General features: G+C 45.8%; 4 protein-coding genes across 4 annotated transcripts; 1 reads left to right on the forward strand and 3 right to left on the reverse strand.

Moving 5' to 3' along the window:
- Positions 1-25,542: 25,542 nt before the first annotated feature.
- LOC112973987 (alpha-2-macroglobulin-like protein 1) lies at positions 25,543-49,541 on the forward strand. Its single transcript, XM_026082471.1, has 31 exons — positions 25,543-25,613; positions 27,689-27,876; positions 28,228-28,389; positions 29,172-29,224; positions 29,531-29,551; positions 30,989-31,142; positions 31,582-31,666; positions 32,207-32,327; positions 33,146-33,263; positions 34,340-34,449; positions 34,799-34,969; positions 36,324-36,548; positions 36,670-36,733; positions 37,249-37,394; positions 37,549-37,698; positions 38,562-38,759; positions 39,488-39,575; positions 40,264-40,417; positions 42,726-42,954; positions 43,275-43,398; positions 43,592-43,713; positions 44,113-44,179; positions 44,592-44,675; positions 45,118-45,294; positions 45,623-45,704; positions 46,368-46,524; positions 47,415-47,489; positions 47,702-47,862; positions 48,300-48,525; positions 48,815-49,030; positions 49,434-49,541. Exons 1-31 carry the CDS (start codon positions 25,543-25,545, stop codon positions 49,464-49,466), a joined length of 4,032 nt encoding a protein of 1,343 aa, XP_025938256.1. The 3' UTR covers positions 49,467-49,541.
- Positions 49,542-55,409: 5,868 nt separating this feature from the next.
- On the reverse strand, positions 55,410-81,609 carry LOC112973984 (alpha-2-macroglobulin-like protein 1). The gene is made up of 35 exons (XM_026082469.1): positions 81,551-81,609; positions 79,362-79,545; positions 78,186-78,348; positions 77,264-77,316; positions 75,141-75,161; positions 74,548-74,707; positions 74,048-74,132; positions 72,061-72,172; positions 70,746-70,860; positions 70,274-70,383; positions 69,570-69,737; positions 69,087-69,317; positions 68,357-68,420; positions 67,810-67,955; positions 67,355-67,504; positions 66,941-67,093; positions 65,767-65,851; positions 64,842-64,956; positions 63,902-64,127; positions 63,646-63,772; positions 62,956-63,077; positions 62,372-62,426; positions 61,701-61,784; positions 60,476-60,652; positions 60,253-60,334; positions 59,354-59,510; positions 58,945-59,019; positions 58,393-58,555; positions 57,712-57,926; positions 57,362-57,574; positions 57,136-57,260; positions 56,750-56,840; positions 55,981-56,049; positions 55,591-55,693; positions 55,410-55,450 (listed from the first exon to the last, which is right to left on the reverse strand). The coding sequence occupies exons 1-35, from the start codon at positions 81,607-81,609 to the stop codon at positions 55,410-55,412; spliced, it is 4,299 nt and encodes a 1,432-aa protein (XP_025938254.1).
- Positions 81,610-90,715: 9,106 nt separating this feature from the next.
- On the reverse strand, positions 90,716-117,568 carry LOC112973983 (alpha-2-macroglobulin-like protein 1). Its single transcript, XM_026082468.1, has 36 exons — positions 117,492-117,568; positions 116,705-116,888; positions 115,557-115,719; positions 115,140-115,192; positions 114,852-114,869; positions 114,184-114,343; positions 113,506-113,590; positions 112,461-112,575; positions 111,022-111,136; positions 110,489-110,598; positions 109,805-109,972; positions 109,186-109,416; positions 108,223-108,286; positions 107,287-107,432; positions 106,125-106,274; positions 105,569-105,685; positions 104,765-104,912; positions 104,191-104,308; positions 102,294-102,519; positions 102,037-102,163; positions 101,615-101,736; positions 101,026-101,080; positions 100,259-100,342; positions 99,675-99,851; positions 99,400-99,481; positions 98,879-99,035; positions 98,585-98,659; positions 95,002-95,164; positions 94,127-94,341; positions 93,700-93,915; positions 93,066-93,190; positions 92,575-92,665; positions 92,068-92,136; positions 91,737-91,839; positions 91,603-91,644; positions 90,716-90,921 (listed from the first exon to the last, which is right to left on the reverse strand). Exons 1-35 carry the CDS (start codon positions 117,548-117,550, stop codon positions 91,604-91,606), a joined length of 4,332 nt encoding a protein of 1,443 aa, XP_025938253.1. The 5' UTR covers positions 117,551-117,568; the 3' UTR covers positions 90,716-90,921; position 91,603.
- An 8,692-nt stretch (positions 117,569-126,260) lies between these two features.
- LOC112973969 (alpha-2-macroglobulin-like protein 1) lies at positions 126,261-132,579 on the reverse strand. Its single transcript, XM_026082442.1, is given in 10 exon segments — positions 126,261-126,294; positions 128,052-128,208; positions 128,411-128,485; positions 128,988-129,144; positions 129,274-129,355; positions 129,509-129,687; positions 130,572-130,659; positions 131,025-131,082; positions 131,933-132,054; positions 132,501-132,579. Coding segments are annotated over 10 exon segments (1,014 nt in total). The 3' UTR covers positions 126,261-126,277.
- Positions 132,580-142,569: the final 9,990 nt, after the last annotated feature.

A 142,569-nucleotide genomic window follows, 5' to 3' on the forward strand; every position in this document is an offset into this window, starting at 1 on the left:
CTGGTTGTTGCACTCACATGCTCGGACACATTAGGCAGAATACAGACACATTAAGATGCACATGACTACAACTTTCTCTCACTTACAACTTCATTCCTCTTGCCAAGTAATCACTAACTATACCAGTGGAAGCAAGAGCCAAAGAAAACTGTCACCTGAGTCATAGGCACTTTGTGGTGTCCCGTGCCCTAGGGTCTTAGGGTGACAATTTCCAAAGTGCTTAGTGAGTTAGAAGCATCAGTCTAACTGGTCAATGGGGCTGTGTTCATACCATATGCACTTCCTCAACAGTAGCTTTAGTATATGCAATTCTACTCCTTCCTGTTTGCCCACCAAGCCACCCCGTGAAGCCAGCTTGGCATCCTGTATAACTATGCAGTGAACCATAGTGATAACTAGTCTAGCTGAAAAATCGCTTCTCCTTTCTTTTTCTTTTTTTTTCCTTGCTGTGTTATTTTTCAGTTCCCATTGCACTTCACCATACTGCCATATGAGACAAAAAGAAGAACTTAGTTCATAATGGGTTAGCAATACAGATGCAGGCACCAGAGAGGCCTGAACTGAGCAGAGCAGCAATGGGGAAGCAGGCAAAAGGCTTGAATTTAGATCTCCCACTCTCCAAATAAGTGTCCTAACCAGCAGTTGAATAGATAAAATGAGGCAAGTTTCCTCTGTGAGGTCTCTTGTACTTTGAATGAATTGCTGAAGGCTGATGAGGGCAACATTTGGATCAAACTTCCATAACTCAAGGGAGTGCTTTGACCGCAAGGATTAAATATGGATCACTTACTCTGCTTTTGACCAAAAATTTTCTCCTGGGCCTGAAAAAACAGTTTCACTGAAACTAGAGACTTTCCACAGCTTTGATAAATCACTGTTTTCTGACACAAAAGCCAATTTAACAAAAGTTAGATTTCCCAACCCACTCTAACTAAATCCTAACAATGTCAGGCCTTAAACACAGTTATTATCTCTAGAACCCAAAGTCTGCTTAAAAGCAACAACCTACCAGTTTCCTTTTCTAGCTTATCAAGAAGCTGCTGTCTCATCTCCATGTTCTTCATCAGCGTGAAGACATAAGCCATCAAGGCCTTGACGTAAAGGTTGGTGTCATCAAGTGCTACATCTTTGAGGCAATGTAAGGCATTATCCAGCATGGTGTCCTGCAAAAGGAATCCAGACCCAGCGAGTTTCCCTTGGCCACTTTTCACTGTGAAAATGTATCCACAGCTCTCAGTTATCCCAGCTGCAACTTCAATGTATTTCAATGCTAGCATCTCTCTCGTGGCTGTGGAACATGAAGTAGAGCGGACAAAGTATCACTGTGGGTTGAGAATAAACAGGTGACAGGACAGTTCACTGGGACAGGGGATTGTCACTACGCTGGAGAATCCAGCTCTAGGAAGTCTCTGGTAACATGCTGGCTCAGAACTGTCAAACCTGTGTGCTGTAGGTCTACGCTCCCAAGTGGATACAACATTGTTTTCAAAACTGTACTAATAAGGCTGGGATATCAGCCCATCCAGACTAGAACAATGTACATTCTTCTTGAAGATCACTGCTTTCATTTCAGGTCTGAAAAGGTGGGTTGCATACCTGAAACCTTGTCCCCCCCCCCCCACATTTTATCAGTCAGTTTAATGAAAGCTATTACTTCTCCCAGCAAACCCTGAATCATTGTCAGAGACAATTGTTTCTCCTGAGATCAGTGGAGAATGGGAGATTCTCTGCTTTGCTGTAGGTCAGGCCATATATGTTAGGAACTCATTACCCAGGTTTAAAATTTCCTTTTGAACTTATCATGTACAAACATGGGACATGACAGAACCTTTCATTAACTCAAGCTGGGCACTCCCTGAAAGCGCACACCCAGGGAAGAAGGATGGGTGGAGCATGCTCACAAGCCCTGCAAAAGTTCAAGTGCAACTTACATTCTTCTCCAGATGGAGCTCCAAAAGTGCAGCAGTGATATAGGCTGTTAATGAGAGCGTATCATCCACGCTACCCTGCAAGGCATGCAGAGAGACATCAGAAAGGGACAAAACCAACTATTGCTTGTCTGCAAACAGTGTGCACTGTCATTGTATAGCCACTAAAACTGCCTAAGGATAGCCTACCTGAGAAGGTACAGTAGCTTACCACTGGCTATTCTTGGGCATGTGGGGATTACAGGAAAGCACTCCAGGCTCATTGCCTGAGTATCACAAAAGTCTGGTCTCAAGGGCAGCCTCAGGGCTCCTTGCATGCAGCCTCAACATATATGCTCATAGAATGGCATGAGGGACAGTGTTAAGCTATTTATTTTATTAAAGATGTTGCAGTTGGAAACTATAATAAAGCTTTTATGATGCAGGATTGCAAGGAAGAAATAATGTAAGTTTATATACAAATCAGCTGACTGTGAGAAGCCACAAGTTAACCCAGGTAAACAGGTTCCAAGGACCCTCTTTACCCATCAAAGGATATTTGTTCTCAGGGGATCCCACTTGCATGCTCAGACATGAGACAGTGTGTCTTAAATGAGGCAATATGTCTTAAATGAGAGGGAATTGGAGCTGAAACTGTATGAAGCATCATTCACAGCTAATAGTGGAAACTCCCCTGAGGGCAATGGGGGGCCAAAACCTGTTCCAAAATATTCTGTTCAGACAGGAGCTCTGAGCTGAGGAAAGAATGAAAGTCAGAGAAGGGTGAGCAATCTACATGTGCATTCTGGTTTTATTTTGTACTGCTTCCAGATTTTAAGAAAAAAAAAAAGTGTAGTCCTTTGCTTTGCTAAAATATCAGCCCGTTATCTTTCATAAACTTGCTGTGTGTTTAATATGGGTACATTTGAAATCTGACCAGTCTGGATTATTCTTACTTCTACAAGGGCAGTGAACCCAAATATTACTATACTGCATGCAGACTGCAGACAATCTGCAATGCAGATTGTACCAGAGCACCAGAGCAAGAGTTTGTTACATTTCCAGCTAAACTGGAGGGATCATTTTGCAGGGGCCGGGCTCAAGGATAAGTCATGCCAGGTGGGCAGTGATCAGCACCTCTCTGGAAGTGGAGGGACAATTGTGACTTCAGATAATCCCACATCAGAGCACATGGACAGGCCTGGAAGGTCTGTATTCTGGGTCATAAGGCATGAGAAGAGAGAGAGTCCAGACAGGTTGTTCTAGACAAGCACTGGAAAATAAAGTTGTTTCTCCCTCTGCCCCTAACGTACCATGTCACAATCAGCCATGGTGCTATTTGGCTAGAGTAAAAATGAAGAAGACCTAGCAGAGATTAAAACCTGACATAGACAAAATGCCTGTTGTTTTAGGCCATGCTATTTCATTCTGCTCTGAGAACCTGCCTTGGCTGTGCTGGGCCAAAGAGACACTGCTATCTGCTACTGTGCACAGTGGAAGAGCCTGGGGGAGCAACTCTCTCCCCACATTGTATTCCTCCCACTCTTTTACCTGTGGCCAGCAGCCCTACCTTCAAGTCATTGTTGAAGAGCTTTCCTGCACCCTGGAAGCCGCCACTGGGCAGCTGGTACTTCTGCAGCCAGAGCAGAGCATCCTGCACCTGATCCTTATTGATGTAAATGTGAGAGCTGGCTTGCCCAAAGGACCTGGCTACAAAAGCTGTCAGCCTGTGGACAGAGCACAGAGGAATCCCATGTCACTACCAGGAACAGAAACAGTAAGGACAATAAGTTTGAGATGACAGCACCAACTCTGGTCACTCACCATGCATTGCCCTGGGTGTCAGCCTTCCCAAAAGCACTGTAGGAGCTGTCATCATGTTTGTAAAGCAGCTGACGCTGGTAACCTATGAAGATGGGTGCAGGGACACAATGCTCAGTATGAAAGCCTGTAGCATCTCAAGCTGTATCCTTGCTGTGGGAAGAAGGCTCCACAGCAAGAGACTTCATCAGATCCTACAGTGCATCCCACAGCATCAGAGTGACAAGGAACAGTTGTGCATCATCACTGAAGTGCACTACATGACTGCTTTACATTACTAGAGCAGTTATGTGAAAGTGCTGTGAGTGCCCTACTGGTTTTACAGAATGGTTACGCTCGGCCATTTCATGTCTCTCAGCTCCCTCAGGAACCCTCACTGGCATCTTGCTGTGAATAAAAAGAACTGTAAGAGTGAGGAGGAAAGTTTTTCCTAGGGAGGACAAATATGATATCCCGATTGTTTTTCAGTACTTTTTCTAGCAGTGTTGGAAATCAGAGAAATGCTTTCCATGGGGGACACAGAAATTGACAAGGCCCTGCCTTTGAGCTCTGAGGCAGAATGCTGTCTGCATCTGTTTTCTCTTCCTCCTGTCTCCACATGGCCTCACTGTTCACCCTCTGCCATGCTCTTCTGCTGCTAATATTTTCTTCAGTAGGCTCCTTTCTCTCTACTTGTGGTACAGGAGATAAAGGGAGAAGGAGAGGAAGGGAGGGAGCAAACTGCCAGAGCATGCAGAGTAGCAAGATAAGGAGCCTGCTGGAATGTGAAGTGTATTGCAAAATGAGACACAGACACTAGCGCTATATTAAATACAGATTATATTTGGACAGAACTGACATGCTCCAAAATTCATGTCCTAAAACATAAGGAAACACCAAGCTACCAAATTCCTATCTGTTCCCTAAGGACTACACTTTATTCCAATTAATAGCAGCTGATGCCTTGTTGCCACAAGGGACTTCCCTCTGTCTCTGACAAGGTAACAAGCCACAGTCATCACCTTATAATGGAAAGTTTTAATTATTCACACCCCCTCTCAGAAAAGCAGGCTTAAGGCCTCAATAAGTAGGCAGAGGAAGAAGTCCTGCTTCTTCAAAAACATGATTTTCCTTCCTTGATATACAATTCTGTCATTCTTTGTGATATCTTCCTCTTTCACAGCTCTGTCACTGTTCCCCACTTTTGATTTATAGCACCTTCTTTTTCCAGCAGAAAGAAGAAGGACAATATTTACCTGTTCTCAGGAATTTCGGTGCTTTATCTTCAATTTCTGGCACCAACTGTTTTATCTTCTTCAAGTTCTGGAGTATAAAGATGTTTGGTGCAAACTTAACCATGTTCTGTTCACCACAGCCAAAGGGCATCTCAAGTAGCTGGTCTAAGTTTTGAAGTGCTGGGCCCATGATATCCCGTTAAGTTTGAGATGGGGGGTGGGAGAAAGGAAAAGCACAGACATTCAGCAATATGAAACAAAGGAACTCCTGCTTTTTCTAAACACTACTGGGATCCTGGAAAAGAGCCCACTCCTCATGGAACTGGAGTGATTAATATCTCTTCCCTAGATTTCTTCTAACCCTTCCTGGATCAGTCCAGCACCAAAAGGGAAGACTGCATAGTTCTGGGAAGAGGGAGGGAATGTGGTTCTTGAAGGAATCTGAAGAAAGATTAAGAGAACCATCATTTCTGAGATGGTATTAAGGAGGGAAAAGAATTATAGAGGCAAACTAGGTGGAAACCTGGAGGGATGGTTTTGGTTCCACTAGGTGGATGGCAGTGGCAGTCATCAGAGAAGATACCCTGTTTTTTGCCTCCTCCTCCAGCCACTTGGGGATCACCCAGGATCATTCCTCATGAGAGGAATAACTCTTGAAAAAGATGATTTGATACACATTTCAGAGGCCTGTATCGCACCTGTCACAACTTATATAGTGGAGGAATTGGGTTGATGCAACATTAAAGCCAAAACATTGTGCAAGCTGTTCCCACAGGATCCCAAGAATAGGGAAAATCTTTCTCACCAATCACAGACAAAGTGGCTCTGCCAGATCCCTCCAACACTTCTTCAGGCAGAGTCAGGGAGAATTCTTGAGAGACTGTGTTCTCTGAGGAAGACAAAACCCAGAATTTATCCTAATCACAGAGAAGAGTAACATCCCAAGGAAACCCAGGTATGGCTCAGTGTGACACTGAATCACAGCAGCCAAGACCCTGCAAACAAATGCTTAAATACAGGAGATTTGCCAAGTAGAAGACAGACATATACAAACTATAGTGGTTGTGCTCCAAAGCAAGTTTGGTGCAAACAGTGCTTCCTTTCTGACCTCTACCCGTGGGTATTTGCAGTAACCCTGTCCCTTCCATCCTGCTCTCGTGATGGACAGCAGTTAGGGATTTATGTCACATACCTGTAGCACACAGAAGGGTGTTCTGGGTGTTCTCTTAAAGGACACCTCCTAGCTGCATGTGGAAAAGGAGTAGTTCAGAGAGAGAAGACAGAAAAGGAAGTCACCATCCCTCAGCAGGTCTGTCTGTTTCTAAGATGAAGGGGCTAAGCTTCCTCTTAACATCTTGCTAACTGCCTTGGGGGACAACCCACTGTACTTGAGTATTCTCCACCCCAAGGTCCAACTAACCTTGACAAGCAGGGGTTTTATCACTGTGTCCGTCTCTCCTCACAAAGGTGTCACAGTAATCCTATTACCACATAGTTTGTGTGCATCTTGTGCCACACTGCTCACAGTGACATTCACTTTGCCTGCAGGGAACACAGAGGCACATCACTAAGCAGTTGCAGCAGAGATCTGGATATGCAGGAAAGGGGAACAGACACACTGAGGCAGGCAAATTCTACCCCTCCTCCTGCTAAGTGCCGCATATCCCTCTGCCCAACCTCATTCAGGCTCACCCAGTTTGGTAGCTGTCACATTCCACACAAAGGTTTTTGCCTCATTGGCACAGAGGCAAACTGGTGAACTGGCAGCCTGGACAGGCATCCACCTTTAGTTCTGGGGTCTCTGTGAGGGTGGTGTGCACCTGAGTGTGGTGGGGTGTACAAACACACATTGGCATAGTGTTAGTACCAGACACTGCCCAAAGGAGCAAACTCCATGGGTCATGAAGTGTGAGACTGCTTTGTGGCCCAGATGCAAATATTAAGGGCTCCTTAGAAGCTCACAGTTGTCTTTGGGCTCAACCTCTTGCTCCGACAGAGGTTAGTGATTGGGGGATACTTGCCTGTATACAAGCCTTCAGGTAGTTGAAGACAGTGGCTTTTAGGCTGAAAGTCTCTCCTTGGACCACAGAGTATGGCAGTGTCAGATCCACAAAGAAAGGCTGGAAGACCCTAAGAGTGGCCAGAGGAGACAGCCCAAAGCCAGTATCGGCAACACAAAAGGTGTTGGCATTCCATTCAGTAATAGTGTCAGGTACAATTACTTGGAGAGATGCTTTCCCTTCCTCACTACAGAAGGAAAAGAGAAAGAAGCATTTTCTCAGAAATGGTCAGAAGTCTCCAGGAATCCCTCTGGGATAGACAGGCAGAGGCTCTTACTCACCCAACAGAGACCAGATCCCAAATCCAGGTTTCTGGGAAATATATCCATGGTTTTGGCTTCTCTGTGTTTCAGAGTGACGCACAAGATCAGCATAATCAACAAGATTGTCTGCAGAAAAGGAAATGATACATCAAAAAATAGCATGTGTAGTTACAGGTGAAATTAGTTCTTTCATTCATAGGCAATCTGACAAAAAAACATAAATGCTTTTTGACATAAAAGAAGGATCTGCAGGATTAGCTTTTCAGTGAGAGTCTGACACAGAGTCTGCATCTTTGGGGGACACGGCTTTAAGGAGAGAGAGTTAGATGAAGTTTATCCTGAGGCTTAGTCTTGACAGATCCATCAGATTTGTTCTGGATCCAAGGAGAAGCAGCATACTCAAATGGAGTTGTATTCCTTTAAGTAGCCTGCAAAAGTAGTAGCAGAGCATACTACATTTTGTATGAAGACTGCACAACCCAGGGACAGCCAATAATGCACAGAGACCAGCGCATTTATCTACAATTTATAAAATGAGGACTTTGAACTGGACACAAGTTACCTTCCTTTTATATACACACAAACCAGAAATACAGCAGGATGGAAGTCAGCTGTTTCAACTGCAGACTGGCCACTTCAGTCAAGGAGATGGGCATGTCCATTCCTTACCAACAATATTGTCTCTGCTAGAATACATCTTTTTCTCAAAGTCTGGTTGCATACAGGAAACTGGTTTCTTGATTTTAGTGTTGGTTAATATTGCGCAATAGCTGGGAAAACAATGAAGAAAATAAATCAGTGATAAATAGAAGGGAACAAGGAATATTGAAAAAATCTCACAATACCAAGTATTAATCAGTGGACTGGTGGCAACTGAAGCTCTTAAAAGTGCTTCTTGTTTGTATACATTCGCATAGATTCATAGGCTGAGCTTCTGGGCAATGTGTGAGGAGTGGGAATCAACTTTCAAGGAATACCAGGGCCAATTCTTATCTCTCATAAAAGTAAATTCCAACCACTTCTGTTCCTCATATACCTGACTCTAACAATGAGGTTAGAGTCAGATGCCATACCTCTCATGAAAAACTTAGGAAAAAAAAATTCTAAGTTTTAAATCTATGCACAAGTTTAGAACAGAGATCTGACTTCTTGTTCACACACAACTGTTCTTACACAAGTTACTACACAGTCCTGACTTAGAAAACTAATGAGGAATTCAATCACAACTTAGTATGGATTCTACTTTCCTTTGAATGAGAACACTAGGGCCTGTGCTTCCTAAGGGTGGAAATATTGGGCTGAACGCACCCTCGTGTGCTTGCACTGAGAAGGAGAGGAATTCATTATCACAGAAAGAATGCATTTGGTCCTGTGAGCAGTCTTTGCTGTGATTCAATGGTCTGCAAGTCACTGAGAACTCTTCTACTTTCCTGAAGCACCACAACCCTTGTCATCCTGTCATGGAGGATGTACATGCCTGTAGACTTAGACTTGCTATTTGATGCACAGTCATCTGTTACAGGCTAACTAATAATAGAGATATATTAGGATGTCCTTCAGCTAGCATCCAACTTATTCTAGGAGTAAGCACCTAGAAGACACCAAAGTACCGTGCCTTTGTGGGGAAGGCAGGATCTGTGAAAGGGTATCTGTAAGATAGAGTTCCATCAGCCTGAGAAGCCTATGCAAGCCAAACTCCATTTGGGGTTGTTTTCAGAGTGCTGTTACCCTCTTCTCTTATTTTTAAGTGCTTTTACTTATGTATAGTTCTTTAAGCAGCATTCTGTCATGAGCAGCACTGGCTGGGTCTACATTCGGAGATGGGCTGTTATTCTTTTTATGGCTATGATGATTGTTAGTGTATTGGTTTATTTTGTCATTAGTCTTGGCAGTTAGCTGTAAAGCCAAGTTGTGTGAAGGACCTCTTTTTATTAAAACCATTGGAGGAGAAGTAAGAACAGACTCAATGAAACACAGACTAAAGAAGTTTATAAATATAATAAAGCCAAACAGTGATCAATTAAAATATAGTGAGGTGCTCCAGTCTTACAGGGGCATTCTTGCCAGCCCCCCTCTGTAGACACTGTAGCCTAAACTAAGAGTTTATACTGTTTTTCTCTAATCAAGGAGTTTGCACTATGTTTACTCAGAAGTTCCATCCTTCCAGGGAGTCCCCAAACAAGTGTGGCTGCGCTGGAGAAGAACAAGGCAGAAAGGACTTGTAGCAGGCTAAGTCAGGGCAGGTGAAGTTTGCTAAGAGGAAATTCTTCTAAGCATTCCAGATGGCATACTGGCAACCACTGGCTCAGAAAAATCTTGTTGCAAGTGTAGAGACTCACCTTAGATTAAAAACATCAGCATCACTTTGGTACCACGGTGCTCCCATCCAGATCTTTTTCTTCTGGGGACTGGATTGCAGAGGCAAGCAAGGGTATGCCTCAAAGTCTTCCAAGTGATAAGGGAACCCTCATACTCCAGTTATAAAGCTGTCATCAAAAATCTGTTCATACAGCTGCAATGAAAAAACAGAGGTCATTATAAGGAGCTGGCCAGCAAGCATGTGTATGGGTGAATCATTTGGATTGTAGACCTCTATTATACTTCATAAATCTTCACAGTTACACTTTATAAAGCTTTACAGTTGAAGGACTTGACACCAGCCCAGCTTACACTAAAGAACTTGAAACCAAAAGAGTGGATGTAGATGAGAAGTCTTTAGTCTGTGGACTTTTACCTGAGTCAGTTCAGCCTCTTAACTCTATAGTGCAAGATTAGGATAGCACACATGATTCAGTTTGAGCACAAGGCATTGGTATATCTGATTTACCTATTTAATGAGTACTACTTTATATCTGTTATTAGATGATGCAAGAAGCTTTATATAAGATATATACATGTGTATTATCTGTGGCACACATTTTGGAATTGTGTCAGGATTGAATTCTTGCAGTATTTTTGTTCTAACTAAAAAGTCTTAAATCGAAGGCCTCTGAAGGGCCTCTGAAACACACAGCTGCTTTAATGTTAAACCCCTCTAGAACGCCTCTAGATTATCAGTATGCACCTGAGTGTCAACAAAATCCTAATCACTTTTCATCAACCACTGTGTGCCCCTTGAGGCCACACTGGGTTCAGTCCTTCCTGGCTACTCTTTCCTAAAGAACAGCAACTACTCAGGTGCTCAGCCTGATCTGTCACATAGATATAATGCAGCAGTGTTTAGAGTGGAGGTACAGGAAGACTTTACTGGGACAAAATTCACTTTTCAAGACTTGGCCTCACTGCCTTGCGGAAGACAGGAGAGCAGAGAGGCATGTGGATATGAAGGATGCTATTAAGGACTCTGCCTCAATGCAGAGAGCAACAGCAGCTCTTCAAAGCTGCTCTCCCAACTCACCCATGCAGTGCACCACTCTCCAGGCAGAGGCACACAGTCTAGGGCAGATGCACTATAAACATGAGCACCACATAACTGTTCAGAAGAGGCATAGGACTGGGAAGTGCCAGGGTAGCCACATAACACCACAGCATTGTCCAGGGATGAACTGTGGTCCTCCCCCTGCCAGGAGCCTCCTGCCAAGACAGGGAGACAGAAGGCAGGCAGACACTAGGGGGTGAGTCATGGCAGGCTGCACTCACAGTCGTTGCTGTCAGGGTATGGTTCTCCAAAAGGAGTACACTCTTGTCAACAGCTTGGACAGAGCACAGGGACCCTGGAGCAGCCTTGAGGTCCAGAGTGACTTCTGACCCTGGGACTTCCTCCTTACATGAGAAGTTCAGTGCCACCTACAAAATGAGACAAGATCAGGGGCTTAACACTGGGGAGGGGAACCCTGAGACTCATAGGTGTCTAGGCAGCTGAGGGAAAGTCAGAGAGTAAGATAGGGAAGAACATTAAGATGCTGAGACAGGCCCTTATGGAAACCCAGTGAGAAGGTAACTGGGATTACCATGCAAACAGCCCAGTCAGAATTCCCCTACCATCATACAGCCCCATCTCTCTAATCCAGGGCTACCACAGGTAGCTAGACAGGTAGGGTTCCCCTTTGCATTAGGGAGAGTGTAGGGGGACAGTGTATTCCCAAGTCACTCATGGAGAATGGAGGCAGAAAACAGAGTTCAAGGTGCCTGGTTTACTCCTTGGGAGAGGACCTTCACTCAGGGTTGGGGAGGGCAGGACTAGAAATTCAGGAAGGAAGGAGATTATTGGGTATTTGGCTTGGCATGTGTCCAGGTTACACTTCTTGGCTGAGAATAAGACAGGGCAGAGCTTATCTAAGATGTTATTATCCTCTCCCTTCACATTCACTGTGTTTCGTATTCCCACTCACTTTGTGTCTGAAGCACTTTGCAACTTCAAACTCTTCCACATCAGCCACCACTTCTCTGTCCAGGAAGACTGCATATACTAGTAGCTTGATGTCAGGCAGAAAGTCATAACCAATAGTCAAAGTCAATGAGAAAGAGCCCTTGAGATCTGCACAAGGTAGCAGCAAGGAAGAGGAGAGGGAAAGCATTCATTTGAATCTACACCACACAGAGTCAGCTCCCTGGGGCAGGACACTCAATAAGAATCAAAGAAGGGAATTCAATAGTTTCTACCTGCAGATAAGAATATTTCAAACAGACACTGTTGCAGCAGATTAACAATAACCCCCGGACACTGGCCATCTCTTTGGCTCAAAGTTGGAAAAAATATTCCTCTTTTCTCTTGCACCTTGTAGACAAGCAGGCAAACTACAACAAATTTTATATCTTCTTCAAAAGTACAAGCCAGCAGTCAAGTCATAAGGTTGGGTTTTAAATTAATTAGACCAAGCAGGAGAAGGGCACTTGCCTAGATGGCTCCTGAACTGATTTGAATGGAGACTGTGCTGGTCTAGTGAGGTGGACTACACACCAAGAATTCAATTCAATAGTTCCTGCCTCTGGATAAGAATAACACTTGCAGAACTTGTCACTGGATAGCAGTCACACTTTTCTGGAATGTGTTATGGTGTACTTCAGATAGTTCTACTTACTCTCATCCTGGAGAATTGGCACCTGCTTCTCTCCACTGAAAAGGATCCTGCCTTTTGCTATCACCTGAAGAGCAAAGAGAAGAACCATTCAAGGGCATGAATTCTGCAGGCACAATGAATGGGAAGGAAACAAGAGAAGAGAGAAGGAAACTTGTGACAAATGTTGTCACATGGCAGGACATGACCTAAAGAACTCTGCAGCCAGAGATGGTGATAGCACAGCTGGGAAGGGACCTGAGAGGTAACTGTTAGGCAATAAGAAGCGGCCACTTACAAAGCCAGAGACGCATCTGAGTCTACAGCTAACTTAAGCACCACTGAACTATGATCTTCAGCTTACTAGGATACAGTACTTTTTGCTCTTACAAATGAGCCAAGTTCAGTAACCCAGATACTCATAACCTCTCAACTAGGCTATAGTCACACTCTTCCTTTAGACTTCTTTCTTTGAAAGTGGACTTCATCAATACATGGTTATGTATCCCTGGTGTGCATCAAGGTCCTGGGCAATTTCAGGCTCTTTCTTGGACAGATACAGGACAGGAAAGGCCAGCTGCCCCAGAAATACTCTCTGAGTTCACCTAGATGGAAGTCTGGGGCACACCTGCTGGGCAGAAAGCAGACCAGCTCTCCAGTGCCACTCATGTGAACATAAGAAAACTAGGGTTAAATGGCAGTCATCTATCACCCATGTTTAACTCAAGGCATTCCTAACAAGACAAGGCAGCTGGAAACTAGAAGGACAAGGAGCTGGGAAACAGAAGGACAAGACTGGGGCAGAACAGAACTTACAAACTGACTTCTGCTGGCCTGGGGGTTGTTTACCCTTTACCATAAGTATCTGTGTGCTATTGTGAAAAGGATAAAATACCAGTAAGCATAATCTTGCCCTCAGATTCAGCTGTCTTCTGTGCTCACCAAGTAGTAGAAATCCATGTGATCTGCTTCAGAGCTGACTTTATTCTGGTCAAGGATATAATCCACCTGCACCTCCTGCTCTTGATCACAGAGCAGTATGTCATTCCTGGCCTGGATCTTCAGAAAGCCGTTGCTCTCAGAGTAGAAGGGTTTCAACCAGTGTAAGGTCTCCTCGATTTTTGTGCTCAAGTCGGAAGAATTCTTCTCAGTGTCGTTTGCAAGGGAGTAGGTACCCTTCAGAGCACAAAAGCATGGCTAAACCATCAGTATCAAGTGACAAGGGAGCTTGCATACCTTGTGTCTGCCAAAAACACTAAGTTATTACCAGAGCTGGTGGGCAGAACACATATCTGTATGTTTAAAAAGTTCTTTTGTTTAAATAACACTTTAAAGGCAACAATACTTTCTCTGCTGAAGCTTTAGCGAAAGTCTAAGTCTAGTAGGTTCGGCCACAGTCCCATTTTGTCTGCTCTCTCCATGGGAACACACCCCACACCAGACTTCAAACTTCTACCATGTAAACAGCACCCATATTTTCAATCTGCACTTCTCGCTGGATGCCCTGAAGCACAGCAAGAGCCAAAGTAGCTTTTGCATGGTGAAGTTCTACTTCTCTGCAGCAAGTTTAGGGCTCTGTGGACGACAGCCATGGGCCTGGGAACAAGCACTAGAGCCTGTTCCCAGGCTCACTGTGGACAGAAATCTACATCCCAGATTACAGATCCTCTAATCATCGAATCTAACCCAACCCAAATTAGGGAACCCCATTCTGGATGGAACTGAATCTCTAGGGAAAGCAGCTGGAGCAACTGCTCCAGTCTGTGGGGAATGGATGGCAATAGGAGATCATGTTGCTTGGGTACGAATTCCACGTCAGCTGCAGGAATGCAGATAGCGGGAATGTGGGTGTACTACCAGACTGGCAACAACAATTTTCAGGTGTATGATCATAAGTTGGGATGAGCAGAAGACAAGTGCTTCCAGGCCTGGTCTGGTCCCATTCCTCAGTCTCCCCTCACTGTATTCTCCTTTTTCTGTGGCCCATGCTCACCTTCAAAGAAACCAGAGTGCTGTTCCAGCTGGTGGTATCCAGCAAGAAGTGGACTTCCTCTTTTTCATCTGTGAGGAATGACAGGTGGGTCTCCTCATCATTGATGTCAACTGTTAGGTAGACTGTTTCGTTTCTGAGAGGAGAGTCACCACTATGGCAATATATCTGCAGAGAGCAGGAAAAAATTAATGCCCTCTTCTGCCACACTCCTAGGGCCTGGCATCCTGGGAGATATAAAACACCCCATTTTCTGGAAACTAGGTTTAAATGCCAGTGCTTAATACTGATTCTTTCTATCATTAGGCTTCCTAAGTCCTTTCAGCTTTCAGATGTGTTGGATCCAAGTAAAAACTGAACAAATACACAAGAACACCACTGTATAGCAGTTCAGGACCAGAAAAAAGGGGTAGTACGACCAAATGAGAAACCCCTACTGGGGGAAAAAAAGGTAATTTCTGTGGATCCTGAGATGTTTCTTGGACAATGCTGCAGATCTCCTGAAGATCAGAAACAGTCTTGTCTCCAGCAACTTAACTCCTTCTGTTCCCTGCCCTACCCCATGCTGGGGTTAGTACTGGTCCAGGTGGAAGTGATTCTAGTCCCAGTAGCAGTGCACTCCTAGCATCACCCAGGCTACCTGGGTCAGAAATGACTGCCAATGAATGGATATACAAGGCTTTAGTGATTTCTGCCAAGTTGCCATGAGCATTTGGTCAGCTGTCTAAAGTGAATACCATTTCCTAGCCCTCCACGCCCATCCCCCATCCCCCAGCCCCTATGCCTTCAATCACATAGACTAGTTGCAAGAATTATTCCTGGGGAAGCCTCCAGAGACTGCAGCTGGCTCCAGAGTTCCTGTCCAGGGAAGTTATGCACTAGGTTAAGGGGAAAAGAAGAATTTGCTTCTCAAGGAGGTTTCACTCACAGTTGCTGGATATCAGCAGGGCAGTGCTTACTTTCCTGGAGACCACTGCTTTCTGCCAACAGGTTAGACCTATGATGTATTCTCAGCAGAGAAGGGGCCCAAGGGTATTACCTTCCCTGTGTATGGTAGTCCATGTTTGTAGAACGGATGGATATTAATAAACTCTACAGACTTCATTCTCGTAACAATAGGAATTTCAGACACTTTACTAGTCTTCATTCCTGGATGGAGAGATGTCAAACTGTCAAACACTAGCAGTGCTCTTAGGGAAGCAGAAAATGAGAAGATCCTTCTCCACTATTTAGTGCATCTAAATTGAGGAGAGAGAAAACATACTTTTAGAGTGTGATTCCTCCAATCTGTCTGAGCCCTCTGCTTCACAACAGGATACATCATGCCCTGTAAGCACCCATTTCTCTTTATGGAAGATTAAGAGAAACTAGTTGACTGCTTAGTTATAGATGGCTACACCTTAGGTCCTAAAAATGGCCTGAAGAACCACACCCACATTGTCTTGCTTTGGAAAGGTAGATGGCAGTTTAAAAAAAGCTACACATATACTGACGCTAAAGCTGAAAACTTGCTTCCTTATAGTTAGAGCTGGGGCAGACTAAAAGGGAGCAGCATGGGATTCCTAACAGCAGAACTATACATAAGCAGTCCTGCCTCAGGCTTAGGAAAAGAGATAACAAGAGACTCCATGCGTAGGGGCTTCCTCTCAGGGTGCTACACTACAATTAGCAAGGACTGCAATGGTTTGTTGCAGACTTTTCCACAACTAGCCAGGGCTTTGCAAGTGGCTGAGGGACACCTGAGTGTCAAGGCAAACACTAAAATGACCTCTACCTGCTATTGGAGATGGAAAGGGGAGATAATTAGGAAATCTAGTAACAATACATGGAAGAGGAGGAGATACTAGAACAGAGACCATTGTCATGACAGAAGAGTAGGGAACTCTCAAGTTACATTTCCAAAAGGAATTTAATTGCCACAGAGAGGCCAGAAACAAAAATATCAAAGAAAGAAAGGAGAAGTTGACTGCAAAGAGAGGAACACTCTTCCCATGTCCTCCAGTACCTGTTCCATCTTCCTCTATTGCTCCTTTAACAGCTATATAGCTGTCAGATTCAGTTAATTCCAGAGTCTCTGTCTTCATTGAAAAAGTAGCACAGCCATTCTTGTCCATCTGGAGAAATAGATATGAACAGAGAGAGAGAGGGAGAGAGAAGGAAGGAGTCTATTCTGGTAGATGCTAGATAATCCTAAAGAAGTTTTTCCAAATACTTTTGGAAGGCCAAAAACTTATACTTCTGCAGAAACCCATCATGAATACCTCAGAGGAGAAACTGAACATGCTTGGATCAAACTGTCACCAAAAAAATGGCACAACCATGTGCTTCAGGCAGATCTCTTAATGATTATGTTACACACAAACTCAGAAGGAGACTGGATTAAGCCCAGCTCCTGCAGCTGAAAGAACACGGATGTCTTTGTCTGAACAACAGGTAACCTGTTCCATGAAACTACATGGCCCAGTGGAATAAAGCTTGCCACTAAGAGTTCTGTGGCATTCCTTTTCATCTCTATAACACGGTCGTGTTAAACTGCATCCAACCAGTTCCAAAATCCAAGAACTGTTCCAAGCATCAAGGTGGAGATAGCCAGTCTGCCAGGAGGGGGAAAGATAAAGTGTTTCTAGTTGCACCCCTAAGTTCTTCTCCGAAGAATCCTACAGGGCCTCTTACAACTCATGTGAGAGGGAGCTGGCATACAGTTGGTATTTTGCACAGCTAAGACCTTACAGCATTCCAGCTGGAGCTGTTTTGCTGCTGGATGCATTTTAAAAGATACAGAGATCCAGCTGGATTTTCACATTCTGCTTGGAGCCAGAACGCCTGACATGTAAAAATATTTTCTTGTGACTTGTAGGCTGAATGAGATGCATCTGAAGTCTCTGGGAAAAACTAAGTGTGGGGCTTAACCACAAACACATAATGAATACAAATGTTCTGAAAGTGTAACCAGTACTGGACACACTCTCAGCCAGGACACTAGCAAGCTTAAAATGATGCATAAACTATGTGGTTATGGCAGCAAACAGGGCACTAAGCCACAGAGAACATCTGATGCTCTGATATCCTGTTCATTGGTGAGAGAAGTCACATGACTGAATGGACCAGTAATCTGATTCTATACAATATAATACGCTTGCGAAAGGTGCTGGCCATCACTACTTATACAGAGCTTGCACCTTCTTTTGAAATACTGCTTTAGATATGGCAGCCAGAACAGTAATCTGAGCAATAGAGTCACAGGAACAGGGATAAATGGTCTGATCAGGTCTATCAAGTGGGAAGACACTGGACTAAACAGACTGATGCACACCAGAGGTGCATCCAGGCAGATTAAGTGGACAGACATGTTTCCCGCAGGTGATATTTTCCACCCTTCTATTTGCTCACCTACCCAGCTTTTGTGCTCCTTCATCTCAGTAGAATTTGAAGTTTCTTCTTCAGAAGAATGTGAGCTCAGAATAAAAGAAACGTCTATTTTCCCCTGAATGGGCTTTCCATAGGTGTACCTGTGTTGAAGGGGAGAAACATCCACCTGAAGATGAGCCACTTCAGCAGAAAGAGTAAACAATGAGACCAGGCCACCTCCCCATCACGGAGGAGGTGGAGACTGGGAAAACTCTGTACCTTGTCAGCTCAGGAATTTCAGCTTGTCCCTTGACATCACTTCACCTTCTCAAGCCATCATCCCGACTGTCCCTTCTACCCAGAATCCTTAGTGTCCTTCAGACACACAGTAAATGACCAGGTGCAAAAAGGAGCCAGTTCCACATGTTTGGCTTCCCCAGCCATTGTATAATGAGAGAACATGATACTGGAATGCCACTTCTCTGCTATCGGCAATCTAGAAGTGATTGTGGAGCCGAAGGACAGAGATCACAATAGTATCATGTACTGACTTGCCACAGACCTTCACCTGAAATTCCTCATCCACTGTAGTAATGAACGGAGGGTGCTCAAGCTTCATTTCAAATTTCATCAGCTCTGCATATAGAGGCATGGAAGGGGGAAGGATATGGAGGAATAAAAAAAGGCCACAGTGAGCATGGGCAGTGACTGGAAGTTCTGTTATAGCTGCAGTTCAGACGGAAAGAAGACAATAATGGCCCCAGTTGCCCATCACCATGGTGTAATAGAGGTTACTCCCTTTGTCCCCACCTCCTTCTATTTGCTGCTACAATTCCTCATGGAGCTGCTTCCTACTGCCACTCAGTCAAGCATAATCATTTTAAACAGCACAGGATTTTCTCCTAACCCACATTACCGCAACTGAACTGGGCTAAGGCATGATGTCAGTTCCCATTATGGGAGGTGACTGGAGAGGACAGTAAATTTAGTCTAGAAGAGGGTGACAATGAGCAGCAGAAAGTGCTCATCACAGAACCCAGCTACAGCTAGAACAAGATATCAGGCCACAACCTCACCCTTGCACCCTACACACCTGCAGAAAAATCAGCCCAGCATGAGATGTGCACACAGACCCCTCTGTCCCAGACTGCTGTTTTTCTGGGACAAAAGGTCTGATGAACATGGCCAAATCACCCTGCTCTCTTCTCCAGCTACTCAAGCTGCTTCTCCCTTGTCTCTGTCTCCCAAGTCTCACCATATTCATCAACTCTGAAGTTTTTTTCAACCCTGCCTCGTTGCATTGAGATGGTATACACCCCAAGGGCTGCTCCAGAGGCCAGGAGGAAGGACAAATCCACCATGCCGTGTCTTGAATTTACATTCAGCCACTCAGCAATACAATTATGTTCAGGATCTTGTTTGGGAAAGAACATGCAGAGCCACCAAGTCACACAGTTAATGGGGGTACCTGGCAGGTCCAGCCACATTCACTCACAAAGTGAGTGCAGCAGGCTCTACCAGGGCTCACCCTTGCCCCTGTAGAAAGGATGCCAGAGCACCAGGAGAGGTTCCTTTTCCTCCCCCCATTATTCTTCTAGGGAATGTATGAGTTGTGAAGCCTGCCAATGACATTAAAGCTACCAGGGAAGTGGTAATGTTGGAAGGAGAAGCATCTGTTTCATCTGCAGAGCACTTTGCCTTGTGCTTTGTGATCTGTGCAGGCAAGATGTTGGCCCTGCCTCTAGCTCAACTGTGTGCATTGCTGAGGCGCTAGTTTGATAAAAGAGCCCTGGCTGGCCAAGGAGAAAACACTTTATCTGTCTTATTTCTGAGGTTATATTTGTGGCACAGCTCAGTCCAGGATTGAAAGGACATAGGAGAAGAGACAAAGATCTCCCTGTAGTCAGGTCTTTGTCACTCACCTCCAGCCATATCTGGGGATACTGTAAAAAAAAAAAAAAAAAAAAAAAAAAAAAAAGGAGAGAGAGAGACACACAACCTCAGTGTTGTACAGGGTAAAACAGCATCCATGTGACCCAGTATTAATAACACTATCTGGCATGGGCCCTTGGTCAGAAAATTCTGCCCTATCCAAACCCCATACTAGGTCTCCTCCCTCTGTGCTAGCTTATACTGCAGTCTTTCTCCAAGGGGCCAAAAGATGAGTGGTTTCCTTTCAGAAATCACTTGTTCTTGTGGTTTAACAGGCATGCAGGGAGAAGGGAGCTGTCCCTTTCAAGGGCCTTTTCAATGTGTGTCATGTTGAGGCTTCTTGTTGAAAAGCACAGGGTGATACTCACCCTATTTTTAATGACCTTAAGGTCTTCATCAAGGTTCACAATTCGAAACTTCACTGCAGAGGAAAAGAAGAGAACAGTAAAATGTTCTGGCTGCAACACACCCTTGCATAACTCTGCTTCTCCCTTTTTGTGCTCCAGTATCTTTTTCTCTCTTTGTTTAGCTCAGAGGTATTCAGTTCTTGCCTCAAACAGCCCCCTTCAAACAAAAATTGACCTTGTGTGGGAGGTTTATATGCAGCTGAAGGTTGTAGAAATTCATTGCCTTTACCTGAAAAGGTTGTTCTGATGGGTAAAACAGCAGGTGTGGTCTGTGTGCAGACTATTCGTATGGTGAGATCTGTGGAGTAAGGACTTTATCTCTCTGTATTTGTTCAGCTCCGAGCACACTCAAGCCATTATTTATGAAATGATTCTAGGTGTTCCTCAAATACAAGCAACAGTCTTCAAAAAATTGCCCAGTGTCCTGGAGAGTCCTGGCTTTCCTTCTAGGCCTCATTTGAGATACATCACCAAAACAAAACACCCAAGAGCAGCACGCTGGGCATTTGGTGCAGCATGGCTCAGAGGAGAGCATCCTGACTCACACCATTCCTTGAAATGCCTGATAACAAAGACCTGCTTTCTTCCAGCTGCAACAGGCTTAGCTTGCTGCACTTGATGAAATATTCACCCCAGATGTGGCTGCTACCCTGACCCTTACCTCTACATTTCTACATGCCACCTGTTTGCCTTACCTGTTTCTCCAGGTTTGTAGAAAGCCTTGTCTGTCTCTACCAGAATTACATTCTTCTGTGGCTTTACCAGCACTTTCTTGCGACCTTCAAAGAGCACACTGTCCCTGCTGTGGATCACAGCATGCATAAAAACCACCTCCTCTGGCTGTCAGACGAAAAATTTAAAAGTGCCTAAGGCTGTAAGCAGCTTGACGGGGAAACGGAGGCACCTCTCCTGCCAAACTGGGACAATGCTGGAGGTTGGGCCTTCTTTTGCTCCAGTGTTTGTTGCTATATTCCCAAAACAGCATTCAGAAATAAAATCCCCTTTATCATCCCCTCCAATTTCCCTCTTCTCCATTCCCCTCCTTCGATTTATTTCACTCCTTTCCCTAGTCACAGTCTTCTCTATGCTCCCCAGATTCCTCTTTCTCCTTCTCTCTCTTTCTCCTTGTCATGTTTGCCTTTTTCCACACTTCCCTCTCCCCTTTGCTATCTTCTCCATCCTGTATCTCCTCCCTTTAACATGGCTCGGACACAGGAGAGGCTGAAGCCCTCTGGTTTGTGAGAAAGGCAGCTGAGAAAGGTGAGTCTTACGTGTGAAGTGAAATCGTCCATTTTCTTGGTAATGAATTCTGGCACCTGGATTGGTTGGGATAAGGAAATAGAAAACAAATTTATCAGGGAGTTTGAATCTTATCCTAAATGTGAGAGACAGCCTCACTGTTAAACAACCCCCAAACTTCAGAGTCCAAACTCCACTGTATGATTCTGTCTCTTATCCACTTGACATTACAAGGAGAAGAAGCCATTACCTCCTGTCTCTGATTCATGAACGTAAGAGTGATCCATCTGACATGTGATTCTTTCACTTCACAGAAATGAAAGATTTTGGTCAAACCAAGGAAAGCAGTAAGAAAGTCAGACCTGGAGCTAACCAAGATAGCAAAGGGAAATGAGATACTGGTCAGATGAAAACTTTGGACATCTCAGTATCAGAAAGACCTTAAGAGATTCTACATATATGTAGGGAAGATCACTGCGAACAGCTGAAGCATAGCTCTACTTCAGAAAACAATTCTGCCAAATAGTGTAATGAACTCCATCACACAGAGACCAGCCATCTCAGGCACTCAGCTCACCAGAAGAAAGGTTCTTTTTTGCTAACTGCAGGCTTCCCTGAGTTTCTGGAGCCAGGACTGGCTCTCTCCTAAGGCTTGGCACTGAAAACTTAGTTAATCATTGTCTTGTTGATGCAAGAACCAGAAGCGACTACAGCCCCTTCTTGAGTTGTTCTGAATCTGAAGGGCAAGCGGGGCATAGATACGTGTGAAAAGTCTGCAAGAATGACACAGGGACTTAGTATAGTACTGAGGAAGACAATGGCAGTTTGGAGAGTCTCAGTGTCAGACACATCTCCATGGCTCTCCAAAGATGTAACTGAAGTTTCTGTAGTCATGTAGTCTCATGTAGTAGTCTCAGTATGGCTAGCTCAACTAACTACAGCAGGAAAGATGCTCAAGACACCCAGGAAATATCCAGACTGCCTAGGTGAAATCCAGTTCATTATGGGTTCAGCACCATCACCATCCAACACAGCTAGGTCAATGTCTGTGCAGGTTGCAACCACATCTTGCAGTACAGATAAAGCTTTAGAGTAGAACCACTCTCAGAGCTGAAGGGTCAGACCTCTGAGGAAGCAAGGATAAAAAGAATTCCCTAGGCATTGGCTTGCACTATGATATACAAACATTTGCATGAACTAAACACTGATAAGGGAACAGAAAGGCAGTTTTTTCCAGCAGGTTTTAAGTAGGATAAAATGGACTAATATAGATGAAAAGACCAGGCTATCATCTGCACAGGGAAGGATTCCTTACTTTGCTAGGTTACAGGACGCTACTGTATTTTGTCTTGCACTGATAGGGGATTACACTTAATCTGTTTGCACAGACCCTTACTGATGCCATGCATGACAAGGCAGAGAAGGATAGTGTGCCCAGAATGGTGCTGGACTTCTGTCTGAAGGAGAGAGCATCCTCTGCCAAATCAGCAATCACAGCTACACTCACCTCGAAGCTGATGCATTCAGAAGTGCCTGGCTTCTCCACATTCTGTTCCACTAGTGTGTGATTCTGGGCTTCCACCTCCAAGGTGACAGCCAGGTGGACAGTCTCAAGGAGAGACCTGAGGTGGACACAGAGCTTCTCCTCTTGGGAATGGTGAATGACAGCAGGGAACACCACCACATAGTAACTAGAAGAAAGCAGGAGACATTCCAAGATAATTCAGAAGCTGAGGTAGACAGGTCAGAATCCATCTCTGCTGCACTCATGAAGATGTAGACCATGGATTAGAGAGGTCTGGAGGGCTGCAGTGGAGGACAGCTCCTTTCCCACACCAGGAAGAGGCATCATGCTCCATGTAAAACCAGAGGGCTCCTGTCATATGCTTGCCACCACCCTGACACCAGCTAGGACCAGGCTGCCCAGTGCAGGATTGCAAGTACAACAAGAGCAGTGAGGCTGTTTGAGGAATGAAGACAAAGATTAAATGACTGAAGCATACGGCTTCAGGCCCCGCACCAAATTTCACCACATCACTAGCAAGACATGAGATGAAAAAACACAAAAATTGTTGCTTCTGTAGCTTTTCAGTGTTAGTCCTGCACTAGCAAACACTGGGGTCCTCATCTGCAGTGGTGCTGAACATCCACAGCTATAACTGAACTCAGTAGGAGCTGCTTCTGCTCAGCCTGCCTTGAGAACAAGGCCACTCATCTCTTCAGTGCTACATGATGCAGCATTTCACCACCACACTCTTCAATGACAGCCCCTTCCATCAAGCCCACCAAAATCAAAAGGAGATAATCTCACGGTTCCAAGCTTGCTGCAGCTGTGGCTGGGAATAGGGTCAGAGCTAAGAGGAGCACTTGTGCTCCCATTGCTTGGGCTGGGACAGACAGCTGACAAGATCCACACAGGAGCAGAGACCAGCCTGTACTGATGGGCTGGTGCAGTCCTAAATACCCCCGTTCAGATACTCCTGAGTCCAAAGAGTGGGAGAGTTGCAGTATGGAGACTGCGTCTCTCCCAGGCTAATGACATTAACTAATATTTACTTACTTCCAATAACAACGGAGTAAAGGCCACTCAGCACAGTCCTCCACCCACATCCAAACTCAGATGCCCATGGTTTTCCAGGCCATGGAGTGTCAAAGCACTAAGGGGAAGATGTGGGGTGGGTAAGCTCTAAACCAGGTTGAAGTGGATTCATGAGAGAAACCCACCTCAGTTGTGGCTGGTCTGGATCCTAGCTGTGGCATTGCATGACCACCAAAGCTGTGCACAAGCTCTTATCCTCAGTTTGAAGAAGGCATCTTCAGTACTCTGTCTCTGCATCATTAGTGATCCTTCCCTCATCCAGTTTTTAATTAGAGCTTGGAGACAAAACCTTTCAATCCACCTCCATTCCCTGCATCACTTTCTCTGTTCACCCAACCAACCCAACCATGTCTGATCCTCCTGGGTACAGAACCTTCTCTAGGGCTGCTCCTGCATATCCAGCATCAGATTCCCCTCACTGCTCCACTGCAAGGCCTTTCCACATAAACCAAGACATTTTAAGGTCCAAGACCCCTATACACTTCAGCTAATCTCTACCTTACAGCCCCCCACACCACTTGTCCAATCTTCTGCCAGCTTCATCCAGCCATAAGGTATTTCTACCTCACCATGACCACCGATCTCTTCCAGAATCCTCCCAGGCACTGCAACCTTGCATTTTGTTTTCCTGGGTGGCAGCAACTGCAGCTGATGGGAACATGGTTTGGACATATTTGCCTTCTACCTATGACCTTGTTTGAAGGTGGGTGTCTTCACCCTGCCCTGGCCCCAGCTGTGTTTTGCAGAGCATAACCAAAGGTACACAACATAGAAGGGATTTGCTGTCTGCCCCCTTTGCTCCCAGCTGAAGCAATCCTCTGTATTTACTTTGGCACAGCCTCTGTATGTGTTCAGCATCCACTCTCTTAACGCACAGTGTGATGTAACAGGAACACGCTAGCCTTTAACCTAGCACTGACAAGCAGATAATGTGCAAGTTTAAAGCACTGTATGTCACTGATCTGTGAGCATATTTGATTCTCTGAAATCAACAGGCTTTTGAGTACAAGCCTAAACTAGTGGGAGAAAAAAAACAATCAGACTTCTGTCTGATTTCAGAAACATTACCTAGGCTTTGCATCTCTGAATGGTCAAGTTGGCTACCTCTAAAGTTAAGTGCAAACAGAAAGACAACAAAAATATAGTAACATGCTAAACTTCTTCCCTTCTTCCAGGCAGGAGTGGGGGCACTGGCAGGGCTGTGCAGGGAGGCCCGGGTTTGTCTGGCAGGAGGCTGCAAGGCAGGAGTGAAGTTTTAATAAGAAGTAAATAATACATAATAGTAAAATTCAACCCAGTGACATCACAAAGAATGAATTTGCCCTAGGATGTTTCCAATGAAATCCCAGTAAAGAAGCTCCTGATGATGATTGAAAATTGTGCCCCATACCAAATATAATAACTCAGCACTCCTGCTGCCATCAGCTGTGCTGCATAAGAGAAAAAGGCAGAGCAGACATCTCTCAGGGAAGTAGTAACAAGCATTATGAAGCCTTGAGGCAAGTGGCTCTGGAGTCTGGGAAAATAAAAATTGTCTCCACCCCTTCCACCCGCCCACATCCCAGCCCCAGCCATGCAGTTTGACTTCCATCTTTTTGGTTTTGAAGCAAAGAGAGAGACAGACACCCTATCAGGGCAGGAGCTGCATAGTCCTTCAGCTCTGGAAGAGGGACAGAGGGAAGAAAGAAAGCAGCAGAAGCAGGGGTGAAGGGAGGACAAAAGAGAGGCTAACCTTTCTGTGGAGGGATTTGACCTGCAGTCAGCTATGTGGAGCCACACTCTCCTTTGGGGCAGCATCCTTCTCCTGCCTAGAGTGGCTGGAACACCTGCAATGCTGTAAGAACCTCAGTTGCTTCACATCTGCGCGCTGGTCTGTGGGGAATCCTCAGGGTAGGGCGTGACAGAAACATGTCAAAAGTCCTGAGACAAGGCAAGTTTTTCTAGAGGGGCATCATTGCTCATATGCCCTAGGTTTCACTTCATTCCCATGTGCCCCTGCCTGCCCACCCTGCAAGGTTCCTTGGCTCTTCTTCTAGTGCCTTTGGTGTAGACCATGTATTTCTGCAAGGATTCAGGTAAGATAAGCCCTGCCAAGTTTCTGCATGTGTTTAATTCTGACCTGCCAACATCTGCAGGAAGGTCTAGTTTTAAGTCTAGTTTTAAAAACTTGTCTAGTCTAGTCTAGTTTTAAAAGCCTCTTCAAGGGGGAGTACAGTCTTCCCCTTGGACATGTTGCACAGGCTGATACAGCTCACTCTCAGATAAGGTTTTACTGCTGTCTGTTTCCTACCATTTCCTTTAGCACAGAGCTTTGCTTTGTGGTAATACCACTTGCTTCAATATCTGCTGTCCTGCCTGTGTGCCAATGCTTTCTGTAGCTTCCTTATAAAGTAAACCAGCCTGGCTCTTGGAATCCCTGAAAGATAACCTTGGAGATGACATCTCATACTTTTATAGCTCATAAGACAAAAGCAAAGGGTGAATTGGAAAAAGGGGGGAATGTGTAAGAAATTTTTCCAGAGTAGAGAGTACACCCAGGGATCATGAGGAGCAAGGGAGATCTGGGAAGTTCAATCAGTGAGTCTTTAGTGCACCTCCAATCCTTATGGTCCAATGGCAGGGAGGAGGTGCCATGAGACATCCGAAAAAGAAAAATCAAGACACAGTTGACATCTGTTATCAACTGCCCTGATATTAGCAGCAGACAAGCTGCTCAAGGCAGCTTGACAGCCTTCAAGTGTGACAACCCTCAAGGCTCCTGCCCAACCAGACTTTGACTCCCTTCTGCCAGGGTGTTGAGCCCCAGCAAAGAACTGCCAACAGTTCATGTCCCTGCCTCCAGCTGTTCTGATCATTCCAGGTCCTGCCCTCCTGATGCCACAAAAGGTGCCACTGGCGGACCCTGTCTAGCAGCATTAAGCAGGAAGAGTCAGTGATAAGACTTTTCAGGGTAATCAAACCTCTGTTTTCACCAAAAGCCAAGGGCAAAAATGAATTTTTTCTGCTACTCAGTACTGTTCCCATTGCCAAGACTGCTGTGTTGTATGTTTTCTCCTGATGTGCCAGGAAGTGGAAACTGCCATGGATAAACCTCTGGGAGGTAAGAGCCAGCAGTTACATCTGGCTGAAGAACATGGAGGGTTACAAGACATGGATCAAAGAGAGGATCCTAAAGTCTGATCTGGAGAACACATTTTGATGATCTGCAGAAGCCAGCTGCTTCTTGAATATTGGGTCTTCTTTGGTCCTAGCTGCTGCAGTACTTTATAAGGTGATATGAAACAGTACAAACAGCTTCTTGGTGTTATCCATGTGCACAGCTATGCTAGTAGCCACAGACATGTGAGATGTGGATTGAGAGAGCAAGGAGAACAAGTGTGTCAGGAGCTGAAGAGCAGGTGCTCCTGAGACTTTGTGTCTAGGACATGAAGTTATGACAGTGGGACCCATACAATGTGTGTGGCATTGGCTCTGAGCCCAAGAATAGCTCAAAAGACAGAAAGCAGATAACCAGCCAAGTGAGCTGCTGATGAGACATAGCGTGGTCCAGTGAAGAGGCCAAAGTTTCAGGAAACTTGCAGTGTAGTCCAAGCCCTGCTGCTGACCCCTTGTGTGACATGAGGAAGCCTTTTCACCTTAGGTCAAGCTTATTTAATTTCCTCCACTTAATCTTGACTTTCAGTCTTGGATTCAGTGGCTGTCTCTTACTGTATATGCGTGCAGCATGTAGCACAGACTGACTGGTCATGCTGCAGTACTGACAGATGGGAAGAGCAGTGTAATCTGGTCTCACAGCATTGTGACACTGGAATGGAGAGACCAGGAGTTTTATTAGGAAGTATCCAAATCTCATGGTCAAAAGCAATCCTCCTAAGAAGTCAGCTTCACCTGGAATCTTTTTCTTTTTGTAGGAATTATGCTGTGGCAATACCATCTCAGCTCTACTACCCCTTCTCAGAGAAAGCGTGCCTCCAGCTCAGCAGAAAAGAAGCAGTCCCAATCCGTGTGACAGTAACTTTGCAAAGCAAAGCTGAGAATCAGACTCTGATCATTCAATCTATCTCTCAGCTCACCTTCTTTCATTGCACAAGCTTCCAGGTAAGGAGGAGATTCTCAAGGGTTGTCAGTAGGGTGGATACCATATGAGTTCTGCTGTTGCTGGACAGGAAGGCCAAGGATTGTGCCTTCCCTTGGGCACCTTTTGATCAGGCACTGAATCTTCTGTTTCAGCATATATGTAGGGCTGACAATGCCCTTCCTGCTCTGGAGCCTCACTGATATTTTACTCTTCTTGAGTTTTTTTTTTTAATTTTTCCTTAGAAAACATTCTAAAAAGTGCTCTGAGATCTTTCAGGGCAAGTAGAAGGGGAGCAATATAAAATCAGTATCAAAATCATTATTTCAAAAGCCTATGGATCCGGGATCCTGAATGATGGTTAATTTACAACTATGCCTGCTCCTGTTGGAAACCCAGATGAAGTGGCTTTTATTGTCATCACGTTCCTAGAAGCCAGCTCAGAGTTTCAGAAGAAACAGAAAGTCGTAATCAAGCATATAGACAAGAAAACTTTTATCCAGACAGACAAACCTGTGTACAAACCTGGACAGATTGGTATGGATAGAATTCCATGTCTTATGAGAGAACGAAAGATGCTCGGACAACAACATATGGGGTAGCCACTATCTCTTGGAGCAGGCAGCTGAGTGGTGCCTGCTCTGCAAGGAAGACAGGCCACAGCCTTCATCTCTCTCCGCCATTCCAGGCTGTGCCTGTTTTGAAGGATTTGGGGATACTTCCCACCCATGCCAGCATGGCACATGTTTTCTCCAGTACTAGCCATGCTCAGAGAGCCTGCCAGTGTGGACAGGGCTTGTGTGCTTTGGCTGATCTATGAGAAAAGATTTACACAATGATATGTTGTATTCCTGAGTGCTCCTGTAGCTCCGGAGTGTGTGACTGCCCTAAATCCTTCCCTCTCCCACAGACTGTTTGCCTCAGAGGGTCATGCAGGCCTCATCACCACTCTAACACAGTTCAGATCGCCACAGGGCACAACCATTTCCCCATGTCTCTCCATCATCTCTGCTGGCATGACTCTCACTGTAAGCAAAACTGACTGCCCCATTGCAGGTCCAATGTCTAGAAAAAGTGCTATTTCTCACCAGCACAGTCAGCCTTCCCAGAAACCCCACATTACCACTCCAGGCCCTCTTTTCTGGCAGGGCTGAGATCTCATAGCAGATCTTTGAACACAAGGGCCAAGAGTGGCTGGCTCTGAATTCTGCCCACACCTTCTGAAGCACATTGGCACATCTTTCTTAGGAATCCATCCCTATTATTATCAATTGACTTGATTTAATTTCAGCCAGGCCTGTTTTTCTTTTGCTCTGTAGTCAAGTTGCGAATCATAACCTTGGATCAGAACTTTATTGCCAGCAGTGAACTGGTAAGTCAAGAAGGAAGAAACCTTAATAAGTCTGAAAATGGTATGGGGCTGCCTCCAAGATTTCTGGATCAATTCTTGGCACAGCCAGGAGATCATCTGTGGACATCTAATCTCAGTCTTGTTTTGGGTGCTTATAAACAACATTGGGCAAGACCTGCTACACAGATACTGCTCATGATGCTGAGACAGCACCTGTGAATTGTTTAGGGAAGACTCATGGATGGCTGGGAGACAAAAAACTCGGGAGGTGAATGGTAACTTACATGAAATCATCCCACCAATAGCTCTGTTATTCCCTTCCCACAGCACCGCCTGGTGGAACTGAAGGTAAAACACCTACTTTATAGAAAGTGGTGATCTCTTCTTGCCTTGGGGAAAGCAAAGGGTTGGAGATGATGGTGGGGAGAAACGGATGCAGAAAGCCATTTATCTCAGAATGAATGGGAACAGCCCTTGACCTCTTGCCCTTCTTTCCATTAATGTCCACACAAGTTTTGCAGTGCAGTGTCATGATATCTATCAAATAGGGGTTCCTGCAATAAATGGTGGGTGTCACTGAGCAGCAGTTACCTCTCCACCAACTTCTCTGGAGTGGCACAGGACTTTTAGTCCCTCCAGGCTGCAAACTGAAGATTTGTGAATACCTTAAACAATTCTTTAAGAGCATTTTTATAGTAAACATACAGAAAATAAAAGTTTGAGCAGTTAATGTTGTGGCCACAAAGCTAGGGAAACTTCCCAAAACAGCTCTCAGGGGTTTTTTTCCTTATAATCTTTTACTTTAGTTTTAATATTATAGGTAAAATATAGACTTCACTCACCCGAGCCGAGGAAGGATGCCTGAAAGCAGTGAAGGGTTTGTAATAACCCACACAGGAAGGTCCCAGTTCAAACTAGCAATGGACAGTAGCTAATGCATATTTGCACACCACACCCACCAAGCAATCAATATGAAACATAGTTTCTCAGACACCTACTGAAATGCTTTATGCCAGTTTATACAAATGTAGTGCTATGATCCAGCTTCACCATTTCAGACAACAGCTCTCACATTTCATATGTTTATAAAGTGCCCATCAACTCGTCACTAAGTCCTTCCTGGCTGGACAGTGCCACTGTAGCCAGAGTTCTGAATCTTTTATTTCCAAGAAACAGCAGTAGGAGAATGCTGTCCACCATGAACTGACCATCACAATCAATAATGCCTCCAAATGCCCCTGCAGTCCCACAGCCCTTGTTCAGCATCCCCAGGCTTTACATCCTGCATTACACAGAGAGGCCTCAGTCCCCTGCATGAGCTCCTAAACTCATTTCCACAGACTTTCCCATGGATTCAAGATACCAGACGCCACTGTAATTGCTCCTAAGTTGCTCATGCCTTAGGTAGTACATGCTGCCAGGATTGACCCTCTCCACAGTGACCCAGGAGGCTAGGCCAGCTCAAATCACCACAAGGCATCTTTGAGAGGGACCACCTGGACTACCAGCAGTTGGTGCATCTTAGTGAGACAGACAGGCAGTAAACCATAGCTTTGCAGCAACCAGTGAGATGATGGTATCAGCCAGAGAGCAATAATATGATAGACTGACTTTGTGGATCACAAAGAAAGGAGAAAGCTGGGACCCACCTGTAGCTGTGTCATAGACCTGGGCTCTCAGGACAAGAGGATATGGGCTTAGACCATGCTGTCATAGTTCAGATATCCTGCAAAAAAATCTCTTAGAGCCCTGGGAAATAACCATTCTCTACTACTGCCCGTGCAGGACCCCAAAGGAAACCAAATTGCACAGTGGCTGAACGCTACTCCTGTGGGAGGCATTGTGGATCTGTCCTTCCCTCTGGCTGCAGAAGCACCAGTTGGAGAGTACATCATCAAAACTCCTGACCGCATTCATACCTTCAGGGTAGAGGAATATGGTAAGGGTCTCAGTGAGCTACAGCAGCAGAGAAAGATGTGTTCCCTCCAAACTCCTCCCCCCCCCCCACAGGGGTAAATGGGCCTTGCAACTGTGAACAGCTGTGCTAGCTGTTCTCGTGTCTGAGGTGTCCAACTACCTGCCATAGGTGTAATCACTGACTTTCACTCTGGCCCTATAGCTTTCTCCCGTCACATGTCCTGAGGAGGGATTGGGGCACTGTTCCACAGCTGTGATCTGTGAAGGAAACTAAGGCTCTCTACTCCCACCACACCCTCCTGGCTGGGCTAGCAGTGCATTCCTACCAGGCCCTGTTCTGGTCATCTCAGAATGACGGAATGAAGGGAGAGATTTCTTTTCTGTGAACATCCATCTGGGGAAGACTGGGACAAATGAGTTCTCTCTCCCCACTGCATTTTATTTCTCTTGCTTTCTCACAGTGCTACCCAAGTTCAGTGTCTCCATCCAAATGCCTCAAGTGGTCACCATCTTGGAGGATAACTTCCGTCTCCAAGTCTGTGGCATGTGAGCTGACTTAGCAGAAGCTGCATTCTTACTGGTAAGGAAACTGAACAGTTATTAATAATTGAGCTCAAAATGGTCTCCGCTAAGCCTCCCCCTCCTTAAAATTTGGTACCCTAGTATCCACCACTAAGGAATTCTCCTGGATTCCCACCTTTCTCTGTCTTCTCTCTCTCTACTTCTTTGTGAGCCTGAAAGTGTAACAGTGGAACCCCTCAATGGGGCATGTGCCCTACAGCATTGTACCTCTACTGCATTGAGAGTAGTGCCAGTGTGGAGGAAATAGCCACTCCAACTTATAGCCAGCACAGTGTTCCCTAGCAGTGCATGCTGGAACAGGGGTTGAGTTGGAGAGGACCCACCACTGCCTTCTGCCTCTTCTTATTAAGTTACTGTAACTTCTTGGCCTCTGCTGAGGTCATGATCTATGAGGATACTGTAGGCTGCTGGGATTCATGGCTGCAAACCACAGTCTAAGGCTGATGTTGTTTACCTTTGAGTCGGTGTTTCTGTGTGTTTAAGTCTCTCTACCATGTTTGCCAGGTACACGTATGGGAAACCAGTCCAAGGTAGTGTGAAGGCTGTGGTGTGCCGTAAAGATGTTCGGTATAATCGGAAATTTTCCAAAGCCAAGCACGATATTTGTAAGGATTACACAGGCCAGGTGAGCACATGGGACATCCACTCCTCCTGCAAAAGAGAGGAACAAGGCCAAAGAGAGAAAAACAGTGATAGAAGAAGTGGGATATGCATCAGCTATAGAATCAGGGTTCTCTCAGCTCAGAGACCATTTACCAATACGTCCTTACCACCCCAGTGTAGCAGTCTTAGCCCAGCTCAGGAATTTTGCCAAGTTTTTGCACTCAAGTACTCAAAGGTAGGAGCATGAGAAGGCAAGCTAACTCCTGGAGATTTGCCTACAAAACAGATATTGTGACAGAGCAATACAAAATACAGACACTGTCCATGTAACTGGCTTCCACTGAATGCTTTTTTGCACCAGCTTTTCATCTGGTGTAAACACCTATGTGCTGATTCCCAGAAATTCTGGAGAGACAGAAATTACCTCTTGCTCCTAAGCATGCAATTGCAGCTCAGTGCAAACTTTAGTCATTCTTCTTTGGGGTTGAATAAATGCATCTATATTTGTTTACATCTTTTTAAATAATCTAGCACACAGCTTAAAGATAAATTCTGCCCTATCAGAAGGAATCCTGGTCTCAGGGAGAAATGACGACTCCTTTCTGCTACTGGCACATGAATGACTGTGTAAAGATGAGACACATGCTTATGAAATAGCATCTCCTATTAGTGACTGCTCCACAGAGAAGATCTATGTGTCATGGCAGTATAGGAGTTGCTTCTTTAACTCAGATGTCTTAGTCCCCTACTTTTAGACTTCTGGGCTTTGGGTTTAATATGCATTGCAGAAGGGATTAGTGCATCTGTGATTGGTTAACAGATACAATTTCACATTCCCAGACAAACGAGGATGGCTGCTTTGTCACTGAGGTGAATAATAAGGTCTACCACCAGAAGCATGATGACAATTATGATTTCAATTGGGAAGCTGTGGCTTTTCTAAAAGAAAGTGGAACAGGTAGCAACAACTTTCTCCACACTTAGTGGAAGAACTTTTTCTTTACACTCATACATCATATCTTCCTTTGGGTTTTCTGCTGTAAGACTCCTTGGGGATCCTAGGGGCTTCCCATCAAACCAGCAGAATTTCTGCATTGGCTTCAGGGGCAAGTGCTCAGTGTCTTCCCTGGGAGCACCATGGCAGCACAGACATTCTGATCTACCCTACCATCAAGGTCTGACTCACATAAGCAACATGAGCTCTTCCAGTTACAGAATGGGCTTTATCAATATGCTTGCTCTTCCACAATGTGTTCTGACCAGTCCAGCTCTGACAGTCACCTTGCTTTGGCAGAGATGGATTAGAGCTGCTGTTTCTCCTCTTTTGGCCACAGTAGAAATGTGTACAGATTCTTCTGTTCTTAAACCATGCTTTGGGAAAGTCCCTCAGAATGAGGAGACACTCAGAGCAACCACAGAAAACCCAGGCCCTGGCTGTGCACCATTTAATAAATAGCACCTTGCCAGATTCATCTCCACATTCCAGACATGGAAACAAGGCTACTTGTCCAGAGCTACTGTTAGATATCCCATCTTGTGAGGTTTCCCCTTTTCCAAAAATTTGCAAGCCTTTCCTTGCAAGAAAATGTTTTCCAGCCCTTTGCTGAAAGCAGTGACACACATTCACTTAGCAAACAGCTGCAGCGGTTTCAGCTGGGTACCACATGCAAAAACAGCAGACCATAAGCTAAAGTGGCTGAAGCAAAGGAAAATATTGCCTTTTAGTGACTTCGCAGTGAAAATGGTAGGAGAATGGAAGTGGACAATTTTGAGTGGAAACATCTTCAACCAAGTCAGAGCATTTGGGAACTGTCTGGCAGAGATCTCCTGGTAGACTTCTGTCATTCTGGCGGTTCTGAAGGTAGGAGGCACTGTTGCCAAATGTGTAGGCTAAATGACTCTTGAAGTTACACAGAGAAGCCACATTCCCTATGAGCGATAGGCCATCTCTTATCTCAGTCTATCCAATCCTGCTGCCTTTGATCAGACACATGATTCTCATCTGTATATACTGTCTCCTCCTTTCTTTCCCAGGTGTGGAGTTTAACAACACTGAAAACTGCAAGGTGACTTTTGATATCACAACTCTCCAGTTTTGGGGGACAAGCTATTACTATCAGCAAGGAGCTCCCTACTATGGAAATGTAAGTAAGTGAACAGGCAGAAACATGAGAAGTCCAGCAGCTGGGCCAAAGGGGTTGGCAGGGACAGAAATACTAAGGAGTCCCCTTGTTCTGAGCTGCTCAAAGCTGCTAGCACAGTCCTCTGTCCCAGTCTCTCCTTTGATGTCTCTACTACAAAATAATCCAAAGGTGTGACCACAGAGTAGACCCATGACTTTGCCAGATGGCATGGCTGCTGCATAAATGGGGAGGGGCTGGAGGAGTTAGGGGGTCACCCAGAGAGTCCTTTTGGAGAGAGAAACTGAAACTGCTATTGGGAGGTAGATTTTCAATTCTGAGGCCTCAAAATCTGTTTTCCACCTTGTTAAAGCTGGAACTCAAAAGTGCCAATGGGACCCCCCTGAAGAACAAGAGAGTGATTTTCACAATGTCCTATGGTAACAGGAAGCAGACCAAGACCTACTTCACAGACAACAGTGGGATATCCTCTTTCACAATGGAGACTTCAGCATGGGACAACAGCAGTAGAGTTTTTCTACAGGTTAAGCCAACAATTACATTGGGTTTGACTAGCACTAGCTAGTATACCCCTGAGTCCCATAGTCTGTCATTGTCTCAGTACAATGACAGAGAGAGACAGAGACAGAGACAGAGGCAAGGAGAAATGAAATAACAGATCTAAGAGAAGAGGAACAGCCCATGGCACCACACACTGTCCCTGAGCTGTCAAGAGATATCATGAAAGATGGGGTAGTGGACAAGGGCTCCATGAAATTGGGACTGAGGTCTACTTACGTAGGACCTTGTCTGAGGTGGACCTCTCCACCTTCTATCAGGCTGGGCAGGGACAGAGAGCAGAGAAAGGACTCCCACTCTGCATGGAATGGGAAGACAGGAAAGGAGCCAGGAGAGGAGCATCTGAAAATACACACGGAGAAGAAAAGATCAGTAAACAGTTTGCATTATATCATCATCATGACATAAGAACTAGAAGTAGCCAGCGATATGTGAAACAGAAAACTTAGGAGAGAAAGAATGAAGTCTAATAGGAAAACAGTTGCTGCAAGCCAATCTGGAACAAAGCAGGTAATCAGGATGGAAGGAGCAGAGTGCGCCTTACTATGGATGCCACCTACAGGAAACTGACTGAGACAAGTTCTACCTTTGCTTTCCCATGTAACCATGAAAAAGGCTCACTTTCCTGCTTTTAAGGGTAGGCGTCTAATAACTACCCATCCTATTTAAATTTCACTTCAAGTCAAGTGGCACTTCAAGCCGAGCCTTGTATCTTTATCAGGGTACATACAGTATTTTATACGATGGATCCTGATCTTGCTGCAATTACACAAGTCTCTGTGCAGATAAGTTATAAGTTAAAAATGAGCAGGGCTATTGAGCTTCAATTGTCCTCTGCCACCCCTACCATGGATCAGGGAAAACGTTGAGAGAAATATAGTGTCTGAGTGGAATAACACCGAACAGTGAAATACATTATCAGGGCAGACCCCTGCTCAGACTTTCCCCATCTGCACCAGACAAAAATAAAAGGTTCAGTGGTTTGATCCAGGGACTAAGAAGCCACTCTACACAAGCTGATGATCTGGCCTGCTTTTGGGGTAGCAGCAGCATTGCAGAAGTTCAGACTTTAAGCCCAAGCCATAGTGGTACACAGCTCCCTTCCACTTAGGTTCTAGTTACCCCAGAGCCTGCCAGGGCTGGGTGGACAATATTAGGCTCCACAGAAAGGAGCTGACTGAACTTTGCCTATGCTGAAATAGACACTTTACCCTGAGAGAGTTCAGAGTATGCTGTGCAGCTGGTTTCAGCTGACGGTTTTGCCCCGGGGAGAATGGTAAGACACCTTCAGACACTGAGTCACCTTTTCTATACCACAGGCAAAGACCCATTCTGAGGACTTGAGTGATCGAAATGTGAGGGTGTCTTATGGTACTGCATCCCTCACACTGAAAGCTTTCTACTCCTCCAGCCACAGCTCTGTGAAGATCCAACCGGTGCAGGCAATGCTGCCCTGTGGGGATGTGCAGCGGGTCACTGTGCATTATCGTATCCTGGCCACAGAGCTGGGGAATGGGGCTGCCAAAGCAGAGTTCTATCACCTGGTGAGTGCAGGATGGCACAAGCAACCAGGTCAGCTTTCTGACAAGTCTGTGTCAGCACAGTGTCTTTTGCTAGCAGAGACATAGAGCATATCAACCCATCACTCTGTTTGTTCCCCTTCAGGTTTTGGCTGGAGGATCCCTTGTACATCATGGCCAAACAACTGTACTTCTTGATCCGCCATTGGGTAAGAACGGCTAAATGCCCAGGAGCAGATTAAAGACCCAATAGGAAAGCCCTTCCAGCCTAAATGGGGAAGGAGTGAACAGAGATCTGAGACCAACAGAAAACAGAGTTGGCTCAAAAATTCAAGAGGAAATGGCAAATATGCTGCCTTTCCTCTGTCTTTTATTTTGCCTGTTATTTTTCTGATCAAATGATGGAACTGTCAGAGTTTATCTGCCAAGTGGAAGTTATCAGAGACCTCCAAGAAAACACTCAGCATCTGTTTGGAAGACTCAGAAGGGAAGTCACTTTCTCCTTCAAGGGCACACTGTCACCAAAACCCCTTGTAATATAAGGTTCCTGTTACCAAATGGCCCTAACTCACACTCTGGTCTGGCTGTGGCCTCCCCAGGAGCAAGACAAAATAGTTTTTATCCAAGTAACTGTGTAGAAAATGAGCATGTTCCTGGCAAAATCCTTGGAGATAGACTTCCTTGCATCCTCCTATACTTCTTCTATTTCTCCTTCTCTTCCCAGCTCATTATAGTGGGGCTTTCAATGTCACTCTGCCCATTGACATAATTTCACCCATGGCTGCCCTCTTTGTTTACACTGCCTTCCCTGAGGGCCAAGTGGCAGCTGACAGCTTCAGTCTGAAAGTCTCCAAGTGCTTCAGGAACCATGTAAGTAGTGCACAAAATGTAAGAGGTAGATGGGCTGGAGGGTAGCTCATTAACTGTAAATTGGCAATAAGTGTCCAGCAGAATCCAGTAACCACAGTCCCCCATCTCCTTCCTCTCTCAATGTCTTGAGTCCCTCCTTTTTGTGCTGTTTCAGGTGAAGCTTGGCTTCTCGGACACGGTGGCTCTCCCAGGATCAGCTGTCCATCTCCATTTACAGGCTGCACCAGGCTCCCTGTGTAGCATCCATGCTGTAGACCAGAGCGTCCTTCTCCTGAGGCCAGCAGCTGAGCTATCCAGGGCTAGTGTGAGTCACTCCAGTGCTGAGCCCTGCTAGCATTACATATATGTTTTTTGAGAATCTAGTTGCAGGCACTGGGTAAGCAGGCACAGTGGATATGTTAACAAACATTTGCATGGGGACAGGACATGGCTTCATGAGAAAGAAATGAAGGCCAGTATCAACTCTCAGCCCAAATTCTCAGTCTATATTGAGGGATCTAATAGAGTAACCCACCATTACCCCCAGTACAGCCCAAAGCCCATCCTTGTTAAACTTAGAGCACTTTGCCACAATGGCAACCAAATGGCAAGAGACTTCCATCTCCTGAACCAATCCATCACAGCGCTCTGAAATAAGAGCTGTGTTAGAAGAAATGCCCAATGTGTGATAGGCTCCATATCTTTGTCTCAACACACATGAACCAGCCAGTCCTTCCATTCACAGACTGAACAAGAAATGGAGCCTTCGCAGTGGAAGGCCATCTCTCCTCCAGACCTATGATTGATTGGGTCCGAGGACCCTTGAAATGCCTCTTGGCACTATCTTGGTGGATCCAGGATGTACCGTCAGTCATACAAGATGCTCCCCTAAGGACTCTTACAGGGAGTGTCTCCTCTCAGTTTGCATTAAGCACTCAGCTTAAATCTGTGAACTAGATGTGGCCACAGCCAGGTACTTGTGCCCTAAAGGGGTTCATGTTCATCTCTGGTGCTATGCAGCTGAAACCTGTGGAGGCTATCCATGAAGCTCAAAAACCTTTGGAGCTGGGCTTTTGTTGCAGGCAGGATCTGAGCTGTGCTTCTGCAGTCACAGAGAATCTCTGGATAGAAATGTAAAACTTTCTCCCTCTCACACTAACCTGTATTGTTTTCATTCTCTGTCTACAGGTGTACAGTATGTTCAGCTATCCTCAAGAGTACCCCAGTGTCATCACAGACTCTTACAGTGACTACTGCACTATCCACAAGAGTCTGGGAACCATCAGTTCCCCTCAGAGTACTCTTCCATTAGGAACAATGTCACCCTTCATGTACAACAGCTATTCTTATGCAGTTTCCCAACCAGATGTTTATGAACTTCTGAGGGTAAATCTAATTTCTATAAACCTTGAAATATCAGAGCTAAGCCCTTTTGTACCCCAGATCAGCTTCTGAGCCCTTTTGTACCCCAGAGCAGCTTCACAAATCATCTTTTTTTGGGAACACTAACAACTTTAGGTTCTGAATTTGCTGAGCTTCTGATCTAAGAGATCTCTGACACACCATGCTCTCAGCTTGCTAAATTCCCATTGATCAGGCACAGCTCCCCACTAAAGCACAGCTCCCCACTTTTGCCAAACTCTAGACCCCCAGACTTTCTAGGGGTTGGAGGGAGAGGAGAGTGTCAGCCTGAGTCAGAGAAAATTGGAGACTGAAAAAGCAAAGCACCTGGGGGGGGGGGGGAGAGAGATGGGAGAAAGGAGGGAAAAAACAGGGATGAGTAAAGAGGTCAAAAGAGGGGTGAAATGAGAACAAGTCTATGCTGGGGTGGGGAGCAAACTATGATACCACAATAATGACTTTGTGTGTGTGCATGCATGTGTGAGTAGTCGTCCCCACAACCCTGACAGTAGAGATTCACCTTTAATGTGAGGGGCCAGGATCTGGGCTCTGGGAGCAGGGTGATTCTGCATTCTCTCCCTGTGAAGCTCTTAAATGAGTCAGAGGTGCAACAACATGCTGATATGCTGGGAGCCTGGGGCAGAGATGGCCCCTCAGACATGCTGCCCCCTCCACTAAGTTCTGCCTTCTTTTCTTCCCCTTCTTTCCACCAGAATTCAGGTCTAACATTTTTAACCAGCCTTAAAATCAAGTCTCTGATTGAGTGCCACACCCAGACCACTTTCTACTATGACTACATGTGTATATCTTGATTTATCATCTGTTTCTTTGAAAATCATGGGTAACATACAGGCTGCACAAGGGCAGCTGCACATACAATGTACTGAGGAACTGGGGATGGCTTCCAGAGATGAGTGAGAGGTTACACAGGAGATGCGCACAGGAAGAGAGGAAAGGTCCTGGCAGTGTAAATGTATGGAGGGGTGCCACTCCCTGGCAGTGGAGGGGTGGAGGGTTGGCTGCACAGGAAGAACCTACTTGGAAGATTCTGCTGGCAGATAGGAAGATAATTTGGTCAAGGGGGAAAAATGAGACAGCTGTCACAACAAGGAGGATCTGTTTGTAATACTGGGAAAGGTTTTGCTGAAAACAAGCGAATCAGCCAATATTGACACATGGGAGTATCTAGGCCTTTCTGCAGGGTCTGAAAGAGCAAGAAGTGTCTATGAGCAGGCTGAGTTCCTCCTGGAGGAGCCCATGCATGTGGCTGGGATCCACATGTTCACCTAGGGTGTCTTACTGTGGGAGACTAATGTTGAAGGAGGTTGAGGGCATCTTGAAGAGGACAAGTAATGCATGTGGGATCAAAGTGGGTGTGGGAAGGATGGGGAGTTGAGCTGAACTCTACCTGCCTGAACTCTACCCACCTGAACTCTATCCTAATCTCAGAGATACTCTGTGTTTGAATGAATGCTTATATTCCCAATAGCTTATGATGAGCTGGCAAACTCAGACAACTTGGATACACAGATAGATGCTGCTATTGAAGGTGCTGAGTCAGAGCATGTTGAGCTGGGCAGCAAGGCAGGGCCAGTATGTACCTGGTTTCCAGAGACATTCATCTGGAGTCTGGTTGCCATCAAGTGAATAATCATGGGTTATAACCCCACATGGATCTCAACCTCCTGCCAGCTGGATCTGAGAGGGAATGGGCAGGAGCAGAGCCAGGGCATTATTGCCTCTGTGTCCACAGAGACAAGGAAGGTCTGAAGAAATAGATAAGGACAATGGAGATTTGGTTCAGTTCCTGGCTCTGTTTGAGATTTTCCAGATGATCTTGGACAGCTCAAAAACACATCCTGTAGGATGGAAGGGACCTCCAGAGGTCTCTAGCTCAACATCCTGCACAAGGCAATTAGATCACACTGCTGTAGTCAAATTCTGAATATCTCTAGGGATGGAGATTCCACAGACTCTCTGGGCACCTGTTCCAGTGTTTGACCATCCTCACCGTAATTTTTTTTTTCTTATATTGAGTCAGAATTTCCCATGTTCAGACTTGTGTCTGTTACCTCTCATCCTATCACTATGCACCTCCAAGAAGAGTCTGACTCCATCATCTCTACACCTTCCTGTTAGGTAGCTCTAAACAACAATAAGCTCTACCCTTAGCCTTCCCCTCTCACAGCTGAAAAAACCCAGTTCTTTCAGCCTCTCCTTGTACATCATATGCTCCAGCTCCCCAGCTATCTCAGTAGCCCTCCACTGGACTCATTCCAGTGTGTCAGTGTCTTTCTTGTACTGAGGGACCAAAATGGGACACAGTTCTCCAAATGCGGTCCCACAAGGGAGAAAGAGAAGGGAAAAATCAGTTCCCTAAACCTGCTGGCTGCAATCTTCCTTATACAACCCTGAGGAGATGTCTTCCCTGTTGCAAGGGCACACAGCTGATTCATACTCAACTTGTTATCCACCAGGACCCTTTTCCTGCAAAGTTGTTTTCTAGGCATTTGGTGCCCAGCCTGTATTGCTGCATGTTGTAACAGCCACCCTTGTCCCCCTCAATTAGGTATAGTCTGATAACTTGGTGGGGATGCACTCTAACACTTCTTCCAGGTCATCAATAAAGCTATTAAGCAGTATCAGCCCGATTATAGATCCCTGAGGGATGCCACAGGTAAGCAGCCACCAATTGGACTTTGTTTCACTGAGCACCACCCTCTGAGCTCAATGGTCTAGCCAATTTTCCATCCTCCTTATCTTCACTAACTTGGCTACAAGGATACTATTGGAGACTGTGTCAAAGATCATGCTATAATCAAGGTATGCAACATCCACAGCTCTCCCCTTATTTACACAGCCAATTATCTCAACCTTCTTCATTCTCCCATATGTCAATGTTCTTCTGTAAAATGGGATTTCTACCTCTTCATCTTATCTGGCTGGAATGTGCATATTTCAGAGCATGGGATGTCTTCTGTTGTGTGCATACAGATCAATAAGTGACTCTCATAATGACTGCCTAGCTGTGGTTGAGGGTTTGGGTGTTAGTGTGGCAGAAATGTGACACAGTACTCCATGGCTCAGACTGGGTGTATAACATGGTTTCCTGGGGGCCCAGTATGCCCACACAAAACAGGAATTTGAGGTGCAACACTGTCCAGAAACAAATTTTGATTTTCAAAGGTCTCTCAGTCATTCCTTGCCCACCCACTTGCTATCTTTTCCATACTTCTGTCCCACTGCCTAAGAACCCTTCATACACATTCCCAGTTCACACTCCTTCTTCATTTTTCCATCTCCATTCCTCTGCTCACAAATTCACCTCTGGCTCATCCCAGGAAAAGTAGTAGCACTACCATAAACGCTTGCACAGTTGAGAGTACAGTGCTTCCGAAAAAGACCAAGAAAAATCATTTTTGTAAGAATACAGCTGGGTCCGGTCACAGTTCATGCTTGGCAGTCCTGGGAAAACAGGGATGGGACTCTCCCATGCCCATTCGTCCTGGGTCATTTCTCTATTTCCCTGCTCATGTGAGTCCCTCTCTAACTCAAGAATATATCTGAAATATATCTGTAGTACTGCCTTTTCCCCCAGTCACCTTCGCCTGGCACCAGCTATTTGTATAAGTATTTTATATTTCTGTAATTTCCTCTCCAAACCCCCTGACCCCAACAGCCCAACTAATATTAAAATGTACCTCCTCTTAATATGGTAACCAAATGGGGCAACTGTACGCCTGATCATTTTTTAAATAGAGTGAACACATAAAAGTTAAGGCTGTGATTCAAAATCAGCAACATGAATCCTTTTTTTGGAAACACTGTCACTTTAAAATGCATCTCTCCAGCCCTTCTCCTCCTACGAATTACCCAGATATCCTCCCAAACACCTCAAGAGAAATCTTCACAGAAATGGGGACAACCTCTTCCTCTCTGTTTTCTCCTCAGTGATTCAGGGTCTGCTAAGCTACCTGTCACAGTACCTGACACTATCACAGACTGGAAGGCCATGACTTTCTGCACCTCAGAGAGCCATGGGTTGGGAATCTCAGAGACCATCAGCCTGCAGAGCTTCAAGCCCTTCTTTGTGGAACTCACCTTGCCCTACTCCATCTTCCAGGGAGAGTCATTCCCCCTCACAACCAAACTCTTCGGCTACCTGAAGCAGTGCATGGTGGTAAGTGGCTCCTTCCAGGATGGGTGTTGGGCAGAGGGGTGTATGGTAACATTACTTACTTCACTGATGAAGGCCCAGACAAGGGGCTGTCCCCTCAGAAACGGGGTAAAAGACACCAAGGAAGCTCTTCACAAAATCTCCATGCAGAGCCATCTCTCTCCAGGTTATCCTTCCCCATAGGCTCAACTGTGCTGTGACACAACCCCCACAGAATTGTGGGGGCCATAGGCTATTGGTGGCCCACAGCTATAGCAAGAGTCTTGCTTATCATGGGCCTCTGGGCTTGACTGACCCCCAGCTCCCTTTTGTTTCACCTCTAGCTCCAGCTTAGCCTAATGGACTCTGGGGATTTTGAATTTGTGCACGCAAATGTCAGGTTCACTATTTGTCTGTGCCCTGATTCAGCAAAAACATTTTTCTGGGATGTGAAGGCAACAAAACTAGGTAAGAGGGACGAAGGAGGCGTAGGGTCTAAGACAGGAGTGGGAGGCAGTGGCAGAGCTGTCTGAGGAGTCCAGAGCTGGGGTGGAAGGGAAGGTGGCCTACTATGCAAAGTATGAATGAATGGCCTTAGGCTGAGCAAACTGAAATGTTGGCGCAGGTGTGCAATCGGGTCTTTTTATGTTTTGTTCTTTAGGGCAGGTGAATTTCACTGTCACTGCTGAGGTGATTGAGCAGGAAGATGTTTGCACTGAGAGTACAGCTTTTGTGCCAGAGACTGGAGGGAAGGACACAGTGGTTAAACATCTGCTGGTGAAGGTCAGAGTCTGCTCCAGGTTCCTGGAGGGATCAGCACTTTCTCAGACTCAAAGCAGCCCAATGGAGTGGCTCTTAGGGAGTTCACCAGTAGGGTAAACGCATTTCTCAGGGAGGCTAGTAGAGGAGTGATTCTGCAAGTAAGGTTGAATAGGGGCATGTGCTGAGGACAGCAGCTCAGAACATGCTCTGTGAGTCACAGCTATCAGAATTGCTTGCTATCAGGGCCTTGGCAGTGGTGTCAGTATAAAAACTTAGAAGCCTGCTTCTCAACAAAAATTTACCAGTAACGCACATATCCCTGTTGTCCGTGTGAGCCCCTTTGCAGAATGTGCTCTGACAAAGGTGGTGGGGTGCCCAGCTGACATCTCATTTTACTGCTCTCCCTTGTAAGCTGAATAGCCTTCTTCCCACCAGGCAGAGGGGCTGTTGGAGGAAAAGACCCACACATCCCTTCTGTGCCCAAAAGGTAGGTGAGGGTACCCAGGAGACAGGGATCACTGGGCCTGTATATGTGCATGGATCAAGAAGACCAAACAGAAGCAGCGTCATCTTTGAACATCTCCAGTACTGTCTGGAGGGGCATGGAGAGGGGAAAATTGGGGACTTTGGAGCATTCTCAGGAAGTTTATGAAGAGGCAAAGCCATTCAACTCACCCCAGTATCGCAGCCTTCAGGCAGCATCAAGCCGCTGTGTAACCACATCACAGAGTCACACATCTGTGGATGGCCTGATCACTGTATCATCCTGTCATTTGAATTCTGACTTCAGTTCCATGACCAGGTGATCCCAACCTTGTTTATGCTATTTCCAGAGAATGTCTGTGGGTCTGCCATCTCCCTCTTGCCTGTTGTTGTACTGATGCTTTTACCATTTGCAGGAACTTCTGTTTCAGAGAAAATCACCTTCACTATGCCAGAGAACACGGTCCTTGGGTCAGCGAGAGCCCACATTTCTTTCTTAGGTGAGCTCTAGGGGTTCTTGGAAATTAAGATTTTCTTCCCTGCAGGAGGCTTTTCTTCTATTGCCACCACCATATCATCTGTAGTAAAGCAAGTAACAAAAAGAAATGTATACAGTGAGGTGTAATGCAGGGCCCCTAGGTCTTCCAGGAAAGCATCCCATTCTGGCCTCTCTTATACAAGTGACACTGGGCCAGATGGACTCGTAACTTCACCCAGCCAAGGGCAAGATAGGAGGAGTACTGTATCAATGTTCCTACCAGCCTGCTCCTTTGACCACTTAGTTCTACACTGCCACAGGTCTGCTGAAGTTAATGTCTCCCCAGTGTGAGCAGAGGTGAACTGAACCCCTTGTTAGTGGGTTACTTGGAGAATCAGTGAGCACAGAAGTTTTTTGTATGCAAGAATATGTAAAGCTATCTAAGCTGTGGTTCTGTCCCACAGGAGACATTTTGGGAACAGCACTGGACAACATAGACGAGCTCCTCCAAATGTCCAGTGGCTGTGGAGAGCAGAACATGGTTCATTTTGCTCCCAATGTCTTCATCACACAATACCTTGAGGAGACAAGACAACTAACTCCAGAAATCAAACAGAAAGCAATTGGCTATCTGGAAAGTGGTAAGCTGATTTCTGTTCATGTTGGATTATTAAATGGTGATGTTCACTAAACTGGGTTGTTTGATGGAGATCTCAGCAGAGACCTTGGTGCTGAGCAGGATTTATCCAGTGTCACTTGCCTGATATCTTGGGAATGACAGTGGTGTAATCAGGCTCTTGTGTCTCAGGTAAACAAGCGGTAAAAGATACCCCTCTGAAAGCCCTTTGTTAAGCTCCCCAGAGACAATGCTCTCTATAACTACCACTATAATTATTGGAGGGAGAGGCTGCCACCTTGAGAATGTGGCAGACACAGAACATCTTCACTGTCTCCTGCCTCTTTTCACAGGATATCAGCAGCAGCTCTTATATAAGCACACAGATGGCTCATACAGTGCCTTTGAGGAAGGAAGTGAGCCAGGGAACACATGGTAAGTACAGATCTCCAGAAACAGCTGAGGGGCAACAACTGGATCTGGTCATTCTCAAGCTGGCCTGGATTTTAGCAATTGGGGAACCTGAGTGAGTCTGGAGATGTGAAGTTATTTCAAACAGAAACCACTTCTAAGACATTTCAGAAGAGAACCACACCAGTGAACTGATTTGAGGTACCCCTGTTTGAGTGTTTGTGCTTGAGCACCCCAACTGAGAGTCTGCTTCTGAAGACTTAGCTTCAAAGCTTTATTCTTCCCAAGATTTCCAAGCTGCATTGTTCCCAGAGAGGTGTGTGAGAGGGGTTGAGTGAGCAACCTTTATGGTCATCAAATACCAGCCCTTCTGGCTTTACATCACACACGGGCATCATGTTGGGACTGACAGAGACCTGGGGGAAGCACTGAACTCTCAGTGAATTTTCTCTCTCTCTCTCAAATATTCTTTTGCTGAAAATGGAAAAATCTGAGCTTGAGCTACAGACTTCAAGAGCATCTATCTGATGGCTATTGCTTCCAGTTCACCCGATTTCAAAAGGCCCTGGCCTGCTGGTATTTCTGCAGGGATGAGATAGCAGAAGATACAGAGACTTCTGTCTCCCTCTAGAGATGAGCATCAGTGACTGGTTCAGTCTGGTTTTCTTCTCTCTTCCTTGGCTCTAGGCTGACTGCCCTTGTCCTCAGGACCTTTAGCCAAGCCCAGGACTTCATCCACATAGACGAGCAAAATATAAAGGATTCTGCCAGTGCCCTGATAAAAAGTCAGACTCCTTCTGGCTGCTTCAAGAGTGTGGGGAAGCTCTTCAGCAATGGCCTAATAGTATGATATGCCTTGGCTGCTCATTAGGCACTTCAGAGCTGCTTCAGTGTCTGGCCCAATTTGGGTGCCTTAGTTGTGCTTAGTCATGGTGGTGCTTCTTCAGGTTGTGGATGATGGAGGTTTGCGTTTGATGATACCCATATGGGAACTGCACCAACACACCCACATCCAAACACGCTCCCTAAAACGGAAAAGGTTTTCAAGCTCTCCATTATTCCTTGGTAAACTGCTTTAGTTTCCTTCCCTACTACTGAGCTGCCTTTTCTTCCTTCACTCTGAGCCCCCACTGTATAGAGAATGATAGCAGCTATTCGTGAGATTCAGCTTTCCAGGAGTGTGCCGTATACACTCAGAAACACAACACTTCTATATGCACAGACACACACAGAATACCAACAAAGCAGAGCCACCAGCAGTTCACTGCACAGGCAGGTGTCCTCAGAGAATCACGCCTCCAAGTGTAGAGAATGGTATTTTTTGCTTTCCCTCACAAAAGCTACATTCTTCTTTGCTCCTCCACACCTTGCCACTGTCCCAGCCCTCAAGTGAGATGTAATGTGGTACTTGGGCTGTGGGAGCATCACTTACCTCTGGTGCTAAAATCTGCTACTGAAAATCCTTTGCAGAAAGAGAGGAAATGTGCTCAGTGTCCAATGGAGGGAGGGAATCAGTTACACAAACGAACTTGGGGTCCTGTGATTGAGAAGTGCTCTGGCAGTGGTAGTTGCATGAGCAGATACCAGCCCTGACACTTCCCTAGCAGAAGAAAAGGATCAGCGCTGTCGTCTATGCAGACTTGGAATTGACTTGGAAAGCAGAAGGCACTGGAAAACTTCTCTCTCTCTCTCCGCATGGCAGCCCTCCTCTTCTCTGTTTTGTGAGGACTGCAGGGTGCAGTGGAGGAAGGACTGGGGCTGAGCTCTGCAATCATCACAGCTCTCATACACTCAGGGATGCCACGCTCTGTGAGTATCAACAGTGGGGACATGCTGTATGCACAGCCTCTTGGCAGACAAGTACATTCAAAGTATGCCTATGTTCACATACATAGGAGTGCATTACCAGCTTTTTCCATGTGTGTCTTGTCCCTGTTCCCACCTCCTCTGCACATATCAAAGCTGCAGTTCCTCCTCAAGACACCTTGTCAACAATCGGTGTGCTTTCATTTTTATCCTAGGATCCAGTTTTGTGGAAAGCTCTGAAATGTATAAAAGACTTGGTCAATGCAGATACTGACAGTTCCAACCTCTACAGCCTGGCACTAGCTGCAAATGCCTTTGCAGTAGCAGGTGATAAGGCACTGATGCAGAAAACACTCAAAAGATTGGATAAGGCACCATAAAATCAGGTACCAGAGTATGTGAGGTGGGAGTGAGGGACTTTGGCAAAATTGTGTGGAGAGTCCAGGGCTAGACTGCCATGGGACTGCAGGGCAGGAGTGGGGGACACTGTCAGAGCTGTGTGGGGAGCCCAAGGCTTGGATATTCTCTGTTTGCCAAGCTGACACAGACTATATCCGTAATGTGAGACAGACTTGCTCTATGGATGACCTCACAGTACTGGTCTCCCAGTCATCCAAACCAGAGGAGCTTCATGGATATTCTAGAGCTCCTTCCCAGCCTGAAGTTGTTTTTTTATTAGCAAAAGCAGGGTGTGGAGGATAAGGGGAAGACATCTGTATCTTGTCCCAATGTACTTGTTCACTCGGTACCTAAGCACAGGGACTGAGGAGGACTCCAGGTAGATACAGCTACATACTCCATAAGTCTTCCCACTCTACCACTAGATGACCAGATGTTCTGGAGTCAACAGTCCAAAAAGGAAGGGGACTCCCCATACTGGTATCGGGCGCCATCTGTTGATGTGGAATTGACATCTGGTATCCTCATGGCTCACCTTTCGAAGTCAAGTTTGTCTTCAGATGACATCAGAAAAGCATCCCAGATTGTGTCTTGGCTCACCAAGCAGCAAAACCCCTATGGAGGCTTTGCTTCAACTCAGGTAATCCACTGGAGCCATCAGCAGCAGAGAACCTGCTGTCAGCTGGGGCTTGTGAGAGCAACAGGTTCTAGCACCGCCCGTAGAAAAAAGAGAGAGAGAGCATGTGTGCTCCTGGGGTTGAAAGGGTGAATCCTAATACTTGCATTCTTCTAAGCTAATTCCATGCTAAGAGTTCAAGGGGAATGTATACCCCCGCTTTGGACTGTAGCTGTAGTACAAGGGAGGGAAAGGCTAAGGACTAGACATGCACAGGAATCCTATTTTGTTCAATGTGTGTCTTTTCCCTCAGGACACAGTTGTTGCCCTAGAAGCCCTAGCCCTGTATGCAACCGAGACCTTTAGCAAGGAGGGCCCTGATCTTCAGGCTTCTCTCTCCTCTGAGGGCTTCAGCCAAAACATCCAGGTAGACAACACCAATCGGCTCCTGCTACAGACAGCGGAGCTGGCAGCCATTCCCAGAGAGTACAGTGTGCGCGTGCAGGGCCATGGGTGCCTCTTCCTACAGGTAAGCCCAGCCAGGGAAGCAAGATCTGCCTGGGGAAAAGCCCTGCAAAGCCAGGGAAACTCTCACTCTGCTGTTCAGCCAGGACTGAAAACAGACTGTAGTGACTTGCAGAAATCTAGGGCATCAGGGCTGGTAGGAGTAGCTGGGATTCAATGGAAAAGGAACAGCAGTTTCCCATATGAGGTTTGGATTGTCTCCACCTAGTCAGAGCTGTACCTCTCCTCTAAGAATCCATGTGACAACCACCAGGAAGAGTGCAGTAGCACAACCTCTGCTTCTAACACATCATTTTCTCTTATGCTAGTGCAAGACAGCAAAAAGCAGCCAAATCCTAGGCAAGGATATTTGGCAGCAAACAGCTGCTGTTCTCTGCCAACTAGCTTCTTTCTGTCTCTCCTGACAGGCCATTCTGAGGTACCATATCCCTCCACAATGAAGCGATCTCAACTTTGCTGTGTCTGTGCAGACAGAGTGCACCTTGCCCAACGCCACCCAGTTTCCTGTCACTGTCCGTGCTCAGTAGGAGACACTCAACTGTCCTTTTCTTCCCCCGTGCTGAGTGGCTTCTGGCCTGTACCAGCCTCTAGATGATCAGGATTCCCCTTCCCTCATGAGGTCCAAGTGCTAAGACTTCCCTGTTCTTTTAACTATGCTCTCCTCAGCTGGGTGGAAGGTACTAGGCCCTGGAGGGATGGTTTAGGCTGTAGTCCTGTCTCTTCATTGCATCAGTCATCACAATTTTTCCCAAGGCCTGTGGGTCTCACCCCCTTACACAATGAGATCTCAAAACACTAGTGTTGTGAAGGTCTTGTGGGACTGACTGCTGACCTCATTCCAAAGTCTTCCCTTCTCTGCTCCTGGCGGGTTGTCACACCACCCTCCTCTGCTTTACCTCTGCCTGATTTGTGCCAGAACTGCCAACATGACAGGAGGAGGATATGATATTCCCAGCCCTGCCTAGAGAAGGAAACTCCAGAAACCTTCCAAGGAATTTGTTCTCCTTGGCTCAGCACAGCTGAGAGAGATCAGGGGAAGCACAAGAATTTATCACAGTGCAGAAAGAGGTATGCTTACAGGAGGAGCACTGGAAGGAAAGGCAGATCCCTCCACCTGAGTGGCAAAGGTGGGCTGGAGAATCTGCAGAGATCGTGATTCAGAAAGTAATATTAGTGCTGTTCCCTGGGTTCCTGCTGCAGCTATACAGGAAACTCTGTGTCCACCAACATGGTCCTGATCCAAGTGGAGCTGCTGTCTGGATACAGCCCCATGGCAGGTTCACCGGAAGAGGTGAGACTGTGAGTTTGTGTCCATTTGGGGTGGGAATGGTGACAGATGTCCATGATGCAGGATTGTAAGCAATCATGCAGGACTGTAAGCATGATCATGAACATTCCTGTGGGCAGGTAAATACAGTTCTTCTCTTCCCAAGAGGTCTTTACACTTGGTGTCTCTTCCAGGCCACAAGGAGATCTTCACTTTGCCTTTCTCCACACCAAGCACTTCTTTGGCCCTGTGAAAATTTTGTCCATGCTTTCAGAAGGACAAATCCCCCTGAATACTTCTGCTTCCTTGATAGAATCTTTCTGACAGAGTGTGGCTTTTTTGTTTTGTTTATCTATTTTCAGCTAAAGAAAATGCCTTTAGTGAAGAAAGTTGAAAGCAAAGCTGACCGTGTTATTCTCTATCTGGATGAAGTGAGTGGAATTTAGCCTAATGTAATCATTAAGAGGACTGTGAGTTGGCAGATATTTTTTAGGTTACTCATGTATCTTGTTTCCATGGCTATTTTAAGTAGCGAGTGCTATTGTTGCCTGCCTGTAAGCAGCCTAAATGCAGTAGGAAGCATCCAAGATTGCTCACAGAATTTGCCAGGATTACTCAAAATTAAACCAGATGGTTTTGTGAGCAGCAATGCTCACTCCACAGCCTCATTAGTCCACAGATTAGCAATCACTCCAGCCTTTCACTAGCCACACTCATAGCTAAACAATACCAGAAACAAGAGCTGTCATGAATTTGAAAACCTCTGAATTTCCAAGGAGCACTTCAACATTTCTCTGGCACGTGACTCTTTATCCCCACCTGTGTATCAGCTGAGCTAAGCTAGCCTCATAGTGAACTGGTTATTTTAGCGTAGCTGCATTAGACTTGCAGAAGGGCTCTTTTTGTTACATCTACAGCACAGAGTAGAAAGGCGTGCGGAGAAAGATTTCAGCTTAGACTGCCAAGTAGCACAAAATGGAATCCACTGAACAGCAGCTCATGTAACTACCACCATCCAGCAGATGTTCATCCACACTTTGTATTTGTCTAACCTAACAGGCTGTGTGAGATTATAGAATAAGAGCTGATCTAATGTGACTACATAGGAACAAGTAGCAACTGAGGCCTGATGCAGGAAAAGAAGCCCTGCATGAAGGAGTTCAGAGCAGAAACGAATGGGAATGTGGGATGTGTTGGGAACACTAGTACTGCATTTAGATACCTAATGCTCATTGACTCCATGGATTTGATATTTCTCATGAACTAAGTTAAATCTGGTGCCCCCAAGTGGGGTATGACCACAGAGTTTGAGGTAAAAGGTATCTCTGAGATGGACTGAAAGGCGGGACTGATCTGTCACAGTGGTGAGGCCTCTGCAGAAGTCTGTGTGAAGGGAACGTTCAGGGAGTGAAGTGAAGGCAGGTTGAAGGGATTGTCTTACAAGACTTTGGTTCTGGCTGTAATCTTTGCATCTCTTGGCTTTAGCTGACTCGGCAGCCTCAGGTCTACACCTTGCTGGTGCAGCAGAACACACAGGTGAAGGATCTTAAGTCTGCTAATATCAAGGTCTATGATTACTACATGCCAGGTGAGCTCAGATGCTGGACTTCAGAAATCTCAAAAATGTAACATTGGAAGGAACTTTCTGAAATTGTCAAGTCCAAGACAATACCATCTCTGACACGTTCATCTAACCTCCCCTTAAAAACTCTCTAGTGACTTACCTTCTTGGGCTTCAAAATGGTGGAAAACCATTGCCCCCAAAACTTGCAAGCTTGAAGCTGGCACGTGGCTCTGTTTAGTGTCTAACTCTTCCAACAGGAGGAGAGCCAGGAGTTCAGAGCTGTGCTTTTGGACATTCATTTTGTGGGAGGCAGAAAAGTGAGGGGATAGCTTAGGATAATGACAGTGACAATAATTAGGCCTATGTTCTCTAAGGTCCCTAATGGGAGGAAAAGCTAAAAATGTGTCAGGGATTGTTGTTTCTTTAGAAAGTGAGGAATCCCATAGCAGTGCTGGTTGGGACTTATGGCTTCAAAAGTCCCTTGAGTGAACCCAGGCTAACTGCAGCGCAGAAACTTTGACACGTACAAGTGATTTCAGTTGTCACAGTGGCAGGAGTCATGGCCTGTAAACTGAGGGCACACCTCTCCTAGAAGCACAGGCACAATGCTGGGTTGCTTTAGTGATTTTTTGGTGAGTGTATCTCACTGGCACTTTTTCTCTCCTCTTACAGAAGAAACTACAGTGATGAGCTACAATGCCCCTTGCAAGTAAGGTGAGGGCTCAACATGTCTTTTGCCATCACAGGCATGGTCCTGAAGATGATGGAGAGGGAGGAAGATGCAGGCTAGGGTCCTTGGTCAAGAAACTTGCCACATGGCAGGTTGAGGGTATGAAGTGATTAGCGGGACTAAGGGTGAGTTCCTGTATCCCAGTGGTTAAAAAAAGGGAAAGGGAGAACTGCACTTGAAGGTTTGAGGTGCCCAGCTCACGACAGAGTTGGAGGTATGCTACAGAAAACAAAGGCTGCCTCTCCCAAGTCCCACCACCAATCCTGCCATTGTGGATTGAATATACTTTCCTCAAGTCAATACAGTTCCTACACCTGTCACTTTCACTGCAATTCCAGAGCCTTCCAGCCCTGTGCATGCAATACTCCATGTTCATCTTCATTGCAGGGCCTGACTTCTTTTCATTGCTAGGCCTTTTGGAGTCCCAGCCTGGCTTCTGATCCTTGCCAGGAAATGAGCACCTGTCCCATTCTGTTTCCAGGCTGGGCAAAGTCAAAGCTTGAATTTTGAGTGCCTGGTCTTGTCCTAAACTTTGATACATCCACATTCTTTCTTGTCTGCAGTCCATGAGCTGCAGAAAAACACCTGCTTCATGAGGCATCTAATATGTGGAATAGTCTCTGTGTTTCTCAGATAAAAGACACTGTTGGGGGCACCCTGTGGTTGTGGGTAATAAGCATGTATGCAACACTGATGCCTTCAGTGGGATATGCACAGCCCTGCTCTAGGATGCCTGCCACAAGCCCCACTATCTTAGCGGAGATTCTGCTTTAGACTTTGCACATGGGGCTGAAACATGCGCTAAGGGGCCAGTTAGAAAGAACCCTATCCTTGAAGGCTTGGCAGTTCTGTTTGGTCATGAGGCACAAAAAGTTCCTGGTGGCTAGTTTTAATACTTCAGGAACACAGACTTTTGTCCTTTGTTGTCTCCACAGGAACAGGGACAGACCCATCCACTGCAGCCTTTACCCCTCAGTCCTTTGTCATGTCTGCTCCAGCCACCATGTGGAGATGAGAAGTGAAGAGAGAAAATGCTTGAAATTGCCTCCTAAGCAGTTAGTTTCCTAAAGGCTCAGACTGTGCCTGGCATCTTATTAAAAGTCAGGAGACTAGAATTGTCTGGTTGAATGATTATCCAGACTTAGTGTTTTCCTCCAAAACCAGGAAAATCATGTTTAAGAGCACCCAGGAAAAATAACTCCTTCAGTTCCATTCTGTGTGCATATACAAGAGTAAAACTCAGCCCTTCCAATAGTGGACTTGCACAGGAGGAGGTGGAGCACACACCAAGGTAGATTTGGTACTGGGAGAAGGTGGTCATTACACCAGCCTGAGATGAGGCAAGGGAATCCTGGGATATGATCAACAGCTCCTTTGGCCAACAACTGCATTTAGAGATATCTACTAAGTGTAATTGGCAAGGAGCTATTGCTGAGAAGAGATGAAGGGTTACAGTCCCAATAGCATTGTATTACTATTTGGAGACAGCTTCAAAGCAGGGTTGAAGGTAAGAGAGCTCACAGAAAGGGTGCAGGAGATGCATCTATCACAGCATGTTCAATTGCACCTTGTTCCCCAAAGCTGCAGAGGTCCTACTGCAGGGAGTGCTAGGAGAAACCATGAGAAGTGTGAGGAAAAGCAGTAGAGGAGCTTCAAGGTTTGTACACTAGTAGTAGTAGAAATGGTATCCCCATGGGCTGAGTCTGTAGTTCGTCAACAACTGGCACAATGACAGCAGGGTCAGGGATGATGCTTATTTTAATTATTCTTCTCAGGCATATCCCAGATATATAACCCTTCCCCCCACCCCCCAGGCCTCCACAGTGCAGTCACAGCTGCTGGACTGTGGTGATCCCTAAGTCCATCCACTGAGGCACAAGACCACATGTGCTCAACTTTAATGTGGGCAGTATACCAGCTGGGGCATCTCCTTCCATTCAGGGCCCAACCTGAAACATTGGGCAAAGGCAGGAGTCACTGGGTGGCAGTTCCTCTCCTGTTCTTTATCACAACTGTGGGAACTTGGGCTCCCCTTTCCAAGGAGCCATGTGGGACTGCGGAGAACACAAGCTAAGACAAACAAGGAGGGCTTGACTCATCCCCTCCCATGGCTATTACCAGGCTGTGGAGCAAGCCTTGTCTTGGCTGGTAGTGGGGCTGGCTTTCTAGACAGGTCCCCAGGCAACGCTCTGTCTGAGGGATGTGACAGGACACAGCACTTGCTGTGTCAAGATTCTGTTTTATCTTTTCAGAGGGGACTTCTCCAGACTTGTCCTGGCTTCAGGCTAGTACTAACAGGCCACCCCCTTTCTGACAGCTGGGCATGTCACCCCAACAAGACAAAACATTACATCTTCCCAGGTGCAGCTTGCTCCTTTGGCTCCCTGAATCACTTGTCTCCTACCCTGCAATGAATGTACTGGGTGGAGGGAAATGGGGCACCATCTAGGTCTGAGGCCCCTTGTTAGCACAGATCATTGTAGCTCTGTTTTCTCACTCCACATGAGATAGTCACTAGGTTCAGCCATTCCTTCTTCACTTCCATTTAGACAGAGGCTGTGCCTATCTCTGCTATCCACTAGAGCCTTTCACCTTACTCCCTGACTGCAAAAGAGCCCTGAGCCTAGCTCCACGCATCCAGCCACAGGTAACTGACAGTTCCTCATTCTTGCTGGATATATGCTCCCTGATAACAACGATCCTTCTTCCTGCCTTTGACTGCCTATGTAGCTGAAAGACATTCCGTTTCTCCCACTCAAGACCCATAATTTCCCAACCCCACTGTTTCTATCACAGTGTGTCACAGGGGCCTGCTGCCTACCTCAACTGCAGACAGCACTGTAGTCAGCCAAGGCTCTCTCTTCTGCAAAAGGAAATGAGGAAGACAGTTACACACACATGCATGCGCACAGAGAAGAGTGCACAATGTCTTTTCCCAGCCAAGACCAGAGACCTAGGAACCCAGCTCCTAACCCCAGAGTAGCAGAGGAATCTGCAACCAACCTGGCTGGTAGTAATCGTAGACTTTGATGTTGGCTGGTTTCAGGTTCTTCATCTCAATTACTTGTTCCAGTTGCAGAATGAAAGTCTGAGATTCATCACTGAGCTTGTGGAGGTGGAAAGAAATTAGCAAGGTTAATCATACATGCATCTTCATCTTTCCTGCACTAAATCTCTCTAATCCATTATAAATTCTAAATTTTAGAAATGGATGTATGTTAGCAATAGAAAATGCTAACCAAATAACAATTAATTTAGGCAAGGTTCCTCTACACACATTTCTACCAGCATCCTTGTCCCACTGTTAGCCGAGCCTTGGGCTTCCCACACAGCTCCTGTCCTCTGGCCTCTTGCTCCCACCATGCTCGACCTAATGCTCTTGTTCTCATTTACCTTTTCCAGATAAATGTAGACCACATCAGGTCTTACTTCTGTATTCTTAATGATGGTTTTGCGCTGCAGCTGGGACAGGAAACAATAACATAAAGAAATTTGTAAGCTCTTTCCTTAGGGCTTCCTGTTAGACTGAAGGGACAGTGTGTCTTTCTCATGCACAAAGGTTTTAGTGGTCATATCTTTGGTAGTCCCTCCTGGAACATCCCTCATGAGCCTCATCTCAGGGATGAACTATGCTGTCCCTGCTCTGTTAAAGAAGAGTGTCCCGCTCTGGGGACAGAAGGTCATATGGATAAAATATAGACTGATACGCTGGTCAGCAAACGGGTATAGGCACCAGTAAAGACTGTCATTATCTTATAGCACTGTCTGCCAGACTGCTCTTAAAGACCTGCCTGGGGGTTGTGCAAATAATTCAGCTTTCAGTTTCATCGCTGAATTGAAGAAAATCTTCTTGGCTCAAATTAAAATGATTCTTTTCTTAGAATTTCTGATAAACAAATCCTGGTGTTTAGCACACTGAAGAGCACATCTTCTTTCTTTCCCAAGGCATAAGAGTGTCAGTGGGAGAACCCAAACCACCCTGAACCCGCATAGCCCACCCTGGTGGGCCCTGCAGGGAAATGAGAAACTTTGGTTCAATTTCAGCAGTAAAAGGGTTCATGTTAATAGTTGCCTCACAGCCCGAAATGGGCAGTTCCCAACAGCAGTAAGCAGTGTGACCCATTTACTACAGTTCCTCCTTTTCTGATTCAAGGCTCCTTACCAACATCCTGGATTCTGGAGCCAGGATGAAGCCAGACAGCAGGGAGACCTCCACAATCACCATGTTAGAAGTGACTCTGCTCCCAGCATAGCTGAGGAAGAAGATCAAACTGTCAGAGGGTCTCTCCCAGTTCCCCCTTCCCTCCACCATCATACCGTGTGTGCAGGACCCTGAGCCCAACTGGGACCGGGGCCAAGACAGGACTGTTCACTCTCACAGGAGGTAGCCAGCACCTTTCTTCACCACCCCTCCACCTGCCAAATTCACCCTCCAGCCTGTCTGCCCCAAGTGCACAGTCCCTCCATTGCAGCCTTGATGTTTTCCCAGCTGCTGTCCCGCAGTAGAGCTGTGTGCTTGCTGGAGAAGTGCATGATCCTTGGGGTCACCTGACAAGGATACGGACAGTGAGGACATGCATATTGGCCTGGCTACAGTTGGTCAGCCGTGTGTTGACACGCAGAGTGAAGGTTGTGGTGGTCCGTGGGGGAGGCTCATGATACCTCAGCACTGTCTGCAGGGTGAGCATCAGAAGAGGAAAAGACAGGCCAGACATGAGATGCGAGGAGAAGAGGAATAATCCTCCACCTCTCCTCTCTCATCCCACCACCTTACCTGAGCAAAGACACAGCTGCTGCCATGGACCTGCACCAAGAAATCCCCCGGGATTTCTGTCAGTGCTGCCTGCTGCAACAGCAGCCGTTTCTGGCGGGTGACTTGGAATGTCTTCCCAAAGCCTCTCTGGGACTTCACCCTCACAAGTGCTTGGCCTGTGCTGAATGTCCTTGCTGCATATTTTGCCAAGGCTTGCAAGGCAACGACTGTGTCCTAGAGATGGAGAGACAGTCACCTCTCTGTGAGGATCAGCTCTGTGAAGCCAACTCTAAAAGGGAAGACCTTAAAAGAATTCATCCTGCCAAATTCAGGTGCAACAGGATATGAATCCACCTGGAGCTATTTGTTACCTGGGTGGAAGCAAAGCCCCCATAGGCATTCTGCTGGTGGGTCAGCCATGCCACAATACTGGCTGCAATTGTCATGTCACCTGCATGCACTCGTGGCTTTGAGAGATAGGTCAGGAGCACATAGGCTGTCAGTTCTATGTCCACTGACTGAGTCCTAGGCCAGAAGTCTGTGGAAACTGGGGAGCTTGGTCTGGGGCTCCAGTGGATTTGTCCTCCTGGGGAAGAAAACAGAGCATGCAGCCTATGTGGAGAGAATGAAATTTGGGATTCTAGAAATAGGAAAGAAGAAATACAGTGTTTTCATGGCTCCTTCGGCTTATTCCCTGGACTCAGGCCAGGGTTGCTTTCTTCAGTTTATTCTCCAGGGCTTCACCCAGTCCTAGCTCACAGGTTTCTAACTCCTCCCTCAGGAGGATCCTGAAATCCTCCAGGCTGAAGAAACTTGGTTGCAAGTCACTTTCACAGCTTGCTCAATAACATATTTTATCTGCAGTCACACAGTGCAGTTACTGCACAAATACAAGGACAGCAGGTGCAGTTTTTTCCTCAGCAAGCCTCTTGCATGGATTAACATATTCCGGGTTTGGCCACCTTAGATGCAGTTGGGATATCTTGCTTGAATACATTACTCCAGATCCCAGCAGGTGAATGAGAGGCCCTACCCCAACAAGCAGTCAGCACCTGATTTGATGGCCTGTTCCTCCAGCTTGTGCAGCAACTCCTGGGTTGTCTCATAGTCTCCAGACAAGGCAAAGGCATAGGCCAGGACAGCTTCTGTGTAGATGTTGGTGATGTTGTGAACTGCCTGCTGCAGACAGCTGAAGGTATTCTGTATCAGCTTGCCCTGCATTGGAAGAAGACACATATGCCAAGCTCATACAGGGCAGGCTCTCTAATTTCATGGAGCTTATTCCAGGGAGCCAAACTACATCTTGTTGATGTAGCTCCAGAGAAACCCACTAAATTAAACACTATTCACTTGATAAAACAGGCAGTGCAGCCCCAGTGTGCACTGTGAGAAATAGCCACGACTGTTCCTTAATAAACTCCTATCACTCCATGACAGTGTTGTACCATTTTGAGGAATTACTTCACAGTTTGGCCAGACATTTACTCTCTCACAGCAATGCCCTACCTAGACCCAAGGAATGCCACCATTATGAACTTCTTCCCCACACAGGGCCCAGGTGTAGGAGAGTAAAGCAGAGCAGGCGATGAAGGGAGTGTGCTCACCTTAAGTGGCTGACCCAATTCCAGCAGTGCTGCAGCAACATATGCCCCTAAGGAGATTTCATCATTCGCACCACCCTGTGAAGAGAATCAATCACCAGAGGTGCGGGATTCCAGCCTAACACAGACACACCACAGTACCTGGAGACTCCTAGAAGTGGGTTTCTAAGGCTCTCAGGTGCATTCTCCCAGACCAACCTAGGATCTGAAGCACATTTCACTAAGTGGTGATTCAAGTGCTCATGCAGTGGCTCCTTATAAGAACTGCCCCATGCCCTGTTTTCTATAGGGCTGGTTACATGGATTGCAGGAATGACTTTCCAGGATCTTTTGTGATCCCCATAATCCTTTGTTGTCACAACATCCAGCCAGCCAGTCCCCAGGTGTGCTGCCTGGCTTGGCTCTCATTTACCTTCAGGGAGGAATGAAAAAGACTCCCTTTGGCGGCAAAGCAGCCACTGGGAAGCTGGTTTTGCTCTAGCCAATGCAAGGCATCCTGGACATTCTTGTCATCTATGTAGATGTATTTCCTGGCTTGGCCAAAACTCTTGACTACAAAAGCTGTCAGCCTAGGAAAAGGATGAGTTGTGAGAGAAAGAGAAACACACAAGGAAAAAGTTAAATGCTTTCCCCATGCTTGTCCCTGAAGTTAACATTGACATAGCGGGGTGCTTAGAAAGAGTCAATTTCAGACAGAAAGGTAATCTAAACGTGGAAATGGACCCTGGGACCCAAGTGGCTCTTCTCCCTCAGCCTGGTTCCACAAAGTCATGCACTAGTACTTTATCCAGTCATTTTATCATCTCTCTCAAATACCTGGAGACAATCTTGAATTACTTCAGGATTCCCCATTTTCTTCCTTCCTTTCTTCATTGCTCCCAGCCCAGATATCACAGGGCCAAGTCAGGCCAATGCAGATATTTCAGACTCTCCCAAGCAACTCCCTCCCTTGGGAGATGATTTTTATTGCTCTTCCCTGATCTTCCCTCAGTCAATACATACATCTCTTGGCTAACAGGACACCAATAGCTGAATTCAGTGTTCTGTGTGGGGCAGCAGCATGGCCACAAAGGGAAAAGGGGCCTTTCACCTCTATGGGATCACATCTTTATATTCCATTTTCCCAGAATCTCTTCTGACCTGCATTACTCTTTTTCTAAGTGGCTATCCCTCAATCTCTCTCCATGTCAGAGTTCCTGAGGGGCTCCATCCAAAAGAAGGAACACATATCCTATGAGCTATTTCCAGACGCATCAGCTGCCCTGGCCCATACAGAATAAATCAGGAGCAAGAGATGTCCCCAGTGCTTACCAAGTGTTGCCTTCCCCATCCTGATGCCCAAAAACGCTGTAGGACCCATCTCTATGCCTATAAAGAAGCTGCATCTGGTACCCTGGGGAGATGGGAACAGTGATTAATGTAGCACAGTAACACAGAGGGGGCCAACACTGAGAGAGTGAGTGTAAGTGTAGAGGCTATTAGTAGGGTGGACACAGGCGAAGGCAGAGGAGCAAGGCAGGTCTGTTGTACTTGCCATTGTGCAGGAATCCCACTGCCTTCTCCCTGATCTCTGGGGTCAGCTGCCTCGTCCTCTCCAGGTACTGCAGCACATAGACAATGGGAGCAAACAGCACCATGTTCTGCTCCCCACAGCCATGGGGCATTTGCACCAGGTGGTTTAGGTTCTGCAGTACCATCCCCATGAGGTCACCTACCCAAGGGTGTAAGAAACAAAGCAAGTCTAAGCATGATTTGAATTGCTCCTCAGCCAGACACTGGACACTAGTGCTTTATTTCTGCACAGGAGGAATATACTGGAGAGCAGAAGAAAGAGGAGAAAACAACAGAGTGCAGGACAGAGAGCTGTGACTGTTCTGCCTCTTTCCAATCTAGGGAAAGTGATACAGAGTGGCCATAGTATGGAGTCCCTGAGGAACTTTCCCTTATTAGCTTTTGTCCTCCAAAGGGCTCCTACCATAACAAGTACTATTTGTAAATGACTGTGAGTGGGGCTGCTGTTCAGATAAACATAGAAGCACTTAGAAAAAGGCTGAGATGTCTCTGGTCTTTAGCATGAAAGGCTGTGAAGCCTGTTCTATGTGGCCATACATCAAGCATCAAAATGTCAGTAAGACAGTGGTGGTGCTAGTCAGATGGCATGAAGCTGTCCCCCACCCAGCCAGAAAAACCTTGTAATCTCTTCCCTCCTTTGGGCCCTGTTGCATAATATCCATGGCCATTTATGCCAGGCCTAGCTTCGTATCAATTCTGTCACAGGGACAAATGGGCCCAGTACAAAGAGGGGGACTGAATGATAAGTATGTCTGTTCCCAGCAGCTTCTCCAAAGAATCCCTTTGCAACTTAATAATGCTGAGGAGGATTTCTTCTCTCCAGGAGCTTCTATTATAGCAGTGAAACTTAACAGGCAGATAAATAGTTAAGATCTTTGCTGATTGTATCTACACAGAGCTAGCCAAACTCCTGAAGTCCCAGTTAAACCTTGGCTTAGAATCTCTGTTCCAAAGTCCTAGCCAGGAAGATGAAGATTCATCTTCCCCTGCAGATTTCTTTCCCATTAAAGCCTAATTGCTAATCCAAAAATCTGCAAATCTGCTGTTGGCAAACCTTGCAGAGGATAGAAACTTAGTATCTTCTTTTTCGACCAGTCTCATGTCTAATGGATCCCTGACATCATCACCAAGTCAAGCTATGTTCATCTGTAACAGAAGTCAGTGAGCCCGCAATAGAAATGACTTACCTAAGATGGAAATGGAAGCCCTGGCAGATCCCTTTACTACATTAGCAGGGAGGCGAAGGGACACAGGGTCTTCAGCCATGTTTCCTGATAACCACAGCGGAGAGGAGTTGGATGAAAAAACAAGCCAAATGCATCTAACCAGAGGGACAATGCTGGCACAGGCAAATGGGATGCTGCCTACATCCTGCTTGATGCAGGCCACTCCCTAAAGTCTGCCCCCAGCATCGCATCAAGCTCCATTGCTTGGGAACTTTTCAGATTAGAAATGACATGAGAACTAGTTGCCAGACTGAGGGCTCACCAAACTACTAGGTTCACATTTGGTCTTCACTCTGTAGGGGGACATCCTAGAGAGACCTGCAATGTTGCAGGGTCAGGGTGGTATGGTAGGAGGTGCTCTTCCTGGTGACTGCCAAGCCCCAGGGGAGTGCCAGGGACTGCAGTGTGGAAAGGAGACTACAGAGCAGGAGTTCTCCACCTATACTTAGTGGCAAATTCAATAGGACATCAAGTAGAGAAGTAATTTTTTTTTATACTTTTTTGTGAAATTTTCTTTGTGAAAACTCATTTGAAAGCATTCATTCATGAGCTTTCCCCACTCCTCCCAGTTCAATCCTACTCGCATGTCTAGTGATTTCAGGCTGCAGGACCCATCCAAGCGGCCCACAAACCTCCTCTTGGGCACAGCAGGGAGCTGTAAGTCTTCTCCACTAGCACGCCTTCTGGCTGCACAGGAACATGAATATGGGACAGGAGAAACAAGATTACACACAAAATTTCCAAACAGCAGCAAAATTTCAGAGCAATTTCAGGTCTAAATTCACTGGTTACTGCCCAAGCTGTCAGGGATTCCATCCTCATCAGCTTTGACAGGGCTGCACGGAAGCTGTCTGCCATACTATTCAAGAAAGCAAGAACAAGCCTAAGGGTTGTTTTCTAAAGGTTGCTCTCTGGTTGGTGTACATATACAAAAGCTTATGTACATGGATGATTGGGCAGGGAAAGGTATAGGGAGTGGTACAAATATGACATATGGGTACAGCTCAAGAAACAGTACTGCAAGAAGAGAAAAGGCTTGGCTAGATCCTGGAGAGAACACAGCAAACTGAGTCAAGGCCTTGATATGCTAATGGTGGCCAAAAAGTGAGGAGAGAGAGAAAAACATTTAGCCCAGCTCAGTCTCTCTTTGTGGAGGAATAGGGATCACATGGCCTGTCATACTCAGGGAGAAAAGCGAGCTTGCTCTCATACTGACCCGGACCAGCAAGCGTTTGACCACAGTGTGCCTCCGCCTCATGGTCGATGGCAAGGGCTTCTTGTCCCCACAGCGTGGCATGGTGTCCAGTACCTCAATCCTGACTGTGATATTCAGAGTCCCTACCAAATAAATTAACACAGCCTGTTTCTTACGCCTCTGGTCAAATGTAGTACATTTGCTTTAACTGACAGTGATCCAAGGTGCTTCAGGAGGCTGGTCTTCATAGCCTCAGTGGTCTGACAGGTAAGGGTGAACCAGCCAGTGCTGATGGCTTGTCCAGACACCCTGAGCATGAGGGAACTGGGTAATGCTTCACCAACAGTGACTCTGGTCCAATATATGTGATGGTAACAACAGAAAGTTCAGCAGTCCCTGGGTCCCCAGTGTCCCCTTCCCATCACACTTGGTGCACAGCACCAGACATACACACCAGTGTATCCCCTCCCCGACCTGGTCCCACAGCTCTCTCCCCAAGAGGTTCTCCACATTTAGTTCCTGCCCTCTCTGATGAGCCTGTCCAAGAACGGAGAATGAAAGCAGATGTGATGGTCCAGGGTCTTGAACCACTAACAACAAACTTTGGTATCCAGAGGAGACAAGCTCCTGTCAGTTTCAGTGGACCTTCCACTCCCTCTCTCACTTCAGTTTTAGGATTCTCCACCACCACATCCATTTTTGCTGCCATACCCAGCTGGATTGCTGTTACATTCCACATGAAGATCTTGGACTCCTCCACACATAAGCACTTTTTGTCTCTGCAGGTCTTGCACTGCTCCACCTGGAAGTTTAGGGATTTAGCAAGGGCCACATGGATCTGAGGGAGTAACAGATGCAGGTGAGTAAATGGGCAACCCAGGAGAGAAAACGTGCCACATGTGCTTGTAAAACTGGAGGGCATGAGAGAACTGTACCATACACTGTTACCTGTATCACAGTTACACACCTGTAGGCACTGCTGCAGGTAGTTGAACACAGTAGCCTTTAGCGTGAAGGTCTCTCCCTGGATCACAGAATATGGCAATGTCACATCCACAAAGAAGGGCTGGACAGTCCTGAGCCTTGCGATCGGGGCAAGGCCAAAGCCTCTCCCAGCCAAGCAGAACATCCTGACTTTCCACTCAGCAACAGTATCAGGCACTGTGACTATGGTATCCCTGCTGCCATTGGAGCTGAGAGAAAGAAAACACTAGCATGAAGGAATTCAGTCCACCCTGCTGCAATAGGAAGGGCTCATGGCCTCAGGTGAGGGGAGCTAGGCAGATCCTCAGATTCAGATCAACCTCTGGTCTATCAGCAATGGCCTGACTCCAGTAATAAGGTGTGGTAGAGGGAAGATCAGCTACTGTATCAGTTGACCTCCACTCCAGTGACTCAGAGTAAGGCAGCTTTCAGCAATTTGTTCCCTAAAGCCATGTATCCTGCTTAAATGCTTTCAGTGGCAGTGTTTCCATGAGCAAGAAACTGCCCCAGCACTCCAGCTCTACACTCAGTCAACAACAGTATGTCCTGGAAATCAGCAGGACTACATCTCCCCTGGGTTTCATCAGTCCCAATCCAAGCACTGTGGCAACAGAGGCTACAAATTTAGCTGATATTCTTGCCAAATTGGGAATCTGGTAGAATGTATTCCAATGTAAGAAGAGAGGATATTTGGTGGTTTGATCTTGAACCAAAGGAGCATTGTTCTCTTCTAAACATGTGTAAACTTGAGTCCTGCTCTTCAAAGTCTACCAGTCCTTCATTCTGATGCACTATAAATGCAGGCATTCAGATGCAGACCTCTCTTTACACCTATGGGTGGCTTTCATTCAAATACAAGTCAGGCAAGACTTAATAACAAAGGGTTTATCTTTCTGTACTCCTTACAGTCTGGCATCACTCACCCAACAGAGAACAGACTCCAGATCCAAGTTTCAGGGAAATACTCGTGAAGTCTACCTTGGGCTGTGGATTGAAGTTGTTCCTTAGAGACTCTTTGTTCTTCTGTAGAAGGACCCCCTGAAAGAAAGAGGTATTCACATCAGGGTAGGATAGATGAAACCTGTGAATGATAGATAGCCTAGCACTGGGACAAGTGGCAGAACAAACAGTGAATAGAGGCCTGGGAAGAATCTGACATGGGAGTACACAAGCAATTGGTCTGAGTTCGTGGGAGAAGGAAAACAGGAAGGAAACAGAGAGCAGTAGCAGGAGAACCAGCTTGCAGTGAGCTGGCCACTGGTAGAAGGTTTCCAAGACTTGGCTAGGCAAAGCCCCTGCTGATCTGATACAGAGTTGGCACCAGAGAGAGCAGAGACCTCCAGAGGGCCCTTCTAACCAACATGTCTGTGATTCTGGGAATAATAATACTCCCATTTGCTTATCTGCAAAAAAATCCCAGCCCTCTGTAAACAACAGTGGTTTAAATATCAGTAGTCACATGAGTCATTTTGGTATGATTATCTAGTGCAAACTGAGACACAAAGTAAAGGACACAGGTGGAAATAGAAGCCAGGCCTCAGCACAGCCTGTGGTATAATCACTGAGAAACATTCCCCTCAAGATCTTGGCCTATGCTTGGGTTTGTCTGTGTCAGGAAAGGAAAAACCATCCTTTAACATCAGGGAACATCTAAGTAGTGACATTCTTCAGAGCCTTTTTATAGGGACTGCTGAGGACTGATGGACCTAGAAGCTACGCTTTGGCAACAGCATCCATTACCCTTGAGAGTGTCAACATCCACCACTGGTAAGCCCCAGAGATCAGAGGGCTCTTCCACCCAGGTGACCTCAGGTCCTAGAAGCAGGGCAGACTGAAAGTGTGGCTCACCCATGGTGGGCTTCCTATCTGCCCGGTGAAAGCACTTAGTTGGTTTCTTGATTACAAGGTTTGAGAAGATTTTCAGACCCATGTTCTGTTAGAAAAAGAAGGAGGGCAGGGGAAGCAGAAAAGCAGCTGTGAGTGAGGAAGAGCAGGCACTGCTTTTCAAAATAGCTCTGAAGACAAGTACTGCTAGCACAGCCAGGTGCCTGGGCAGTCCAGAGCAGCACTGACCCAAACAGACACAGTGTTTAGGGAGGTATGGCACAGCCTCCCTCATCCTCTCTTTCTTAGGAAGGCATTAAACAACTGCCTCTCTTCTGGGGGCCAGCTGGATATTTTGCTCTTCTCAAGCAAGCGCACAGAGGAGAGGTGTCAGTGCCCTCCCTCCCCCATCTCTAATGCAGACTGGAGGGAATAGCTGGATGAAATCTGCCCTTTGGAGTCATACAAAGGAGCGATGGGAAGCACACCCCCTCCTTCTGCTACTGGGACTGTGACATTGACCTGCCCACAAACACAAGTGCTGTCCCTGTGCTGATGGCATGGAGAGTGCAGACAGTCATAAGAACCCTGATTTACTCCCGCACCCATGCACTGACTGTGTGCTCTCTCCAGTCCCATCAGATAGCAGAGCCTCCTAGTTTGTGTCACCATTGCAAAATAATAGAGGACTAGGTCTGATTCCCGGGCCTAAGGCCAAAGGGCATTGCCTGACTTGTGTCTGCACTGCTTAAGGCTTGCCCTTTCTAGAGGAGATCTGCCTTCAAGACATCTAATTGGAACAGTCCAAAACAGCATGCCAGAGAGCATGCTAACAACTAAGTCATGAGAACAATCAGTGGTTTATTGCTGGGGATCACTCCCTGCATCTCTTTTCTTTAACAGTGTAGACACACATATCAGGGATAAGTGCACAGGACTTCATTCCCTGACCTAAAATGCTGGGTTCTGCTGGTCCAGAATCTCATCATCTTGCTTTCTGCCTCATTGGAGAGATGAATGCCCACACAGGTGCTCATACTCATAATAGGATTGTACTTCTCTTGAGACAGCACAGCCAGGTCATGACAAAGAGGAGGGGTTGTCTGGGGGAGCCAAGGCTTTCTCAGACTGTTTGGGGAGAAAAATGTCTCAAGTGTTCATAATTTCCAGAGCTCTGGGAAAAGTCAGAGATAATTACCCGGAAGAGGTTAAAGATGTCGGGCTGAATGGAATGCTGTGATTTCACTTGCAGGAGAGGTGACATGGACTGAGACTGAATGCAGTGATTTGAGCGCTCTTCTACCTGGGCAGGGTATCCATATCGGTAGATAGCAGGGAACAAACCGTACACCTAGGGGAAATTCACAGACAAGGAAGAATCAGGCAGAGAACACATACCTCCAGTTGCTTCCCTTCACTGTCCCCCAGCATAGATACCTATTCCCACCTATTTCTCTAGGCAGTTCCCACTTCCATACATCCACCTGTTCTTCACACAGAGACCCACCCCTCATCTATTAGCCTCCAGCTCCCTTTGCCATAGCCACTGCTCCTGTCTCTCTCCAGCTCATAACATCAGTCCTGTTTTTTGCCTGGTTGCAGAGACACTCACCATTTGACTTGTCAGCTCTCTCTCTGGCCTCATGAGAAACTTGCTTTCATCCACAGCCTGTACCGCACAGATGGAGCCAGGGGTTGCCTGCAGTCGGAGCTGCACTGTTGACCCTGGGTGGGTTTCTTTAGCTGTGAAACTCACCATCACCTTGAGCAACACATCAGGAGAGCAAATATGAGAGAGAAAGAGGGGGAGATGGCATGAGAGACATGCAGAACAGACGTGTGGCAAGGCAGAAAGAGGGAGACCAGGGTTAAGTCTTCCCTGCTCAACCATTCCTATAAATAGAAGTCACTACCGAATGGAAATTTTCCCTGCTCCTGGGCACTATGCTGCAGACATTCTCCTCTTTTCTCCCCACTTGTCTCTTTAAAGTACGTGGGACTCTCCTTTCCACAGGCCTGCTGACTCCTCCTTGTCAACTCTTTCCCAGTCATAGGTGTGAGTCTCACCTGGTTTTCAAAGCACAAGGTAACATTAAACTGGATGCTGTCAGCTGTCACCCCTCCATTGGGGAATATGGAATACACCACTAAGGAAGGTGATGGAGTGAAGTCAGCAGTGAAGGTCAAAGGGATGGAGAATGAGCCCTTCAACACTGAGGAGGAAAAGACAAAGTGTTTTTATCACTGCCCCACTAAGATCTCCTTCTGGCCTCCTTCTTGTTCCTGTTTTATAATCCCATACTATCAAACAAACACTTTCTGTTGCTCTCTCTGCTCTCTCCCTCCACTCTTTAAGTCCATGTGCTCCATCATTCCACAATTCTTCCCCCGTCTCTCTTTCCTTTATTGTTTCCCTCACTCCATCTTTCCTCCCTCTCCCGACTGATACAGTTGCTTCCCCAGTCTCTTTCTATCCTATTCTTTGACTGCCCAGGGGCTATAGCTTGAGACAATTCAAGAGAAACTTGGGTAACTTCACTGTCCTGTCTAGAAACCCAACAGCCCCAACTGTTCTCCTTTAGTCAGCCACAGAACCAGGTCACTGCAGACTTACTGTTCAGCTTCCCAATCTGGACATTCCTTTGGCCCCTGACAACAATTCCAGCCTTCCCAGTGACCTGAGGGAGGAGGGACACTGGATGAGCAAACTGTTATTGTCACCAGAGTACAGTAAAGCTCACCCTGCAAGCATGTTGCACTCTCAAGCAACCAAAGAAATAAACTGTGGGTCCAATCTAGCCCCACACCTATGGCCTGGCAGATTTGCAGACTACAGTGTGGGAGGAGAAGATTTAACACATCAGATTCTGATCTCTCCAGTGAGGACAACAGATAGGTAGTGAGCTCCCTGGAGAAAAGGGAGAGAGATCTAAGGCATTTCACCTCTAGTAGGCAGGTTTCCAGAGCAGATCAGAAGCCTTTTCCACTGAGCAGGTGTTTGATAACCACTGTGAAAAGCAGTTCCACCATTCAGTTTCCAGAGGGAAAAAGAGTCTGACAACATACAGCATGCTACCAGATCCCACTGCAGCTCTGGCAAAGGCTAAGGGGTCAACGGGCTGCAGAGACAGAATGCTCCTCCCACCCATGGAGTTGACTCAGAGCCCCCCAGTACCAGGATCAATCTGGCTGAACTGTCCATTTAGAGTTCACCAAGTTCTCCAAGCACAGGTTTGTCTTGTACATCTCTCCAGGGCTGGTCTAAATTACACCCTCAACATTTCATTAGGAGCTCGTCCCGTCTGTGCTGCATTTCCCCCATGTTCTCCATGACCCTCACTCACATAATACGCAAAACGTATACGGCTGGTATCTTCTCCCAGGTCATCCCGATTGAGTGTGAATGTCACCTGGACACTCTGCTTCAGCCCACAGGGCAGTGTTCCCATGAGTGGGTGTATGTCCAGGAAGCTCTTCGTTGTGACATGGAAGGGCTGCAGGTGATGGTAAGCATTTGTGTAATTGATGCCAGTTTTCTGAGGTGTGTGCGTAAGATCCTCCGGTGTGAATCTTCCCTGAGAGGGGATCACAAACATACAGACATCAAGACAGAAGAGTTTTCTGCTTCAGTGCTTTGTTAGGTTGTCATCAACTTCCTCTGAGAAAGATTATTGCATGGTGTCTTTCTCATAGCTCTGCCCTAGCAGAGCTGTGTGGGGAACATAGGGCTGAAGTGGCAGGGGGGCTACAGGGCAGGAGCTGGGGGCACTGGCAGACCTTCAGGGTTCTCAGGTCTTCACTTTCATGTACATAGAGGTGGGATTTACCTCCAAAGAGACTAAGGAGCTGTTCCAGGCAATTGTGTCCAGGTTGAATGATGCTCTTCCACTGCCATCCGTAATATATATTTTGATAAACTGACGCCTCATGAACCTTATCATGAGATAAACTTTTTTGTTTTTCATACCATTTCCATGGTGATCCTGAAGCTTAATCTGCTGACAACAAGGAAGGGCAAAAAAGCCAAAGTCAGATGTCCCTTCCAGTATCCTACCCAAAATCTTCCCCCTCTGACAAACACAGGACCTCCTGTTTAGGTGGCCTTAGCTTCAGTCTGGTCCCCAGGGAGGCAGAAGGCCTGTAAAACTTCCTCATTTCTAAAACTAAACTGAGAGTGACTGAAAACTGTCCTCTCCCAAAGGTGTGTGTGGCTAGACCATGTGGAATTCAGGTCCTAGCCAACAGCAGAAAGATTCCCACAAAATCACTTATTGCTCCCAGCAGAAGCCTGAGATGAAATTACCTCAGGGAATCTGAAGTGCTGCATTTGGAGCCATATTGCTCCACTGTGCTGTCAAGTAATGTGATGCACTGTAAGGTAAAGTTCTGCAAAAAAGTCTTGGGATGGGGAAACATGCCCCATGCTTCTGACTCTGTCTGATGGTCAGAAATGGCTTGGGTCAGCAAAATTTACTAGACACTAAATTCATTGGCAAATTAAGGGGTAGGGAGGAAGCAATGGAAAAATCACCTTCCCTCTGTAGGGTACTCCAGGGATGTAGTAATCATTTGGTGTCTCAAACACAGCCCTTGCAGTTGTCCTGGAGACAGGGATTTGGCTGGAGACGTTGATTTGCACCCCTGTTGGAATGTGGAGTATAAGAGAAGCAAGGTCAGACTACTCCACCTTAGTTTAATTTCACTTTGTTATCCTCAGACCCTCTATTTGGAGTGACTCAAATTTCTTTCCTGATGCCAGCATCCTTCAAATGTTTAGAGGCTGTTCCTGTGGCAGCTCTTCCTTCAGTTAACATGTTTTCAAGCCCTTTTGTGGCCTCACTCACCATGTCCCAGCCACACCTCATCTGCCTGCTGTTGGCAGAGTTACTCTCTGTGGGCACAGCAAGTTCCCTAGACAAGAGCATTCACTGTGTTCTGTGATGGTCCCTCTCATCCTTGCACTTTCTCTGCACAATGTGATTATAAGCTGACCCCCCAGGTACCTGTGCCAGCCTCCAGAAGAGAGGCCTCTACATAGAGCTTGCTGTCTTCCTCACTGTGTGCCAGGTTAAAGACTGTCATGCTTACAGAAGTGGTGAAGCAGCCCTTGCTCGCTGTCTGTAATGGAAAGTGGTAGATGTTATTTGAAGCTGGTGAGAAGAGAATGTGTTACAAGTACACCATATTAGTCATTCTGTCATAACTGTTGATTGCAACAAGTTATAATGCAGCCCCAGAGTCTAGTCTTAGCCTGATTTAGGATGCTGAAATTAGCAATGTATAGAGAATTTTTTTCCTATGTGTCCTAAGACTCATTTTCTCTCTTCCCTCCCAAATATATATATAAACTTTATACTATATGTGTGCATGTATATATATGTATGTATATGTGTATATATATACATGCACACATATATATGTGTGTATATACACACACATATATATTCAATATCTATAGTTCATATTTTTCAATATATATAATGAAAAAATATGTATTATCCACTTTTATATACATATATATATATATAATTCATATTGCTAAGTATAAAACAAATCATGTATCACACAATGTTGTTAACTTTCCAGCTTCCATAGAAAATTGGAAACTTCACTAACTGGATCACAGAGCAAATATAGCTGTATTTTAAGAATTCTAGCAATGAGAACTGCAGAATCAAATGAATATTCAAAATAACTAATCAGCTCCAGAAGTAGAAGATTACAATCACCATAACAGGTCATAATGACAAAGCATAAAAAGTTTCCAGTCATATTGTAGAAGTGAAGAACCCAGCTATGAAATGCTTTTTTAGAGATGGAAAGGCAGAAATAAGATATAAAAATGACTGTGTGATCTGGTTGTGGAATTAATCATGTCTCCACCATACATTAGCATCCTAGTGCAGCTCCAGCATGGATTCACCTTAACAGGGTATTTTTGCACCTGTGAAAGTTCTAATTGTTGTTTCTTACACTGTATCAATTCACGGCTAGTTATGCTTCTTTCCAGATAAAACATAACTTTAGGGTTTTTCTGTGGAATTCCTCTTTTCCATTCTCTATCATTGTAAACAAAGTTTAAAAAGAAGAACTTTTATAGGTAAAGCTTGTCAGCTGATCTGGGCAACATCAATTGCATTAATTGAATAAATCAATTAATTATTAGTCTACAAATACACTACAGAGGTTGGCAAACCTTGGCTAAATATCCCACAGTGAATAATTGGGTTGCAGTCTATTCTGTTTCTCTAATCCCTTGACACATTCTTCTTTGTGGTGCTCCTCCATTACCCCTGTATCTTCCAGAATCTTACTCACCGGTCCACTGTACTCCCTACAGATATCTTTGCTGGCATTTTGAGGACGCCTCCTCACTTTCTGGCACAATGTGACCTGCATGGTCCCTTGCACTGCTTTCCCATAGTGATACCTGCAAGGAGAACACCAGAGGAGCAACCAAGCAGAGAGAAACGGAGAAAGATAATTGTTATGTGTTGTGCTGAGTCCATTGCTATTCACAGGTGGCCTTCCTGATAAAAGTATCAATACAGTTAGTAAGCAGTCACAAACAAAATTACAACACACTGTACTCGGGGAGTTCAAAAGTCCTGCATCCAGCAGAGGGAGAAACAAAGCACCAACAGGAAAGGGTCCACATGCTCCAAAGCTCCCCCAGTTTTGGGTGCCTGCTGTCCTGGAAGTGCCAGCAGAAGCAGAGAGCTGACCCGAGTTGATGTATCCACATAGCACATAGCAGCACCCACTAGAGATACTAGCTCAGGTGTGAAAGCAGAAGAAAACAGTTTCTCTATAGACATCTATAGCAAGTGCATGGCATTGATAGAGCTTCATTATTTTCCCTGCTGGTGCTAGCCTTAGCAGAGCCAACTTAGGTGCCTCTGCCCTCACAGTGGAGACACCCTATCCATCACCCAAATCAGAAGCCATATTTCACTGTCACACTGACTTCTTGGTCACTGTAATTCAGGAGACAGTGAGGCTAGTTGGCAGAGCCAGGGTGGAATTCATGCTCTAAGGTCTGAGGAGCTGTGACTTATTGGAACACCAGTTTTCCATGTGACAGTTAACAGGTGCTTTTAATTGCAGAAGTCTATGAACCTCTGCAGAAGTAGCTGCTGGAGTCTTGGGTACACCAGCCAGATCTGCAGCCTCCTTCCTCATTCGCAGGGGTTTGCCTGTGTTAAAAGCCAGATGATATGCTGGAGCTGTGTAACCTTGCAGCAAGAGCTGTGAAAAGCCTCATCAGGGCCTCCCCCACTTCACTACATTTAAACTCCAGACTTTGAGTTGCATTGTAGGTAAGCCTATGCCAGTCCATGTGCTTCACTGATCCTCACAGTGACTCACTGACTTGACCTCCTGGATTGACTCAGACCTGCTTCATCATTATGGACTCATCTGGTGATCTGGACTCTTCTCTAACCCTGGGAGAACTTAGGCCTCAGGCCTAAGAAGCAGGTTCAGGCCTGCTCTACTTTTCTTGCTCAGGTACTGTAGGACTGCACCATTGTCAGTGAGGCCGTTTCTCCTGCCTGCCTTGCTGTCATGCTTGGCTCCTGTCTGGCCTTCCCTTATGGAGCAATGTGCCTTTACTGCTCCCTGATAGTATCAGTGGCAGGAAAACACCAATGGCCCACCCTGGGCATTAGGAGTGATATACTGTTTTCTACTAGAGCTTCATAGGATCTGAGTTTCCAGACAACCCAACCCAACCCCAAACAGGGCTCAGTTCAGACCCTTTTTCTGTTCAGAAAAAGCTTCCCAGAACATTCTCCTTTGTTTTTTGGTGCTTACACCTTCTGAGGACATCTTCCTTCACACCCTCATCTACTCAGTTTTTGCTAATGATTACAAAACTAAAGAAATCCACCCACTGCTCCTAAGAAGGTAATAAGTTCAGCAGCATTAAGTGAGAAGGAACAACTTAATCTTCCAAAGAAAACACAAGTTCCTGCTCCTTTACCTCAGCGGATCAGTCCAGTATCAGACATGCATTTTACCGCACCTAAGGTCATTCAAGGCCAGCACACGGCTTCCAGAGCAGGGTATCTCTTGCCCAGGATGTCTCCCTGTAGCTAGCTGGTATCTGACAAGAGCAGCTCATATACCTCTTTCTCAAGGAAGATCACAACAGTTTGACCTCAGTTGGGATTCTTCAAAAGAACCACTTGTATTTGGCACCTCTTGAGCCACTTCTCCTTCTTCATGTGTTCAAGAGAGGAGACATGGAAAGACACACAAGGTTTGGATGAGCTGTTCCTTTTCCACTGAATAGCCTCCTCACCTGCCACACACACGCAGTGGGAGAGTTTTATCTGAAGCATAAATCTGAGCTGGTCTCTCGAAGAAAACATCAAATTTTGGCAGCTCTGGAACAAAAATCACAGAGTTACTCCATCAAAGGCAGCAGACTACCTAGACAGGAGATCAAGAAAGGGACAAGTGCATTCACACAAGACTGCAGTCCCGTGAAAGAACATGCTAATGAGATAAAAGCTAGGACTAATTAAAAATAGGGAAACCAGAGAATCCTCTTTTGTTCACTGCCATATGAACAGTGTCACAGAGGTTTTTAGTGAATTCTCACTCTGTGCCAGCCTGGTTGTTACTAGATACTTTCTTCAGGACTCCCCTGTACAATCTCCCTTGCCTGCATTTTGATATTGCCCACTAGTGAACTACTCCTAGCTCTCAGACAGTAATCTTACAGTTCGGCCACCTATTGTTATATCGACAGAGCTAACTTTTTCCACCCAATTCTTTGTCCTCCATACTCAATCTTACCATGTTCCTCCACTTGAAATGTAGTGGACACTTTTGGGTTCATGACATTGATGGTGTAAGTCCCCAAGGAGAGTTGGGCAGCTAACTGGAAAGAGAGATCTGCAATGCCCTGTTTTGGTTTCACGTCCAGCCATTGGCCAATTCGGTTTCGGTTTGGGTCCTGCAGTCAGAGGGAAGGAAATAAGACAGTCAGTAGCAACATCTGCTAATCTGTATACAGAACTCACAGGATTCAAAGAGTTTCAGAGGTTTCAGAATTTCACAGACCCCTGCTGGTTTTGCTCATAAGGTTCTGAAGTGACTTGAGTGACTCTGTACACATACAGAGATGAACCAAGCAGATCCTTTTCACATCGAGGATCACTCCGTTTTATGCTGCCATCTAAAAAGAAACTATGAAAGCTCCTGACTTTTAAGCGCTCTAGTCTTATTTAAGGATAAAGGTTTGTTTCCAGAAATATTTGGATAGATATTTGGATCCATGTGTTTGCACAGATCCTAAGAAAAGTAACTTATACTTAGTAAGAAAACTGCATGTGTATCCATCTTGAAGCACCTTTCCTTATAACAGTTGAGGATTTTGATACACCCACCTGGACTTCCACCACTGAGTACTGCAAAGCAAACAGAATGGAATGTTAGAAACTGTCATAATATAGCAACCTACATACAAACTTATCATACACAACCCATGTGCTGTGACAACACTGCCTGTCCCAAACACTACAATACAAAGAGCTTGATTCTACAGAAACCAGGAGAATGGCTTTGAAAAAATAAAGAAAAAAATAACATAAAAATCTTTGCTATTCTTTGGATTTTCTTTTTGATACCTGAATTTTTAAGATGTGCTTTGGTTGACATTTTCAATCTTTACTCTATGATCATAAAAGTTATATTTTACTTTTTAAAAAAGGGAGAAAGTAGAGAGCCTCACAAATACCATCATTCCAAGTCAATAACTATTAAAAGGCATCGGTTTTGTAATACAGATCCCAAGAATTAGCAACACCGCCTTATCTGCTGGGAGAATACACCATACACTTTTCTGTAAAACCCCTGGCCTAGAAGACAAGGTTTAGAGATATGAATTACTGCTGACTCTGGTTGACAGTAACAGGGAGGCAGAAAGCAGGATATACTTCATCAGCCTTTCTAGGCTTACTAACTTTGTGTTTGTATTGATGTCACCGCAACTATCAGCCAGGAGGCAACAGTGGTGAAGGGCTTGGGATTTGGGACAGCGAGGCACACAGAGGCAGGGGCAGGGAATTGGAGAATGTTACTGGTCTGTAAACAAAAGGTCATTTTTAATTCACATTATTCAGCACTCTAAGCTTTCATACAAGTTGTTATAGGCAGCTCTGCATTGAAACCAAAAAAAGTGCAGGTTAACTATTTTCTTAACTGCAATCCAACGTCAGTTCTAAGAACAAAGCATGCCAGTGAATAGTATTCCTCTTATCTCCAACCAATCTAATTTGCAAATTATATATTATGGCTCTAATGCTGAAATACTGCTTTGATTAAACATTACCTTTTTTGAATTTTCCTCACAGCATTTTTAACATTTATAATGTTAATTTTATTACACTCACAAACAGATATCAAATATTTATGGTCAAATATCATAAACCATCTTACCAATTGCGGGCATGGAAGCAAATGTATTGTTTACTCTAAACACATTCGTACTCTGGCAAATAACAAGATTACTACCCTGATATCTAATTAATGTAAGACAGATGCCTTCTCTATCAGGGGGAGAAAGTGAGTGCGTGATCCTAGATCCTCATTAGGAGCTCCAAAAAAAGGAAATTAGTTTAATTCAGCCTAGAGGGATTTGATTTAACTCCCTGCCCTTGTGTGCCTTTCGGTACTTAGTCATGGCATGAATTCCTGTTGGTTCTTTAATTGCTTCAGGACAGAGGAATTTGAAATAGCTATAGTTACTGCCTGCAGGTACAATTGCTTACCTTAGAAGGATGCTACTCTTGCAGTTTCCTGGCTAGCATATATGCAAGCCTTTGGCAACTAAAGCCACTTCTAACTCCCCTGGCATGGGGAAAATCGGAGGCTGCCAGCAAGAGACCAGTATAATTTGGTTATACTGCTTTCTATCTTTTCTCTTTTTAATAATTAAATAGTTTCATGAATATTTTTTCTCATATCAATTAATTTTTCTTGACATTTTGCAGATGCCTCAAAGATCACTTCAGAATATCCTGCCAACCTTTGATACAATGCACTGCACAAAAAGCTGGGCTTTTCAGAGCTGCAGGAAAACAGCTTTGGTCCTGGCTAAGTCTCTATGCAATTTGTCTAGTTATTGTGTCTACAGCCAGCAGCCTGAAGATTCCCCCAAAAGCCCTGCCTGCCTTTTCTGGCAGTGGGGAGAGGTGCATGCAACTTCCGGACTACCCTGAACTAACTCAGCTAGCAGCAAGTGCTGGCACACTCTTCAAATACAAGCAGCAATTTCAAGCCTCCCACCAGCCAGCAGCCAATCTGTGAGGATGACACTATGACCAGGCTTTTGCACTCAGCAAACAGGTGCTGTTGTTTTAATTTAATTCAGTAACAGGTGAGCGTCTACTACCTTGGGTATTACAAACACCCAGACTCTCTCAGTTTTCACAGCTTGGAATTGGCAGAGGAGACAGAATTTATAGAGGAAATCTGGAAAATTCCTCATGTCCACTCAGACGGGCTTTACCTTGCTGTTAACAGGAACAAAATCTTCAGTCAATGTCACTATTCGAAATTTCACTGAAGGAGAAAATCGAAGAAAAGAGCACATTCTAAAGACAAACTACATTCAGAAATGGAACTGCCTTGTACTTACCTCACCCTGAAAAACACAGCTCCCCACCAGCTCTGATAGTACCCCCAGTCCTGCCCTGTAGACCCCATCTTATTGTTTGTTTAGCCTTGCACACAGCTTTCTTCCCTCCCTATATGTAGAAAAATGTAATGTTCTTGTCTCACTTTTTGATTGTCTCTTCCCACCTAAAACTGGCTCCGCTTATGAGCAACTTAGGCAGTTGCTTAGAGCCATAGACAAAAAAGGGAGCAAAAAAGGCCTGCTTGCTTCCTCACCTGTGCCACAGGCCTGGAAATCTGGAGAGGGTCCTGCCAGAAGAAAGATGGGAGTGTGCAGAGTGTTTTTTCGTGCTGTGTCTCCTGATAGCAGCAGCAATCAATACCCTGGCTTTTCAGCCCTCCCACAGCAGCACAGCAGCTGACCTAACATTTGGGATCTTTCTCATAGGATACCCCCTGAGCTACCCTTATGTTTCTTCATCTGCAGTGCGAGCAGGCCAGTCCTACCTGGCCCTGACTGGGACCCTTCATCCTTGAGAAAAGCAAGTTCAGGACTGTTCACTCTTCTGAGCCAGCTCTGCTCCTACAGCTTTTGAGGCTGACACTGCCAGTCTCCTCCTCCTCCCTCACCTAAAACATGATGCATCACCCCAGGAGGCAGCACAGGCCTCAGTCATGCATAGCTTCCCCCTCCGTCCCCACAGATATAATGTGGCACAAAGCACTCAGCACTTTCCTCGGGGAAAGGACTGAAACAAATTCCAGACAGGTCAAGGTAGGGGAACTGTCAGGTGTGCTCCATGTAGAGTGCTCACCTGTCTGTCCTGGCTTATAAGCGGGTTTATCCAACTGGATGAAGGTGCCTGTGCCAGCCCTGCGGATCAGGGCTTTCTTCTCCTCTTTGGCACTGAAGTAATGGCCATTGGAGATGCGCAGCTGTACAGTGACCACCTCTTGGGAACCTGCAGGTTGGGGCACCTAGAACAGGAAAGAGGAGTCACCAGGTAAGCAAGGAATAGCAGAAGACAAGATGGCATCAAAGTAGATGCTCTTCTCCTCGCTCCTCTTGCACTGTGAGGCCATCTCCTTCCCCACTCTATTCTGAAGGCTGCCTGCTGCCAGCACAGTGTATTCCTTCAGTGACTAAAGGGCTGTGTGTATGGGAGTGCAGGGGACATTAGCTTGTTCTCAGGGGCAGACCTTGGAGAAGAGAAAGAGGGAGCCTGTTCTGGCACAGAAATTGTGCCTGCCCCCTTCACAGGGCCACTGTTACAGTCTGCATGGAGTGAGCTGGGGAAGACTCAAACCAAGGGAAGAAGAGGTCTATGCTCATGAGAAATCTGTTTTCTGGCCAGTTTCAGGACTGTATGGGTCATGGAGACTGAAACACACTCTTACTCCTCATGACAAGCCAAGAAAAAAGAGTTCAGGGGTTTGACAGATTGAAAAGCCCTGTGTTGAGCCTTTGTGGACACACTCCCATGCCCTTCCTAGGCCTCCAACACATTTTAAAGTAATTAAAGAGAGTCCTGGAGAGAATCAGATGTGAGGGGAGGCTATCTGAAATGTGAGGCCTGGTTCTTCTCCAAGTGAAGCACTCAAGCTGTTCGATTCACAGATGCACCCTGTGACAGTGCTTTCTTCTCAGGGGAGAGAATGAGCTACACAGCTGCCATCTGGGTTCTTCTAAGCTCCTCCATCTTTCTCAGTCCCTGGGTGCCTGGGCAGGCAGCCCTTCCCTCAGTGAATTGTGCCAGCAGGGTGGATTGTGAAAGGCCCAGCAAGAACAGCATCATAGACACTGACAAAGGTAGGGAGCAGAGACTCTAGGGTCCCACTAAGCACGCTTTCTGAATTTATATTCACTCCTTTCCATGCCCTTTCTCCTCCTATCATCCTTGTTTACTTTATTTCTCTGGTGAGAGGAGTCATGAGCTGAAAGAGCATACTGGGAGCTGCCAGCTACAGCTGCTTGCCAAGAATGACCCGACCTGAAATCTGGAGCACTCAAAGATCCAGTTGTTCCGGACAACCTTGTGGAAGAGGCTGAGGCTGCTAGACGCCTGCACAAGAGTTAAGGACACACGAATAGGCTTCTCTACACCACGGAGGTCCAAGCACACCCTCTGGGAAGAGGGGAAGGGCAGTTCAGCTGGGAGGATGATCAGGTAGTTCCTGTAGTAGGGAAACAAGACATCACATCCTAGGAGTAGTGCCACCCTCTCTTGGGACAAATTCTCTAAAGTCTGAGGAAACAGGGAGGCTTACCACTTCTCTGCGGTCAAGTAGAACTGCTCAGCTGGGGTGAGAGGAACAGATTAACAATGAGAGTGTGAACCAGTCACAGGGGTGGTGGAAGGGATATGGTAAATGTGGGAGAATCTCTTGGGACGTACATGAGAAACATTTACAGGGGAGGCCTTTAGTGCAGCTGGGTCTTCGGTGGGTCTGCAGCCCATGCTGAGCTTCATGCTGCTGCAAAAATACTGCTCACCATGCCCAAGTTAAAGACAGCTATGGAGCTGTGCTTATAACAGTGACTGAGATCAATACATGTCATCAGACAGAGTGTGTCAGGATGACACACTTTCTTCATGACAAATCACACTGCAGAAGTCAGCTCTCCAGGGGAAAGTTGCATTACCTCAACCATCCAGCAGGAGGAAGGGTGAGAGGGGAAGTGCATGAGCAGTTCTGACCTCTCCCAAGTCAAGTTACACTCAGGCAAATGCTTTCTTCAACATCCTTACCTTATTCCCATGGGCTGCTGAAAGCTCTGGGAAAGGAGGAGAGGGTCTCTGGAGACTCCTCTTCCTAGAAAACTGGCACTTAGGCCCCCCCCTGTCTTTTGATGGCAAACTTACTGAAGTACCACACTGTAAGGCCTGACTAACAGGCATTGAAAACCCCCAGAGGCAGAGCATGGAGAAAGAACTTATCCCTTCTACTCCCCAAGCTGGTATAGCCCCTTGTTTTCTATGGGGCAGGAACCACTATTCCAGCAGATACCTGCCAGTGTCCCTCACTGCCTTTGCACTCAGATACCAGTAGTTTTGAAGCTACTGGGTGTTTTCCTCCAATTAAGTACCCTGGGATTTTGTCATCAAGACCCCTGGCAGCCAACAATATCTTTAGTCTCACACCCCACAAGAGATCACCAGGCCTGGACTAACACCCACTCATTCTCACTCCATATCCTGTATCTTAACTACAAAACCAACCAGTTGCTCCTCCCAAAATAATGGACACTGCTAGCTGGGCATTACTGGAGACCAGCATCCTGGAAAAGCCAGGGAAGCACAAGCTTCTCCATACTGAGACCTGACTCTGCACAGGTGTTCCAGGAAGGGGTCCCACTGCCCACACAGTCCACGTCACCCAAACATCAACCTTTGCCAGAGGTGCTTGGGGTTTCTCAATAAAGCCCAGGGCATGGCAGTGCCTGCAGCTCATGTCACACTGGTGTGTACGTGGTTTTGGAGCATGCTACACTTGTGCAAGGAAACACACATAGTAAAGACCGTCTCTGCCTCTGCGAAGGGAACTGTCTTTAGGGGTTCCCAGTACATATGGAAAAGGGAATAGCACTATTGGACTGAGAGATGGGCTGGGCTGCAAAGTTCAGACTGGGATCCAAATCCAAACCTGCTGTGTGGCTGTGTTCATTCAGAGCTGAGGTTGCAGCTGTGTGATTCTGATCCCAATGCTCTCTATGGCTCAGGGTCTGTTTTGACCCCACATCAGAAGCACAGGTTCTCTATAGCTTTATTCCAACTCCCCAGTAAAAAAGGATCCACCCTCTTGCTTTGAGAAGGCTCTTCAACTACCTTGGCAGCAGACTGGTTCCTGATTAATCACCCTCAGCCCTGCACCCCTTTTCATTTGCCCTTCTCTTTATCCTACACTTTTCCCTTCAGCTTGCCTTAAACAGGAGTCCCTCACTCTTCTTGTTCCCATTGTCAGTCCTTACCCAGTTCTTGTACTGCAGAAATATTCATTGGACAGGTTCCCACCTTCAGGAGGAGCCTGTGTTCATAACAGGGCTTGTGGCATGCTGCAAGCCACCCCATGTCTGTCCCTTCTAGAAGTTGCCTAGCAGGGTCCCATGTCTCTTCCTGCCATCCTGGCCCCTCTCTCAGCATCAAAACTATGAATCACCAGATCTTGAAATATCACTTACGGTTGTGCCACTATCTCCAGGGTGTAGAGCAGGCAGCTCAGGAGGAAGGGAGTCCACATTTTCATAGGAGAGCCCCTGGGAGGTGGATGTCTCTTAAGGGCAAGTCAGGAGAGAAGAAGGTGGGGTGCTTGCTTCTTCCAAGGTTGCCAGGCCACCTGCTGTTGTTACTGTTTCTCCCAGAGAACAGACAAGGAGAAGCCCCAAAGTTTCCTTTCTTCTGCTTTGTTCCTGTGTTTATAGTGCTCCAGGCACAGGGTTGTACCATTCAGGATGTTCCCCAACCAATCCAAGCTTTTTTGGACTCCAGCCTCTCTGCTCTCCTGCACCTTCCTCCCCCCCATGGATCGACTAGCATCATTCGGACAAATTGCCTTTTTATTTTGCTGAACAACAGCCTGTTTCCTGTTCAGTGTGCTGACCCTGCTCCTTGTCCCACTTGCAGCCTCAATCCCATTGTTTTGCCTTGAGATGGATTGTCTCACAGCCTCTTGGCAGGTGCACTCAACCGGATCTCACAATGAAGTCTTACAGTCACACTGTCCCCAAGTTTTTGAGTCTGTAGCTCCCTAAGCAGATCTCAGTCTTCAGTGGGAGATTGGGCTTTGTACAAAATAAGTGTATATAGACAAGGTGCCTACTGAATCCCAAAATAGCCCAAAACTCCATTTTTGGTCATTCTGGAAGATAAGCAAAGGAAGGCAAAGTGCTCCGCTCTTTATGGAGCGTTCCCTCATCCAGAAGGAGAGCACAGAAATCAGGAAGAGCCAGAATTCTCATCTTATCTCTTCCCTACAGATATTTTAGTTTGAACAGGAAATCGAACAACTACAATTAACTCCAGCCATATAACACACCCCTGTGTGTTCCACTATAGGAACAAATGACATACATACACATGCTGGGGGGAAATGGAGGTTGAGCACCAGTCAGGCAGGGCAACAACTGGATGGCTTGAGTTCTAAGGGGTCTTCTTCAGTTAGCAAGAGGGTGTGGTTCTAGCTCTAGATAATGGCAACACACTCATCTATCTAATTTGGGAGCTACTTTCCACATGCTATTTTTAAACCTATTACTCTAGCACTTGCACTGAACTTTTCCCTGATTTATGCTGACATAATTGACAAGAAAATCTGGTCCTTGAAACTCTTCCTCAAGCAAGGAAGCTCTTATATTTTAGTGTAACAGCCATTTCATATCAAAATACACCACTGATTTATCCTCAGGTACAAAACAGAGCTCTTAACTATTTAGGTCCTGAGATTATTTTCTTTTTCTTTAGGAAAGACTGATGCATGATAAGGAAATTGGCTTTCAGGGGGCTTTTTTCACATAGTGGGCAGAAGTATGTCTTTTTTTTTTCCCCTGGACTCTGTTCAGCTCTGAAATTCTGGTGCCAATGGCTTTTTCTCAAAAAGTGAAAGCGCACCTGGATAAACAAATGAGCAGGACCTGGAGCAGGAACATGAATCATTCTCTGTGGCACTGAGCTGCCCTTCATTTCTTTCCGTGGTTCTCAAAAAGTACAGGCAGTGCCTGCTGAATAGTCCCAGCTGACATTTGTTTGCCCACAGTAGATCCAGACAGTTCCATGGTACAGACTGGATCTTTTATAACAACACACAGGCTCACAAAGGCAAAGGCATTTAGAATCCTGACTCCAAYAGTTGTTTAGTAGGAGTAGACCCCAAACACCTTTGAAGTTCTGGACTTAGCAGTTGTTGGAAACATGCACCCTGAGCAATCAAGCCCATCCAATGCCCAGACAATGAAGCAGAATAAAAAAAACATTGGAGCAGCTAAAACAAAGTTGCAGGCTTTGCGTGCCCCATTCAGTCAGCTCAGCCTTGTCTCTGTCTCCCATTACAATCATGATGGCCAGCTGCTCAAGTGTGAAAACCAGAGGGAGAGGTCTAGAAAGTGAATGCCTCTTAGCAGGGTTCTGTGCTCACTAAAACCTGTGGGAAGACACACTCTGCCTGGCTACTGTCTTGTGCTGCAATCCTTCCCCAGCCTGTGGAACCACTGACAACTAGGCCAAAGAACATGCTAGAGGCCTGCAAGCAATTGAGGCTGGATTTGTGTCTCTGGAGGCAGAGAGTCAGTCCTTGACGCTGATGTACTGGAGCTTGATCCCAAGCTAGATGGAAGTGTGCACACTACAGTCTGCAGGATGAATCACCTTCACCTCCCAATTTTGTGAACGATAAAAAGACAAGTTTGATGTTCAGCATCAACCTACTCCTGTTTTAGGCAGGGAGGGGGATGTTTAGGCCACAGAGAAATCAGCGGGTTTTGCACCAAAGTGTTATTTTTCTGTCTTTAAATTCTTCTCTCTGGAACGCAGCCACTTCCCTCCAAATATTCCCTAGTAGCCAGACACTACAGGTACTACAGTTTAAGGCAGAGAAAGAACATTTTGAAAGAACCAGAAGAGTTGTTAAAAAAGTGAGGATAGAAATTGCAATGGATACTGAGTCAAAATTGTCACTACATTCAATTTTTACATAGTGTGTGTACACAAACACATATGAGTGTGTGTGTGGGGGGGGGGGGGGTTATGAACTCCTCCTGAAATAATGGGCTGAGGTATTAGCTAACCCCTCTTGGGTTCAACAAGGAACAGGTGGAATGCATGTGTGTGCATGACCACTACAGCAATTACTTTCTCAATAAACGTCTATTTCAGAACACAAAAACTTTTATCAGATCTGTTGCCTGTACTTTGCTAAACTCTGCAAAACAGATGATCAGAATGTTGTGGCATTGTCAGTGCTAAGTGGGGTTCTTCCCCCTCCATAAAAGCCCAAGCTCTACTAGTGATGCTCTCTAAGTACAAATACAAATAGCAGGTGCACATCTGATTGGCTCCATTTCTGGAGGGTTTTTTAGTGTCAGCAAGGGCACAGACATGGCTAGAGACAATGGCTGGGGGAGAGAAGGCATTTGCAAGGAAAGCTGCAGTACTTGTGAAGCAGTTTTAAAAATGTTTCAGAGAAAGTAGTATCCTCAGGAAAATCCTGTCCTGCTGAGTTGAACTCTTCATTGTTTATGGACTGCTGAGGAAACAGAATAAAAACACCTGGCTAAACAAAGGCACAGAAACAGGGAGAAAGTGACACCTGGAGTCAAGCCAGCCTCACTGCAGCCACTTATGGCACTGCACAGGACACCAGTAACATCTAGATGCTGAGCTGAATCTACACAGTCATTCTGGTCCTACTAACCTGCATATGAAACATGGAGCAGGCTTTCAGCAGCCTGCCTTGCAAGCAGATCTCCTCAGTGCATATGGAGATTGTTCACTCTTAACCAAAAGAACTTGTAATGCTTCTAGCTTTGCCTCACAGTGGGGAGTTGCTGAGACTTCAATTACTCTGGAACCTTGAACTTGAAATTTAAATCCACTGTCCAAATCCCCTGTGCCCAAACCCCCACAGATCCCAGCCACACCTCAGGGCCTCGTCTTAAGAACTTTCAGGGCTGTAGCCAAATCCAGACCCCTCACCCTTCCCCCATCCCAGACCTTCCACCCCTAAGTCTGCACACATAGCTTTCACACTCTCACAGCCAGCTCTTGCAAGGTTCTGTGGAGACCTGTCTACACAAACACCCAGCTCTGCCAGTCTTGAAAGATCCTAGACCATAAGCTGGAGTCCCTCAAATCATGAGGTTTTATTTTTAAAAGCAGTGAAAGATGCTGAATTTTCACCTGTCCTTTGGTTGTTGAATTGCCCCTGCACATATTCACCACACGTGACAAAGAACCTGCTCACTCCCCCACAGCTCACTAGGGTATATGGGGTCAGTGCTTGTACACCATCCTTGCCTGACAGCTTATGTTTCCTTCTCTTCCCCACAAAACAAACAAACAAACAAACAAACAAAAAAAAAAAACCACCTTTTCTCCACAGTATGGCTCATTACTCCTCCTGGGTCTTTCCACCTCCTCTCTCTCTCTCTCATGGGACTGCATGGAACAGACTGGGAATGGAAGCTAACACAAGATGGGGTGAAGCACAAAGCTGACTGATCTTTGCCCATGTGATTAGAGAAGTGGGTAAGGAGCAGACCCTCCCATTGTTCCCAGAAAATGTTGTTTTTCCCACCAGATTGTGATATCTCTAATCCTCAACCAATTGCTCTGGTTCAGACATCAGGGCACACAGCAAAGGGAGGATACAGCTGGCTAAAAAAATCCAAAACTACCAATCCTCCAGAGGACTTGCATTTGAAGAACAGATTTAGTGCCCTCCAGGATGAGGAGGAGATGGGCATGGCTGCCACAGAAGCAACTGGGACAACAGACCCTGTGCCTTGCAGAAACACCTGGAAGAAGCGTCGGGTGATTGTTGTGGGTGACTCCCTGCTGCAGGGGACGGAGGCACCTATCTGCCGACCTGACCTCTTGTCTAGAGAGGTTTGTTGCCTGCCAGGGGCTCACGTACGAGATGTCATCGAAAGACGCCAAGGCTTGTCCACTCATCAGACTATTACCCTCTGCTGCTCTGCCATGTGGGCACTAATGACACCAAGGGCAAACTGGAAACCATCAAACAGGATTTCAGAGCTCTGGGGGTGGTGGTCAAGGGTCTGGGAGCCCAGGTCATCTTCTCCTCAATCCCGCCAGTGAGGGGGATGGAGGAGACGGACTTTCCAAGCCAACAGCTGGCTGCGCCGCTGGTGTTGGCAAGAGGGTTTTGGTTTCTACGAGCATGGGCCCCTGTTTGAAGATCGACAACTGATGGGGAGAGATGGGATCCACCTCACTAAGCGGGGCACATGTGTCTTTGCCAACAGGTTGGCCAACCTGGTAAGGAGGGCTTTAAACTAGGAAAGATGGGGGAAGGGGAGAGTTATAGTGACAGGGTAGTTGGCAAAACATGGCTCAAGTCAGGATGCCTCCAGCGGGTGCGTGCAGCCAGGGAAGTGCGCATGGGCTGTGGCTGTGGAAGATCCTCTTGTATCCCTCCTGGGAAACCTGCATGCTCAATCAGCGCTCTGAAATGCCTGTACACCAATGCACGCAGCATGGGAAATAAACAGGAAGAACTAGAGAGCTGTGTGCGTGGTTGCAGGGCCATGATCATGAGCTCATGCAATTACAGAGACGTGGTGGGATTGTTCACATGACTGGAGTGCTGTCCTAGATGGCTACCTGCTTTTTAGGAAGGCCAGGCCAGGAAAGCGAGGTGGTGGAGTTGCTCTTTAGGTGAGAGAGCAACTGGAATGTATCGAGCTCTGCCTCGGGGTGGCTGAAGAGCGAGTCGAGAGCTTATGGGGAAGGATTAAAGGGCAGGCTAGCATGGGGGACACTGTGGTGGGTGTTTACTACAGGCCACCTGATCAGGGAGAGGAAGTGGCGGAGGCCTTCTACAGGCAGCTGGAAGTAACCTCACGATCACAGGCGCTGGTTCTCATGGGGGACTTCAACCAGCCTGATATCTGCTGGAGACACAACACAGCTAGGCACAAACACTCCAGGAGGTTTCTGCAGAGCATTGGTGATAACTTTTTGACACAGGTGGTGGAGGAGCCAACAAGGAGAGGTGTGCTGCTGGACCTCGTATTAACAAACAAAGAAGGACTGGTTGGAGATGTGAAGGCTGGGGGCAGCCTTGGGGGCAGTGACCATGAGATGGTGGAGTTCAGGATCCTACGAGGAGGAAGCAGGGCAATAGGTAGGATCACAACCCTGGACTTCAGCAGAGCAAACTTTGGCCTCTTCAGGGACCTACTTGGAGGAATCCCATGGGTTAGGGCCCTAGAAGGAAGGGGGGTCCAAGAGAGCTGGTTAATATTCAAGCATCACTTCCTGCAAGCTCAAGATCAGAGCATCGCTATGAGTAAGGAGGCAGGAGCCCTGCATGGCTGAGCAAGGAGCTCCTGGCAAAACTCAACCAGAAGAAGGAAGTATACAGAATGTGGAAAGGGGGACAGGCCACTTGGGAGGACTATAGGCACGTTGTCAGAGTATGCAGGGATGTGACGAGGAAGGCCAAGGCCCATTTGGAATTAAATCTGGCAAGGGATGTCAAGGACAGCAAGAAGGACTTCTTTAAATAGATTGGCTACAAAAGGAAGACTAGGGAAAATGTGGGCCCACTGCTGAATGGGGAGGGGCCCTGGTAACAAAGGATACAGAGAAGGCAGAGATACTGAATGCCTTCTTTGTTTCAGTCTTTACTGCTCAGACCAGCTCTCAGGAATCCCAGATCCTAGAGACCACTGAGAAAATCTGGAGAAAGGAAGACTTTCCCTTGGTTGAGGAGGATGGGGTTAGAGATCATTTAGTGAAACCTGACACCCACAAATCCATGGGCCCCGATGGGATGCACCCACGAGTGCTGAGGGAGCTGGCGGATGTTATTGCTAGGCTACTCTCCATCATCTTTGCAAGGTCCTGGAGAACAGGAGAGGTGCCTGAGGACCGGAAGAAAGCCAGTGTCACCCCAGTCTTCAAAAAGGGCAAGAGGGAGGACACAGGGAACTACAGGCCAGTTAGGCTCACCTCCATCCCTCGAAAGGTGATGGAGCAGCTCATCCTGGGGCCATCTCTAAGCATGTGGAGGAAAAGAAGGAGATCAGGAGTGGTCAGCGTGGCTTCACCAAAGCAAAATCATGCTTAACCAATCTGATAGCCTTCTATGCTGGAATGACTGCCTGGGTAGATGAGGGGAGAGCAGTGGATGTTGTCGACCTTGACTTCAGCAAGGCTTTTGACACTGTCTCCCATAACATCCTCATAGGCAAGCTCAGGAAGTGTGCATTAGATGAGTGGACAGCAAGGTGGCTTGAGAACTGGCTGAATGGCAGAGCTCAGAGGGTTGTGATCAGTGGTGCAGAGTCTAGTTGGAGGCCTGTAGCTAGCGGTGTCCCCCAGAGGTCAGTACTGGGTCCAGTATTATTCAACTTATTCATCAGTGACCTGGCTGAAGGGACAGAGTGCACCCTCAGCAAGTTTGCTGATGATACAAACCTGGAAGGAGTGGCCAATACCCCAGAGGGCTGTGCTGCCATTCAGAGAGACCTGGACAGGCTGGAGAGCTGGGCAGAGAGGAACCTCATGAAGTTCAACAAAGGCAAGTGCAGAGTCCTGCACCTGGGGAGGAATAACCCCATGCACCAGTACAGGGTGGGGGCTGACGTGCTAGAAAGCAGCTCTGAAGAGAAGGACCTGGGAGTGCTGATGGACACCAAGTTAACCATGAGGCAGCAAGGTGCCCTTGTGGCCAAGAAGGCCAATGGTATCCTGGGCTGCATCAGGAAGAGTGTTGCCAGCAGGTCGAGGGAGGTGATTCTCCCCCTCTACTCAGCCCTGGTGAGCCCACATCTGGAGTACTGCGTCCAGTTCTGGGCTCCCCAGTACAAGAGGGATGTGGCACTACTGGAGCAAGTCCAGCGAAGGGCTACAGAGATGATTAGGGGACCTGGAGCATCTCTCTTATGAGGAAAGGCTGAGAGAGCTGGGCCTGTTTAGCCTGGAGAAGAGAAGGCTGAGAGGAGATCTTATTAATGTGTACAAATATCTGAAGGAAGAGTGTCGAGAGGATGGGACCAGACTCTTTCCAGTGGTGCCCAGTGACAGGACACGAGGCAACGGGCACAAACTGAAACACAGGAAGTTCCATCTGAACATGAGGAAAAACTTCTTCACTGTGAGGGTGACAGAGTACTGGAACAGGTTGCCCAGAGAGGCTGTGGAGTCTCCTTCTCTGGAGATTTTCACAACCCGCCTGGACGTGATCCTGTGCAACGTGCTCTAGGTGACCCTGCTTGAGCAGGGGGGTTGGACTAGATGATCTCCAGAGGTCCCTTCCAACCTCAACCATTCTGTGATTCTGTGATTCTGTAATCCAAAAGCTAATGAATGATTCCTCTTCTATAACAGTGTATGTCACTATTTTTCCTAATGCATTCACTCACACATTCTTCACACACTTCCACACCTGTGCGCTTACCTCCTTTTGATCTCTCTACTTCGCTATGCATTTGGCATGTGAATTCTTGCTATAGCTGGAGTTCTTTGTAACTCTTCGATTCAAATATCCCATGTGATTATCTGAAAGTCCAGTTGGGTTCAGCTGAACTACAAATCTCTTATTTCAACTCAAGTCTTTTGAGCTTTGCTCCATGTCACTGTGTTTCACCCAAGGGGCACTGCTGCAAGAAACCTGAACTAACAAGGGGAAGGAGGGAGCAAAGGAGTCAAACTTGAATGCTTTCTTCTCTTCCCTTGAGAAATGGCCCTGAGATTAGCACAAATTCAGAAGGTGGCAGGCTCCCAGGCACACTGTAGCTTTCTCCTAGGCCACTTATCCCAGCTCGGCTTAGCTTATTCTAGGTGGCAGGCAATCCCAGCTGCCACCTCAAAGGCATCTGAGGCATTTCAGCTGCAAACAGATGCTTCAAAATGGGTGACTGTTTCTCTGCCACTCAGCATCCAAGAGCAGGATCAGGGAGAGCAGAGAGAAAGTTCTGGAGGAGAGGTGAGGTCATTTCCAGTTTCCCAGGAGCTGGGATGAGGTTTCTCTATGTAGCTGGCATTACTATGTGCAGGTGTTGGTACAAAGAGGATCCCAGAGAAGGTGTCCTCTGAAGGTAGATGAGCTAAAACAAGAGCAAAGAGAAAAAGGCAACCCCACACCCCCACTTTGGCTTTTACCTCTGCTCAGACAACTTCTGGAAAGATGCAGCTTCACAGAAGCTGCAGAAACTGGAATCACTCCCCTCTCTCTCTCCGTGCTAAGAGGACAGAAGCTAAACTGTGAGACATACAGAAGGGTGGATTCACCCTTACGGTAATGCAAACTACAGAATCAACCAATACTTATTGCTTAGCTACATCTGTGCTAGATGGCAGTAGATGATGCTCAGTAGGATCAGCCTCCAAGCAGGACTGGGGTCCACATCCTATACTGGTGACTGCACAATGCTGCTGGAGTGGAATTCAGTGCTGGGAGAAGTGAATGCCAGGTGCATGGTTCAGTTACACTGTCTCTATAACAGTTTGCTTCTGCACTCTCCTCCAAGGTAACTCCTCTGTTATGGAGCCCAAACACATACCACAGTACCCAGACTCATGATTTATATTTTGTTTTCATTCTTTTTACAAGCAGGAAAATCTCTGGATTAAAACAATCAGAATTAATCAGACACCCAAATAAATTCACCACAAAATATTCCGTCAGGATAAGGAACAAGGCTTGGGCTAGGTTTAATCCTGAAATCCAACTTGAGATCTGCCCCAGCACCAATATCCCAAGCCCACTGAGGCATGACTTTCCAGGAGGCACATGCCCCATCATCCCAGAAGCAACAATGCAGCAGCCCTGCTGATCTGGGGCATCTCCCACTACTGGGATCCCTGTGGGCTGAAACAGAGAACAGTAAGAGAGCAGACCAGATGCTTTGAGGAATGAGGGCAGGGAGAGGGAGTATCCCAGAGAGAAAATAATGTAACCCAAATGATTAACTCTGGGATGCGAACAGCTTGGGAGCCCAGGCCCTCACTAAGGACTCTCAAGGAAAGTGTTTATCTGGTTTGATCAAGTGTCTTTGTTATATCTCAGCCTCTCCCCAAGAAGAGGTGAAACTCTCCATAGCCAAATTGCATAAGCTTAAACTAGGACCATGAATTCTGCTTGGAAGTTCTTCCAGAACAGTACAAACTGCCTATAAGCACTGTCACTCCGTTGGTAGGCAGACCCATGCACTATACCAGCCCAGACATCCCTGTGGAGAATCCCAGAAAGAGCACATGACTTTTCACAGCAAGGACACAGGGTAATCGCTTCATGTCTGGCCTACCGGGCAATCCAGCAAAGATGACACTACAAAGTCCAGAAAACAGAGGGCAGAGAGTAAAGTCCCTGGAGGCCTAAGGAATTCCAGTGCAGTCCTAGATGAAGGGAACATGCTGAATCAGAGATACACAGGGCTCCCCTGAGGCAGGAAGAGATGGCTGGGTTGTAGAGGAAACTTCATGAAGCTGCTAGGTCTGTACAGGGGTTGAGGAAGGGAACAGCAAAAATCTTGGTGGGGCTCACACCTACCTCAGCTGCAGAAAACATTATAATCAGCCAGGGCCTGCTCCTCTGTAACAGGACAGGAGAGACCTAAGTTACCCTTGCATGGAGCCAAGCACAAAGTCCCAGCCAGCCCTAATGCCCCATGGTTCCACACTCACCTGGATGGTAGTAGTCATAGACCCTGACATGCCCTGGCTTCAGGTTGGTCACCCCAATCTCCTGTTCCAGATGCAGGACATATATCTCAGACTTATGGCTCAGCTGGAGAAGGGCAAATGACAGTTCACTTAGGAGCTGTGTCCATTATTCCTCACCTAAATTTGATCCTAAACATAGGCAGTAACAACTCTGTGGAGTCAAAGACAGGACTTCAAGATGAATCTTGAATAGCCTACAATCCCCCCTGCTATCCCAGCCCTGGATTCTCCACACAGCTCTGCTAATGTCCTCCACTCCTGTCCTGCAGCTTCTCTAACAGCACACACATACCTTGTCCAAGTAGATGGCAACACCTGCTTGGGTTTCCTCAGTTCTTCTCACAAGATGCCAGTGCTGCAACTAGGACAGGAGAGCAGAGGAAGGAACTAACTTGGGTCTTTTGGAAAGGCAAGTGTGAGACATCCCAGCAAGGTTTATCTAAGCCTGAATGGGCAGGTTCTCATCCACTCATTTCCATACTTATGTTGGGCTCTCACCCCTTCCAGGCTGAGTTTCCTGCAGGGTCACTCAGCTCCTGCAGGACTCAAGGACAGGAACATAACCTAGATAGCTGTCAAGAATTTGCTGAGCCAGTTGGGCCAGAAGGATTACCATCCTCAAGGCACAAGAAAGGAGTTGACAATAAATGTTCATGTTTAGTTCAGTGTCAGAGGGGAAGAGATGGTGAGATTGCTCAAGAGAGAGCCAGACAACTCCTTTCTACATAACCCCTCTCTCCCTTGGGGCATGAATGGTCCCACTGACACCACATGATTATCCTGATTCCAGGCTTCTTACAGATGTCCTAGATCCTGCAGCCAGGATGAACCCAGACAGAAGGGAGACCTCCACAATCACCATGTTGGAAGTAGCTCTGTTCCCAGTGTAGCTGGGGAAGAAAATCAAATAGTCAAGAGGGTCCCTCCCAGCTCCTCCTTCCCTCCACCACCATATCATGTGTGCAGGACCTTGAGCCAGGCAGCCCAGCTAGGACCAGGGCCAAAGCAGCCACACTCCCTCTCACAAGGGACAGAAGATGGCTGCACTGCTCTGAGCACCCCCAATCTGAGCTGACTACTACTCCTCTCCCTAGCAAGAATCAAACCCCTTAGAAACTCTTCCCCAAAGATGCCTGTATCTTTCTTTCCCACCCCTTCCATCTGCAAATTCACCCTCTGGACCTTCTGCCCAAAGTGTCTGGTGCCTCCATTGCAGCCAATAAGCCCCCCCTCAGCTCTCCAGCCATGCCTGGTCTTCCTTCCCAACTGGGGCTGTGTCTTTGGAGTCACCTGACATTGACATAGACAGTAACAGAGTGTATATCATCCTTGGTGCAATTGACTGGCTTGGTTTCCACTCTCAAGGCAAAGGATGTGGAGGCCTGTGGGGAGGGCGTGTTGTACCTCAGCACCATCTGCAGGGAGAGATAAAGATAGAGAATAAGACATGGATAATTAGTTCAATATCACCTATCATACCTCTTCACTGACTATGCTAACCTTTAAGCTAGGCACCACAGACAGTTACTGGATAAACCATACACAATGAACAGGACTAACACTCCTTCCAGTACCAGAAATAAAGATCCCTCAGAATGGAAAACTTCCATGATCCTTCCAGCTGCGGTTCCTTCTCCTCTCCCTTCTGCTTGAAACTAGTCAGGCACACAGCACTGGAACCACTATGCAAGATTTCCATTCACCAATACCCTGGGAGCCATGGTAGCATCAGTGTCCTCACATTTGGACACACTGTATCTCAGAGTCTCCCATGCCATGCAGGCTTATTGCAGTGTGGACAGGCTGGGACTGAAGCCTAGTTAAAGCACATTTCCTTGTATGTAGTTGCAAGGGAGACTCTTATTTGATAAGATAATGAGCAATAGGCTGACATAGCACAGTCTGCAGTAAGGGGGCAACCTACCCGGGTAAAGACGCAACAGCTGCCATGGGCCTGCACAGAGAACTTTCCTGGGATTTCTGTCAGTGCCACCTCCTGCACCAATAGCCGGTTCTGATGGGAGATTTGGAACTTCCTCCCAAAGCCTCTTTGGGACTTCACCCTCACTTCTGCAACCCCTTTCGTGCTGTATGTCAGTGCTGCATACTTGGCCAAGGCCTGCAGAGCGACTACTGTGTCCTGAAGAAGAAACAATTCCATGTTTGCACATTTGCCTTTTTAGGACAGATCTGCAGCTCTGAGACCAAAAGACACTTGAACTCGCCCTTCTGAGGATCTCTGTGCACAAGGACCTTTTCCTCAAAGCATTCACACTGTTAACAATCACATTTGCAAAGATCCTGCAGAGATTCTTTCTCAAGCAATACCACCTTACCCAACCCTGTGTTACCTGTGTTGAGGCAAACCCTCCATATGCATTCTGCTGCCTGTTGAGCCAGGCCACAATGCCGGACGCTGTGATGAGATCAGCCCCTGTGACATTTGGCTTGGAGAGCAGAGCCAAGAGGACGTAGGCTGTCAACTCCACATCTACAGAAAGTGGCTGTGACCAAGGGCTAGTGCTGGGTGCCTTGGATGGGGTCTGACTCCAATGGATCTGCCCACCTGAAAAAGGAAGAGCGTGGATAACACTGAGGACTATCAGAAAAGAAATCCTCAGGCCTAGGAGGCACAGTGGCTAGAGTGCACGCAGACGATTGAGTAAATACTTCTTGGCTATATACATCACTGAGTGAACCCCAATCCCATGTATGCAGTATCTATTCTGCAATACCCAGCACTCCATATTACATACTAAAGACCCATTTTTCGAGGTGATGATCAAAAACTAATATGCCAATAATCTGTATACACAGTAACTCCCAGACATCTCACTCCTCCACTATCTTCTTTGTCAGGCCTGCTAGCTACCTGTTACTAGCTAGCTACGCACTAGCTAGTCCTGAGGGTCAGGCACTACAAGAGGTGGGGTAGCTTGCCTACTGCTCTGGCACTTTGCAATCCTGCATGAGAAACCCCACTTTTCTCAGGGCCCAGCCTCCACTTCAGGAACCCAAAAAGGGCTAGAGATTTGAAATAAATCAGTGCCCACACCACAGTACTGCCACCACGTACCTTAAGTTTGCAGACTGGTTTTCTGAAACACCAGACAGGAATTAAGACCAAGGGGTAAGGCTATGGTCCTTTCAGTCTGTGTGTGACCAAGGCCTCATAAAGGCTAACTGTCCCTTCTCTGATGTTCACCTGGCACTGAGGCTCCCATACCTGCTCTGATTGCCTTTTGATCAAGTATAGCGAGTAGTTCTTGCGTGCGATGAGTGTCCTTAGCCAGGGCAAAGGTGTAGGCCAGCAGGGCCTGTGTGTAAGTGCTGGTAGTTTTGGGAAGAGAAGGAGTGATACAGCCCAGAGCCTTGCGCACCACTTTGCTCTACAGAGAACACATACATTGACATTGGTCACTCAGATACATATACATGTGGCAGGCAAACTCAAGGTACACAAGCAAAAGCATGCATTAGCATATGTTGACATAGAAAGCACCTCCTACATTTAATCGTGTGTCTCAGTGGGGTCGAGCCTGCACTCTTCCCTTTATTTCACTGCAGCACCACTAAGCAACGTGTCTCCAGCTCTATGCTGAAAGTGCTTGACAGAGATCCCCTGGCTACCTCTTCTTAGCTGGTCACAGGCTTCAGCAGTGCTCTGTCAGTGAAATGAACCCTCTTACTGCTGAAACATCACCACCACATCTTACTTTCCCAGTCAGAATATAACAAAAGCAACAACAAACAATTCCAAATGCTTATACCTAGCCTGGTAACCAGGATTACTGTGTTTAATTTACTTCTACAGTGCCTTACAAGGTCACTTGGATTTTCCAGTTTCCTTGGAACATCAGTACGTTGTTAGCAGGAGGGGGTAAATCCACTGGTCTCAGCAGCATTGTGTTCCAGCATTCAGCTATACTGTTCCGAGCATGAGCCAAAGGCTCACAGTGGTTGCCCCATCTTTGTGCATCTCCAGCACTTTGTGGTCCCCCTCTTCCAGGGGCCTCTTTTCAAGTACAGTGAGGATCAAACAAGGGCTACATTTAAAATTTATTCTGACACGTGACATGCTCCTCACCTCTTTCCCTTCTAGAAGGGAGAAAAGGTAATGTCTCTGTCTTCTGGGTGCTTTCTAGACAGTGGAGTAGTACTGCTGGATGCAGCCACTGATTCCCAGAGATGCTCATTGTATCTACACATGAAGTACCAGAAGTTCCCAGGATCAGACTGTGGCTTTTTTGTTTGCTCTCTTCTGGTAAAACAAAGCAGGATAGCTAAACTAAGCTCCTGTCATTTAAAAAAATCCCAGTTTTCTGCTGCTAAATGTAGTATCTACAAGTAGCACAGCAATGTTTGTATTCTGTAAATAACTAGAGCTAAGAATGGATTAGAGCAAGTCTGTGGCATTTGTTCAGGGGCTCCCTTATTATTTTATTTCTTAAATCATTTTCCCAGATGGTTAAAATGGAGGTAACAGCACTGGTCTTTATACAACCACCAAAATTCTAGTGAAAACAGTTGAATTACCAGCTATGAAGTGCCAACTATTATCATACATCTTAATACCTTGTCTAGGATCAGTCTGATATGTATTATTACCCTTTTGGCTCTCATGAAATTAACACAAGAACTGACAGTGGCACTCTAGTGGAAGTGTTTTCACACTTACTGCACTCATTGTAGTGTTGACAGTAGCAGTCCCACTTGTATACTGCACAGAACTGTACCCTGTGAGCAGTCATGCGCCAGCTAAGGAACTGCTTCTCTATAACATGCTATTTTTTCCCAGCCAACATAAACAATATAGTTTGTTCCAAGGGATCAATTTCCAGCATGGGGTGGGGGTGGAGGCTTCTTTGAGTCTGTCTTGATTTTTGTCATACAAAGCATACCTTAATATAAATTTATTCAGGACTGTATAAAACATCTCCAGCCTTTTTCCAATATTTCTATACCTAAATGACTTTCATGAATCTTCTAAGTATGCTGTAGGGGAAAGTAAGTTCTGTTCTGAACCATACTGAGCACATTAACCTCTGGAGGACATCCTCAAACTCTTTCTCAGGATTTTGACCTCCAGAGATTGTGTATTCTTCGTAAAACCATTTATAATCCAATCAGTGAAACTTCCTGGGTGCTATAACAGGTTTTATCTTTTCCACTTTATCTACCCACAGATCTGGGGCCAAGATGACCACTGTAAGACATGTTTTAATAAACTGCTTGTCTGTCATTACTTGTGACTGCCTTTTCATTGTCATGAACATTTTATCTGAAAACAATGGTCTTTGCGTGTGTGTCCAACTGAATAACTGTCTGGTTACTTTCAGACCAACAATTTCTTTAACTTCTGCTGTAAAAAAGTGTTCCTCACTCCATGGACAATTCTTTCTGAGATAAAAATACTCTTGTCAACTTTTCTGCAGCATGAGGAATTCCATGATGTCTCCTACCTTGTGGTAGCTTAGGTTTTCTAACATCACAAAGATCAGAACACTGGTCAGCCTCTGTGGATTCACTCTGGACACAGCAGCTTCCACTGATTCATCATGCAAACTGCTCTGAGGTTCTGTTTGTCTTCCTTTGGGGGATATTTCTCATGGATCTGGAGCACAATTTGGTTTCTTCTCAGGAACTCTCTGCTTTCCTTCTCAAATTACAAAACCAGCTTTAAAGATCTATTACAAACTCTTCTTTAGTTTTGTTTTTGCACTACCAGGATGAAAGTCCTTGTCCTTGTGTTTCACTCTGCTATGGAGCATAATACATGTCAAATATCTGTGATCCAGTTTCATAAAAAGCCTCCTTCATTCAAGTCAGCTGAAACTCAGACACTTCACAGAATCACTAAATCAAATAATTCAAGTCTGGAGGGACCTCAGGAGGTCTCCAATCCAACCTCTTGCTCAGAGCAGGGTCGGTTATGAGATCAGACTAGGTTGTTCAGAGAGATATCCTGTTGGGTCTTGAAAACCTCCAAGGATGGAGATTGCTAAACCTCTCTAAGTGACCTGTTCCAACACTTGATTGTCCTTATGGTGAAAAAAGGTGATCTAAAGGATGTCTGTTGTGAGGAAGAAGGTTAATTTCTAGCTGTCTCCCTTTCTTCTATGCCCATTGCTTGCAACCACAATGAAAAGCACTGCTCTTTCACTTACTCTTCATATTTCCAAAAAATTTTGCTTCTCAATGTCTTTAGCATTTTAGTTGATTATATTTTTTAATTGCTAGTACCACAGAGTCTAGTAATTAGTTATTATCCTCAGCACTTGTAAGAGGTCCCCCTCGTTATTATTTGGGTATGCAATTCCAATTTCCCTTTGTTCATAATATGTACCTCTCTGCAGCCCTCCTTCCCCAGATTTCCACTGTCTGGTAAGTAAACCACATTAAAATTTTATTATGTCTATTTATTTGGCTGCAAGAGCAGCCATGCCCACTTCTGCTCCCAAACAAATCACTGCTATCTGTGTATAGTGCTGTGTATAGAGCATGGGGGAGCAAGGCACAGTGGGGAGGAAACAGGAATTAGCAAGGTCTGGGACACAGGCATGCTGTCTAACCATGAACTCCAACAGTTCCTAGTAGCCTAACCCTACCTTCTCTCCCCTGCCAGCAATGCCCTCCCCAAGGGATAGTTGAGGCCTTTTCCTGAGAAATGATAAGTCCTTCCTCCCCCACCCCATCACTTTGTTCATGAACCTCTCCAGGATGCTCTGTTGTGGGCCTCAGTGTCCCCATTGAGGTCTTCAGGATTCAGATCTGAAGGCAAGAGCATGGGAAAGAATCCCAATATTTACCTTTGGTGTCTCTCCTGTCTCTAAGTATGCAGCAGTGATATAGGCAGCCAAGGGAACTTCTCCATCCACACCTCCCTGCATAAATATAAACATATGCAAAACATGCATAAATATCCAAAAAGCTGGGAAGGGTAATACACAAAGGCCTGAAGCTTTTCAGCAAAGGTCCCACCATTCCCTGGCTTATTCGCATGCAAAAGAGAAGAACAACACACAAAACTGAACTAAAAAAATTGCTGGTACACTTGGCAAGAACCGCTTTGAGTATGTCCTTGAAGGTGCTCTGATCCCTACCTTCATGGTTGTATGGAAAAGTTGGCCCACATTTCTGAAGCAACCATTGGGAAGCTGATGGAGCTCCAGCCAGGTGAGAGCAGCTTGGATGCCCCTGTTGTCCAGGAAGATGTATGGTTTGGCTTGGTCAAAGCATTTGACCACAAATGCAGTCAGCCTGGTTGGGGAGAGAACAGAAAAAAAGGCATGTGAGAGGGAACACAAGCAGAATGAGATAGAATGAATGAGAAAGAGAGGGAAGAATAAGCAGAAAGAAAGAATCTACAGAGAAATTGAGAAAGAGGAAGAAAACCGTGAGTTTCAAACTGATAGGTGTCTTCTCTCCTACTGTAGTGTTATTCCTAATTTGCCTGTCCAGTGTCACCCTTCATCCCAAGGATAGTTGCACACCCCTGGAGTGCAACTGTAAAGCATTTGAAACACTTTGGGTCCAATATGACAAAAAGGATTCAATGCAGGAAGCTGCTCGCCCTGCACGCTGTCAGACAGCAGGTATTGGGGAGAGAGAACCCAGGGCTTACCAAGTATTACCATACTCATCCCTGGTACCAAATTCGCTGTAGGAACCATCAGGGTGTTGATACTGCAGCTGTATCTGGTACCCTAGGAAGTAGAACAGGACATTAGTACTCAGACCTCAGAATGGTATTTGCAAGGAGATCACAGGGCAGGGAATTGGGGGTGTTAACATTATAAGTGGTAGAGTACCCTGGGGGAAGGGGAGTATGCACCAGGGGTTATTAGTAGGGTGAACACAGAGGGAGGTAGAGGAGGAAGACAGGCCTGAAATCCTTGCCATTGCTCAGGAATCTTGTAGCCCTCTCCTTGATCTCTGGGGTCAGCTGCCTTGTCTTCTCCAGGTACTGCAGCACATAGACAATGGGGGCAAACAGCACCATGTTCTGCTCCCCACAGCCATGGGGCATCTGTACCAGGTGGTCTAGGTTCTGCAGTGCTGTCCCCATGAGGTCACCTGGAACAGAGAGTAGGCACCCTGATCACTTGCTGGGCCAGGCAGTTGGCTATTCACCTCTGGCAATCTGTGACCAGTTCCTGGTAGTGCACCAGGCAACACAGCCCCAGCACAGCAAAGCAGGCACAGCCCTGTCCAGTCAGCTTATCAGCTCTGCTGTGCCCTACATATCAGCTGTAGACATTCCCATCCTGCCAGGGGAAGCCGTTAAAAAGAATGACCTCTCCCCTGTTACATGTTTTAGCCCATCTGAAACCAGGAAACACAGTCACATAAATGGGAGACAAAAGGCAGTGGAGCCTCAGAAATCTTGGAAAGGGTTTGGGGGGTTCTGGGTTTGGGCTTTCCTAGGGCTAAACTCAGATATACAGGATTTGGAAAGGTATTATCAAAGCTGAATTCCTTACCAGTGACCGAGATGGTGGCTCTAACTGAACCTTCAATGACCTTTAGAGGCAACATCAGGGACACAGACTCCTGTGCTGGATTCCCTGATACCAGAAGGGGCAAGGTGTGCGGGGAGGACAGAAAGAAAGAGATTTTGATAAAAACAGCTTTCAAAATCCCCAGAATCTCTCTGTTCATGACTGTTGGGTGTTAATATCCCATTTTCCTGTCACAGAAGTTCCAGATCACCCCACAAATTCTGTCCCATCTCACCCTCAGCTTCCTCTGTCCACCTCATCATGACTGCACTGTCCTATCAGCCTTCCTTCTCAAGAAGGTGAGAGGATCTTCTAGAAAACCTCTGTGGCCAAAGGCACCTTCCTGCTTTTCTGTACATAAGTTACTGCATTTCATTTCAGATTTCAGTTGCAGGGATATGTCCTCTCCATGCTCCTAGTGCTCTCAAAATCTGCCATATACCATAAACTTCAAGACAGCAGCAGAAATCCAAAGTCACATCCTCCAACCTGGCCATGTTCAGTAGTCTGGCTTCATTTCCACAGGTGGAAAGACCTCAGGCTGTCACATTAGTATCAGGAATGTTTATGCTAAAGGATTGGATCCCCTTGTTCTAACCAGGAGAAGCTCCTGGTGGCATCGGAATTAGAGTATGCCTCTGTAGTTTGACCAGTTTGACAGAGGAAATATTCCAACAAGTGGAAAGACCCAGGAGGTAGCTAGCCAGGGAGAAAGGGAATGAGCACACTAAAAGGGGAAAATTATCTACCTTTTTGGGGACACAGGATGGAGCTGTGAGCCTTCTCTACCAACACTCCCTCTGGCTGTTGGAGCATATAAAAGTAACATTAATGAGCAGACAGGAGAGAAGCAGAATTACATGTGGATTAGAAATAGGTATGGACAAAACCCTGGTTCAGGCTCAATCACCAGCTGGAGTAATGTCTCTGTCACATAAAAATTAAAATTATTGACAATTATTTTAATTCCAGATAAGAAAACAATATGTATTTTCAGAATAACCTGAATTCTGAATGTATGTGGAACAGATGGTTTAAGATTCAGTGGAGAGCTGAGGAGGCTCAGCTGAGGAGGGAGGACATGAAAGAGGGTATGTATTTAAAGTTTTCCATTTAGAAGCCTGACCACAAGCAGAAGAATGGAGGATGGCATGAAGCAGAGGATAACCCCATACCTCCCACATCCATCAGCCCTCACAGCTGGGCCCAGATCAGGCCTTGAGTCTCTAATTACATGCCTTGAATAGCAAGGGGCAACTCCCAAAATTAACCTGCACACCATCTGGGGATTGCACAAAGCCCACTTGTAGATCCAGGTAACAGAAGAGCTTGTCTGACCCGGACTAGAAGTAGTTTGATGATTGTATCTTTCTGTCCTTGGGCTGGGACAAATGGTATCTCTTTGCCACAGAGCTCTTTGGTGGCCACCGCCTCTGTGCTCAGGGTGATGTTCATTAGCCCTGAAAATAAAGAAACATTTAGTGCAGCAAATATCTTATAAGAAAGTGTTTTCCATTAATACAATTGAAGTCACCTGTGGGCAGCAAAAAATTGGATCAGAGACCTAGATATGGGAGGTTCTATACCTCTTACCACAGAGTTATGAGTATTTAAGTCTTTAGAATGAATGCAAACTAGTACCCTCAAGTTAACAAGACACACACCCCAGTTCCTTCACTTCGTGCCAGCTCTTACAAAGCATCTCCACCTTGGCCCCATGCCTTCCCAACTCCACCACCCCAATTCCCTGTTATCCTCACCCAGTTGCTTAGCTGTGACACTCCATTGAAATGTCTTAGCTTCATTGGCACACAAGCAGCTGCTGTAGACACAGCCTTTGCATGGCTTCAGCTGGAAGTGTGTGGACTCCTCTAAGGTCACTTGGATCTGAAGGGGCAGCAGGGATGGCAGATGGTGACAAGACACATCTCACCTTTCCTAAAATAGGCCATGGACCTTAGCCATTTCCTACCCACCTATACCCTGCTTTCCTTGCAGAGCCTCTGGTAGGGCTCACCTTCATGCACCGCTGCAAGTAGTTGAAGACTGCGGCCTTCAACATGAAGGTCTCCCACTGGATCACAGAAGATGGCAGTGTGAGCTCCACAAGAAAGGGCTTGAAAACAAGCAGGCTGGAGGTTGGTGCAAGTCCAAAGCCGTGACGCCCTATGCAGAACATCCCTGCCTTCCATTCTGTGACGGTGTCAGGCACAGTTACAGTGATATTCTTGTTCCCGCTGGGACTGAGGAGAAGTGGATAGTAATAGAAACGTTTAACAGAATCCCACTCTATGCAGCAGCAGATCTGCACCCTTCTCCCCAGTACATCCAGTTTGCTAACCTAATTCAGAATTCTACTGAACTTGTAGCCCTCAGAACACAGAAAAAGCTCCCAGAGACACATTATTCAGCCGAATTAAATGTGCCAATACACACCATCCCATGAGCAGCTGAGGGGAGAAATATTCACAGTATTTCACCTATTTCAGATGTCCAATTTAGGCAGCTCAGTTCCACCCCAGCCTCAGATGCTTATATCAACAGAGCAACAATTTGACAGGGTGTTACCAGCCTGGAAGATGCCATCAGTCATATTCATCACTTTCCTCAGACAGCACTTGCCCTTTGTACATCTAAAAATGCTTTACAGCTGTCAGCAGTTTTATTTTTCTTGGCCCAGGGATAAAGAACCAGGAAAGAGAAGAGCAACAGGACTCTGCCAAGACCAGCAGAACTTAGCAGAAGGGACTAGATTAAAGTCCAATATGAAGACAGGGCAGAGACTTGGCTTAAAGTGCCTGTGCCCAGATCACAGCTTCTGAAAGCACCAGACTGTTCCATGGCTGCTACCACAGCAGAAATTAAAGCAGCCCTCGCTAAAGTTAATGATATTTGTCTCCAATAATGGGAAGCATTTACTTTCCCCTAAAGAATCCATTTGCCAGGCACATGCAATCAGTGATATCAGTGATATCTTTGGTTGCTCTGATCAGGCTGGAGGACAAATTGTGTAGGAGATATCTTCCGGTAGTCAGTGGGTGAAAAGATGGATGTAGATGGAATTACAAGGGAGGTAAGGGGGGGGGGTGTCTCACCTGAGCAGATGCCAAACAAGAAATTCTTAAAAAATTCTTAAAAAGTCAGAAGTGAAAAATCTCCAAAGGTCCCTCTCCTGAGGCTCAGTGGAAAATGGCCTCCCACAGCAGCACTTTGCTCCCTCTCCTCTGTGATTCACTGCACACCCTTCCTATTTTGAAAACACCTGTTTGAAAAACAGTTTGCTTCCTGCTCACATAGGGAATCTTGGAGGTATAGGGAGCAGCAAGGAGGAAGGGCAGCAGAAATGCTGGATAGAAACTCCTTCTCTGGGACAAAAAGCACATACAAGCCATCTAGAATTCACCCCATGTTGCCCTGTCAGTGTTTCATCTCATACCCCCTCCAGGCCCAAGTACCTTCTCTCCTGCACTGGTCCCTCCCTCAAGGGACCCTGTCCACTCACTGAGGCTTCAGGCTTTCTGTCAGGACAGAATTCACAGTCCTGTGACAGGCTGCCGTATGGATCAGCTTCTCTTACATCCCAGGATACATCCCATATGCCCAGTTTCAGAACTGCTGGCCCACAGGGCTACTACAAACTGACTACAGACAGTAAACCAAACCTTTTCACTACACCACACCTGCTTTCCTATAAACGCATGCAGCCCGCTCCCATGAATGGATACTACTTTTGTATGATCATCTAGGAAAGAAAAATGCACTGGATGCAGATATCAGCTCTAATGAGAAACAGCCTGATAGTAATAAGCCCTATGACATGTGTCCTTAGGTGTTTTTCTCAGCAGCTTATAGTCTAAACCAATCCAGGCAACACTAAGCCACTCACACTAAGCCCCTCTGCTCAATTTACTTACTCCACAGAATACAAATCCCATATCCACGTTTCTGGGAAATACTTGTGAACTTTCTCTTCAGCTTGAGAAACAGGCAAATACTTAGTGGGCTGATAGGTAGTTGTTGTCAGATGCCCAGCTGGAAATAACAAAGACTCAGTTAGCACAAGATCCTCAGGTCCTAGTTTAGAGCAGATGAGCTCCAGCTCAGCTGAGGTTGCTCAGGATGCAGGTCATCCAATCAGCTCATGAGAAGCACTGCACTGGAACCTAAGGTGCTAGTCTAAAGTTTAAAATCGCGTGCCTCATTTGATAGGACTCAGGTGCTTTGGGACTTACTTGTGTTTGTAGGCACTGCAGGAAGGGCAAATATTCCCTCATCTCAAAGATGAGATTTGGGCTCTGGGCAACTCACTAACATTTCAGAGCTGGAAGCCATTAGTCCCAGACAGCCTCATGTTTAGAGACAGGAAACATTTTCTCTCCTCCATTTGCAAATACAGCAACTATTGCTTCTCGTCTCACACACAGGACTGCTTTCCCCTGAAAGACTGAGCATCCCATATATAAGAAAGAACAGTTGGCAAGTGCTTACTGTTATATGCTTTATAGGGCTGGGCAAACATTAATATGGGCCTGGAAATAAACATCCCTGTTCCCTTCAGCATAGTTGTTGATTGAGTAGTTAGACACACTCTTGGTTTCTTGATATTGGTGTTGGACAGAATTTTCAACCCCATTTCCTACAGAAAAAAAGAAAGAATTGATGCACCAGAAGCTTGTCCTCCCCTCCTCGCCCTTTACCCTATGGCTTCCTGTTCCCTCATACAGTGGGGACTCAGCTGTCCTTCTGGCTTGATAAGTTATGCTCTTGCTTCAGTTAAGAAGGAATCATTTAGATCCTCGGCAATGGGCAAACAAGGCTTCCTGAGTTAATTTATCTGTCCTGAGTCAGACAAATTTATTCTTTTTCAAACACAAAGTCATTTAGATACTAGGTCTTATCAGCCTGCACAGTGCAATTCCTACTTATTTTTTTATATTTATTTATTTACTTTTATATATATATAAATATTTATTTATATATTTAATTATATAATTAATCCTGGGCAATCCAAATCTCTCATCCTATGGAGATTAAATATATGTGAAACTGAATTAAAGTAACCAATAATACATGGCATCCTGAATCATCCAACCAATGTGCAGTAACCATACAACAAGTTTCTTCTTGGTCAACAATTTCAAGTAGCTTATTCAAGGAACAAGTGAGTTTTAAGTGTCTAAACTGGACCTGTTCCCTATAACATCTGTAATGCCATCCCTAGGATATTGGTAAAGTCAGGGGATCACACTTCTCTCAATTCATGGATTACCCCAACCAGTCAACCATTATTACCCTGAATGCTGTAAACACATCAGGCTGATCAGAATCTGAGAACCCACACAAATGATCATCTTCAGACACTTGGCGAGGATACCTGGAGTTATAAACAGATGGGAACAGCCCATAGATCTGGGAAAGCAAGAAAGAGCAAACTACCAGTCAGTGAAAATAAAACCTGGCATTCACTTTCTCTAGTACATCCAAATCTGAATTGTTCCTGGCTGCCGCGTATGAAAGCATGCCAGAAAGCACAGACTCACAGTCACTCTTCTCTGGTTCTCCTCTGAGAGAGCCAGCATGACTTGCTGAACTGAGCATGAGATCAGACAACAGAACCTGAGCATAGATTTGTCACTGAGTGACCTTGAGCCTCTTTCCTAACACATGTCCCCTAACCCTCACTCATGCCACAGTGAGAGCAATACTGATCCCTCTTGGCAGTGCTTTGAGTTCTTTGGGAGATAAGTACTGCACAGATGCAATAGCCTCTCCCTCTCTCTCTCTCCCTCTCTCTCCATCTTCATGTTAATATAATGGAAGGAGAAGAAGTCAGAGCAGGTTCACTCACCATGGAGTTGCTGAGCTCTTTTTCTGGCTTTAGTAGAAGAACACTCTGATCCACAGCCCTGACAGCACACATGGAGCCAGGAGCTGCCAGCAGGTGGAGACTGACCTCTGAATTAGGAAGGGTCTCATCCTTTGAGAAGCCCAGCTCCACCTGGAAGGGAATAACATATAAATGCAAGTGAGCCAGGCAGAACACAAGTGAGATCTCTGCTGTTGGCCATTCTACCACCTCCTGAGCAGGGAGAGGTCCTACATGAAGAGCGTTTCCAAGGACCCAAAGAATCTTCTAAGGATCCTCAGGAGTATTTAAGAAAACATAGGTTGGAGTTCTAAAAGGAAAGATGACACATCACATGAAAGACAGAGAGGGAAACAACTATCACCAGTGCAATGCAACTAACAATACTGGAGATATTACTGAGTCAGAACACAGCACTTTCTCTACCCAGCAAACCAGCCAGCCACCCCCACAGCCTTCTTTCTGCTCCTTTTGGAGTCCCAGATCAAAAACAGGCCTAATCTTTATCTCAAGACTCTTTGCGAGTTTGGTCTCAGTTTCCTGAAGCACTACTTGTTCTTGTTTGAATATGGCTGTCCACGGCAGATATACAGCTGTGAAGCAAGGCTGATTCCAGTCCTCAGAAGTTAGTCTTTGGAATGCAAAGCACAGCCAAGGAAGCAGATTCCCAGAGATTTCACAATGACCACAAAAGTTCAGCCCTTTCTGAATGGCTGGTAAAATCTACTTCCATCAGCCATTCACAGCTGTCTGTCCAGCATCAAATACCAGCAAGTCCAAGTGCCTGCTGAAGCAGTAGAGCAGCCCTGAGCTGTCCCAGGAGTCACACTAGTGCACTGAGTATGCCGGACTGTGATCCTGCTGGGTTGTACTTGCTATACAGGCCTACAGAGATGGATATACACAACAATTCTCTGCCTTTCCCAGACATTGCAGCAGCCCCCACAATGTTCAGCACATGCTTGCTCCCTACATTACAGCACTCTTCACCATTCACATAGTGCAGTCTACCTGACACAGCACACCACACAGTATAAGCCACACAGAACTACACATATTAAGTATTCTTCACAGTCTCTTCATTGATTGCAGCAGACACACGCACCTTCACACATTTAGTCATATCCTCAGACATGACTCCTACCTTATTTCTGAAACACATGGAGACACTGAAGACAGCAGAATCAGCGATGATTTTTCCATTAGGGAAGATGACATAAACCACAAGTGTTGGAGCTGGAGCATAGTTCGAGTCAAAGGTAAGAGGAATGGAGAAGAAGCCTTTCAGCACTAGATGGATGGGAGAGGGAAGGAGAGAAAGTAGTTTTGGTAATGGAAAGGGACTCTGATCAGCTTTTGCCATCATTCTGTATGTGCCTGTTTTAATTCCTTTCCTCAGGTCTTTCAGATCCAAGGAGATTTCTGGAGATCACTGAAACAATCAGCATGTCTCTGGACCTGCTATTCAAGATCAGCAGAAGAATCTTCCTGGTTTTATTCACTGCCTCAAGGAGATGAAACAGCTCTTTGGAGTTCCAGCTTAGCTCCACAAAGTGTGAGAGTCTCGGACATCATTCAGAGCCTCCCATCACCAAAAACCTCCCATCCTATCACCCAATAAAAAGGTGTCCCAAAGCACTTTTAGGTAAAGAAAGGAGAGATGGAGAAGCAGAAGACAGTGAGTCAACACCCATCAAGATGATAAGCTGCAGCATCCTAACTACTCAAAGGTTATTTGGAAACACAACTGCAAATCAAAGGAGGAAGGTTTGAAAGAGGGTAAGTCTGGGGCTTCATGTCCCTTGCAGGGGCAACAAAAGAAGACTTCTTTGAAAACAAAGGCAACAGAGGTTGAACCTATAGGTTGGGAAATGCTGAGTGTTGACCTCTCAGTGCCAAGCAGCGCCAAGCAAAAGGCTAAGGGAAACATGCAAACTAGAAACACAAACTGCTCTGATCCAATAGAAAAAGGAGGAGCCATTTCAGCATTGCAAAGAGGCTTATACCACGTATCCAAGTAAGCAGGGATGTCACAGAACAGTGAGTGCTTGCTAGACACGAAACAGGGGAGTGCACTTACTTCTTGGCAGCCCAACCCAAACAGTCTTCTGACCTGCATGAACTATCCCGCCTTTCCCCATGACCTAGGGAAAAAGAGGGAAAGAGAAGGGAATGCCAGTCACATGGTCTTTGAAATCACTATGCAGACCAAACTGTCCCTGAACTTGGAAATTAAATGGAGGGAAGAGAAGAGAGAGGAAATACAGAGGTTAACTCACTTTCAGGGAGCAGAGAAAGCTCAGGAGATCAAGGGATTAGGACATAAAGATCTTCTTTTAAAAGGCACTAACTCTGGTATATGCAAAAGTCCTATGAAATGACTGATGATCTTTGGGGGAAGTTCTTCACATGGTCCAGTTCCTATTAACACTAGCCCACATAGTGAGTGAAGCAAAACCTATAATAAATGGATTTGACATCAGTCATCTTGGTGCAGAGGGATTGAATACACCTTTTGAGATCTCTTGGCTACTGAATGGGCTTTGTTAAATACAGGGCTGGGATCCACTGGCAGAGAGCAGCGCATATGAAGTGCTACTGCACAGGCATAGTAGGGTGCCTGCATACCAGGGCTAGTGCCTGAAACATTTCTATTCATCTGCCATCAGCCCCAAAGGGAGATGGAGAACAGCTGCTCAGGCATTGAATGTTCCCCAAATAGCTAAAAGCTCTTGCACCCATGAATATCCCTGGTCTATCACTGCTCCTGGGGTAGATAGCTGCTGCTGCAGCAGCAACAAATACCACTTGGGGAAGGACAGGTGAGGCACATACCTGCTCTGAACCTGGGCAGAGCCCAAGAGAAGGATGCTGCCTTTCCTGCTATCACTGCAGCCCAAAACCAGAATCCAGCCCCACCATGGCTGAGAATGAGCTACCTTTCCTGGGCTGAGACAAATTTATTGAATATTAGGCTTGAATCTGTAGGGGATGCTGCTCTTCTGTCTTAAGCTGACCCACCAGCACTTCCCCAGAAACTCACAAAGTAGGAGAAAATGACACGCTTAGGCCCATGTTCCAGATCTTCCTGGTAAATTCTGAAGTCCACCTGGACAGCCTGCTTTTTACCACAGGTTATCATTTCTGGCACACGGACAATAGTGAGAAAACTCCTGCTGGTGCTGTAGAATGGACGTATGAAATGAGTGGCTCTCTGGTAATTCAAATCAACTGTTCCAGGCTTTATATCAGAATCTTGATGCAGGACACTTGCCTGGTGAGACCAAAAAAATACCAAAAAAAAACAAAAAAAAAATCCAGTTAAGCTCTAGTTAAGCATTTCAGCTGGGGAATGAGAACCAAGATCAGATATTCCCAGGCTGCAGATCACCCTAGCTGTGGCTTGGTAGGAAGCTCAGGACAGGGCTGAGCAACACCATCACACAGGTCTCTGTGTGAAGAGCTCATGGGGAGAGCAACTGAGATCCAGAGAATAAGGTTTCAGGAGAAGTTGAGATCCAGAACATGCTGAGGTGTTTCAGGTTTGAATTATGGTCCTTCAAGAGGGCAAAGTGGAGATGTCAGTAGGGCAGTAACTAGCTCCAAGATGCATGCTTATCCCTGCCTTGCACAGTCAGTGAGACAGACCCTTCCTCACCCACCTCCAGGGAGGCTGAAGTACTGTTCCAAGCAGTCGTGTTCAGGCTAAATGAAGCTGTCCCAGAGTCCCCAGTGATGTACTCTTGCTGAAACTGCTGCTCACCATAGTTTTCTATGAGGAGGACTTTTTTGTACTTCAGTGACTTGCCTTGGTAATCGATGACTTTAATCTGAGAACACCGTGGGGAAAGAGAGGAACCCAGAAGAGTCTAATCAGTGGCTGGAATATCCTACTTCCCCAAGTCAATAGCAGCATTTCCAAGGTCAGCAAGGTCACCTTTCCAGCACTAACAGTATTATCAACATTGCTACTGGTCACCTCCTATATTTAACTTATGTTACCCTGTTAATTCATCTGTGTGATCTAAGTGTGATGAAACTCCCATACTCATGAGACAACCCCACCCCTCCCCAGCAGAAGGCCTCCCAGCTGCTGAAATTCCAAATGATTGGCATTTACACCACACATATGTGTCCTCCTATTACCTACTCCCTCAAAGTTTATTTGGCAAATGACAGTCTTGTTTTTTTTTTCTCACTTTTGATGATTCAAGATTTTTTTCTGGGAGTCATGCCCTCTCAAGGCCTTGACTGGAGGTGGAGCACAACAAGACATTGTTAGATAATGGTCACTGTGAACACATTGCTCTTGCTCTCTTCTCCAAAGGGCTGTAGCTGAGAATTACCTTCCCCCTGTACATCTCTCCAGCGTGGTAGTAAGAATTCACATCCTCAAACAAGGCCATCCCACCAATCTTGGAGATGAGTAATTTGTGGGAAGCGTTGACCTGTATCTCTGAGTGAAAGCAAAAAGACAGAAACGTAAGAGAGGGAGCTAGGAAACCAAGCACACTCAGCCATTACCCTGTAGAATGACCCATTGGTAATAATGCTGTGCACGTTTGGCTGCAGACACATTTCATACCAGGGAGATGTTTTGCCCAGGACTCTGGGTATCTGCTATTCCTCCCAGTTGCTTCTAGCCCTTAGAAAGGTCCCTAAGTGTCACTGCATGAAACTGGACCACAGGCACTCAGAGTGAGAGGGTCATGCCTTCAGGCATCAGTGGCTCTGTCCATATCTGTGTTAGATTGCAGGCCTCAATGGGCTTAGAGAGCCAGTCCCAGAGCCCTTGCTAGCCTGAAAGTCTGTGGTGTTCCTGATAAGATCTGTGCATCTTCACATGCTTTTTCTCAGCCCCTAGAACATTTCCACTTACCTGTGCCATTCTCCACCAGTGAGGCCTCTACAAGTATGCTGTCCTGATAGTACCAGAAATCTTGGCTAAAGGAGGACAGAATCACACTTGTGAAGAAACAACCCATCTTGTCTGTCTGCAAATACAGAGGGAGAGAGGAAACAAAGTCTGCACAAGGCAATTATGTTAGAAATTACCCAAAGGTGAGAGAAATAGTAGCACAAAATTCCTGCTCACAAGGGGTTTGCCTACTCTGTAAAGGACCCTGTAAGAGCTAATCTGGCTCAGAGACTACTGCTGCACCCACAGGTTGATATGCCTCTGCCACCCATCTGTGCCAGGTCACAACATGACACAGCCTCAGAGAGATGTGGGGGTGGAGGGGAGCTCTCTTCCTCCCCTCTGAGGACTCCTCATACTAATTCTTTTTGCCTTTTTTGTGCAGTTTCACAGAACTCTGTTATTTCTCTCCCTCAACGGGTGAGAAGAACTTGCATGAAGTACCCATTTAAAAAGACATAGGAAAGTGGCCCCTCCAAGGAGCCAAAACACCACAAGAAACACAGTCCAGTGCACAGAGAAAACAAAAATATTTTTATTCCTTAACCCTTTCCAGGGTGCACCTTATTACACTAGCAGATATACAGGTCAGAGCCATTCCTTTTTTAAAACAGCAGTTATTCCTTGAGACAAGGGGCTCTGCTGAGAAAATAAACACTAGACCAAAGACATCAAGATCCAGCTTCCCCCAAAAGATTCAGGTAAGTGGTCAAACTGCCAACCACAACAGAGGCCTACTGTGAAGTGAAACAGAAAATGAAACAAGAGAATGGGGAAGGATGAAGCCTGAGCACCAAAGAAAGATGCAAATCTCACACTCTGATAGTCTTGTGATGTTGTTATTTTGGGGGTTAGCTGCTGTCTGGGGATACAGGACCTGACCCTTCTCCGCAAAGCAAACAGCAAGAGTGAAGCTCTAAGCAGATTGTACAGAATCTATGACATTTCTGTCTTTGGCCAGAACAAGGTCTCCTGGAGTGTCACATGGGTTTGGGAGGTGAGGATGGGTCACTGGCTTTTGTGTGCAACAGAGGAATCAGCACCACCAGGATGCTGCCCTCAGAAGAGAAAGGCTTCTTTGAAGAAGTGTGGTTTTTTGCTCTGGTCCTGGGCTTCCTGATATTATTATAGGTTGAATTAAATAAGCTGCAACTCAGTAGGAAAATAACAGAGGGTACAGATAGCAGTCAGGAATGTTGAACAGGCACATGATACACACCAAGTCATAGTCGTCAGACAGTTACTAAAAGGCAGCACCAGTAGGCTCCATGGCCAAGCAGCCAAAACCATGGGGCAACATCACTATTTTTTCAGCTGAAGCTTCCCGAATTGTCTTGCCTCACCCTGGGGCTGAGCATAAATGTCACTGAATGGGACTCAGCTCCTGCTAAGTAGCTCACCTGGTTGTTGAATTCCTGACAGAGATCAGGTTTTGAAGTATTGTACAAGAATGGGGCTATCTTCTGACAAAGGCTCACATGAACCATCCCCTGGATGCCTTTCCCATAGGTGTATCTGTTTGGGAGAGAAGGGGAAGGAAGAGACATTCGCATACAGTGAGAGAACACAGGGGCTTGGTTTGCATATCTCCAGAAACAATTTATTCATGGATATTCACAATCTAGCACAAGAGTGGCAGCTGTATAGCAAGCACAAGAACCCTGAAGCACTAAACAGGGTCAGGCTTGGAAACTGTAATGATGGGAGAACTTCAAATTAAATATCACAGCTGTATGATATGTTTCGACTTCCCAGAGCTCCCCCAGTGCCCTTTCCCATTATCTTTGTCTATCTGTTTAGGTCCATGGTATGGTATCCAAGAGCTTTGTGATAAAATTAGTGCCAAACTAATCTATTCTGAGAAACAGGAGTGTTGTAGGTGCTGACCTAGTGCAGAGTGCTACACTTTCAGTCAGCATCAACTGTGATACTCCCAGGATATGCTGAAGGCATCATGCTATAAGCAGAAGCATGGGTGTTTCATTAAGAACATGCATTTACTGTTAAGGCTGTTAAGCCTAGCGCTGTCCTTAGACTGTAACGAGGGCAATTACTTTTTGCCTCTCTGTAGTTTCCCCTAGAGCATAATTTGGAAAGGCTACCCTTCATTTCCCATGAATTTGTTCTGCAGTGAGATGAACCCCAAACATCTGCCATGTTCTGCCCCACATAAGGCTGCTTGTCAAAGGTTAAGCTGTTCCTCCATCTCGTCTGTAGAGACTTCTGGGATATTTTTAGAGTAGGGACATTACAGTAACAGAATGATGCTCTCAAGAATGTTCATGTTACATCAGGGTGCTGAAACACCTGCCTTGGAAGATTCTGGCCTCATGTAACTGAACTGTAGTAAATTTTCCCCGAGATTGACAGTTTTACATGACTAGCTTATGCTCATCTTAGGGCAGAAATTAACACAGGGCCCATCTCTCTAAGCAGAATCCTCACCTGCCACAAACACGGAGCGGGAAGGTTTTATCCAATGCATAAATCTGAACTGGCCCCTCAAAGATCACTTCAAATTTTGGCAGCCCTGGAAGGAAAAGACAGAGAACTGTAAGAAAAAATGTCCATGGACAGCCTGTCCAGAGAATTAACATGAAGACAGACTGTGGTGGAACAAGAGACAGGAAATGGAGGGGGAAGGTGGTGATAAGAAGGGGAAAGGGAAGGTTGCCATTGGTTCTCTTAGAGATTTGTCTGCAGTCCTTGGTTGATTGCCCCTTCCCAAACTAAAACCCAAACATGTCCATGACCCTCCACTTCCTTCTGAGAAATCAGCCTCCCAGTGCAGTTAATTAGGGGATGAAAGAGAAGTGGGATGGTACTGCACTTCTGATTTTCTTGAAAAGCCAATTCTTATGGCCTTGTCTTGTCTGACACAGAGATCTGCAGAAGTCAGTTGTATCAAAGCTCTAGGGCCATGCACAACACTCCTCCTACACACTGACCCAAGGTCCAAAAGTGGTCACTCTTCTGAACCTCAGTTCAGACTCTTTTCTGTAACAGATGTTATTACTTTTCCCATCTGCTCCTGGGATGGTTATCTTGGGATAACTATCCTGTTTCCTGGATCAAAGTATGAGTTCTTCTTTGCAGTTCGGATATACTCTCCCCCACTCATACCGTACTCCTGAACGGAGAAGCTGCCGTATGCTTTCCCTTTGGTTACATTGATGACATATGTCCCCAGCAGAGGCTCATCAGTTAGCTGGAAAGACAGATCTGCAATGCCATCTTGGGGCATCACATCCAGCCACTGTCCTATCCGGTTGTTCTTAGGGTCCTACACCCACAAAAGAAAGGAAGAAGCAGTTGTTCTCCAGCATCTTCATGATCCAGACCGCATAGAAACCTCATTTCAGGATTTCAGTGCTGCAGAATATCAAGTTCTATAGCTAAGTTTCAGTATAGTCTAGTCAAGAAATGTTGAAGACAATGTAATGCTAGATTCTTCTCCCAGCATTTTGTTTTCCTTCTACACTTCTCTAAATTCTGATCTCAAGAAATGATCCTTTACAATTCTAACCTCTCATCATAAATGTCTAAACTGATCTCATATCTATAGTCTTGCAAGTCTGGAAAAACTCACATTTATATTGAAGCAACCGAGAACATAACTTCATGTAAGTCTTACATAAGACACAGAAGCTGTAGGGAGCATGTTAATTTAAGAAAACTTGAAGTTCTACCAGTCCAGTCAGAGGTCTAAATTCTACCAGGATTAGAATATGAATAGTACAATAAAATGGCTGCAATCAATCAAAATAACACTATATTTCAGCATCACTCACCTGGAGAAACAGGGAAAACTGGGGAGAAAAAAGGGCAAAAACATTAGAAGAGAGAAAAATATGCCAGCAACACACACAACACACTTCAGACAACTTTGCCATTTTTCTGAGTTATCACCTCTTACTCTGGCTGCTACTTTCCTCTGGACAGTCATCAGGCCTGGCCCAGGGGTGGATGTGGGGGGTAAGGAAAAGTTGGAACTGTGGCAGAGGAGCAGGAAAGATAGGGAGTAGGATCTAAGCATGGACTAGGGTAGCCTCTTCTATAGCCCCCTAGGTCTGGCTTACCGAGTCATTAAGTCCAATGAAGTCCTGGTCCAGAGTCACGATACGAAATTTCACTGAAGGCAAGAAAATCAGGGAATATATTGAACTGACCATATCAGATCTCAGTCCTTCCCTGCACACTTCTGCTCTGCCTTTGTCCCCTGGTTCTATCTCCATTCTACACATGTGTTTGTGGTAACACCTGACATGGACATTCACACATGTAAGATGCCATGGACAGTGACCTACAGCCTCCTGCAACTTCACAGTCACCACAAGCTGGATGTCACAAACACTGAGACCATCACTGCACAAGAGACACCTTTTCAAAGCCTTCTGCAAGGACTGTTCATGAATCTCAAGCTACAGCAGTCTCTCCATGAAGTGTTATTAGGGCTCAGTGTCTAGGCTGTGCCTGCTCCCATCTACAGCTCTCACCTGTCTGCCCTGGTTGATAGATGGGCTTGTCCGTCTGAATGAAAGTGCCACGGTTTGCCTTGCGGATCAGGACCTTTTTCTTCTCCTCAATACTGACCTCTTGGCCTGTGATGGTCAGAATTACAGTGGCAATTTCCTCCGTGCCATCAACTGGAGGTGCAACCTATACAGACAGAGGAGAGCATGCAGCCCCCAAGTAATGTTCTGAGGGCCTTGAGCTGAAATTCAGGGTAAGGTGGAAGTGGAAGAGCTAGCCAATCTCTCCTCTCATGTCCCAGGATATCCCTTCCAATATCCAGACCCAGATCACATCCAGCTCTCACTCAGTCAACACTATACCCTACACTATAGCAGCAGACCCTGCAGGTCATGGACTCCATCCCTCTTCCCACTGGCTCAGGAATTTTGCTTCTAGGGACAAGGAGGTGACTGAAACCTTTGGTTCTCCAGACCGGGCGAGGAAGATGGGCAGGTGCCAGAAAGGTGGGAGATAGTAGCACAGAGTGATAGGAGAGAAATCAGTCCGTAATATAGCCTCAAATGTTAGGCCTTCAGGACTTACCCAGCATGTATGAGTAAGAAAGCCAGATTACAAGGCCAGAGCAAACCACAGTTTTTTCCTGACTCCAGCAGCCTCAGCATAGAAAATATTGTGTAATAGAAGGGTTATTGCTTAGGCAAGCCTGCCTTATCTTACATCTTAGTTAAATTCTCACCAACTATGAATCAGCTCTAAGATTCTGTTTATAAATAACAAGCACATTCATTCCCATCCAACTGCTCTTGTTGCTGTCTCTGGAGAGAGAGACATCATTTCCCCAAGCTTAGCTATGGAGCTATGTAAGTCCCTCACAGAAGAGCCAAAGCTACTTCATCTGGTCTGAAACAGAGGAAGAAGAAAAAGGTAGGTTCTTCTTGTGTATCCAGAAGGATGGTAGAGTTTAACAAATGAAATTAAAAGTTAGATTCAGAGGACTTCAGTGTTGACCAAGGGATGCTGTGCTGGGCTACCTGTTCATAGGTACCACCCACTCTCCTCCTAGCAGTCTCACTCCAAGGCAAAGTGGAACCTGGCTGGGAGAAAACTACAGAGTATTTACAGTTCTTGAAGAGAGAATCAACAACGGCATTTGCCTAGGATGGCTCACCCAGAACTTAGTGCACATGAAGGTCTTCTCCTTCTGGATGGTTTCTTGCACTAACAAATCACGTCCTGCAGAGCGCTCCAGGACCAGATTCACTTGAAGTTTTGCTTCATAACAGGTGATATGGAGGCAGGCAACTTGGGTGGATGGGTAGCGGAGATCTGCAGGGACCACCACCAGGTAATGTCTGGGGCAGGGGGAGAAGAAGACACCAGCAGTGACATTAATGTGAGGGCTCAGAGATGCAAAAGAGGTTCCCAGCTGCACAGTCCCCAGCAGTCCACCACTGGAGAATTCCTCAGCACTGTGCCAAGACTGCAGTCAATATTCAAAAGCAAGTGATCCCACTGAGAGGACTGCTTCACTGCTTACTTGAGAAATAGTTCCTGCTTGATTACAGCCCTGTGTGCTATTCAACCCCTTTACTTTAGTCATCTCCAGAACTCCCCAAAATAATCCCTCAGTGTCTGCAGTCTTCAGGTAGAGTTGGCCTCATAGCTTGCAGTCTAGATACCAGTGATATGATCTGGCATGGCAATTGGAGAAACAAATATACCTGAGCTTAAGCTCTGATGTGGAAGCCTCCCCTCCTTCCTCCTCTCAAAAAGGCTTCTATTTAAACTCACAGGAGTTGATCTAAGGCATGGGAGGCAAGGTAAGAGACTTAGCTGCTCTTTGGGCTGATCTGATACGGCAGGAAGCAGGATAGCTGACTGCATGGAATGTGGTCTATCTACCTAGACTGATGCCTTTATGAAGGAGACTAAAACAGAAGTTCAGCATCACTCACAGTTGGTGAAAAGCAGCTGCAAGGTGGAGCAGAAAGCTCAGGAGGATGACTATCCACATCCTTGGGGGGTCTTGCTGCCCAACCTCCAATGGTCCTCTTCCTCTTAGATCACTGAGGCTGTTTTTTGGGGGGCAATTTCTTTCTAGGACAGCCTAAATGGAGACATGGGATGGGGGAGGCTTCTCCCCACCTCTTTCTCTCCCCTGAGATTATACTCACCAGCAGTAGAGATGGGCGTTCTGTGCGCAACACCTCGTAGCCAATAGAAGCCTGTCTGGCTGCCATCCACCAGTAGTTCAGAACATCCCCTTCTACAAGGCCCCCATGGAGACATTTGACCACAAGGGCTTTTCATGGAAAAAAACAGAGAGAACTTTGCTGCTCAGTGACCCAGGCCAGGTCCTGATCACCTGTCACTCACGTCCCTTTGTTTCAGCTGGAAATAGATTGTTGCTGTGCAGCCAACAGCGCACAGAAGGTAGTGCTGTTGTTCAGGACAGAGGGCTCAACAGCTCCACAAGGTCAGATTATGGGTTTATGGATCTCCCTAGGGATTTAGAGATCATGTTAAACTTGAGAACATGGAGCAGCTCCTTGCTCATGCACAGTGCCTCCAGCCAGCACCCACTAATTAGTTAGTGATGGTCCCACTTTGACTTTTCCTTTTCTGCACCCACACAAAGAAAAATGAAACACTCACTGGCCAAGAGAGCTCTCCACCAGCTCCCTGCCACACCCATTAGCAACATCTGCAAGGTGAGGTGTCTCATTTCTTCAGCAGTTTCAGGAACTGGTTCCAGTTCTTCTTTGTTCATTTTTGAGTCTGAATGATCTAGGGTTTTTTGAACATGGAGGTCTATTTATAATTCATAAATTAAACACTAAGACTGTTCTGTAGCACTGAGGACAACCTATGCAGAAGGAGAGACATTCACACTGCTAAACCATCTTGGCATCCAAAACAGTATGGCCATGTGTAAACTGTCTGTTCTGCATGGTCCACAAATTGCATTAACTCCTAAACCATGCCGAAGATTTTTGTGAGAGAGTGTTAGTTAGCCCAGGCTGAAATGTACCAGGAACCATCCTAATAATACAGAGAACTAAGGTTCTGTGCCTGGAAATATTTCCCAGCACGATTTAATGTAATAGTGTTGATGTAGCTTAAGCTTTCCCTATAAAATTCCTAACATGGTGTTTCTCAAGCAGGTGGTTGGGATTTCTTTGTCCAGCAAAACCATGTTCCAAGATGCTTAGGAGTTTCCAGATATCCCTGGGATCCCTATTCCCAAAGCTCTCCATACTCTTTTCCAGCTGGGTTTGGATAGACTGGTCTCCATTTTACTTCTAATACTGGACCACTCTAGAGCAAGAGAGCATCACAAGGACTATACATTATAGTGTATACACTCTACACTATAACGGGTGTAGTTGGTGCTAGCACTGCCTTTGTCTCAGGTGACTACTTCACTGCTCATTCTGGCCTCTGGGTTTATTATCTGAACTGATTTCAGAAATCAGCTTCGAGTTGGTCTAAATCAGTGCTATGCTATTAGGTGAGAAAGATTGGGCACTTTTTCTTTCAATGGACACATTCTTCCCATTCCTGTCTCTTCATGAAAGAAGGTCATGTTAGTGAGATCTGCAAGGAATCCTTTAAACTGCCCCTTTGCCTATAATCTGGGACTTTCCTACAGAAAGCACCAGCCAGACCTTGCCATAAATCAATAAACCATAGCCAGAAAGGACCAGCTGCTGACAGACTTGTGAGTGACAGGAGCTGCACCTACCTAGGCTGGCACTGGATATAGCTCTCTGACCCTGCCCCACCATGCTCCTCCTACCCTGTTTGCCCAGGTGCGTTCTCCATTCCTTGCTTGACGCAGGCAAATCTGGCTTTTGGTCACAGCACCATAGATTTGAAGGATCCCTGTTGAAGGCAGTGGCTGACAGCTGCACAGGTGTCACAGATCTGAACAGTCAGCATCTCTGAACTAGACAAAGTAGAGCAAAGCTGAGCACAGCTTCTACCTCTGTGGTTTCTTTCCGTAAATGGACTAAAAGAATACCTTTGTGATAGAAGTCCTCAGCCAAGAGACCCATGGGAAGGAAGGGATCTATCCCTCATGAAAAGACACTGTTCAGCTGGAGCAAAGGAAATAGTACATGCTGACAAAGCAAGAACAGGTAGATTCCTGTTCTCCACAGAGGAGTTGAAGCAAAAATAGAATGGAAGAAGAGGAGACTTAGTACTATGATCAAGGAAGACGTGCTGTGGTTAACAATCAGGGCCAGGAGCAACATCACCTCAGCAGACAACACCTATGTGTTAATCTCTTTGAAGAAAATAAAGAGGCAATAATATTAATGTTTCCTGTGAGAAGAGTACTGGGGAAGCATGGATGTCTGCAGAGCGCTTTGACGGGAGACTATGCAGAGAGGAAGAAGTTATCATTTTCTTTAAAGAACAGCATCCATTAGAGAGCTTGGAGTGCAGAAAAAGTCATCAAAGAAACAGAAACAGTCTTCATTCTCCTTTAGACAGTCACCACCTGCTTCTAACAGGCCTAGGGCCTCCTTCTGCTTGAAAGGCTATGTTAGAACCATTCAGGGTTTGTAATACCTGCAGAGGCCATTATGCATCTGCACCCTACCCAGTATACATAACATAATGGAATGCCTTCAAAGCATCTCTCCTTAATCCTGAGGTAGAGCACTGCCCCCACTTTCTGTTGTTTTGACAGCACAATTCATCCACTGCCCCAAAGCCAGGCAAGAAATTGAGAACACACCTGGACAAACACAGCAAAAGGAGTAGAAACAGACTGGGTCAGAGATTTTAAAGGCAGCATAGCGTAAATTGTCCTGTGCCTCTGCCAATGCTTGGCTCCTATGCTGAGACCATTCAAACAACAGCTAAATTTTGGAGGCAAATCCAGAAGCCTTTATCAGGATTATTCCCATGTTCTGAAAACGTTACCCAGGAAGTTAGTGTAAGCCTTTAGACTGCAGGCTTGGAATTCTTTAACTGGAATTGAACTTTGGAGAATCATGAAACTATGCCCAAATTAGTAAACCTGTGTAAAGATTCCAAGTGAGTTTGGAAACCTTCACAAGAAGGCTCCCAAACCATGGGCAAGCCATGAATCTCTCTCCAAAAGAACAGGTGTGAACCCTGAAGGTTTCAGCTTTGCTATGGAACGTACTTTTCATAAAAGAACACAAATAACTAGCACAGCTCAGTTCTAGCCAAAGAATCTAGAGACCCACACACCCCAGAGAAAGAGCCCCTTACCCCCAGACTCTCCTTGATTCAGTACCAAGTTTTGGTTCTTGCTTCATCTCTCCCTCTCATCCCACTAATACGAGAAAGTCTCACCAGCACTCCAGGCATGGTGACTTCTTTGAATCACAACCTCCTGACTTGTAAATTCAAATCTAGGTGTCAAATGACTGACACTCATGGAAGCTGAGAACTGTATCCAAGTTGGTAAGCTGGATCAACCAAAACCACAAGATTTAGAAACCACTAAAGACCTCCAAATCTGAATACTCTGGCTTATGAATCATCACTAGTGCTAACAAAGAATCAAAATCCAAACCAGAACTTAGTGGGAAAGTTTGGGGTTGTATATAAAGCAAGTTCTGTTAGAATAATTGTGGTGGAGAGCTTCAACTATCTGTGTAGTGAGAACACCTGCAGAAGATCTGGTGAGGAGTCACTGACTGGCAGAGTACATGATAGCAGGCCCAGAGTGTGAAACTACACACTGACTGAATTCCTGTCAGGACCAGGCATGCATATTCTGTTTTGTCAGCAATGTCTAGCTGCTTCCCAGACAGTAGCAACTCAAGGTTAGCACAGCTGAGATAAGGAAACAGTTCTGGTAGATTTAAGGTGCCCTTAGGATACAAGTCAAGTCCCACCTGGACATGTGACCCATGCATCTGACTCGTGAGTCCAGCAGCCTCCCATCAGCAACCCCTACGCACAGTTTCCGGGGCTCCCCACACAGCTTGGAGTGCAAGTAAGTCCTTTATTAAATCTATCCTGTTTAACCCCTTATGAACCCTGAGTGTCTCTCTATGATGGTATCCAACCCTCTCTTGCCCACCTTGCGGTCACAACCTATAATATATTCGTCAGGTGTTATGTGAGATCCTTGTTTTGTGAAAGCCACCTACTTTCTCAGTTAAGTGGCATCTTAGACCATTTACACCCAAGGAGCTCCTTCTTGGTGGCAGCACAAATCAAAGGTCATTGTGTAGAGAAACAGTTCTAGTAAACTAATCTGAGACATTGCGGTAGCTTGGTAGAACTGATATTTGTGGAATACCTTGGATACTGCCAGACATGGGCAGGAGGCTACACCCAAAGTAAAGATATTTCCTAAAATTCTTGTTACTATGCCATTTCCATCTAATATAAGACTGAGCATAGGGACTGGGGAGTAACCATGCAGCAAGCAATAGGGACATGCCTATGATTACTGAACAAAAGCCCAGAAGTTTAAAAATAAAAGGCACATCGCCAAGCAGCATTGTAAAATAGATATTGAATGTTAGACACAATGCAGAATGCTACTTGATCAACATACCCCTTGTTGAATTCTACCCCTGCACCTACTCCTTCCCACCCCCTCAGCATAAGGGCATTCCCCAAATCAGCCTCGGCAAGCAGATTGTATATGAACTAAAAGTCTGGGTTTTTTTTCCCCCCCGGGTACATGTTCCTGATTCTTCTCTTTATAATGCCAACAACTCTCAAAAGGGTAACATCTAAAGGGCTCACCCTGACCCGAAATTCCCAAGTTCCCACCCACAGCTCACAGGCTCTCTCTTTTCTATACAGGGGTCAGAGGGTCTCTTTAATCCTTCCCCTTCCTCTTAACTGTCAGGCAAAACAGTATTAGTCCTCTGATTCAGAGACACATAGGAGCAGTTCAGATATGATAACTCTCTTTCGCTTTGACCTAAGAAGTCCATACAATGGAAAAATTAGGAATTCTTTGTGAATTACACCAGGGACAAGCTGTTTCTTCTCATTTCATCTCCTGAAAGAGGAAAAAATGAGTTCATATATTTCTGTCTTCTGCTTTCATTCTGATGGAGGCTCTGCATCAGAGGATGCTGGGGTCACCCCTAGAAAGAGTTGTCATTTCTTTAAGTGAAACAGCACACCAAATGGAGAAGGGAAATCACATTCCAGGAGCAAGATTCACAGTACTATTCAGTAGCACAGACTGCTGAGTTTCCCCTCCTTCCATTTCAGCCCAAATGCCACATCTCCCACAGCACAGGAGCCTAGGCTGCCCCTAGCTTACCTATTTACTTCATCCCTTTCTGCATTGTGATCTCAGCACCATCCTTGGCACCGACCACTGCCACTGAGGGAAATACAGCTAAAACAAGAAATCACAAAAGCATATATCCTCCTCTCAGGAAAGCTGTATGTCCTGCTCACCTCACAGGCAGGGATCTGGGTATTCGACCATCAACTGCTCACCTATAATACAAAAAAGAGATCATGACATCCAGCACTAAGCATCAGCTGGGAGAGATACCCAACCCAGGCAGTACATCTCATCTTCCAGGTTAAAGACAGCCATGTTCAGTTTCACTGTATTTTCCCCTGGTTTACCACACAGAAGAGAGGGGTTTTTTTACTGCTGAGCTAGTTTTTGTTTGATCTGCATGAATTTGGCCTTTGAAACATGGGGCCTTCCAGAGGAATGCTGATGAATTCTCTATGTTCTCCAACACAAGAGGCAAAATTCATAAGGGTATACAGTCCCCAGAAAAGAAACTACTAAAATCTGGCACTGGGCTTTTCAAACAGCTGCTGTCTGACACATATTGAACCATAACTCAATTGGCTGGTAGTAATCATAGACTCTGACCACTGCTGACTTCTGGTTCTTGACTGGAACATCTTGGATTATGGTGAAGTCATCTATCTGAGTCTGCTTATTCAGCTGGGGAGGAGGAAGAGTAAGGGTCAGAGATACAGAACAAGGCTCTGAAAGAACCTTAAGATTCACTTACTTCTGCCTTCCAGCGCTGTGTGTTATTTCAGTCCTGGGTTCTGCAGTTTCACAGATCTATCACTTGTTGAGACAGTCTCAGCATGCCCTACTGTTGCAATCCCTGGAGCACCTGAATTTTGGCTTCAGTTTGTTCTGCAAGTGCAGACAGATTTGACTGTTGAGAAAGCAGCATGACTCAAACCCCAGCTTTTAGAAGCATTTATTTATGGGCATTTCTTAGGAAGCAGTTACACTGGTGTCTGTTTCTACAGCTTCTGCAGAGAGCTGGCTGGTATACTCTTCATCATTCCTGTGGTTCTAGTTTTTGCTTTGTTCAAAGACTTGTCACACAGGTTTTTTGCTCTTGTTCTTTCAGTGATGCCTTGCAGAAGAGATTAACATAACTGTGAAGATTAAGAGAGTAGAAATAGGGTGCTTCCCGGTCCTCTGGGAAGATATTCCAAAGACTTGAGAAAACTTTCTTGCTCTGTGTATGTACTTGGACATTTTTAGCTGCAGGACTCTGTCATAAATCAACCAGAAACAGACTAGATCAGCTTTCACATTCTGAAGGTCCAAGCTCTCTCCAGGTCAGAAGTAGCCTGTTGTATTATGCCCCAGCTGTAACCTCCCTGGGAAATAATAATCTACAACTAAGCACAGCAAGTGACAATTTGAAAGGCAGGATTGCAACATGTTTTGAAAAGATAGGTGAAGCACTCTTTCTCAGCCAAGTTATTCCTTGTAAGCTCTGTTGCGATAGGAAGGACACAGGATCAGGTTACTGCTGGTCTGTTAGTGCCAGGGACACTAACCCTGCTGTGATGGGAAAGAAGGGAGGGGTTATGTGCTGCTCAAGCATGTCTGCCTCTGTCAGTAATCCATTCTCTCAGTAAAAAAGGGCAGGCCTTCACACCCCTGTACACCAGCATGCTGAAGAACAGTTCAGACTAAGGTAGAGGAGAGGCAGTCTATGTTTACAAGACACCTCTAAAATTAGGCTAGTTTCCTCAGCCAAGACTCTAGAAGGGAAGGAATAGTCAGAGATTTCTTTACTCCACAGACCTCTGTACCACCAGCATGGATGTTCTCCTTCAGTTGCTTTCAGGTCTAATGCAAGAAGCAAGCCTACAAGCTGCATCCTTTCCTCAGTCTTATCTCACCCCCAGGAACTCTCAGGATGTGGCAGAGCAGTTGCAGCAGACTGCATCTGGATGTCACCAGCCATGTGCCACAAGTGATAGCTATCATCTGTTCTACCAGATAACTGGCCTCTTGTGATTGAGGAGGATACTGCTTCTTGCAAGGGAAATCCAAAAACCTAGAGCACATTTCTACAGATGGCCCCAGGCATGCTGGGCCTATCTTTGCAGGAGAAATGGGGAATGGGCAGAAGAAAAAAAATTGTGAAGGTCTGAGAGACAGCAGTGAGCAGCTCACAGCATGACTCCAGTGGGACACTGTCTCCAAAGTGTGCTTTAAAAGTGAGGGCCAGAACCAGTGTGTGACCATGCAATGGGAGTGGTGACTTTCTGGGAAAACAAAGTGTTGAGATCAACTCCTGGATGTGAGAGGATGGTTACAAGAGTTAAATTCTACACATTTAAGAAACTGCAGTAGCAGGTGCAGGAGGGACTTTCAGGACATATAAGAATGGCTGCAGATTAGCATACATGGATTGAGCAACTGAACCTTGCTGGTCTTCGAAGTCAGAAGAGCAAGAGGAACGATTATACAGCCTGCAACTGCCAGTCCTTGGACTGCAATGAGCTAGGCAGCCAGAGTAAGCTGAGAGAATACAGGCTGAGCAGGTTTCTGAGATGCAAAAGAAGGTGGAAATCTTGACTCAGATCAAGTCACAGACTCTGGTCTGAATCCCCATCTGAATTGCCTGCTCTGACTCCAAATCATGTCGTGTGCAATCTGGTCTTCCATACATGATACATGCAGAAAGTGAGCTGATGTGAAAATCAGATTCACCTGTTCTCAGGACTAACCTGCTTCAGGTACATTGTGAGATCTTCATCCCCAACCTCCACTTTCTTCATAAAAAGCTGCTGCTTGAGCTGGAGAAGGGGAATAGGAGTTAGAGTCTAGCCTGATGGTGGACCTGTTCAGTTGGACTGCAAGAGAGAGTGTGCATTGCTTACCCAAAGTCCAAACCTGACCACAGTACTGCAGTAGTGCACTCCCTGGGTATTTCAGATTCATAGCAGTGAGCTAAAGCAGTCTAACAGGCCAGGGGAAGGGGAAGAATTCTTGGAGGACAGGAAGCAGTGCAATGCACACTGTCCTCGGGGGAAAACCAATACTGGCACTACTGCCTAGACTGCCTGACTTGAGTTCCCCTTCCCCACAGTGATATGGGTCTGACTTCCAGGGCAGGGCTAAAGAGGCAGGAACTTACAGAGTACTCAGTGCCTTGTCTTGGACAGAATCCAGACAGCATCTTCACTTTGATGATGGCCATGTTGGAGGTACCACGACTCCCCACATAACTAGGGATGGGAGAGAAGGAATTGCATTAATGGTACATGTGAGCCTTCCCCACCCTATCCACTGCTTCCCCTGCCATCTTGACACCTCATTTTCAACCCCCTTCCCTACATGCCCTGGCCTCCCATCAGCTTCCTGCCTCCCAACTCTCACCTGACGCTGATGGTGATGTGAAGGAAGTGAGGAATGATTTGTTTCTCACATCCATCCTTTCCTGCTTTCATGCTCAAGATGAAGGCCTCAGCACTCTTTGCAGCAGGCACACTATATCTCAGGACCATCTGGAGGAAGACACTTATGGGAACATCAAAAAGCAGTGCCACACAAGGCAATGCAGATATCTTTCCTTGCCACTGGCCCCCATTTCTCCTGAATCCATCAACACTAGCAGCAAAACCGAAAAACTCTACACGTGCTTCTCTGAGCCAGGCAGTGTCAACTCCAAGGTAACCAGCACTCACCTGCATATATACGCAGCCTGCACCAGCTGTGTCTATAACATACTCTCCAGGCAGATCAGGCAGAGAGTGCTTCTGCAGCAACAACCTGTTGGCAGCATCCACATGGTAGGATTGCTGGAAGTTTTTATATGATTTCACTGTCACAGAGACAGCGAACTGACTTCAGTTTTGATGAATGTCACTGCCTCATATCTAGCAAGAGCATGGAGGACAACTACAGTGTCCTCAGAAAGGGGAGAGGGAGACAGAGAGAGGGAGAGGGAGAGAGGGAGACATCCTTTACTAACTGCAGATCCTCCCAGAAAGATGCTAAGTCAGGGGCTAGCATCCCAAGCACTCAAGAATGCTTGAGTCCTTTTGCAAGGACACAGGCAAGCTCCCAGCATCAGAGCACATCTGGACCTGGGAGTGCTGATGGACACCAAGTTAACCATGAGGCAGCAATGTGCCCTTGTGGCCAAGAAGGCCAATGGTATCCTGGGCTGCATCAGGAAGAGTGTTGCCAGCAGGTCGAGGGAGGTGATCCTCCCCCTCTCCTCAGTCCTGGTGAGGCCACATCTGGAGTACTGGGTCCAGTTCTGGGCTCCCCAGTACAAGAGGGATGTGGCACTACTGGAGCAAGTCCAGCGAAGGGCTACAAAGATGATTAGGGGACTGGAGCATCTCTCTTATGAGGAAAGGCTGAAAGAGCTCATCATCATTCCTGCTCCAGTAGATCTGTCCTCCTAAAAGAGAAGTAAGATCCTGGAAGTCCTGAACTTTGGAGGTGAATAGGCAGAATAATCCCTCCTCATCTAAAGAAACCCACATATCACGTCATCTCAGCTTCTCTTACTGCAGGTACTGCCTGGAAGCAGGACAGTATTGAAGTTCTGAGCAATCAAGAGGAAACATGATGGAAGGTCCTGTAACAATGCTTTATCTAGGGCAACAGGACCACTGGAAACTTGGGGCCATGATGGGACCATATCAAGTGACTAGGGCAGCATCAATAAAGCCAGCTTATGAATGGAAAAGGTAGAACTCAAAAAAATGAGACTAAGTTAGAACAACTCTAATGAGAAGAAACAACCCCAAACACTGATCTTATAGGAAACAAAATGAGATAGCATGGACTGTAGTTGTTATACTTGAGTCAAAGCCTGGGAATGCATTTTACCATTGTAACTTGATCGTGTGTTAAGCCTCAAGGCTGCGCGGTTCAGCAAGGGCCAAGGGAAAAGAGGGAAAAACAGGAAGGGGAATTACTTAGAATAGTTCAAAGGGAAAATCATAGGGGAATCGAATAAAAATCAGAAAGGGAAAATGTAGTGTATTGTGTGAAGAAAAGGGAATATTCACTTGTGAAGGAGTTTCTCAATGAAAGTGGTAGAAGCTCTCATATGGGCAAAAAGCTAAAGAGCACCCTGTGGGGAGTCATCACCACTAACTCCCAGGCATGATTCGGGTTAGCATCAGGCTTTACTACTATTGCAGCATTTGAATTTATGGAAAGGGACCTAAAATGATGATGCAATTTGCATTACAGATGTGAAAGCCTTGATGTCACAACCAGGCAGCCGTTTGGTCGATGGTACCTGATTTGATAGCTTGCCCATCCAATTTGGCAAGCAAAGAGTGCCTTGCTGCCATGTCTCCTGCCAGCGAGTACACATATGCCAGCAGAGCCTGTGTGTAGATGTCAGTGGACGAAGCATTTCTGAGGCATTCCAAGCCTTTCTCCACCATGAGGTCCTGGAAGAAGGAGAAATATGGACTACTTTAACAGAGATATTAACAGAGGTACTTTAACTGGAATGAATTTCACACTGCCCAGAACAACTCCTGGTGGCACAGAAGAAACAGAGGAGCCAAAACTGCACAATGGAGAAACAAGGCTCTCAGGCTTCCAAAGCAGGAGAGAAGGGGATATGTATGCATTAAGTGCTCTACTCACCTCAAGTGGTTTCCTTGCCTCCAGCAGACCTGCGGTGATATATGCAGTGAGGGAGATATCATCACCCATGCCACCCTGCAAAACCCATGATCAAGAAAGAAAGGGATGTCAGGAAAGAGCCTTCCAAATGGCAGAAGCCACAGACCATCTAATGGGAGACTCTCACTGTTAATATGAGGCAGAGATAAAAAAAGCCACTTTTGTCCATGTGTGCCACTGGTGCTCCCCACCCTTGCAAACACAGGACAGAGGACAGGGAGAATAAGAAACAACCCATCCCATTGTGGTGGGAGAGAGAGAGAAGGGGAGTGATCAGCTCTCTCATGTAGTGCTGGAACATGAGCACTTATAGCACTGGGTGACATGGATATGAACCAGCCTGCTAAAATGGCAAGTGCAAGTGAGGAGCCAGGCTCATGGACACTGCAGCAAAACAGGATTAGGCTCACAGGGTATCTAAAATTAAGGAGTGCCTCCTTGCTATCCCAGCAGGATCAGAAAGAAGGTAGCTGTGATTATTCACAGTCTGCAGCCCATAGAGAGGGATTAGTGATAAGGGCAGACCTCACTGCCATACCTTCATTGCTGTGTGGAAGAGCTGCCTGACATTTGCATGGCAACCATTGTCTTGCTGGTTCCCAGCCATCCACTTTACAGCCATTTGGATGGCCTTGTTTTCTACGAAGATGCGCTACTTGGCTTGCAGGAAACATTTGGTCACGAAGGCTGTTAGCCTGTGAGAGAGAGTCAATGAGACAGGAGAACTAGCTACTAACAGAGTCAGGGCTACATAAGGAGTGACAGACAAAGGGTTTAGGAAAGATTTTCTTTACTGTACTGAGGAGAAAATGGCAAGTACTTACCAGGTGTTGCCTTTCCTGTGACCCTCTCCAAATGCACTGTAGGATCCATTCCTGTGTTTGAACTGAAGCTCCCTCTGGTAGCCTGGGTGGGAGAGAAATAAGATGGAAGATTTTCTGAAGCAACAGTCTCCCTCAGCCATAATTGTATTGTTCTCCTGAAGAAGGAACCACTTGATAATGGAGCCAGGTCACTCAGTACTAGGGATAAAGAAATGGTATTACAGATCTGACAAACCTGTATGCAAGAACCCCACAGCTGTAATCTTCAGCCCTTCTGTCAGCTGCCCTGTCTTCTCCAGGTACTGCAGCACATAGACAATGGAGGCAAACAACACCATGTTCTGCTCCCCACAGCCATGGGGCATCTGCACCAGGTGGTCTAGGTTCTGCAGTGCTGTCCCCATGATGTCACCAGGGCATCAAAGATAAAGGACAACAAGACACAGGCAAAGAACAGATACTCAGGCAAACAGGGCTTACTTCTGTAATGCCACTACTTATCCCATAATTCTGCCTGCCTTTCACAAATCCTCTCAACATTTACTCAGCCACATAAGTTCTCCCTGTTACTGTCTTCTGCAGGCCTCCAATTGGCTTCATCAACTTCTGTGCATGTCATTCATCCCCTTTGGCATTCTCTCACATGTGCAAATTGCAGTCATGTCAGTCACATCTTGGTTTGGTGGCTCAAAAGAAAGAGTTGATTTGGGAGGAAAGTATTGTTCATCCCAAACTTCAGCAAATAATTTTTACTCCTTTGATTTTAAAAAATTGGATTTTGGTCAAAACCACTGGGTTTTACCCAAAACAAAATGTATTTTCTCCAATTTTAATTGAAGCAACGTAGTTGAAAAGGAGGACTAAGTTGGATAACTCTCATAAAACCACCTGGAAAAACGAGTAGGTCACTGTCTTCAACTGAGAGTTAACCTAATCCTGGAAGACCACAAGGATATTCATTTAACACTAGCTTGTAATTTATTCCAGACTGACCAAACCTATTTTTTGGAAAGTAGACAAAATTCATTTTTCAAATAATAAACATATAAAACACATAGACACAATATATACACATCTTCATCTCACCTGATATCCTTTCTGCTCGCACTCTTCCCTAAAGCTGCCTCCACAAACCCCTCAAATTCCATGGCACTCAGATCCACTTCTTCTACAAACTCCCAAGCCTCTTCATCAGCATCTCAACCCTCCCACATACCCATGCAGGCTCTGAGACATGCCCGCTCTTCTAACTCACTCTAAAACACCCCTTTCCTAGCCCTAGACTGCATCAGGTACCCAGCACAGATGCTTGGGCCCTGGCTGCACCTTGAACCACATTCTCAGGGAGCTGCAGAGAGACCATGTTGCAGATGGAATTTCCTGCCAGTGGACTACAGAGAAAAGAATGAATCAATACACAAGAGACATATACGACCCAGCCAGAAACAGTGAGGCACTTTGGTCCACACTAGTTTTCCTGAGCACTGACATTTAAGGGAGATGAATATTTCAGCTATCAGGGAAAGAAGGAAGGAAGAAGGTGAGTCTGAACAGGTAACATACTGACCAGCAACATTCAAGTATGTAGACATCCTGGCAGGTCTATATAAATTATGTTCCCTTCATGGAAATACATGCCTTCCTCATGTACTAAGGGTCTTCTAGCAACAGCGCCTGTCCACAGCAGATTTTCATTCTCCAAGCCCAAAGTTCAGTAGCTACTGAGGCCTCTCCCTGACTGTTCAGCTCATACCTAGCTTCTGGGCAGAGCAGGAAGCTGTGAGACTTTTCCACCAATATGTCTTCTGGCTTGTGGAAGACATACAGGAAAACACATTGGAAGTATTATAGAGACAAAAAACTGTTGACATTTGCAAGGCTTTGGCACTGGGCTTGAACAAAGGCATTATATCACAGATCAGGGGGCAGTATTCCCTCTTTATCCACCCTAGAGGAACTAGAGTGAGTTTTGCATTGGGAATACCTGGGCACTTCAGTATTGCTGTTCCCTGAGGTGGCCAGCGCATTGTGTCTATTTCTGAGATAGCTACACACCACAAATGGGTTCAGTCCAATTGCAAAAATCCTCAGAAACAAGAGGGATGAACTGTCCCCAGAGTTCAGATGAGAGTTAATGAAAGTTAGATGCCTATAGAGACCAACTTAGAAGGTTATATGAAATATCACCCATTTCATTTACATCTTTCTCAAGTTGTCATTTGGTTGTCCATAAACACCTGAGATGCTGAATCTCATTGAGGAGGAGGAATGGAAGAAGGTATAAGAAATTAAGCAGAAGTAGGTCAAAAGGAGTTCAATTCCCAGCTGGATAATAAAAATACATTTCATAATGAGGAAAACACAAACACATGGGAAAATTCCATGAAAGAAAGGGGAGAAAAGAGTGCCATTTCCATGTTTTGAGGGATCCTTCATTTTGAGACCAAGGAATGCTCTGGAGAAGAGACTGTAAGGAACACCCTATACTGGCCATACAGATGCAGAAAAGAAACAGTCTATCATGTCTGCCTTCTCCATGAAGTTTGAGGAACTACAAAATTTGGGTCTGACATTTGTTCAGACTGCTGGTAGGGGTGATGGCTCTATATTGATAGTGGTGTCTCATCTCCCTTACTGCTCCTTAGAATAACAGACTCACTCAGACAAGCAGATGCTTAATCAGTGTATCATGGTGATCTTTGTCTGGCACAGTCACTTTCTTATTGCTGCACAGGTCTCTGCTATCGAGGGCCTCTGTGGTGACAGTGAAGTCGACTTTACCTGGCATTGAGAGAAGAAAAAACAATTTCTTAAAAGTCTCCATCAATCTATCCATCCTAGCAGGAGCCAGCACAAAGAAACTGAGACTTCTATGCAGGACAAACTAGTAGTGTAAGGAGAACACATGCTGATGCCCAAGCTCAAAAGTGATCTTCATCTTCTCCCTGCATGCATGGCTCAACATCATTAGCCAAAATATAGAATTGGAGTTAAAGGCTTGCCATGTTCTGGAGTACTGGGTTACGGAAATGGAGTGCCAAGAATCGGGACTTCCACAGGGTCGGAGAGACCAATAATCTATCTAGCATGGCAGAAGGAAACTGGACTATACAAGCTCTTGACCTCGGTCTAAAAGCAAAGCAGGATAGTGGATTAGCTTGAGCTACAGCCTGAGGAGCACAGCAATTCCCAGGTGACTTTCTTTTGTCTGTCTCCTCTGTTCACACCTAGTTTGATGGCTGTAACATCCCAATAAAAAGTCTTGGTCTCCACAGCACACAAGCAGAAAGTGTAGTCAAAGTTCATACATGATTCCACCTAGGACTCCTTGGATTTGGCCAGCATAACCTGGATCTGCCCCAGATATAGAGAAAGACAGAGTGAGCAGTCACAAGACAAATGACTTAAGAACAGACATCACTATGGGACAAGGAAGAAAGTGGATGACATTTTAATGTACTGTTTCTTTAATAGGGAATTCTTTAATAGGGAATTTAGCAGATGCTGGATTAGCAGCAAGCTGCATGTCCCATTCAGCCCTATTATGGATCTAAGCAGTGTCTTGATAAATGGAAAGGGGAGCAAAGCCTTTGCTGGCTGTTGTTGGGCTTTGCTCCTAGTCTGTGGGAAACATGCAGGGGTAAAAAATCATTGGATTTTTTTTTAAACCAGCTCCAGATTTACTGTGGGCTGGGGAATGATTTACAGGAAGAAAGAGGAAAACCTGAGCTAGGTATGAAATACCTTACCCAAACGCACTGTTTCAAATAGTTGAAGATGCGACTTTCAGTATATATGACTCCCCGTGAATCATAGAACATGATAAGGTTGGATCCACAAAGAAAGTTTTGAAGGCAATCAGCCTACTGTGGGGGACATCCCAAAGCCATCACTGTCTGAGACACAGAACATGTTGGCTTTTCATTCTGTTATGGGATCAGGGATGGCACCACTGAACTTGCTTCTCTCCTGGGCCCCTGAAAAGAAACCAAATCCTACTACAGAGCGAAGAGGGTGCCCATAAAAAATATTCTCCGAGGATAAATACTAATACTTAGATTATCTGTAGCACTTCTGTCTATGAATACCAAAGGTGCTTTTTCAAGGTCGTAAGATTTCCAATGCCCAAGAGAAGACAAACAAATAACATAACCCTCTAGGAAACTAAGGCACAGAAAGGGAAGAGATTTGGAGCTGCACAGGACTCAGAACTAGGGCCAAGGAGACAATCCCCATGCTCAAGGTTAAGCAGATGTTTCCTCCAGAAGTATTAACCTCTCATAGACTGTGGTGGTGGGTCCAAAGAAGCAGCCCCAAAGACACCCATAACAATTTAAGCTGGACTCACTCAGTGGGGAACAGGTCCCAGATCCAATTTCAGGGAAAGACTGACAGACTTGTGACTCACTTGCTTTATCTGTGGATTCTCTGAGGAGAAGGAAAGCTATGGGTACTCCTGGAACTGAACACAAGTAATATCCAGTGTTAGGCAGCTCCTCATTGAGAGGACATGGAGAGGAAAAGAAGAGGTCATGGCAGACCATCCCCTTTGTCAGAGATAGCCATTAGGCAGATTACAACAGTTAATAGAGTAGAAAGAAATTTTATAGATGAGAACATCCAAAGTTCTCCAAAAACTCCCCTAAAGAAAACAGGGAGCTCCTCACCATTAAATACGCAATCCACTGGCTTCTTTATCTTGCCATTTGACAGAATTTTCAGTCCCATATTCTGTATTGCACCAGAGATTTAAAAAACAAAACAAACAAAACATAGGAGAGGAAGAATTCTACATTTCCATATAATATCTCTGCTTTGTACATTACTACAGCTATTCCAGTTCCCTCCATTTTCTTAGTCAGCCTTCAGCTCTTCTTCCCTCCTTCCTCCAGTCTTTCCTGAGGTCTTTTCCTACAGGTCACGGAAGCTAGAGCAAGAACAATGACTCCACAGTGTGGCTGGCTGTCCCACTTGCTGTCATCTGTGTGAGCGGCAGACAGCCCAAGAACCAGTCTGATTGACTAGCCCATAGCAGCACCTTGTATTAGCTGCATGGAGCAAGCCACAAGGCACAAGGTTATGTTCCAATTCTGGTGCTAAAATGAGAGCTGAACTCTTCAAGATCTTGATGACTCATTAGTGTTAGTTGTGGGGTTTTTTTTAATTTGGAAGAAAAAAAAACAAAACAATTCCCAGCTCTTCTTGCAACTGCAGGACTCAAGACTCAGTATGCAAACTTGCAGGCTCAAATTCAATCCTAAGGGCTACTCCGCTATGTTCACTGGAATTGTTTTAGAGATTAATTTGCTCCAGACGTCTAGGACAAAATGTGTCTGACAGCTTTTATTGCTGGCAGCAAAGCATGAGCCAACTGGGTGCAATTTTGATTTATCCATAGTGAATATGGAATGACTTAGGCAATGTTAATAGAGATTATCTGAAGAACAAGCTCTCCAGCACTAACAGCTTCCCTAGCTCTTCCAGACAGCTCTCCCTCACTGCACATGCTACACAACTTCTCAGCTGAAGAACAGCTTGCAGGAACCTACCTTGAGAAAGCTAAAGTCAGCTGGTTGATTAAACCACATGATAGGATATCTTCTGCATTCTACGGGCAGAGGATCAATGATAGGTATTGGAAGTGACATCACTCCTGGTACAGAGCAGTCAATGTTCTCATCAACTTCATAGGGATAACCCCCATTTTGGGAGGAGAACATACCATGCACCTGCAGAATCACACACAAGGGCCAAGAAAACTGAACAAAAGGCTCACACTAGACGCAAGACATGATAGACTGCCTCTCAACCATCACTCTACAAATTCAGCTTTACATTCTAAAGTCTTTCAAACACCAGCACCCCATCATTTACTGCCACCTCAAAACCTGAATGGGTCATTCTTTAATCAAGATCAGCAGTTTTTAAAGGGCAGAATTTTAGTGTCTTCTAATCACATTTCAGTAGATTTGCCAAAGGGATCAAAGTCTGTGGAAATCTAGAGTTTTTGCCTCTTGTCCCCAGTAAAAATTTTTTAAACTACTGACTAAAATACTGAGGTCTCTAAGATACAAAGTATCTTTTAATTCTATAAAATTTGATTAAGAAGTCAGCAGTTATAAAGAAAAGAGAGACTAGACTTCATATCTGCCACTGAAGAGGAGTATGCTGTGCAAGATCAGCAGTGATCTGCTCTGTATGGCTGCTACATGGCCAGTCAGTCAGTAGATGAGTATTGTTTAATAGAGAGCAAACTGTTCTCAGCCAGTCAGAATACACACTGCTTCTTGCCCTAGCTAGAAGTACAGAGACAGAGAAAACAGATTATAAGGGTAAGGAAACAGGATACTTGGACAGGGGAGGTTACAATGAAGTAGAAAGGTGTAGACATGTAAGATACAAATCCCAAAGAAGTCAAGCTGTCTTAGTTTTTGCTAGTTTTGGAACAGGTTGGTTTAAAAACAAGCCTTTTTAGAAGTCTGTTTAAAATTATAACAGACATATGCTGAATTCTAAATAATCTTTTAGAATACAGTCAAGTAGTTAAAATTAAAAATGAATAAAGCCCTACATATTTCCTGCAGTGTTTTGAAGATCAAACTACTAAGCAAGTAGAAGTCATTAGCAAAACTCCAGAAAACAGTTTACAAAGGTGTAGAGCCAGTTTCTGACAAGAACAGTCTGTTCATGTCACCACAGAATATTTCCTTCTTTTCTCAGTTTATTAACTGCTTCAAAGTAGTGACTAGCTTATTCAAACTGAAAGATGCTTTGGGGACTGCAAAAGCAGGAAAGCTGCTTTTCCCCTCCACATCTAGAAAAAGGAACTAGTGGTGAGGAGGTAAGCTCAATGATTTCTGAAACACTGAGGAACACAGTGACCAGAAAAAGAAAATAAATCAGTTAATTATTTTTTCAGAGATAAATCTTGCTTTGTTTAAATTGAATCCATGTAAATGTCAAACGTGTTTAGACAAGCTTTTACTTTTTTTTTTTTTTTTTTTAAAAGACTGAGAGAGCTGGGCCTGTTTAGCCTGGAGAAGAGAAGGCTGAGAGGAGATCTTATTAACGTGTACAAGTATCTGAAGGGAGGGTGTCAAGAGGATGGGACCAGACTCTTTTCAGTGGTGCCCAGCGACAGGACGCGAGGCAACGGGCACAAACTGAAACACAGACACTTCCATCTGAACATGAGGAAAAACTTCTTCACTGTGAGGGTGACAGAACACTGGAACAGGTTGCCCAGAGAGGCTGTGGAGCCTCCTTTTCTGGAGATTTTCAAAACCCGCCTGGATGCGATCCTATGCAACATGCTCTAGGTGACCCTGCTTGAGCAGGGGGGTTGGACTAGATGATCTCCTGAGGTCCCTTCCAACCTCAACCATTCTGTGATTCTGTGTAATGCAAAACACCTAAGGTAGCTTTATTTAATGACAAATTGTAAGTGCTGAGGGATTTGTGCATTAACTGAATTCTAGCCTCCATTAAGCTGTACTGGAATGCATTGAGAAACAAAAACTGACACTTACCTTGTTATTTTCTCATCATGACAAAGTGATAAAAGTGAAGAATCTAAACAAAATATTAACCTAACAGGGTTGATGAAATGTGCACAGCCGTAACACGTCTGAATAGCAAAAATAGTACAAAATGCAATGTAAACTATATTTATTCAACGTATACTGCTTACTAGCCCAAAAGAATATGAAATAGTTTTAAAAAAGGCTTCTTATTTGTTCATTTCAATATATTCTAAGGAATGATTTACAGCACTTCAAATTGCATCAGTTCATCTCAGAGGCATTGCAGTTCCAACCCTGTCTCTTTTCCCAGCCCAGACACCTGATGTTCATTAATTAGCTCAGCTCCCTCTACAGCTCCATGCAGTTTTTCTATCTTTTCTCCCTATCCTGCTGTCTCACCACCACTCACACCCAGCCACTCACACTGCTGTTGGAGAGTTCATTTCTGGCCTTGGGAGCAGCATGGGCTGATCCACAGCATGCACAGCACAGAGTGAGTGCGGAGCTGCCTTCATGTGGAAATTCACTGTTGTCCCTGGCAGATCTTGCCGTTGGGAGCAACCCAGGGTGACCTACAGCAGCAGATTCCAACAGGGAAAAAGACAGTGGCCTGAGAGCAAACAGATGGAAAAAAAAAGAATGCATTAGAAAGAAAAAACAGTCAGAGGAAAGGTAATGGCCTGGCTGTAGTTCCTCCAGTGCTTCAGCTAAGCTCTCTGTGCTATGCCAGTAATAAAATGTCTGTCCCATTCTTTCCTCTCCTTTCTGCACCTCTTACCCCCCAACCTGCTTCAGTGTAAGCCTCACCTCCTCTATCAAGGAACATGGTGTAAACCATCAGTGAGGGGTTGGGAGCAGAGTGGGAGGAGCAGGTGAGATGGCTGGAGAAAGAGCCCTTCAAACCCGGGAAAAGGGAAGAGTAAGTGAGTGTCTATCAGTGAGATCTAACTCTGTTCCCTCCTAAAGACAGAGTCTTTCCACTACCCACTGAGACATGCCTTCCTCAGTTATCTCCTCTAATTTTGAGTTGTTCCCTGCATTCAAAGGGCCCAGCCTACCTTACTTTGGAAGTGAATTTTAGGACTTACCAATGTCCTTCTTGATATCAATGTGGTTTTGACCATCCACAATGAACCTGCCATCCCCCACCACCTAGAAAAGTAGCACAAGAAGTGTTCAGTTGAAACCTCCCCTCTCAAACTCTTCCACATCCCTTCACACTCTACTAGTGCTGGACAAGATTCAGTGAAATCAGGCAACAAGAACTGAAGCAGCAGGGAAAAACACCTGTGGATATTTACAAAATTAGTTCAAAGGTCACAACAAGTTACTATGGGTAGGAGAAAAGCAGAATCAATAGTGGGAGAGGGGTAGAGGGATGCTGCAAAACCAGAGAACAGTTGACTATATCTAATGATTGTCTTCAGGGCTGTCTGGGTTAAGCACAGACCATGAAAGCTACAATCAAGACCAGTTTTACTACTGCCCACAACAGCTTGACTTCAGCCGCCACTACCTCACTCAACACACACACACATACTCCACCCACTATGCCCACAGGGTGCTCACAAAAAAGGAGAAGAGGATTGCTTCATCCCTTCCCAGGTCCACAGGGTCAGTACTGCAATCCACCCAGACTTCCTGCTCCTGGGCACAGGCCAGCACCCCATGCAGTCCCCTGACTTTGAGGTAACTTTTGGTGCTGCTGTAGCATGGCTGCAGATGTAAATAGCCATTCCAATAAAACAGGCTGTTTGCCCCCAACTTATACACAGGTTCCTCATTTACAAGCTTCCCCTGAAAGGGAAATAAAGGCAGAAACAACTATTTGCACAGAGTGTCACAGTTTCAGATGTGATATGCATGCATTCAACCCTTTGCAGAGTGTTATCAGTGGTTCATGCACAATACAGAACCTCTGATGCTGCAGAGGTTGCCTGTCAGTTTAAGCAGAAGTCCTGTGCTGAGGTGTACCTAGATCAGTTATACCCAAAAGATTCCAGAGCTCTACAGGACCCTAGTGCAATATAGATTGCAGATCAGGTAGGCTATGTTCCCAAAGAAAAGTCTGACAGTAAGGGTGAGACTCATCTCAGCTACCGCTACCTTTAATCTTATCCGAGTTAATCCTTTAGTTTCCCTTTATAACCAGTGGAGAGAGACACACACAGAGCACTGCTAGGGTGAGATAACTCATGCCTGAAGACAACCCTCTAGAACTAGTCAGATGCACAATATTGAGTGGCTGCTTATCTTTTACCATTAACTCTAAAGGGAACCCAAAGTAACTAGGCCAGATATAAGTTCATACATTACACACTTCTAAAATATGTTAGATCTCCCCTCACTGAGTATCTAATATTAATTATATAATTATGTTATAATTTTATGTTATAATATTATAATATTATATATAAGCAACAAATAAATATCTGCAATATCCTTTATTTATTTATTTATATTTTATTTATTTATTTATATTTTCTTTACAATTTCTTCCACAGCCAGTGGTATTAGCCATTTTCAGAGGCACCTGTTAGAGACCAGCAAGACCTGAGAAGTCCTACATTCTGCATTCTGCTGCATGCCAATATGAAAATTCACCAGGCTGGGTTACAAGATTCATAAAGCATGGATATCAACAGCTAGACGAATACCAACAAGTGGAAGTCTTCAGCTAAGCCATTTCTTTCTAAATATTCACAGCTTGAGAAACAGACCGATAGATTTGTCTGGAGTCCAAGACCAGCCTTTTCAACTACGCAGAGGCAATTCTTATCTGATAAAACTTCAGCAGTGCCTCTGCACATGGATGAAACTAAATCACTCAGCTGGACTGAAGAAATCCAGAAAAAAATCTGTGATTTGGGTCTGAGTTTACCCATGGTCACTCACACAACAAAACACAGATCTCACTATGCAGTGGTAAAGACACACCAAGAGAAAAAACAAACAAACAAACAAACAGATTTGTCTCAAACAATTTTTTTAACTGCAGGGGCTACGAAAATACAAGTCACAGAAACCACACTGTGCCAGACTTCCCTCCCCATAACTCTTTCAGGGTACACAGAGAAGAAAACTGCACTAGGTCCATTCTAAGTAGGATAGTCTTCAGATCTTCCTAAAAAGAAAATGGAGCCTATGAGGTATAGCAAAAGGCATCCTGACTTTAAACAGTGACAGAAGACAAGAGCTCACCTTCAGAGAAACCTCACTACTGTTCCAGACAGCTGTATCCAGAGTGAACATAGCTATGCCAGTACTATTGGTGATGAGAATATGTTTGGACTGTGTGTTCTCAGTCTCTGTGGGTAAGGTAATTGTTTATTTCTTCATTATCATCCCATCTTGGCCTTTGGCTCTGATCTGTAGGAAAAAGCATAGGAGGATCATGCACAACTTTCACAAAGAAAACCTACTCTTAAGGTGAGCCTGAGAGGAGACAGCCAGACTCAGAGCTGGGCAATTTGTCCTTCCTGCCCACATGAAAACTGGGACAAGGCTCCAAACAGGCAGAAAGCATCTCCCACGAGACAAAGGAGACTTTTCAAGTCTATTGCAGTCTCTCACATCCTTGTCCCTTCATAGCAGCATTTAACAAGAACTCTGGACTTCAGAATATACCAAAGGTCCTGCCAAATATGCTTATCTTCCCACTGTAAGGGTACCCTGAATGATAGTAATAGCCTGAATCCTCAAAGCTTATTGAACCAGCTTGCTCAGACATAAGGGCAATGTGGGTAGCATTTACTTCCACACCTTCAAAAAAGAGACAAGATACACAGTGAGGCAGAGAACCAACAGAAGAGCATGCCTTGTTCTGATCCCATTATGTCATCTGATCTAGCCAGAAATAAGAAGGTGCTCATGACCTCTTATATGTAACCTCTGCCTTGAGAGGTATGTATGTGTGTGCAGTGGGAGGTTGGGAGAGCATCAGGACAATGTGTGAACGTCCCTCACTAAGAAGAAAAATCAAAGTGGACTGCCCTGTGGCAAGAAAAAGACATTACAAAAGAAAACTCCTCATCCAGCAAAACCACTCACAGCTCCAACAGAACATCTCCCCCCCAGACACTCTTCATTCACATACATATTCGGTACAGCATAGGCCTGAGCACTTACCTGTGCCAGCTTCCACCAGTGTGACTACCACATCTAGGCTACAGAGATACTGATAGTCGTTGAGGTTGAAGAACGATGTGTCTGGAGAAACAACCAGTCTTATTAGTACAGAAAGCAGATCTGAGCTGAGAGATGAGCTCATACCCAGCAACCAGGAGGAAAAGTGACAGCTGGGCTGTGGCCCAGTTAGAACACAGCACAGTCAGGACCAGGACGTGTGGTCTCTAAAGTACTGCAGGAAGTGGGTCCACTTCTCAGAAGGAGCCATTTTTCCCCCCATAGGCCTCAGGATAGTGCTGCATACCAGGGCATTTCTGAAAGTGTCAAGTACTCCTGTTAGTTTCTGTATCTCAGCATTTTGTCCTGCCCTGCCCTGACATCTGTTTCACTTCTCTCAGCTTCTTCTACCTCTTCATTAAGTGTTCCCTGTCCCCTTCTCACCTGGCCTGTGAACCCTATCACATCTATGTACCAAGCACTGGTTTTCTGACACACGGACTCCTGTACAGGTCTCCCATATACATAGCTGGTAGAGAAGGAAGAACAAAAATAAGACACGTGAAAATAAGGCAATAGACTAAAAAGACCGTGGTATGAGTGCCATGCATGCAAGCTGATATTTCACTTTCATGGCTCTGCCAACACCCTTCACTTCTGTCCCACAGTTGCCCTGTTAGCCCGGCCCTGGGGTCCCCACATAGCTAATTGCCCTGCAATACAACACATCATTTTTTACCATGCACTCTAAATAAGGAAGGCACTTACCATTGTTGGGAAGCTGCATAATAGACCAGTGTTCACAAGGAGCTGAGCACCAAAGAATGTTCTACTAGCCTCCTAAAACCTCCACAGGAATTCAGACTCCCTCAAACCACAACCTAAACCACCTCCCCTTTAAAGAGAGAAACATTTGCTGATAAACTCTCCCGCTCCTACGACACTCCAAGCATAGCCAAGGCTTATTCAAAACATACCTGCCACAGATCCTCAGTGAAAAAGTTGGATCCAGTATGAAGACCTGCCTGGGCTCAGTAACAGTTACTTCAAATGTAGGCAACACTGGACAAAGTGGCATGATAGGTGAAGTTACACACAGCAGTAATTTGGTGACTATCACCCCAGTACCAACATATGTCTGTGTGTGGAAAAGGATGCAGTAAGGGCTGGAGACATCTCCTGAGTCTGGCATTAGCTCACAGGATCTGCACCAGCAAGGAAAAGACTCTCTCATGCTGGGATTTCTGTCAGATGGCCACGAAGAAGCAAGTTTCCTCTGTGTCCTGCACCTACACCAATTTTCCTTCCATGCTGTTTTCAGCCACGCTGAAGGTGCTGTAGGTATCCCTGCTGACCATGCTGATGATATATACTCTCAGGGCTAGTTCAGCTGCTAGCTGGAAGGACAGCTGGGCAATGCTTTGCTCCAGTTTCACATTAAGCCACTGGCCAGTCCGGTTACCATCACGACCCTGCTTCCACAGACAGATTCAGTGACCATCCTTCCAGTCCTACCTCACTCCCCATTCACTCCCTCTGTCCCACTCCTAGAGAGAGGAGGGCTGGGGGTGCTTTACAGGCTGGTTCTCTACAATGCCATATACTTGACCAAAGCTGCAGTACCTGTCTCTTACAGCAGAACTGTCCC

Source organism: Apteryx rowi, unplaced genomic scaffold (genome assembly GCF_003343035.1).
Source record: "Apteryx rowi isolate R43461 unplaced genomic scaffold, aptRow1 scaffold_578, whole genome shotgun sequence".
In the NCBI taxonomy this organism is placed as follows: domain Eukaryota; kingdom Metazoa; phylum Chordata; class Aves; order Apterygiformes; family Apterygidae; genus Apteryx; species Apteryx rowi.

What these genes read in the sequence shown, in the direction of transcription:
- LOC112973987 (XM_026082471.1), top strand. Translation starts at nt 25,543, where the DNA reads ATGTGGAGCCACACTCTCCTTTGGGGCAGCATCCTTCTCCTGCCTAGA. An exon ending in TTTCTACTATGACTACATGT is followed by an intron (nt 39,576 to 40,263) that starts GTATATCTTGAT and finishes TATTCCCAATAG; the next exon opens with CTTATGATGAGCTGGCAAAC. An exon ending in AGCCCACATTTCTTTCTTAG is followed by an intron (nt 44,676 to 45,117) that starts GTGAGCTCTAGG and finishes TCTGTCCCACAG; the next exon opens with GAGACATTTTGGGAACAGCA.
- LOC112973984 (XM_026082469.1), bottom strand. Translation starts at nt 81,609, where the DNA reads ATGTGGACTCCCTTCCTCCTGAGCTGCCTGCTCTACACCCTGGAGATA. An exon ending in TTGAGTGCTCCAGATTTCAG is followed by an intron (nt 78,349 to 79,361) that starts GTCGGGTCATTC and finishes TTCCTGTTCTAG; the next exon opens with GTGCCCCAACCTGCAGGTTC. An exon ending in TTTTTCATTCCTCCCTGAAG is followed by an intron (nt 59,020 to 59,353) that starts GTAAATGAGAGC and finishes TTCTCTTCACAG; the next exon opens with GGTGGTGCGAATGATGAAAT.
- LOC112973983 (XM_026082468.1), bottom strand. Translation starts at nt 117,550, where the DNA reads ATGTGGATAGTCATCCTCCTGAGCTTTCTGCTCCACCTTGCAGCTGCT. An exon ending in TGTCACAGCTAAGCAACTGG is followed by an intron (nt 101,737 to 102,036) that starts GTGAGGATAACA and finishes CTTTATTTTCAG; the next exon opens with GGCTAATGAACATCACCCTG. An exon ending in TACAAGATTCCTGAGCAATG is followed by an intron (nt 99,482 to 99,674) that starts GCAAGGATTTCA and finishes TCTACTTCCTAG; the next exon opens with GGTACCAGATACAGCTGCAG.